The 142,764-nt window shown below is 44.0% G+C and overlaps 9 protein-coding genes across 11 annotated transcripts; 3 read left to right on the forward strand and 6 right to left on the reverse strand.

Moving 5' to 3' along the window:
• Positions 1-16,236: 16,236 nt before the first annotated feature.
• si:dkey-202l22.3 (7 transmembrane receptor domain-containing protein) lies at positions 16,237-19,501 on the forward strand. Its single transcript, XM_068745137.1, has 3 exons — positions 16,237-16,687; positions 16,799-17,196; positions 18,254-19,501. The coding sequence occupies exons 1-3, from the start codon at positions 16,237-16,239 to the stop codon at positions 18,479-18,481; spliced, it is 1,077 nt and encodes a 358-aa protein (XP_068601238.1). The 3' UTR covers positions 18,482-19,501.
• On the reverse strand, positions 18,463-25,874 carry gpr184 (G protein-coupled receptor 184). Of its 2 annotated transcripts, none has more exons than XR_011105700.1 (2): positions 25,643-25,874; positions 18,463-18,527 (listed from the first exon to the last, which is right to left on the reverse strand). XR_011105700.1 is itself a non-coding variant. In XM_068745138.1 (2 exons), the coding sequence occupies exon 2, from the start codon at positions 23,482-23,484 to the stop codon at positions 22,453-22,455; it is 1,032 nt and encodes a 343-aa protein (XP_068601239.1). In that variant the 5' UTR covers positions 23,485-23,527; positions 25,643-25,874; the 3' UTR covers positions 21,662-22,452. The 2 variants fall into 2 exon arrangements, 1 of the variants encoding a protein (XP_068601239.1); XM_068745138.1 differs by lacking the exon at positions 18,463-18,527 and adding an exon at positions 21,662-23,527.
• A 6,811-nt stretch (positions 25,875-32,685) lies between these two features.
• prkd2 (protein kinase D2) lies at positions 32,686-55,613 on the reverse strand. The gene is made up of 19 exons (XM_068745187.1): positions 55,287-55,613; positions 40,405-40,543; positions 39,935-40,066; positions 39,550-39,788; positions 38,555-38,738; positions 38,392-38,463; positions 38,168-38,185; positions 37,875-38,034; positions 37,690-37,801; positions 37,059-37,136; positions 36,646-36,961; positions 36,256-36,308; positions 36,094-36,166; positions 35,571-35,677; positions 34,667-34,828; positions 34,353-34,451; positions 33,694-33,961; positions 33,479-33,564; positions 32,686-32,974 (listed from the first exon to the last, which is right to left on the reverse strand). Exons 1-19 carry the CDS (start codon positions 55,611-55,613, stop codon positions 32,750-32,752), a joined length of 2,850 nt encoding a protein of 949 aa, XP_068601288.1. The 3' UTR covers positions 32,686-32,749.
• A 5,199-nt stretch (positions 55,614-60,812) lies between these two features.
• Positions 60,813-71,097, reverse strand: strn4 (striatin, calmodulin binding protein 4). Its single transcript, XM_068745144.1, has 18 exons — positions 71,021-71,097; positions 70,618-70,940; positions 66,498-66,601; positions 66,308-66,384; positions 66,109-66,187; positions 65,791-65,976; positions 64,799-64,976; positions 64,550-64,706; positions 64,011-64,106; positions 63,582-63,700; positions 63,333-63,508; positions 62,430-62,477; positions 62,219-62,340; positions 61,983-62,150; positions 61,760-61,900; positions 61,591-61,689; positions 61,385-61,471; positions 60,813-60,982 (listed from the first exon to the last, which is right to left on the reverse strand). The coding sequence occupies exons 2-18, from the start codon at positions 70,924-70,926 to the stop codon at positions 60,813-60,815; spliced, it is 2,316 nt and encodes a 771-aa protein (XP_068601245.1). The 5' UTR covers positions 70,927-70,940; positions 71,021-71,097.
• Positions 71,098-72,649: 1,552 nt separating this feature from the next.
• On the forward strand, positions 72,650-74,251 carry fkrp (fukutin related protein). The gene has a single exon (XM_068745751.1). It carries the CDS (start codon positions 72,650-72,652, stop codon positions 74,249-74,251), a length of 1,602 nt encoding a protein of 533 aa, XP_068601852.1.
• A 1,496-nt stretch (positions 74,252-75,747) lies between these two features.
• Positions 75,748-86,219, reverse strand: slc1a5 (solute carrier family 1 member 5). The gene is made up of 8 exons (XM_068745157.1): positions 84,908-86,219; positions 80,762-80,804; positions 80,598-80,666; positions 80,322-80,488; positions 79,961-80,194; positions 79,613-79,807; positions 78,454-78,588; positions 75,748-78,358 (listed from the first exon to the last, which is right to left on the reverse strand). Exons 1-8 carry the CDS (start codon positions 85,411-85,413, stop codon positions 78,130-78,132), a joined length of 1,578 nt encoding a protein of 525 aa, XP_068601258.1. The 5' UTR covers positions 85,414-86,219; the 3' UTR covers positions 75,748-78,129.
• Positions 86,220-95,548: 9,329 nt separating this feature from the next.
• On the reverse strand, positions 95,549-102,828 carry egln2 (egl-9 family hypoxia-inducible factor 2). Of its 2 annotated transcripts, XM_068745104.1 has the most exons (6): positions 102,784-102,828; positions 101,005-102,375; positions 97,890-98,009; positions 97,656-97,792; positions 97,464-97,531; positions 95,549-97,362 (listed from the first exon to the last, which is right to left on the reverse strand). In XM_068745104.1, exons 2-6 carry the CDS (start codon positions 102,190-102,192, stop codon positions 97,310-97,312), a joined length of 1,566 nt encoding a protein of 521 aa, XP_068601205.1. In that variant the 5' UTR covers positions 102,193-102,375; positions 102,784-102,828; the 3' UTR covers positions 95,549-97,309. The 2 variants fall into 2 exon arrangements, with proteins under 2 accessions (XP_068601205.1, XP_068601204.1); XM_068745103.1 differs by lacking the exon at positions 102,784-102,828 and having other exon boundaries at positions 101,005-102,613.
• A 5,126-nt stretch (positions 102,829-107,954) lies between these two features.
• tmem160 (transmembrane protein 160) lies at positions 107,955-110,927 on the forward strand. The gene is made up of 4 exons (XM_068745588.1): positions 107,955-108,232; positions 108,431-108,455; positions 109,848-109,940; positions 110,388-110,927. Exons 1-4 carry the CDS (start codon positions 108,014-108,016, stop codon positions 110,696-110,698), a joined length of 648 nt encoding a protein of 215 aa, XP_068601689.1. The 5' UTR covers positions 107,955-108,013; the 3' UTR covers positions 110,699-110,927.
• A 4,140-nt stretch (positions 110,928-115,067) lies between these two features.
• On the reverse strand, positions 115,068-137,381 carry npas1 (neuronal PAS domain protein 1). Its single transcript, XM_068745427.1, has 12 exons — positions 137,287-137,381; positions 135,817-136,055; positions 127,154-127,221; positions 124,705-124,794; positions 119,405-119,579; positions 119,196-119,308; positions 118,256-118,452; positions 118,069-118,175; positions 117,694-117,841; positions 116,288-116,404; positions 115,648-116,178; positions 115,068-115,611 (listed from the first exon to the last, which is right to left on the reverse strand). The coding sequence occupies exons 1-12, from the start codon at positions 137,379-137,381 to the stop codon at positions 115,068-115,070; spliced, it is 2,424 nt and encodes an 807-aa protein (XP_068601528.1).
• Between the last annotated feature and the right edge of the window lie 5,383 nt (positions 137,382-142,764).

Below are 142,764 nucleotides of genomic sequence, written 5' to 3' on the forward strand. Positions count from 1 at the left end.
ATGTGAAACAAATGCAATGTATTCCTGATAGTTTCCTGTTAATTTTCTGATATAATATAATCTCATGTGCACTAAGCAAAAGTTAGAATGATTCCAATTGACAGAAACCTTGACAGCCTGCGTGCGTGTGTGTGTATATTTATACACACACTCACCAACACGCTGGACCTTTTTCAAATCTGTATTCTGGCCTCAAGGGCAGCAGACGTCTGTGTCAAAGCTGAACCGCCTCCCTCTCCCCCACTCTTCATTCTATACCTGCGAAAGGTGAATCGGGACAAAAACGTTGACGACGATGAAACGCAAATCCTAATTTGTTCCAACATTTTGAACTTTGTTAAGTGTGATCGAAAGGTTTGCTTTGCGGAGGCATTATCCTCAAAAGAGAGAAGATACAGCTGATAAGAACAACAATAGGTCAACAATTATAATAGGTCTTTGTTTTCCTTTTTGCCCCATCCCACCATCACCCCCAATCCACGCAGCCCCCCCCCCCCCCCCCGTATCCATATAGTGTCACCCAATGCTGGCCTACTGGCTAGTTGGAGGGAAGAGGAAGAGTCCTAACATGCACAGCCCAGCAGAAATGCTTTTTTGATGTTCGACGATGGCTTGATTGCAAACAAACAGAAAATGTATGTATGAAAGATACAAATGCAATTGATCTTGAGTTAATCAATGGACAGTGACTAAGAGATTATAGATGGAGAATTGACTGACAGTGGGATTAGATTTTTCTTCAGTGGTCTTCAAATCTAAAGCGATGTGTTTTCATTTCCCTTCACCTCACTGAGATTTACTTTAGCTTTATGCATGGTACTGTATCTGTTAACGTCAAGCCCCCCCCTCCCCCCATTTCTTCTTCCAAAGCTGAAACCCATAACAAAGATTGTTCCCAAAAAATGAAAAGAGTTGCTCCAAATGTTTTGCAAATTGTCAAACGTAACATCAGGGCAATGGAAAAAAGAAAAATATATGATATATGTTTTGTTTTCAAAAGTATGTACATATATATTTCTATTCAAATATATAACAAATATATGAATAATGAAAAAAGCATAGAAATATAAAAGCTGTTTTAATTGAAAAAATATATATTAAAGATCACAAGACAATCGCTCAGAGAGGAAAGACCTCAAGATGGAAGGATGGAAAAAGAAGAGGGAATATTAAACGGGTAGCGAAAGCATGAATAGGAGAAGGAAGTGGCGTGAAAGAAAGAGAAATGGTGTAGCGGAGGTTCTGAGAGTGAAACAGTGAACCCCTTGTGATGTGTTACATCTTCCAGCTGCGTCGACTAGCAGCTGGGGGTGGGGGGGGGGGGGCACAAGCACAGTTGACTCCAACTATAGTGTGAGATTGTGTCGCTGGTTAACTGTGGTCTGTGGCTCAGCGCCCAAAGTGTGATGTTGAAAATGATAACAGTATATCAAGGACGGTCTATACAGATAGTGAGCCTGTTGTAATATGTTGTATTTTACCTTCCAAAGGTGTGTTCACAAACTCATCGCGTCACCCGACCCGTGTTCACGAAGACAGACAGACCAGACAAGTCTTTCGGTGTCTGATCTGTGTCACGGCGAGTCCCAATCTGGGATTGCTGGCCAATTAAACCCAACCGCACAGTCAAAAATAGATCTGCTCATTGAGATGTTTATATGTGATCCCTTATGTTTAATCCAGAGGAGAGGAATACATTTTCATTATTATAATGGTTCTTGTTCTTTTCGTTTTTGGCCTTGGCGTTTCAAATTGGGGAAAATATGTGGTGAAAACCAAGAGGCCCGTTTGAGCAACCAGGCTTCCGTAATCTACTTGTTTGGATGTTGAATGGAGCGATAACATAACTTGCCCCCCCCCCCCCCCGGTTCGGTTCATCAGTGAAGTCGTCTCGGCTGTAAAAATATGTATCAGCTGCCAGTTTGTTCACAGTGTATGTTTTGTACAACTTTAAGGAAATTTCCACCCTCTCATATTTCTGTAATGTAACAACAGAATAACAACAACATATAAAATATCATAGTATGTTTTGAAAATATACTTATTTGCTTTCTTGCCAAGGGTTACTTGAGATCATTGATCCGACTAATAACTTTATGTCATGTACAATAAATAATTATTATTCAGTTTAACAAATTAAACTTATCCTAAAAAGTTACCAAACTAGAGCTGATGTTTCCCCTCTCTTATTGTTGTCTAAACTTTTGTACAGTTTGAAGAAACAAGAGAAAAACATTGAATTAGTGGATGTTTGTGGTTGTGGAATCTTGCACCTGTGTGACAGATTTATTATGTCTCTGTCTCTAAATGGCAATAAAGCAAACAAATATATTTTCCAACACAAGTTCCCAAACTATTACTAGAATGTATTTAAAGTGTTTTTATTATACTATAAAGTTCCACACGTATATGAAGTACACAGTGCTGCAAGTGTTTTGCTGAGGGTTTTAGGGACTGATTCAGGCCTTAATATTAACAAATTCAAAGCACAACATTTGTCCAACCCCTTAGTTTATTATAAGAGGATAAGCCCCTTAAAATGAACTCATCTCGATTTCAACGGTGGAAAATAAGTATGCACAAACACTTTGTAATTTTTAAACTCTTCAAACTGATTCAGTTTGTCGATTTGATTCTCCCAAGCCTTTTTCCAGCTCAACCAATAAGATTCTCCTCTCACTCCACCCCCAGCCACAGCCCACCTATACAAGGGAATTTTTACTCCATGGCAGAAAACTTGTGTACATAGGAAAGTGATTTGTATAAATGAGTACTATTTTCGACATCTTCACGAGAAACCAGGGCACAATGTAAACTTTGATCTAAAGTTGTAATGAAACAGAAGAAAAACTAGAACTATACAGACATCTTATTTGTCTTCATTTATGTACCAGTTAAAACATTTCAGATTGGACCATGCATATTTAACGATATTGATTTCTTGTTTTACAGAATTGCTGCATTGTTTTGTTTATTTATTTATTTATTCATTTAATTTGAAGTTTCTTTTTTTTTTTCTTTTTTTTTCTTACTTTACCTGTTCCTTAATTTTGAGGGGAGGTTTTTTTCCATTTGTTTGTTTGTTTTTCAGGCAGCACTGCATGTTCTGAAAATGTTGGTGGTTATAAAACGAAAATGAAAATGGTGAAATGGATTTAGAAGGGGGTTGAAATTAAGAATTTTAAAGATGCAGAGGAAGTTCCTCAATCTTTTATGGGGAAACGTTGCTTCAATTTGCAATTGCTTGTGTTTAACTCTACATTTTCTTTTCTATGAAAACAAACAAAACCCCAAAAAGAGTACTCAACACCTTGTGCAATAAAGCTATCTTTTTATGAACTGTGATGGAGATTATTCATTCTTTCACAATTGTGTAGCATTTCAGATAAAAAAATTTTTTTTCACTTTTTCTGAAAATAGGCTTATTGCTTACCTGAAAATAATGCGATCTGAGATGTCAGCAAATATGTGTAATGAAGAAAATAATTTTGTAGCTGTAAATTGTCTACATTTTCAATATTGTGAGTGGGGCAATGGGTAGTAGCTGTTGTCTCACAGAAAAAAAATGTCCGGGTTCAATTCCTATCTGTGAGGAGTTTGTATGTTCTCCCCGTGTATGCTGTTCTCTCTGGGTTCCTCCGGCTTCCCGGAGAGAACCCACGCAGACACAGGGAGAACATGCAAACTCCTCACAGAAAGGCCCCAAGTTGGATTTGAACCTGAGACCTTCTTGCTGTGAGGCAACTGTGCCACCATGCTGCCCAAAAAGACAAGACTTATAGGGAGGTATTTTAATTCCATACTTGTCCTTTTTTATTGTGTTGCGCTTGAATTTGGTGCAAATAATATGATGTAGAACCTGATATAAACTTAAGAAGGCATCCTGGTGCAATGAAACAGAACACGGGCTCACAGAATTTACACTGGTAAATTATTTTATTTTATATTTATACACTCAGAACACTGGTCAGTCACTCCCACATGTTGTACAACACCTTCATATATATTTTTCACAAGAGTTTTTACAAGTATTCAAATCAGACGTATTAAATTACTGCATGTTATTGTTTATTTAATATATATATTGGCTAATCCAGGATCTGCTCTTTTATTTTAACACTTGAATGGATGTATAATTGCATATACAATATCTGTTCACATGTTGCCCCCCGCCTCCCTCTACTTGCTGTTCTTGTGTTTCTTTTGTTGCAACTTCCTGAAATGCGACTGGATGGTGGCGGCGGCCTTCTCAACTTCAACGGGGCTCAGTGGAGGAACAGGAATGGCGTTGCATGTGCCATTACCGGCATTGGAGTCTGAGCACGACAGGAAACAGGGTATAGCCAGGCTGGCAGATGCAATAGCCTTGGAGACGTAGTCTGCAGCAATGATTAAGTTCAAACACACGGTGCACAGATTAGCCTTGAGACAAGTGGGCTATTTTTTCGTTTGGATTTGATGCTTGATTTTAATAAAAAATTTCCTGGTCGCTCTTAAAATCAGGATTATTGTGGCAGAAAAATATATGCTTACATGAATTATAAAACTTACTCTTTCTATACACCCCTATGCTGTTTCTCCGGAGCCCATCAAACTGTAAGCAAAACAACACAGCTGTGTCAAATACATAAAACATATTTCACAAATCAGGTATGACAGTTATCAAAGACAAAATCGTATTCAGGAGATAAACTGTTAACTAATTGTTCTCATGCCACGACAAGAACAAACGAGACACGCCAGCAGCTTGTCACACGGGTGCTCTTCTTCTGCTACTCAAAATGTGCAGTCGCCTTCGAATGAATGTGTAATGTACCTGTGTGTGTGTGTGCGTGTGCGTGTGTGTATCTCCTTTAATACTGGGGTGATGATCTCAAACACAAATCTCCTTGATTGGGATTACAGCTCAGGCATGCGGCCTGCAGGGGACCTGCTTCCTGTCAGTTTGGCTGCGTGTCTTATTTCACTCCCACACAGCAGCTCCATGGCATTTAAGCTCCCAAATAACAGTTCTTTGTCCAGCGACTGTTCTCTCATCTGAATGTCACTTTATTTTATTGCTTTTTTAGGTCAGTGTTTCTTTAATTTTGTACATATGAAATAGTCTGGATTCTCAAGCCACATTTAAATCTAAAATAATCTAAATCTATTTTTATTTTACCTCCTTATTTACTTTACTTTTATTTAAATTAAATTAATCAAAGTACCCAAGCTGGTGAACATTTTTGGGTTTGCACTTTGAAATTCCAAACAAGTAATAACATTATAGTGTGTATATATTCAATAGTTTTATAGATTCTTAATAATTATTAAAAGAGTTACAGTCATATAATATACTTATCTGTTATTATTTTTCTTCACTAATGTAAGAGGAATTTTGTTAAGGTTCTTCATTTTTACTTTTTCCTATACATATCAGGAAAAAAAACTAATAACATTATATTTTTTTATTTTATTACACCAATTGCTGGAGCTGTTTGAGTCACCAAAACATACATCATAATCCTTTCATTTCCTTTGAGACACATAAGCAAAGAGTCAATCTTGACTGCTGAAAGTTTGACCTGGCTCGGGATCAGGATACTGAAAACAGGGATGAAAAGGCAAATGAATGAATAAATATTCAACTGGCATTTACCACTGTAAGGCTAAATCTACATTTCTAAAAGGGTTACTCTAATGCAATCCTCAGAATCTCATGTCCATGAAAAATGTTACCGTGGCAGCAACTCAATATCCAGAAGAAAGGATGTCCTCAGAGCAGAACAGAATATGTGTGTAAAACTAACCTTGTCTGCTTTGCTGCTCTTCCTGCTGTTAGACACTGAGAGAACCTGCCAGGGCAAAAGCTGGGAAACCATGTACGGGGCAGGATCCTGTTGGCGGCCGAACTGCATCCCTATCTGAACGAGAAAAGATTAAGGATTAAAGGTTAAGGATGCTAACAAGAGGCTCAAGGGTGACACAGAAGTTAATTCAAAGCCATCATATTTAAATATCTCTGACTTCTATGTGGTTTATATGCGTAACAAACATTTTCATACAGGTTGGTCAAAGATTTCGGATCGAACTCTGCTAAATATGCAATGCTTAAACTGTCTATTGGGGATCTGGTAGAAGAAAAAAATTTGATTCTATATATGGCATAATTACTCAATGAGAAAGATTCTGCATATTGACGCTTTGATTAATCTTCATAATAACTATATTCAGATATGCTCACTATCTGACGCTGACCTTCTGATTTATCAATACGTTTTTCACATTTTCATGTTGTTTACTGTAAATAAACCCGACTTATACTGAACACAACCTAATGGGTGAGAAAACTACAATATTATGGTTTCAGCAAAAAACAAAAATAATGCGAATCATCAGGGTCTATATTCAAAATGTAAATGTTTGCAAACATCAAACATACCACAGGCATGATGGAAATCAATAAAAGATACGAGCCTAACACAAGTGGTACATTTAAAAATTTAATAACCAGAAATAATCACCTTCTATTCTACTCTTTTTTTTTCCCATACATGCTTCTAATCATCTTACCGACTCTACAACTCTGACCATGACATACATGGCCGTTAGCATGGAGACCAACATCTTAACCGTAACTTAATTTCACTAGTGTCTCTGTTGAGCCTCAGTGTGTTCTTCGGTTTCCAATGACTATCCTCGACAGCGTGGCAGGAAAGATAAGTCCATGCAAGAACAGGTCAGAGCAATCAGGAAAAGCAATGAAGAGCTGCAGCAGAATGGCACTTGAACGATGTTGAATATGTCCAGTCACACAAGTTTCTCTGCCACGCACTTATCAGACATGCAAGCAGACTCTCCATTCTCACAGTCTCTGACACACGAGGGTAAGACTGTTAAACAGCTTTGCAGGACAGAAATAGAGAAGCCGTAATCCTTTTCCCCTGCATAACACTTATCCTCCAAGCTTGCCTCCGCCTCTTCAGGATTGAGACAAATCAGGTTGTGTTCAAACATTTGGGATTAAAAAGTGACATCATTCACAAAGTTATTATGAGTTTTACAAATAAAAGGAAGCTTACTGGGAAGCAGGCACCAACCGCAGGAAACCCAGGAGCTTACAGACAGCTGTACGGCAAGATTTAACTACCAACTCCAATTACCATTTATTCAACCACCATCCATTTGAAATGGTCCGTCTAAAGTTTAGCCATTTCTTTTTTTTTTTTTAGTCTCTGTTAATATCTATCTTATGAAGCTACAATTAAAAGTAAAAAGCTGCATCTGGTCACAGAAGTTTTAGCCAATCACGCCACATGCTGTATATCTAACTGTCCCTTTGTCTCTTCCATGGCTGATAATTCTTCCCTCCTGCTTGAACAAGCAGTTTCTCATCAGTTCATCATCATTATGAGACTTCATGCAGTTAGTTTGAGAAGGAGAGCGGCCGCACCGTTAAAGATAAGTGCAATCCAATTGGCCCTAGGCAGAGCGGCCCTATCCTCGACCGTCTGGTAATAACGTTTTCACATGATATCAGACATTCAAAAAACTGAACTTGTCCACTGTATAATAGCAATTTAATGTATTCTATTTTTTATGGAAATAATAATGGACATTTGTAGATATTTGGCTTTTCATTGTGTGTGCAAATGTGTTTCTTTGTTTGTGTGTGTGTGTGCATGTTTGTTTCTTTGTTTTACATGCATATGTGTAAAAATAATTATTTTGTCCTTTTTAATTTAACATAATACATTTGTATTACATTACATACATACATAATCACAAATGAAATATTTTGCATGCCAAATATATTCCATACATAAACTATATATTCTATTTAATAATGCATGAAAAAATATAACTTGTTCATTAAATTTGATTTTAAAGACATTTATTAATAATTACTAAATAAATACAAGGACCAGACATCAACAATGATTTTTCGTATGACAACAGTCAAAGTTTAGAGAAACAAGGAAGCTGCTGAGTGATTAAATATATTTGTACTCATTCTTCTGAATATATATTATTGCAATACATGTAAAATGTAATACATGTAATGTGCATTTGTGAAGTTGATTGTTAGCTTTGGAAAATTCAAACAAAAAAGTCATGCAAAATATGATTTTATGTGAGCTCGTGGTTTAATCTTATATTCATAGACATTGCATTATTTATGTATTTTAGATAATATACAGCAGATAAATAACTGGACAGAGAACAAGAGAGGCAGGAAAAATCTGAAAAAGTATTCCAGACCATATATGAATTAATATTACTTTTTACCTAATTATTATTAGTTCAAGTTCAAGTTGAGTTTATTTGTCACATTCATATGCAGGTGGAATGCTTTCAAGGTTGTGTAGCACCCATAATAATAATAATAATAAGCCTGCACAGCACGACTGTGCTGCGCTGCCCTTTGTCTGCAAGTGGCATTTACAGGTTCCCAGCCAGCGACCAGAGGAGGGAAAACTATTCAAATGAATAAGAGAGACACTCCACCTGATTTAGAATGTCTGTCAAGCTTTCTTAGAGGCTGAGCAGCAAAAAGACGAGTGTGTCTGTAAATTTAATTCTGCTTTTCCACATTCCTGAATATCCTATGTTGATAATTAAACCATTAATGACCAAATACTGACCATTAAATTAAATTAAACAGAAATATGTATATGAATTATTGTCAAAACCATGCTTTTCCTTGACTGTGGATCTATTTTATTTTGTTTTATATTTTTTAATCTGGATATAAATTCTTGTCCTTCACAGATGAAATCCGTTTGAATGACTCAGCTACATTCTAGTGGGAGTGCGATGTCTCCACCCCTCTCTGAATACTGCAAATATATTGCACACTACAGATTCATATTCCAATCTTCCTCATCCACATAACCAACACTGCAAGCATTTTCTTTTTAATTGTCATGAAATCCCTCTTTTGTGTAGTTTTGTTCAGAGATAAACAAACAGATGTGCTGGCAGAGCTGATAAAAACCTGCCAGCCAAGAGGGATGTGCTTGGATAAGAACATGGACCTTGCTTTACCCATTATCAATAATTGGGTCTTTAAATGTAAATGGGGATGTTAATGGCATTATTACATGTCTGATTAAAGAGGAAGCGACTATTTCGTTGAGGGATTTTAGTCTGAGGAACTAAAAACATGCAATGCTGATTCTGGTGCAAATTTGACATCACCACCAGTTTGATGTTCACCGAGCAAAGAGTACCCTTGACAGTGGGGGGGGGCTCCCAGATGACAAAGACATAGTGTTTCTTGTAAAAAACAACAACTTTGGCCTCCCTTTAATCTAAACAATAGCTCATTTGTCTTTTGGATAGAGAGCTGAAACCCCAGTGAGGTCTCTTCTTTCTTTTCTGGCATGCAGCAGATGGCAGTAGACGCATCTGCAGAGGATACATCTACCGGTACTATCTATACTAGGGCAGCCGATAAAACAGCCCACGGCAATATCAAATTAATTGCATGATGTATTGGCTCTCCAAATAAAACAGACTCTGCATTTTTAATATTTTCTCATCTTCATCCCTACACATATTTTGACAAGAAAATGGTTGAGTTACTCCATGACATACGTCATCGCTAAGTACAAGGCTCAATACAAGTTAAACCATTGTTCACCTGAACGATTTAATAATAAGTGAAAACTGGAGTATGTATCATAGTGAGGAGTCATTTTCAGCAGATTTGTGACATTTTAAGTCCATCAGAAGGGCTTTGGCACTGTTAGAGGGAGATTTCATGAGAACCTCTGAATAGCAGCCTGATGGTTGAAAGAGGCTTTTAGGAATTTCTGCAGCTTCTGCTCAAACAAATGGTAACAGGACAACTCTTTATACTGTCAGAGAGCGAGAGAGAGACAGGGAGAGAGAGAGATGAGGAGAGGAGAGATGAGGAGAGGAGAGGAGTTGTATTACACTAATTACAGTATTCACTCCAGCATCACTACGAGACACCACTGAGAAATAATTGGTTGCAATAATAGCTCACCAAAATGAGTGTTGAACTCAAGGTCCAGATATGAACAGCGCCAACTTTTAGGGCTGTGACCATTTACCTTACATTACCTTACATTTAATTATTCCATACATATGGTGATTTCACGCGTCCAGATTGTAGCAGTAAGACTGGACTGAAGGTTGTTATGTTCCGAGGAATGAGGTCCTGGAACTCTCTGCCTATAAACAATTCAAAAATTATTACAAGCATGATTGTTTTTAAAAAGACTCTCTGGACATATTGCAACAGAATAAAATGGATGTTGTATTTTGCCTTTTTATGTTTTGCAATCATGTTTTGATTCTTGCTGTCCAGATAATGGTAGCAAATGCTCCTCTTACCATTATCGGCTGTTACATGCCTCCTTCAGCCACAACTGAATCCATCACTAGCCTGTCTGATTTATTGTCTAATTAAAGAACTTGTGAATTGATCTTAATTGGTGACTTAAACTTGGATTGGCTGAATGACAAATCTGAATCATTTAAGAAGGTTTGTGACGCTATGAACCTTTCCCAGCTTATCGACAGCGCTAGCAGAATAAACTCTGCTAAAGCTGGCAATGATACTCTAATTGACATCATCTTAACTAATGCTGCACATAAATATGTGCCAATTGGTATGACATTCATGACCATTGCACCATTGCATGCATTAGGAGCACCAAGCTGCCCAAATCCAAGGGTTTGTTTGTAGTTGGGCGCTGTTTTAAACACTTTTCTGAGCAGGCCTTCCTCCATGATTTAGCTGGAGTACAATGGCAGCAAATTACTTTGATTCCCTGTGTTGATGATGCTGTTGCCTTTTTTCAACATCATTTCCTTCTTGCTGTGAACAAGCATTCTGGTAGCTCTTATAACATCACCATAGCAACACAACAGCAACGCAACTGCAACAAAAATGTATTAAATAATTCATTACAAATAAGAAATGCAAATTCCAACCTGTGGAATAATTTTGTATTATTTGTAACAATGATATGAATACTATGTGCATAAATGTTCATTTGACAGAAAACAATCTCAGTTTGATATTTAATGTTCATCAAACCTGCGGTACGTTAATCGTGTATAAGCAAAGTCTTCAAAAAAACATTTCATGGTGGTTGGAAGGCTGGCACGTTTTTTTCTTTACCAATCAAACAAGCAAAAGTCCCGTCTCAAAAAATGTATTTTTATTGGCAAGCATTTAAAATTTACACTAAAGACTGATTTCTTTAAGATTGTAATCAGATTCAAACAACACAGTCCAAATACACATCAGATCAAACCATGATTGCATGAAAAAATATTCAAACCGGAGGAACTTGCTTTATTACCATTTCAGTTTACGAGCTAGCAGGTACCTACATTTTCCAACGTTAATATAATCGGGTTTCTTATATGTTGTTGTTTTTCAGATTTCTTGTTGTGTTTTGATATTTACTGAGTTGTCAAAGTAATTCCCTCTACACTGCTGTGCATTTTAATTTGTTGTTGTGTTCTCCTTTTTGTGATTTCTATTTCAGGCTGCAGAAAGCAGCTCCCTGCTGTGATTGAAAACTCGTTTTTAGACCACAACATGGGTCGCCACAATTTGATTTATTGCACACAGGGAGTGTTGCAATTTTTCACCAGGGATGTGTTTGCCTTGTGTAAAAAGAAAAGCATATTAACTCAGTACAAATTCATAGATTGTGATCATAATTCACTGCAGGTTCATTGCTACGGGTGATGCCTTTCACAACATCCCAATGTTGTGACATCGGTGCATTGTTAACCTAAAAACATTCATTAAAATTGCTTAATTAAAGATCTGACGATTTCCCCCAATGTGCATCTGAATGACTTCGGAAAAGATGTATGGTCGCTGCAGCGCTGGCTGTTCTGACAAATATTTGGCTTCACAGCTTAAAAATTGCAGCTGCACTTAGACATGCAAAGAAATTTGACTAAAAGTCACGTAGTCACACACCCACTTTCACACATTCTCAAACCTACTGGGGGAAAAAAAATACAATCATCTAATTTTACTGACAGCTGTGGAAAACAGATAAATATATGTACAGCAGTCTGAGATCTTACTCATCAGTAGACGGAAAAAAGAATCATAATTAATATAATATCAGCGGATGGACTTTGATCGTAGCTGCTGCTGCCACTGTGTCACCAGGGCTTCTTTGAGAGGGTGCTACATTACAGGAGGCAAAGGAAGGATAATTTACATTAAAAAGCGCTGCCTGCTGTGAATACATGTCACCATTTGTGCAAACATGTGCTTTTAAGTGTGCTGTGTAGATTGTGTGGTAAATCAAAGCGTTCAGGATAAGTAGATGCATTTATGTTCTACTTAACTTGTCTGCGGTGTGTCTGCAACTCAGTAATTAGTTTGTTGATGCAGCTACAATATTTTTGTTCGTGCATTTGCATGATCCTCCTCAACCCGGAGCCAAAATGGCAAAAAAAAATGATTTGCTAATTTGTGGGAGAGTCTGCAAGCAAACAAGCAAGGCTTCCATGCAAATAGAACACGCTGTGTCTCCGCAGTGCTGCTCCAGGGGTCTTCGCTGTGTGTGTAGGTGTGTGTGTGTCTGTGTGTGTGTGAAATAGGTGGGAGGCAGTCTTATTTTCAAGGATTTGAGGGAGAGAGGTTGAGTTTGAATTCCTTTTTTTCTCCCTCCCCCCCATTGTCACTCTCACTCGGCGCTGAGTGAAGCACCATCATCTCTCTGCCTGACTCATTGCTGTGGTCGTGAATATAAGGTGAAGTGAAGCATTCAAAGTAGAGATTTAAGATCCACAGCTGGAAGGAAAGCGAGTTGAGGGAAAATGCAACAATGAAAGAAGAATAAAAGAAACTGATTTGCTGAGACCAAGACGGAACAAGCAGGGATACCCTCTGTGTCTCCAGTTTTAAGCATCCGTCAGGTAAGAGACTGGCTAATTCACTGCATGCATTTACATTCACACTTCACACACATTTACATTTTATATCGCGGTTTTTCCTCTTTACATTTGGTTTCATGCTTATAATTGGCCATTTGTAATTTAATATATAATATAAATTACAAATTGCCTGTTGTATTTGTGATCATTTACTATTCAAAGTTACCGATTGGCAAATATTACTTTGTACAAATGACATCTTCTAATCAGCATAATGGGGGATTGAAATAAATGTAGCGTCTGACAAAAAATGAAATTAATGTCGGCACCAATGCATCACAGTAAAAAAAAAAAAGCAGAAGATAGCCGAAGTAGTATAAATGCCAAATAGCTGCGTATATCTTGAAAAATCACAGTTCTCAAAGGAGCATCAGCTCAGCAGTGCTGCAGAGAGGCGAAGACGCAGCAGGTGCCTGCTATTATATGAAAACAAAGAATCAGCTTTTATCAATTTTAAACCCTAATGTTTGTTATTCTGTCTGTGAATGTTTCATATTAACTGTTTGCTGGAAAATCTTGAAATGACAAACTGCGATTATTGAATTATTTGAAATGCGCATAAACATAATCAGAGCAGCTTCTCCGACATATTGCGGGTACTTATATGTGCTATCCCACATTTAAACCTATTTTCCAAATGGGAAACAGGTGGGTGGGACAAGTAGCAGAATAGGAAACAGACGTGCTCCTTTTTATTATTTTTATGGTTGTCTTCAAATATTCTTCTTCTTCTTAACAAAGCACAAATCATTTAAACAGCTTTTAGGAAATGTCCTGCAAACAACACACAAAGGCATCAAAAACACAGACATGCTCCATATATGTGCAACTAAATACAGAAACATTCCGAAACAGCGAACATGGTCAAACACACTTGTGGCTCTGATTTTAGAAACATATGGATTTCTATTCATGCACAGAGCATAGCAACAGACAGTCTGCTATGTAAACATAAAGACAAACGGTGATGATGATGATGATGATGATGATTAATATATTTATTAGATGCAAAGACTAGGTGTGTGATAATTGTCTGCAGCACAGTTCTGTTGGAATCACTTCCACATCCTCTCTGTCTGTTTTTGTTGTGCTGCTGTGTCTTGATTTACAATGGGTTCCTCTATCTGGTGTCTCCAGGCTATGCATTTGTGGAGGGTATCCAAAATAATGTCTGTCATTATACACAGCTTATTTCTTCTAGCTTTCAAACTAATACAATGAAACAGCCCAAAACCCTTTGCCCGAATTTTTTCCTCAGTGCACTTTATTTTCACGTCCAAATTTGTGATTGTTCCTTGGCAGAAATTGTGGGTGTTACTTCAACCAGCCAATCCTGTTAGACTGGCTTTGACTTTTGGAGAAAGGGTCAGCATCAAATAATAGCATTCAGCCAGGCGCAGATTATCAGCCCTGAAGTTTAACAAAAAACACCAACATTTCAGACACTCACATTAAAACCAGGACCAGCCTGGACTTTTCAATTCTTTCAAAACGACCAATGCACCTCAATATGCCCCCCCCCCCCCCAAAAAGGCAACATGGGGTTTTGCTGAGTGAGCATCTACTGTATAGCCAAATGAGTCACAAATCAGTTCACACGTGGATGATTCCCTCTCCACAAGCATGTGCCTTGTGCCATTCAGAATCACTGCCCCAAATTGGTTCCGTCTCTTGGCTGCTTCAGCAGTCCGGGCCTTTAAAGTACACGCACCTTTCATCTTAGACAATTTTATGCATGTTACCGTTTCCCCTGCCAGCAAATATGCAACTGCCAGCAAGGTAGAAGTTGTTTTTAACCTCGCAATATTTTAAGTGACATTGTGTAACAGATGCATTGAGCTGCGTTTGTGTACTTTGAGCCTGAAACCACCTAAAGACAGCTGGATTTAAGTCAAGCCCAACCATAAGCAAGTCTAACAGGTGCTTAGGGGTCCCACGCCGACCAAGGGGTCCTGGGGTTGACTATGCAATTAGTGGAAAGTGAAATATTGAGGTAAGAGAGACAAAGAGGTACATATGTAGTCAAAATGATTTATGGCTTTGACCTTTGTTTGACCGTTTGTTGAACTTGAATAGAAGTAAATTCATGATTTCATGTGAGGATTAGAATGTAGGTTGGTAAATAGGGAGCTTTCCCTTCCACCTCTGCTCCTTCTTCTTGAATCTCCTCCTTGCTTTAGTATCTCTCTCTGCTGACATGTCTGGGAAAGTGACGGGTTGTGGATGTGCTTGAGTGAGTCACTGTCTAAGGGGGTCTAAGTTGTTTCAGGGAGCTGGCACCATTCAGAGAAATCAAAGAGATTTCTTTGAATTCTCTGAATGGCGCTTTCGGCTTTTTTACATTACCTACCAGTCTGTTTGTATTTGAATTATATTTTGAATTAAACATCTAATGGCATCTAAAATCCTCTGTTACCTTGGGATGTCTTGTGTATTTATTTGTAGCAGGGTTGCTAATATAATATTTTTAACCTCAGACTTTTGCTTTTTGCTACAGTATAACAAAAATCTACAAAGGTTTCAGAAAAACACGTTTACAGATACAAATCCTGCACGAGCGTTATCATCCACTGTCTGAGCAGCTTTGCTTGCTCTCCTCACTATAGAAGAAATGCCCATTCTTTTTATGAAACTCAGCTTTTCTTTTTTGCAAGTGGTGGATGAAACACCAGTATCAATATTTATGTCACAGACTTGCAACCAAGGTCAAATTCTAGCTGAAACTGTGCCAATTCAGTGAGGCATCAAATGAGAAATGTCACAAAGTTACTGAGTTAGACCAAAAATGATGCATTCTAGGGGGGTGTTTTCATGGTAAACTTGTGTTCTCATCAGGTCTTCTTTTAGGTCTAATGATACATATAGATTAACACATTTTAAATTATCACTCACTGAAATTTAAACTGCTGTTACAGCGTTCTGATGCCAACCACCTTAAAAAACCTGCATTTGAAAACATTCACCTTTGACACCAGTTTCTCTGTTAAACAGTTAATTAATCTGTGGTGTATCTGCCTAATTCTCAAGGTGAACAACAATAAGACCTTTTTTTTACTGTTCCTGAACAAGAAAAGAAAAGATGGAGTGAAACTGTGAACAGCGATGAATAAAAATGTTCACTGACACAACTTACATCTCAGGAAATGTAAGTGGCATGTAGATCAGTGAATTCCCAATGGAACAGGAAATGCTTTTTTTTAATCCATGTGCTCACAAAGGAATTTCAAATACTAGCTGATTTTATTTGTATTCCTGCAGTGTGTTGACTAATTGGTGATCATGCTTTCATCTAGGTTGGCCTCTAGAGACATGGATGTCACCATGGATGTGACCAATAACACCAGTCGGGAAACTGGACTAGACAGACTTGATGGTCGTCAAAGCCAAGGACTAAATTACAGCGACCCCCTGGATATGTTTGTCGGACTGGAGCTTCTTCTGCGTTTCAAGTGCCTCTTTGTGCCGCTCTACTCCCTCATAGTGGTTGTGGCAGGGGTTGGGAACTCCTTCCTGCTGGCTTGTATCATGGCAGACAAGAAGCTCCACAACGCCACCAACTTCTTCATTGGTAACCTAGCAGCTGGGGACCTGCTGATGTGTTTGAGTTGTGTTCCGCTGACAGTGTCCTATGCCTTCGACAGCCATGGCTGGGCTTTTGGGCGACCCCTCTGTCACCTAGTCCCCTTGGTACAATGTGCCACCGTGTTTGCATCGGTGCTTTCTCTCACTGCCATCGCCGTGGATCGCTACATTGTTGTAGGTAAGATTTTTTATTTTTTTCCTGATGGCACGTCTCTCTTAAACCCACTATTTTAATGAACAGAATTTTAAAATGATCACAATATGGTGCCATTATTTTCCCTTGTCTCAGCCCACCCAATACGGAGGAGGATCTCTGTGTGGGGTTGTGGTATGGTGGCACTGGGCATCTGGCTTTTATCTCTGGCCTTGGCTGCACCGCCATCTCTCTACACACGCTTCGTCGACCTGCGACCCAGTGGCATTGACCTGGTTGTGTGTGAGGAATTCTGGCCCAGCAGTGGCAGTCTAAGGCTGCTCTATTCCTGCTTCATTCTCATAGCCTCCTATATGATGCCGCTGCTGTCTGTCAGCATATCCTACTGCGCCATCTCAATCAGTCTGAAACGGTATTCGATACCGGGGGAGCCATCCAACGGCCAGCAGCTCTGGAGCCAAAAGAGGAAAAGGACCTTCTCCCTCCTGGTGGCCTCAGTGCTGGCCTTTGCGCTGTGTTGGCTACCCCTGCAGGCGAGTTTACCATCGATCCACATTGGTGCATACAAACCAGAAGCCTCAGAATGAACCACAGGGTTTGTTCCGTGAACCGGGACTGGGGAGCTGCCCTTGGGAGGGAGATCTCAATCTGTGTATCTGATAATTACAAAACTGATTGAGTAGTGACCTCATAAGAAAAGGTGGAGCTTTAATCATACATGACAGGATTTAGCTTCATGCATTATTAACAGCAGGTCATCATCATGTGCCAAAAAAACTTCATTACCACCACAATGAGCCATGTAAAATCATGGCAGGTTAGAATTTCATCATCGTATTAATGGGAGAAGACAACAGAACACTTTTGTTGTACCACTAATCGACTACATAGAAGGGGATTGCCTGATGTGTTTAAGGGGTGCTTTACTGGGGAAATGAGCCTCGCCCATAGCAAGCTGGGCGAGGCTCCAGCAACTGCCGTGACCCGCAAAGTGGAAAAAGCGGAAGAAAATGAATGAATGAACACGTTTCCTGATTGTTTCATGCAAAGTGCATACAGGTTCAAGAGTTCCAAATAGTATTCTATTTGTACTTTACAGATTTATTGTAATTAAATTTACCCAGGAAACCCTAACTACTATACATTTTATATGTGCACTATAAAATAAGGCCGGGGGCAGAAGTGCATTAGAACTGCATCGTTAAAAAAAACAGCTTTGGAGAAAACGGTCTTTCTTCTCACTTAATTTATTATTTCACTTAACATATTCTAATTATGTTACATTTTCAGTTCTGTGTTCAATGATTAAAAGATGATGGTTGTTCTTCAATTATCATTAGTAAAATATGCAGTAAAGCATATTGGAGAGCATCACTGCCTTGGAAATAATGAACTGGTATCCTTCAGGTCTGAGTCAGAGGCACTCAGGACAGGAATAGCAAATCATATCATCCATAGCTCCACCTTCTCCACCAAATATGGCCATTAATGGCTTGGAACTCCAGAAACATATACCCCAAACCATGGTGTTTGGCATCGTGGTGTGTTTGCAATAAGATGTAAAATAAGTATTTCCATCTCGCTGTGCAGGTGCTGAATCTGTTGCTGGACCTGGACCCGGACTTCCTCATCATAGACAAGCGCTATGTCAACATCTTACAAATCTGCTGCCATTTAGTGGCTATGAGCTCTGCGTGTTGCAACCCCTTCATCTACGCTTCACTGCACAGCAAGGTGCGCATGCACCTGAGAGGCTACCTCTGTCCTTGTCAGCCCAGCCAGAGGGACGTGATGGAGAGAGCGACGTCCAGGATTTAATGTCTGATCACACCTCACCTGCCCCCCCAGGCACCATGGTTAATATCTAAGAGTCCCAAGAGAAAACAAGTCAACTACTCAACATTCATTTCTCAGAGTATTTCATGCATTTTGCATCATTTTGCACTCGTCCAATTCGTTTTTGTTACCAGAGACAGATCAGGCTTCAGTTTTAGCTAAATGATGAAACAGACTAAGCCATCCATCGGGATCTCAATTGATTTTATTTTATTTTTTTGACTTTTTTATTTTACTGATGTGGGCAGCTTTGGCATAAACAGACCCTCAGGCTGAAGGGTTCTGTCGTGAACGTATGCCGGAGGCTGTTGCCAGGAATGACTACAATGGTTGCAGGACATTAACGAGTAAATGGTCAACTAATGAACAAGTTCCCCCGAGGATGATTTTAGTTTACTTTATTTTTCCCTGCTTCTAGATGTCTGCTCAAAACTCTTACTGTTAATATATAGCATGCTTCTTATATTACACAAAACTTCTATTATATTAGATCATTTAAGGTGATATTTACATTTCCCACTATTTTGATGGTTTAGTTTTCATCATTTGACTCACACATTTATGTAACATCTGTGCATGTAATACATGTTTGTGCACACATGCTGTACGTATGTTAATATAATCAAATGATAATATAAAAAAGGCTAAGAATTTTAGAGATCACAAAAGTAATGGGGAGAAAAGCAAAACGTCAGTCCGGCGTCCTACATTGCATTCACAAACCTCAGAGGGTTAAGCACTGAAGTCTAGAGTTTCTCAGATTTAAAAACATGTACTGGAGATCATAAAAAAAAATATGCTTTCTACTATTTAATGAAAGACATTGTGACAATGCATTAGACGCAGTCAAGTATGTGTGAAGAGCAGACAGCAAACTCACTTAGTACAAAAGAAACAAAACACTATTTCTGAAGTCAGCCAAAGTGACAGAGACAAAAAGAAAAAAAACTAAGTGTAGCTATAATGAAAGCTGATGAGCTGAAGCACCCCTCTATCCTAACAATCAGATGTGCTGTCTGCTCAGCACATTGCCCTGATTCTTCTCTTTCAGGGAGCCTTGAGTCCACAGTTAAAGCTCAAGTAATCTGATTTGAAGGAAAGTACTGTATATGTCATATATTACAGTGAATGGTTGGTCACTGTAATAAAAAGGCTTTTCGGAATCCAGAAAGGACAGCAGGAGAAGGTTATGTGGTATGTAAAATAAAAACTGATACATGAGATTACTGTCATGAGTATGTTACTAAAGTATCAGAGTAAAAAAAAAAATACTGTAAATATGAAGAAGGCCAGCTCATTCTATCTAAAACTGAACTACAAATATGATATCTACATATTCAGAAAAACAAAAATCCATGTAGTTTTTGTCACTATAAATGGATGAGGGTGACCGGTCAAATACCTGGCACTGATAATCTGCATAATCTTGTACTTAATGTTAAATGTGATGCACAGCAGAATCAAATGAACACTGCATGTATTTCAATTGGATAAGTGTAACAAAAAAAAAACCTGTTGATTTCTTGTTAGTTTCTGTCAGTCAAATAAAGTGTTGGATTTTTTTTTATTGTCTTTATGCTTTTATTCCTTCATTCATTTTCCTGACCGCATTATCTGAAATCCGGGTCACTGGATTTCTGGAGCCTCTCCCAGCAGTCTACAGGGCGAGAGGCGGGGTACACCCTGGACAAGCCGCCAGTTCATCGCAGGGCAACACAGAGACAGACAATCATTCACACACACACTCACTCACACCTCGAACAATTTAGGGTCACCAGTTCACCTAAGCTGCATATTTCTGGTGGTGGGAAGAAGCCGGGGAAACTCACAACATATGCAAATATAATAAATAAGTGAAAACGGATTAAGATCTTTGAAAACAAAACATTTATGGCCTGTTGAGATAAAGCAATTGAATTTAACTCGGGCATCATTCATGCTGCAGTTCCAGTGTTTTACATACAAATTGAATAAAGTACTGTGAATTATGATAATTGAATATACTCCCTATCGCTTAGCTAATGAAATATTAAATCTAATGAAAACCTAATCGCGGTTCGTGGTCAGGGCATGCATTTGGTTTTATTTTTGATTATTAAGATTTGCTCATTAGAGACTTACAGTAAACAAAGGCAGAGCAGCGGTTTCATTAATATTTATTTCGATAGGTAAGGTGGTCGTCTGCCCGGTGGGGATTTCAGGATACGCCATATGACACCAAACATCTTAGGAAATCTTATAGTGTACAAACCATTAGTCCAGCCTGGCATTATGGGACCAGGAGCAGGAAAAGCAATATCGATTTGTAAGTGAATCTGCTTGCCATCTGCATTAGCTCATTCTGCAGAGAATACGCCTCTAATACCTCGATTCAAATGCCATGCAACAAATCTGGCTTTTTGAAGCGGTACTTCTTCAACCCTGTTGAATTTATAATTAAAAAAATTATTATAATAAATACAGCAAGATTTTGACATCATCTGGAAAGTTGTCTTCATAGAATCTTCATTAATTATATGATATTCATTTAGAATGTTCTCTGTCAACCCTCATCACACCATCACTCCCTACGTTCTCATCTACCCACTTGCTAGATTCATCTATTTTAAAGGTTAAGTAGATTTAGAGATTATAGGATATTGTTTTCCAAACACTAAATCTTCCTTTGTCTCTTTGGGCCGTGTTACTCTGGTGATCAACACTTGTGAAGTTCTGGTGACTTTTTTTACAGATGCAGAATGATTAATGTGACATTTGCTAAACTGAAGTGCGCTTAGTAATCACAACGAAGGAACGTAGCTCCCAGCTATGTGGCTAATTCATTATCCTTTTCAGCCTTTGGACCAGAATAGACATCTATGGCACAACGCAGTCAGATATATCAGGCTTGGTTTACACAGACAACAGTTGGTCTTTGACAACATTGGAATGGAAGCATGGCTCTCACAGTATAGACTCATCATGGGCTGGATTAACATGTCACAAAAGAAAATAATCCATGCATTAATTTTATAATTGCCAGTCAGATTGACTGCTCATCATCTATAGAGTACAGAGCTGGTTGAATAAACGGCGCTCACCTCAGGGTTCATGCTGGTAAATGCAAAGAGCTCAGCTGGCAAAGCATTGACGCTCCCTCAGAAAATATCAATCGATGCGATGCATGACAAAACCATTTTATGAGCAATCCAATACAAAACAGAGCAATAACAACCTAAATGCCGTTGAATCACAGTCCCCCTCTGACTTTATTCCTTCCTGTTGCTCTGTCTGCTGTTTCATATCTTTCTTAGATTCTTCATCCTTCTCCCCCGCTCAAGCCTGTCAACTGTAGATTTCATTTCGTGCAAGTTTATATACACTGTGTGTGTATACACATATATATTAACAACAAATACAACTGTGGGAATAAAAATCCAGTGTGTGTGTGTGTGTGTGTAGAGGGCTCTTGATACACAGCATAAATCTTAGCTGAGTCTATGATCGCCTTTATGTGCTTCCATCTGCAAACATTTCTCCACCAAACAAAACCCGAGCGATTGTTCAAACCACTGGTTTATTTGAATTTACACCAAGTCATATTATTATTATCCGCTTTAGATTTAATGCATCATTTCCTGCACCGGGGTCACAATATCACATTCACAATAACCTTAGATAAATTAGATGTAGAAAAATAAAGCTCTCTTCAACCCCGGCAGAATCCAGCAATGAGCCCAGGATTGTTGCCGTTGAAGAATCAGAACCAGCTCCAGAGTTCTGACATGCATGTCATGCACCAACCTCCCCCCGCAGTGTGCAGGCTGTGATGAGAAGGGGCACTCAAGGGGTTTATCACGGAATGCAAGTAATCTTCCTACTCATTAAATCTGGAAATAAAAGCGTGTTTATGCATTTTTATGCATAATAATATACAATATATTGACGCTTACATGAAAATAGACACAAGCGTTTCACATTAAATCAAATTTCTGATTCCCCCTGTTGAATTTATTCGGAGCACAGTCTGTCTCCGTCTGTGTCCTTCTGTGCCTCCTCCAACACAATCTCGCCTCCTCCTGGACTCCATTACTGACCAGCACATACAGCACAGGGTCGACCACGCAGTTCAGACTGGACAGAGCCAGCGCGCACGAGAAATAAAAGTGCGTCTTCTGTTCAAACTGGCAGTAACTTTTGGTCTCGCTGAGGTAGAAGACCAAGGAGCGAGCGAGGAGAAGGACGTGGTAGGGAGCGAAGCACACAGAGAAAATCCCAATCACGCCATAGGACAGCAGGCGGACCTTCCTCTTGGCCTGAGGACTCAAGCCGGGACTCTGGCCCACTGTGGCCAGCACCCTCCAGTAGCTGAAAGCCAACACCAGCAGGGGCAGCAGGAAGCCGAAGCCCACCCTCAGCATGTTGAACAAGGCGATGGGCGTCTCCATGGGATACGTTTCATAGCAGCGGTCGTTGTTGTGCATGTCATCGTGTGCATCTTTGAGGTTGTCATTGACCAGCACCATGACGTGGAGCGCAGCCACCACGACGTAAACGGTGGCGCACTGCGTCCAGGCGTAGGGCGACTTGAGGCGGGCCTTGAAGCGGAGCGGGAAGGTGACCACCAGGAAGCGGTCCACGGAGATGCAGCAGAGCAGGTAGATGCTGATGTACATGTTGGAGTAGTACAAGAAGCCGGCTACGCTGCAGGAGATGACTCCGAACTGCCAGTTGTGTTCCTGCCGGTAGTAATTGATCCAAAGGGGCATGGTGAAGAGGAAGAGCATGTCGGAGATGGACAGGTTGAGCAGGAAGATGCCCAGAACATTCTGCCGCCGCATCTGCTGCCAGATGGGGCCCAGAGTCAGCACGTTAAAGATCAAGCCGAAGATGAAAGCCAGGATGTAAACAGACATCAGGAAGTCGCTGATGGCGCTGTCGCCGATTTCAACACACTCTGTGTCATTTGCGGTAGATCGGGAAGGTGTGGTTGTGGCATTCACCATTTTTTAAAACTTTTCTTTTTCACTTTGATGATTAGAAATTCACCTGGAAAAACAAACAAGATCTTGTTCGGGTTATTCCATAAAAGTCAACGTCGCTGTGCATATTTCTGTGTTCTCCATTCTATTTCATAGTTTAGTGAGCTCAGCAGACTTTTGCTAGATGAAGTTTCCCCCTCACTGAAGACGCATCTCGTGTTTCCTGATGATAACACGTCGCACCACAGATGACGAGATTGCAAAACTCACTTCATCGGCGCATCGGTCTGTGTGACAAGAAAATGTCACACAGCAATGGGAACATCCTTCATGGGAACAGATCATTGGTTTTACTGTGGACTGGATGAATCAGATGATTCCTACCTGATCACGATACTTTCAATTGATATAGCTATTCATCGACCTGTCTGGAATTTGTGGCGCTAATTGTCAAGTATCGTTTCGGTCTGAGTGACGGGGAAGGGAAGCACAGACTAAATACGCAGAGTGAGTATTTTATTATACTTGACATCCAGTAACAGTATACATTGTCACTCTAGGAAAACTTTAGGAACAAACCAGCGTGCACACACACACACACACACGCACATGCATAGTAATTGATATAAACAATCACCTCAAAAGCATAAGACATCAACAGCAGAGCCAGCCTGCAGCGTGTCTTCCAGACAAGAGGGATTTAAGTGTTTACTCTGTCTTGAGGGATGAGTAATGTGAGCTCCGTCATGCCCTAAATAAATTAATCAATCAGCGCCCTCCCTGATTTAGGATGTAAATGCACAGTCAGTCCCAGCTCATCTCAGATCGGTTGGGGTAATTCCCACCTGCCAGGCAGACACTTCCTAGATATTAGTCTGTGCTTCTTAAAAAATCAAAATGTTCTAAATCTAAAATATAGATGAGCAAAACAATTGGAACAAACATGGGGGAAAAAATCAAAAAAGACTTCCCACAGAGGTCAATGTCATCAGAAGTTGGTTTAAAGTCTCTTCTCTGTGTGGGTCACTTGAATTCCTTCCTGTAAATTCAAACACGGCTGCTATTTTCACTGTAAGTTCACACGAGCCCTCCATCGCTTGGCTTTTATGTCGATTTGATTCTGCATCGTGAAGCCCAGCTCGTGATCCGTGTCACCACAGTCATTCCTGTCATCAGCAGCCGCTCTCCCCGTGCTGTCTTCTATCGTTTAGGCCTGTTCCTGCTGCGTTTAGGGGTCTCAGCAGGAAGCATCTAATGCCATTAATGCCTGACCAGAGCTCGGCCGTCCCGGCAAACTCAATAATGGAGAAGCCATTTAGAGGCGGGCCGTCTTTGGTGAGTGATAATGTTTTGCCTGCAAGGTCGTGTGTCTTCATTGGGGTGTACGTGCAGACCAGTTTTATGTCATGGGGATTGGAGAGACTCTGCTGGAAATCTCGTAAATAGTAAACCTTTTCTGTGATTGCTCATCAGCTGCTGTTTTGTCATCAGTCTGGCTCTGACGAGTCACAAGTGGGTCTTCCCCTCATAAAAAAAGCCTGGGTGAAAAGTTTGCTTTGCTTTAGAAAGGTCTTGACATTTTCCTATGATCAAGTCAAAGCATCGCTCTTTCATCTGATCTTATAATCCCGACCCACTCCACACAGCTTGTCCACACTTCAGCCTGTCTATTCATGTAGTCAAACCAAACTATGTGTTTGTTAACATTACGTTAACCTGAACGCAGCCTGGCTGTTATTACACAGACTAGCGAGGCTTTATAAGAGCAAAACTGCAGCTGTTTCCCTAAAGAGGTGGAAGGCATGTGTCAAAACTCCTCCTCCAAGCAAACCAGTGAAACTAATTCTATTTTATGTTTCAGAGATTGCCTCCCTAATTCCAAAGCGTTGCATCACTCTCCGTCTCTTCCCAGAACATACCTGGGCATTTCCACTATTTCTCCTTTCACTATTTGAAACAATTTCCTGCTGTATCAGTGGTTCTGTCGTGGACACTGCGCAGAATCATCTTCGGTATAGCTTAATTCTATTCGCGGTACTGGCACACGCTTCCGGGGACGTTGTCTTAGTCTTCTAAACATCTCAACAGGGGACGAAAAGGAAAGCAAAGAGAACAGGAACGGAACTATTACCTTATTACCGTACCCCTATCTGGAAGTTTAATCACTAATGAATGACCTCACCTTTGTTTTTGGACAGGGCTTTTTGTAGAGGGCTTTCCAGGAGATGGAGAGTTTCTGACTCATTCCAGAGCAGGTTCGTCCAAATTCAGTCCAGGAGGGTCAAAGGACGAACTCAGGAGAGAGTCCTCATCATGCAGCCGAGCGGCTGCAGTCCCACTTGATACTCTAAATCACAGCTAAGCACAGCAACAACAGAGTGGAAGGCTCTCTCTCTCTCTCTATCCTACTCTCTCTCTTGAACCACAGCCGAAGTGTCAGCACAGTGTGCGGAGAAGGTTCGAGTGAAGTATAAAAGGGGAAGACACACGTAGGCGGGAGGTTGGGTTTCACACGCACGCATGGAGGAAGTGATCGTCACCGGTGGGGAGATACGCTGGACTGCGGTGGAGCAGATGTTACTGTGAAAATGACTCTTCATCACTGTGTGATGTGAACGAAGCATTTCAGGGAAGATGAAACTCTATGGTCAGACAGCAAGATGACATTTCACCAAATGTTAATTCCCTTATTTCAGTCGCACCTTGAATTGAGACTTTTCACAGTTTGTTGTTTTTAGGTTTCTTTTTAGATGAAAAATGTAAATTAGACTCACACTGGATGTATTTTCACTACATTTTGAACCTCTTTCACTTCTTAAAAGAACACTGAAGTTTTTCAGCATCGCCACTGCAGTTATGAAGTAAACTGATTGATGTATATAGAGTAGGTAGAGGACCAGATGCCGGTTTGAACTGTATTAGCTTATCAGATGCAGTCCTTCACTGATAACACTCCTATCAGTGCAACATCCAACGCCCTTCCAATGTTTAGGAAAGGCATCTGCGCCGAGGTCTGCAGCCTCTCTGTTAATGTGTACAGTAAATATTTATGCTACTGCACTGTGACGTTACCATACCAGTCTGCAATACTTTGTATTATAATATTGTCCAATACGAGCACGAGCTTCTCCTCTTCCTCATGCTCTGAATCTGAGTAGTAGATCGTTGAAGTGCATGTCAAAGACTTTCAGCCAGGTGACTGTCTGTTCTGACCCGAACCCAGGAATGCAACCTAAGACCCGTGGTTGCGTTCTGTCTATGGGTCGAACACTTTGGTCCATATCATTCGCAGAATCGAGAAAATGTGCAGAGGATTCAGAAAGAGGAAGATTGCAATGACGGAAATAGTGGATGTTTTTTTTTTTCCATTGAGTCCTACAGGAAAATATTTTAAAAGAAGCTTCATAGCCTCACACAACCTGTCATCTGTCAGTTTCTTTTTCTTCTTGTTAGGAATCGCGTGCTCCCAAGCGTGAGTCTGAGGGAGTGGATCGTATTTATCATCACTTTGATAGCTTTTGAACGCAGCACCAAAAAGGGCTCACATTATAAATGTGTTTGTACGAGTTCAGTTGGTTTCAGCACTAATCTGAAGCCGAGTATGGATTCAGTCACAGCGCATTTATCATCTTGAAAGCATTTCTTGTTTTCAGCAGCCAGACACATTTGATTATCAAAGAGTGACTGCTACACAAAAAAGAAAAACCTTTGCAGAATTTATGAAACCCACTTGTCTTTTAAAACATTAAATTTTTGCTTTTCACACACAGCTGCAAAATGACTCTGACTCATGTAGAACCTGCCCTTCATTTCAGCCACTGTGATGGGAAATGAGCCTGGATGCATGTTCTGGTTTTACATCTGTCTGAGATGCTCTGTGATTTACTGTCATTTGGAAAAGATTGCTCCACGTTTCTGACTTACTTACTTTGAGAATGCATTTTTCCTGAGTGAAGTAGAAAGATCTGCAGCTGGGACATAATTCAAATTTGCATTAGAGTCAAATTGCAGGTCTTTGGATCTGCAGCCCTAAAGTCAAATGAGGAAACTGTAATCAGGATTTGTGATCAAACAGAATTTCAGGCTGTATATTTCTGGAGCTAATGCAGTTTTTGTTGTGTGTGTGTTTATTCAATGCTGTATTTGATGATTATGTCGTATTGGCAACAAGTAAAAACTAATAAAAAACTTTCCTTAATTACTCAAGTGTAGAAAATATTTTTGTTTTCTAATTATTTGTTTTTAAATTAGAACATGTTTTTTCTCACGAGCTTGAATGAGAAAGCACTTTCTATCTGTTGGTCACGCCATTCCAATAAAACCTCAACTGCAATTCCACTGACTTTATTTCTCACTGTAAACCAACACCAACATTGACCTGCCCGTCGTCTCGGCTACAGCTGTGCCTCCAGTTATTTTTATCAGGACCCAACATCAGATACGGTGTGTGTCCACACATGACATTGAGTTAAAGGTTTATTATTACTCGTCGGGGAAGGTTCAACTAATGACGGCAGGCAGTACGCAGGAAATGTGAGCGGCAGCTGTTGTACCATGATTTGGACAGCTGGCACTGTGATCCAGACACAGGAGAAACGTGATAGAAAAATAACTCTGGTGATATTAAGATCAATAACACCAGTGAGGAGCTGGAGCGATCGGGAGCTGTGGAGGTGAAGTCAAGGTGACATTCTTATATTTGGCCTTTGAAGTAATAGATGGAATGTACTGATGTCCTGCCCCCTCTGGCAGATTACACCAAACATTTGATTTAATGCCCACCTTTCAGTCAAAACCATGACGGGAAAAAAATGTATCCTCTTAATTTAAAATTGGATGGACTCAATAGTTCTTACAAATGACCAAACCCCCAGTGGCTCATAACCTGGATTGTGTGGCCAGGAATCCAGTTTCCGGACATTCACATTTATAGTGCAGCACCTGATTTCTAAGTCAGGAAAACACACAAACATTCGCTCATACTCAATCGATGTCTGCCCAGCCAGGCCATCTCCCTTCTTTCCATCTGCCTCCACTAATCATACAATTTGAGCCGCTATGATCAGCTCCTCCAAAAGCAGGAGAGGGAGTTTATCTGATCACTCATCGCCACATGATATCTCAAAGTGTGACGCTGAGGTTGAACATGGATCACTTTTTAAATTACTATAGCCAAGGACACCCATGAGGTTCAAACACTGCACAACTTTAGGTGTTTGGATGACATATGTTGCATGTTACCCGAACTGTAGGACTTAAAAAGCTGTTAGAAGAAGAAAATATGCTGAATGGGGACACAGAACGAGGTTTGGGTGATCTTCATCATTTAATAGGAGGATGATCAATTGCCATGTGGCCAATTAAACTTCTGAAATCTCTCGTCTTTATTTGCTGCATCATGCAACAGCTTACAAGAAACAGCATACGAGTAATTGTTGTGACAAATCTTGACCTTCTCATCTTACATTTGAAAGGAGAGAGTTAGTGGAGGATGAGGAATGGGCTCTGTCCTTTCCATTCTTCCATCTGTCACATTTGATGCCCAGAGCATCACCGGAAGCATATCAGGCATAACATAATGTTTTTTTATTTGGCCCTTTTATCTGTTTGTCTTATTCCCATGGTTACATTCTGGACTAAGGTTTATTCTGTAAATGGATTTTCTCACAGTTCTTGTGTCTTTCATTCCGCAAAATGAACTTTTTCTCAGATATGCAATTAATGAGGGACAAATGGAGCAAAAAACTGTTCAGATACATGCACACACACACACAAACACTAAACACACACACACACACACACACATAAACATGCAAAACTCAGTATCTGTAGTTTTCATCAGACATGCCGTCCTAATTTGCTGGTCTATTTAAGCTACAACAATTTCCCAGCTCCGTTTGTTCTTATCAGTGCTACGGCTGCTCTGCATTCATATTGCTTTTTGCATTTCCAGCCCCACCATCGCCCCCACCACCACCTCTAGGCTCCAGTTGTGGAGCTTCACGACTATTGCTCGTCCCTCCCCAATGCCTAAATATGAACATATTTAGCAGGGAGCGGTGAGGTCATATCCAGAAGCTTAATTTAATGCATTCTGTTGATCTAACTCAAATTATTTCACAACCATGACCTGAGTGAGTGAACTTAAATAACCTCTTTCTGTCTTTCTTGCTGAAGTGCACTTGTGGCAGTGGATCATGCTTGCTCCTTCATGTCATAGATATACTTCGTTATAAATCATCATGAGCAAAGTATGGCGGGTCAATCCCACATAAACGTTTCTGCTGATAGAAATACCCTCTGAAGGATGAAATATAATCCACTATTGGCAGTAGACCCCAAGCAACCCCATGTTTGCTCCTCTCTGACTACTACCCAGCTGGTATTACTTTACCATGACACACACTTTACTGGGTATTCCAGAACCAGTAGGAGCAGAGCGAGCGGCAGTAATCACTTTCAACTCAGCAAGGACGACTCTTAACTGTTATATATTTCCATCTGAGTGTCATTACAGTAAGTTTAATATATTAATGTAGACAGACATGGATGTGAAATACAAGTTGACTGGTGTTCAGAGGCAATATGGTAATAATAATAATAATAATAATAATAATAATATAGTATTATCATGCACAATTGTCTTTCATGAGGACTGATACCACTTTTATGTTTCAGTTGAGGTTTGGCACAGCTTCATCTGAAGGCTCTAAGGAAGTAACAATACTAGAGTAGATTAGCGGTTTGCACTGAACTGTCTAAACAAATATTAAAGATGTTAATAGCAGACATTGACCTTAAAACCCGTTGCTACTGGATCAGACTGAACACATCATGCCTTTCAGTGGATCATTTCTACAAGGTCTCTCCCTCTCCTGATAGAATTTATCATTGTATTGGTTAAGATGAAGTTTAATAGATTTCATCACTTACATTTTATGTGATGTTTGGCACTTTAGTTCCATCTCAGAGCACCAACAGTGAAGTATTCTTTAGAGAAAAGTAATAAAAGCCTGACTACACATCGAATACCTCGAGAGGAGACCGCGGGGAAGTGCGTCATCTGCCATTGTTTGCTGCCAGTGATGGATGTTTTCTGGTCGGTATGAGAATGCACTTTTTGTCAGAGTCGCAGGCTGAAGAGCGCTCAGGACAGAATGGAAATCAATCCTCTCTCTAACCTCTATAGCCACAGTGTACTCTGGAGTGTCACTTGGTCTGTGGGGAATAATATGAATTTAAAAAAAGCTATTTTTGCGCAGACAGCAGAGTGTTCATATGTGGGCTTGAAAGCATTTACATCATTTAAATCAATGATTAATTATAACAGCGATGGATGTAAATAGGAATTATAGTTGGCATATGTAGGATTTGGGTTTCTTTGGAATGGGATAAAAGAAGTCTGTCAAACTGTGAGTAGAAAAGTAGAGGGCATGTGCTCCGTAGCACTGAACGAGTCATCGATGTATGACTGTTTTCTATGGAGTAATACGTTCCACTGGGGGAAAAAGTGCTATTTTTTCCAAATTCACATGAAAATCATTTTGTTGTTTCAAAATATTCAATCATATTTTTAAAAAATTGGGACATTTTTTATAGAAATCTAAAACAATAATCTAATTTTTCATGAAAGAATTAAGTTCTAAATAAAGAATATCATTCTGGAACTTGATTTTTTCATGAATTATTTTTTTTCTCACATGAATATTCGCATTATGCTTCCAAAATGTCATGTCTATAAAGTCAAAGTTACATTTTCAAGGTGGCAGATATTGGTGGTCAAATAAAATAATAAATAGAACCCCAAAAAATATTGTTAAAGGTTTGTATTGTCGATCTCCAATGCGCCTTCAAACATCTACACATATTTGACATAAACATCAGGTTACACATGTATAATAGAACCATCATAACAAATGTTTAATAATGCATTTCAAAAATTCTACTTCACAGAAACATGCAACATATTGCCATGACATGTAGTCAAACCACTTACACTGTCCAAAATCTAGTCACTTAATTTTCATGCAGATCCAGCTGTAGAGGGATTGAGGAATATTTATGACTTTTTTTGCATTTCAAGTGAATCCAGAAAAAAGGTTGAATCCGAGGATTTGTTTTTTGCAATTTCAATCTTTTGCAACTACCCGGCACAAGGATCAGCATCAAAAGTGGATCTGGATGAAGGGAATGGATTATTTTCCACTTTCATTGTTATTTTATTACTCGTGAGCTATTGATGGATTTTCCTGAAATGTAATGGAAGACAGAAGCATGTGCCAAAGGGGGAACTATTGTATTCCGGAGTAGATCCAGATTACAGGGGGCATCCACACTTTTTTAAAACTTGAGAGAATCCCGGCTTTTTGATGGCAGGCGTGTGTTGGACAGACATAACGCATGACAGATGTGCTGCATGATGGATGTACTTTATGACAGGAATACTGCATGCATTCTACTGTGCGTGGTTGGAAGATTTGTCATCACCAGAACACTACTTTGATACTTGGAGTTTTCACCAAAGGTCATCCATTATGTTAGCACAGTTGTGAGTGCACAGCATTCCATTTCTGTGCTTTGGTAATTACCAGCATAGAGTCAGTCCTTTGCCCCCATCAAGCACTAAAAAGAAGATTTAATCGATCTTTTCTGAAGATGCAAGTGTGGCTTGAATGCAATCCCAGTCAGTCTATATAAATACTAATAGGAAACATGACTTTTCTATTAATGGGAGGCAACATCATTCCAAATATTAACTATTTATTGAGGAAAAACTCATTGGATTTGCTGTATTGTCGTTGTACCGAGTGAAGACAGAATGTTTCTTTCTAGAATTTAGTCAGTGGAATCCTAAAATGAATATAGTGATAACTGCTGTTATTAAATTCAGCATATTGGCACCTTCGTCCAGATCTGTTCCTAAAGCCAATGCTTCCGTCTTTGGCCCAGCTTTCATGAAAGTCCATCAAGCACTTAATGTATGTTTCTTCTTCTTCTTCTTCTTCTTCCTCTTTGTCTTTCGGCTTGTCCCGTCAGGGGTCACCACAGCAAATCAACCTTCTAGTCGATTTCATGCTTAATTCTGGCAAAGTTTTACGCCGGATGCTGCAGCCCCTCTGCATTTATCCGGGCTTGGGACCGGCTCAGGGGGAGACACTACCTGTGCTACCTCTGAGGCTGCATTTTTTTTTTTAAATACATAAGAAGATGTAATTAGAAGGATGTTTTAATGACCTCGGGTTAAAGAGAGACGTGATTTTTAATTTTCTTTTTGCTGTGTCTCCCTCTTTCAAAGGATGCTGACCCTCTCAGTGAGGCCTTGGACGTCTGCATCCTCCCCACCCTCTTCATCATCCGAGGCTGGTGCGAGAGGAGGAGGCACAAGATGAGCGGGGTAGGGCATAGTATTTTCCGCCGCAAACATTCGCCAGCGGCTGTCATCACTCTCATGGGTGATGTAGCGTCCACCAAGTTTAGTCTCCAGCTCCCGCAGGTCCAGCCATGTTTGATAGTCCTGAAAATGAAGAAGTGGGAGCAAACAGAGGGATGAAGTTTCAGTTTGAGAAGCCTTCAAAATGGGTTTTAATGCGATTACAGTGAATCTTCCAATAATTACTTGAGGCTGTGTGTGTTTGCGCCAATGAGAACCCGGAATGACCCTTTACTGGTCTGTTCAATCTGTGTTAGTGCTGCTGTGATAGGCTAAATGAATGGTATTGCAGCAAAAACAACAGCAGTGGCACTACATGGATGAAACCCGAAGGCTGGCCTGTTTTTCCAAAGCTACACCTTTATACGTCTAAAATCTGTGCAGTCCGTCGTCTTACATCTGCAATAAAAGCATCAAAATATCAGTCTTATTATTTATTATGATCGCAAGATTCCTCAACATTTATTTAACATCGTCTGGAATGGTGATGGATTTTAGCTATTAGCAGTAACCGTATGTGAAAATGAGGCGTTTCCTAATAATTCCATAATAAACGGTGCATGCATACAATCGGTTCCTTCGTGCTACCTGCAGGTATACATGGCTGAGACTCTTGTCGACACTGTAGCGTTTCCTCATCTTAACTTGGAGCAGGTTGTTGATCAAGTCAATTGCTGGGAACAGAGAGAAGTATAATCAGTCGACAACAAGGACTACAACAAAAGGCTACATCTCTAAATATCCTCTGCATTGTTACGGTTTCATACGAGTAGATGGAAACGTAGGCTGGGCTCTATGTTTACCATCACTGGAGAGCTGCTTCCAGGGGTTGGGGGGGTACATGAAGGCCGCGTTGTGGATCTGATCGTTGATGTCTTCATCCTCATTAAATGGGAACGTCCCACTCAAGCTGACGTACATTATGACTCCGACTGACCACATATCCAGGGAGCGGTTGTAGCCCTGGTTCAGCAGAACCTCTGGGGCCAAGTAGGCAGGGGTGCCGACCACAGAGCGTCGAAAAGACTTCTCTCCAATGATGCGGGCAAAGCCGAAGTCGCACAGCTTCACCTGAGAGAAAGAAACGGTGAGGAATATCAAGCAGGGAGTTAGGCAGAGGAGGCGCTGCGGTTCAGTCATTAGTTAGGGTCACTTATTCAGTTATGGATTTAAAAACAAATTCAAATCAAAGGTTATTTGGGAAGAGAATGCTTATTATTTTTTAGCGATGCAGAGCACATAAAGCCATCAAAACATCTGTCAGAATCTAATCTGTTTAAGCAGCAGCTATACCCGAATGGCCAATCATCACTCATTCAGTAATTCGGAGACAGACTTTCTGCCGTCCAGACTAAAAAGGAGACACATTGAAATGACAGCAAGATGTCTGAGCCACTATTCAACATGTGCTGTAATGTGAACTGGTGCACACGAGCATGGGTTTCCGTTTGTGTGTTGATACCTGGGGGAAGGGATCGGCAGAGGCAAGCAACACGTTCTCAGGTTTCAGATCACAGTGCACAATATTCTTAAAGTGCAGATGTCTCAGCGCTGCAAGAATCTGCAAACAAAGAACCACACAAACAGGATATAAGACGCGTTTGTGAGCATCACAGTGCCCTGAGAGGCTTATCACAACAATCATGCTGCAGCAATGACGTCAGAGACAGACATTCATAAGAGAAAACAGTGGCAACACTTTGCATCAAACAGAAGGTATACTACACACACACACACACACACACACACACAAACTTTGGTGCAGTGAATGCAAACCTGTGTGATGAGAAACTTTGTGAGCCTCTCGGGCAATCGGCCTTTCTCACTGGACAGGATCATCTCCAGCATGTCGCCATGCAGCTTCTCCATCACAACAAACACCTTCTCCGGGGTCTCAAACATGCACTCCAGGTTCACTATGCCCAAGTGACGTAAACTCTGGCAGAGGGATCAGACAGGAGGAGGGAGGGGAATGCAGGGGTGAAAGAAACATTCAGTGGGAAGTGTCGGCAGAGACCGAATGAGAAACGGGAACAGGCAGAACATGTCAGCAAAAGGGGAATGTGAATCACAGCAACGAGAACAGAAACAAAACATGATTATCACATCACTGTGGACGTAACCCGCCATTTTTACCGCTCTTTTACATGAATCACAGGGCTGTCTGTCTGTCTGCCTGCCTATCTTTCTGCCTGTCTGACTGTCTATCAATCTTCCCACTTAAAACCTGCAGAATTTCGCTGAACATTTGCGGCATGAAAGGCCAAGTGAGTCATTGTGTAGCTGGTTGAAGTCAAGATCAGACCAGCGCAGGCATGTCTCCATCTGCTGGTGATCCAACACGGCTTTCTGAGGCAGTATCAGAGGAGCCTAGCAGGAAGTGTCATTGACATGCGTCTCTTCTGTCTCTTTATTATGAACACAGAACTGACTTGCATTGACAAAACCACAAATAACCACAAGCACAAAGCATGCATGCCTTTCCTTAGGTTTCTCTCAATGCTGTTCTCATCGGTGCACAGACCATGACTGTTCCCTCTAAAGAACACATTTGGAAAAACAATTCTGTATTTCTGATAGTATTAAAGCTCCCAGTCTAATTGATTCAATGCAAATAGGTGAGTATTTTTCATGCACACGCCATTAGAGCCACGTCGATATCTAATATACATTAAATCACCTGCAGTATGGCCACCTCGTTCCGCAGCTGGCTCTCCTGCTTGGTGGGAAAGCGAAGCTTGTCAATGACCTTGACGGCTACATCTCTCCCCGTCTTCCTGTGTTTTCCTGATGGACGGAGGGTGAGGAACATATGTGATGATGAACTGAAACTCTCTCTCTCACACACACACACACACACACATTGGGCCCAATTGTCCAGAGTTTGTAAGATGTGTAAAGTTGTTGGTTTAAAACTACATAACATATATAACATTGACAGACTCATGATGGACACTAAATTACGATGGAAAAACCGATGCAAAACTAAATTTTCTTCCTTTTTCATGCTTGTTCTGAGAAAAGCCCGATTCCTCCCACTGAGGGCGGGCCGGTTAAATGTTCAGTGTGTTACGCTAAAAGGATCAGTATGGTCCATGTATTTTGGGGATTGTGATGTACCGTCTGCTGTCTCGTAAGCCTTGAACTTAAGACACCATCTTTTCTGCAACTCAATCAGCCTTACAGGGCATAAAGACTCATACCTCCATATACCACTCCAAACTGTCCCGATCCCAGCACTTCATCAGCAAAGATCTGGTACACTGAGCCGATATCCTGCAGGAGAACAACATTGCAAACCGCCGTCATCCTCATTGTGTCATTATTAAAGACTAAATAGACGGAATTGACAAAAAAGATCGTACCACATTCTCTTGTATTTGACTGTTGGACACCGATATGCTGATCGAGGCTTGCCCTGAAAACGCAACACAACAAGCATTATTATGCATGCATCGTTTCATCTACAGCTAATGTAAATGTATGTTCTGTGCTGTGTGTAATCTAAATCTAAAAACAAAGGAGGACTCAGCCTGAGCTCAGCTAAACTAAAAACGGGAAGGAACCCACTGCCTTATACTGGGGTTAAAATAAAGCCAGCAAGAGTTAAACAAAGAGCGGACTCTTCCAGCATGTCGGCATCAGTTGGCAAGCTGGAGCACCTGGTTGGCTCCCTGTGTAGCCACAGCAGTCTCTCTTTTCATGTGTGCATGAACCTCAAGGTAACATATGGCAATAAATAAATCCAAACTTACTGTGAGTCGTGTTCCCAGCCGGCGGCGCGTCCTGAAAAATGACTGGCATGAGGGCCTGTCGAATGGCACTTTCCCACGCCTTGGCCACCTCACGCCCGATTCCACTGTTAGGAGCCACTTGGCTGGGAGAGGGAGGGGTTGTGGGGAGAGTCTGGGGGTTGCCGGTGGTCAGAGAGGGGAGAGTGTTGGGGTTCTCGCCCACAAAGTAGCACATGGCGCCGGTGATGACCTCAAAGCAGTGAGGATTTGTGCCTGGAGGGACGAGCGAGAAGTTTCCGGCTGGACGCACCTCCAGGATCTCAGACAGAGGGATCTCCTGCAGGCGGGAAGCGGCAGAGATGCGGTTTCATTAATTAAAAAAAAAAAGGTTGGCCATTTCAAATAAACAAGTTGAGATCAAGTCTTATTCTTACCTTATAGTATTTATTGGTGGTGTTGTTCTGGAAAAGGATGATGCATTTACAGTCCAGACGCCAGTAGTGCCTCTTCCTCTGTTGAGGGTTGGCGAATGGACGGACGAGGAGGAGGAGGAGAACATGGAGGGTCAAAACGAGAGAGGACAACGAGTGAGGGATAGAGCCAAGTTTCAAGGGGCAGTGTCAATGCATTTTAAAGTTTGAAGCCGATGCCCAGAGGAAGAAGTACCTGGCTAGATGACGAGGATGTGCTGGAGTACAGGCTGCATAATGAAAAGGTGGAAACAAAGAGAGAGAAGAGTGAAAGACAGGAAAGGAGGAAAGAAACGCCAGGAAGGAAAAGCCAAGCCACAACAAGACTAGAGAGAGAAAGAGAAACGGTTCCTAAGGAGAAACTCAAAGCAGGAACTGGGCTTGTGTGCCGAGTGCACACACACACCCACGCTTATTGAAAAAGAACCAAATGAATGCATCTCTGCTGTCTACGGGAATAGATGATGAACAGAGCGGAAGGTCCTACTAATCTAAGTGTAAGTGGGTTCAGTGGCATCGCTTGTGTGTGTTACTAGCACCCAGTGAGTCTGCAGCTCCACAGTGGGAAGAGTAATTGTATGGCTGATGATCTTACCAGAGTGTCCTTATTGCTGTAGTGGACCATCCATCCTTCTTTGATGGCTGTGCTGGATCGCCGTGTGGTCTGCCTCACCGACTGTACCACCCTCATCAGCGGGATGTAAACACTAGGGGGAGGAGCACAGGAAATGTTTCAGGTTCTGTTATTTTCTAGAGCAATCGACTTTCCTCATCCGGTACCTCTGATCACCGCTAGTCCCCCCCTTGTTGTTTTCGGGAGAGAAGGACCCAGGGATGCTGCAGGCTTCATCCGAGTCATCGATGGAGGACTTGTCCGAGGAATCGTACTCGGAGCTGTAGTCCATGGGAACCTCAGTGTCTGCGGTAGGACTCAACATATCTGAAGCAAAGTGCAGAAATGGATGGAATTGGTTTGTCTCAAATGCTGTGCAAAAACAAAACTGTCGCTTTTGCTACAGGCGCTACCAAGACTGCTGTCGGAAGAGCACGGTTTCACATGCATCAACACTTACCACAGTTAACTCTGTTGTCTGAGAAGACAAAAACATTATTGTCCGTGAGTGTCACTCTGAGATATTGTGTCATATCTTATGTGGTTAAGGAGGTGACCTTATTCTGACAATGGAAGGAAACTTGCAGTTGAGAAAACTGACTCTTGCTTTCAGACTTGCTGCCTGCATGGGTTAACAGACTCTTAAACGCATCTCAAAAGTGACGTCTTTGCACCCGCCCTCACCTCCAAGGGTCTCTCCGAGGCAGTCGTTGGGAACCTTGTAAGCGCAGCGCTTGTGGCAGTTGAACTTGCAGTCTGAGAGGAACAAAGCACAAGTCATAATCAGACAGACAGAGCCAACGCTGGACCATTGACAGAGGAGTTCCTCCCCAATGTCTGCGCTCACCTTTGCACTGGAGACCCTGCCGGAACAGTCCCCGAAGCAGCCGCTTGCAATACTGGCACACCGTCGGCCGGGTGTATGAATGGACGGCGAACGTGTGGGGCACTTTCACCTTGCTCATCAGGATCTTGTCCAAGTGAACAGGCCGACCCGTGTAGAAGCGCCGGGCCTCACTCGGTGTCCGTGGCTGGCAGGACGGAGAGGAAACAGGGTCAAAGTTTCATTTAAAGCAACTGCTTAAATAAAATAAAAAACAAGCAGACTTTTATCTACAATTGGCAAGAAGGGGCAGCAGAAACTAAGTAAGGAGTGGGCAAACGTTTTGACTCACGGGCCACAATGGCTTCTAAAATTTCCCAGAGGGGCTGGGCCATGAGCAGATGTATGGAGTGTTTGTGTGAGCTCATATAAATGACATGTAAAAGTAATTACATGAAATAATTTGGCCTTTTACAGGTAGCATTACAGGGAAAATGGAAAATAAATGAGGTTTAATTATGATAAAATGTAATTTAAGGATATCATTTGGACAAATTCGGCGGGACGGATTAAAAGCCCAAAGGGCCGTATTTGGCCCCCGGGCCTTAGTTTGCCCATGCCTGAACTGAGCCGATATACAGTATTTGGAGTTTTTTCACGACTAACAGAAAGATAAACATGAACTGAAAGGGAAAGTTAAATTGTGGCTGATACTCACTACAAACCTCCACAAAGCTTTAGTTTCAGGTGTTAAGTATTATTTACTAATGTAATTAAAATAAAGTGATTACAGCTGCCTGACATTTGGTTCTCTGGAAAACTGATGTTGATTTATTTATTTTTCTTAAATTGTATTGTTTTTTAAATCTTAATCTTAAAGTGTCGGCCTATTATTCCAAATATTTACTCATTTTGAAATGGATTTGCAAAAGATTAATAAATGCCGCAGCCAGTTGCAAAAGATTCCTGCGCATGAAGCGTTTTTAGAGAGAAAGCTCAATGCATGAATCCATCACTACCATCTGTGTGTGTGAGCGGATGAGGCTGGCGTCCTCTGCACAGGTGGAGGACGTCCCTACACTGAACACGGACTCAGTGGTGGACAGACGCAGGGACTGGCTGCTGCTCTGCGAGGTGGTGGACAGACGCAGGGACTGGCTGCTGCTCTGCGAGGTGGTGGACAGACGCCGCTTGCGAGCTCCGCTGCAGTTGTTAGGGATGCTGAATGCACAACGCTTGTGGTAGTTGAGTCCGCATCCTGGAGGGGGCGGCATGGATCAAAGAAGCAGACGTAGACAACAGGAGAGACAGGAGTTGGGGTTTATTACAATCCATTTGTTTGGAGCACATTAAATGAAATGAAGTCTTTCCTTGGTCACGTTCGGCCTTGCCTATTTCCCTCACCGTCACACTTGAGCCCTTGTCTCACCAATCCGAACAGCATTTCTCCGCAGTGATCACAGAAGGCCGGGGCTCGGTACGAGTGCACGTTGAGCGTGTGGGGCCGAATCTGAAAATCTTCAAAGGTGGCTGCAGCTTAAAGGGATGAAAGAGATGGAGAGTGTGGTTGCAGTGGCTGTTTAGGTGCAATCTCATCACTGTAAGAGGGACAAATAAGGTGCAACTGAATGGACAAGATGGAAGCAGGATGGAAAATTAGACAAGTGTTCCACTTGACAAGTGAGATCTATGGTTGGAATAAAGAGAGGACAGATTAGGCCAGCATAAGATATAGGACACTAAAATAAGGAGATAAGGGACAGGATTCGGGAGGAAATGAGGTCATAATTTAGATATGAGCATGAGCTATTTGTACAGTAATGGCACGTTAGCCATATTTGGAGAAGAGAAGAGAAGAGCAGAGCAGATCTTACCTGACAGTACCACCTCCACCAGATCTCCCTCCTGAATGTCGCCAGGATCTTTAACCAGTTGCAGAATGTTGCTGGTCGATGAGTCGTGCTTGAACAACAGAATCTTGTCATAGATGCCATAAAAGCCACATTCTGGGAACTGTATCGAAGATAGAAAAAAAAAGCAGAAAAAAAATGAGATCAGGAGGGAAAACGTTAGAAAAGCTGAATTATTTTAAAACGTTGTGTTACATCTCACATGATTCAATAAGTTGCCTGCAAGGTGATAGAATCAACAGGTCATTGAACTTCCGTTAAAAATGAACTGATTAGCTATTTCTTAAAATTTAAGCCATTCAATCGAAAATAATAAAAAGGTGTTGTTGTTTTGTATCAACTCAAAGAGTTTACATGTTGACATGCACTTGTTCACAAGAAGAGATTGCAGTCCCTGCGTTCCTCTGGGTTTACAACCACACAACAACAAATAAGCAGCATTTGACATAATTGTTCAAGAATGTTTGAAATATTCTAATGACACAACAAATTGCTCTAAACAGACCTCAAAAGATCTGAAAGTCAATCCCTGAAATATTTGTATTGATATATATTCAATTGTACACTGTATAGCACTTTGCCTTTAAAAAAAAAACAGGTTTGACAGAGATGCTAATTTATGAAGTGATGAATAACAATTCTTGAATCATGCAATGCTTGTTTTAAATTCATCTTTTCTCTTCATCCGTCTACAAAAATATATTTTGCAGTAAACCTGATTCTAATTCTAATCAGGCCAGCAGAGATGAGCATGTCGGCCACAGTGCAAAACTAGCCAGTCGCAGCTCCGTGTTTATCATGAACAACGAAGTCTCTTTGTAAACATCCCTCTATGAATGTGGTTCATAAAAGGCGTAACACCACACTATGCAACTACTCACATGACAAACCTGTGGACTAAATCAAGCACAACGATCAATTTGACAGCAAGACAAGGGAGAAACTTTATCTTGTCTTCCGATACACGCAAACACAAACACAAAAGCTGTTTCCATCAAGCTCTTCCTAATATATGACAGACGAGTGTGTCAGTCAGAAGTCAGCAGAGCAAAGCAGGCTGTCAGAGGGAAACCTGGCTCTCCTCAATAGTTAATGCTGTCTGGTTCATCACAGTGGTCACACGCACACACACACACACACACACACACACACACAGAGTGTCTCTTGTTGTTGTTTTTCCCCTGTTTGGATTCAAGAGCCACCATCTGGTCGGATCTGACGACTTACAGGAAGGGGAACCCCCGGTCTCCTCCTTAGACCGACACAATGACACACATAGACCTCTGCACTTAACATCAGACACGCCCTCCATACAAACAGAAATACACAACCTCTATTCCACCTATTTCCCTTCTATGCTGCTAAACACCCCCTCAGTTTCCCAACAGGGACTCAACGTCGCCAAATCTGAATCCATGCCTGAGCCGCTGCCAAGCTACAGAGCGAGTCGACCACGCCTCAGCAGTGCTACTAAGCACGCCGTCAAACAACCAGACAGCAACAACAACACACAAGCCATTCTTTCAAAATATTCACATGATTAATTTGACCACAAAAATTCCAACATAAATAGAAAGAGGTTTACAATGTGAAAAGATCTTAACAGAGAAGACTGATGCAAAACTTGTTGAGGAAAGTGGTGTAAAGAAAAAAAGAAGATAAAAATCAAGTCGTGAGTGAGTAGTGTGAGCTATAGATTTGTTTAATATGTAAATTTAATTTACAAAATTTAAAAAAAGAAAAGATAGAAGCAAGATTTTTCCTTTTTAAAAACAAAATCAATGTGTGTGTAATTTATTTCAAACTTAAGGTCACATTTTATTATTATCACTGCACTCCACCTTCTGTAAAGCTTCATGTTTTACAGACGTGTTGGGGAGCACGTCCTTCGTCCTTCCAGTGTCAGGAAGTCCATGAAACGGAGGTTTCTAAAACTCCAGCGGAAGACCAGGAGTTCATTCCACCACAGTCGGGACACGCACATGGGGTTACAAAATTAGGAAACTAGAACACCAGTCCTTTACAGCTTGAGCAAGGTTTGGTCCGAGGAATTTCATTCCACTCAGGCAGGTCACCTGGAACAGATTGGATGTGATTGCTACCGACGCATTGAAGCATTGCTGTTAGACTGCTGGTTTGAGGAAGCACCAAAGATCAGGGAACGATGCTGATAGCAGCCACATAGACAAACTGGGATGGAGGTGGCTGCGTGCACAGAAGCAAGCGACGGCATTCTGTTAAGGTCAGCGGTGTGGCATGCGGTTAAAGAACGGGCACAGCACTGTTGGTTTACGCCAACTCCATTCTGCCTCCAGAGAAAAACAGGAAAAAGTCATTCACTTATAGACGCCACCAGTGGAATTCCTGATTCTCCCGTTACGCTGTTAGGTCTTCATGGTGTTGTAGCAGAAGGCGCTTGCGTGGTCTGATTTAAAAGGATAGATTTTGTTTGCCTTATTATTATTTTACTTGATGTCCTCCAAGCTAAGATGGCCTGTATCTGTCCCTGCTGAGTTCTGCAGGGACTCTGTTTAAGCATTGCAAACGCATAATAGGGGATCGACGTTCTGCCTCTGACTCGGCAGCAGACCAAATAGCAATGTTGATTTGGCGGCACATGTGCAAAATGAGAGTGTTCCCACAGAGCTGTCAGGGAGCTGAGAACTCATTCGAAACGGTTGTAGAACGAGGGAGACATGACATCTCTTGGATGTTCCCAACTTCTGTGCAAACCATAATTAGGGAAGATGAATGACCGCGATACGAGACACATATAAGACACCACACTAGACATCACTTTGACTTGCCAAAATCTTTCACGCCATCTAAATAAAGCATATTGTCTGAGGCATTAATGAACGATCTCTCTGCTAAATGCTGCCCCGACTGCGGTTATTTTGTTATGAGACATTTAATCAACAGCCTTTCATGCTTAGAAATGAATAGCTGTCGTTGCATTGAGAGAAGGAACGGCGCCAGCTTTGGAGCGACTACTAGCAGAGAGTCCAATAAAAACGGCGTTTTGTTTTCTAAAGTGTTTCAATACTATGAGCAAGTACATTGGAAATATAATCTACATTGTGCTGGGGTGGAAAATTTATGGATAAATTCAAAACTGGGTGTATTTTATTTAAGAACCACTTATTGTGTTTCGGTTTTGAGTTGTTTTTTTTGTTGCTGAGCAGAAGGTTTAACCCCAACGATTACTGGCTTGGGGAAACTCAGACTATACAGATACTAACTAGAGGAGGCACCGATCTCACCCACCCAGCCACAGTCTTCAAAACCCACAAGCTCTGTGGGAGGACTCCAGTAAATCATGTAACGGCTGCATGGATGGGTACCTGGGATTTCAACGCATTAGGCCAACAGCTCCCACATGTAATTACAAACACCCACGAAGCCCAGATCAGAGGAAACTCCCAGCTCAGCCCAAAATCCACAGACAAGCCTCAGTCCAAGTCATTTATCAGGCGCGCCCCCCCCCCCCCCTCTCTGACATTTACCCCAACAGCATTGGCGTAGTTTGCTTCTTTCCCCTGACACACGGCGAGCCATATATCATCACGTGTCTTCTGTCCAAAACTTACACAACTTGCACCAACCGCGACTGCAGTTGCCACGTCTGTGGGGACCTCAAGTCTTTACAGCGCTACTAAAAAGAAAAGTATCCACCAACTCCCCAAAACCGCCGTCACCGCAGAGAAGGTGGCGATTTCTCTTCTCTCTCATTTCGAGCTTTCAGCAACGTACAGGATGGAAAGAGCAGAAAAAAGATGGAAACGTGGGGGGAATGATTTGTCTTATAATTACACAATCATCGCTATATTGTTGCGTACACACTACATGCATACAGAGAGAGTAGACAGTAGAACAATATTGTTGCACGAGACCGTGTGTGTGTTTGACTAGCTGGCTGTATTATCACACACTCTGTTGGACAGTGTGGGAAGGCTTGCCTGGAGACAGGGACGTGTCTCAGGCTGGTTTTGTCGGGTTACCAGGGATCAAGTTGCCTGCACTATTCCTGCAGCTCTTTGGGCAAATGAGGCCATTATGAGTGAAATGAATAATACACGAGGCTTTCTTTGCCCCTCCATGTGCTCCTTAGTTTTTTTGTCAAGGCTATCCAGTCTCTTTTATTACTCTACCTTCTTATTCTTTTAGATATCAATTTCACCTTTTATGAGTCCTCCTAGAAGGAAAACCAAAGAGGCGACATGGTGGTCTAAATGTTCAAAGGAAGCAAAAACAAGCTTTTTTTTTGTCATCTTTTCTGAACTTTAACTCCACTAACATTTTCCTAAATGTAACCCTTCTCTCTCAGAAGCGGGATTGCTGGGCAGTGGCGCTTGTCCTTGCCAGTGACAGGATGTGCATCTCGTGAGTGGAACGGAGTTTCAAGGTCAATAAATAAAAGTTAACAAGCAAACAAAACCCGTATCACCATCACGCTGCAGTGATGGATGCCGCCCTCTGTTGCCGTGGGCTGAATCGTTGCTGTTGCTACCCTGAGTAACAGGAATGAGTTCAAACACATTGGTTCAGATGGCACATGGTTAGTGTAAACACTCACAAAGAGGGGCGTAAACGTTCAAAAACTAAACAGAAACAAGTGACATCTCCGTTGTGTACACTAAACACAGAAATAGCAATCTCATCACATTTGTCTGAAGCCTTAAAAACACTCCCGTTGGCTGTTATTTGCCCTCTTGAATAGTGATATTCAATATCAGGGGGGAAATACAACATTTTCCATAACATAAATACCTTTATAGATGTATTTTAAAAACTAAACTCATTATCTTGCATACAGGTACCAAAATATATATATATATATATTTACGTGCCCAGAGTTTGCAGTAACAGTAAAATATTCTTTGCTTTGCGCTAACGCCACTGCTGGGGAGCTGAGGTGTCGCTGGATTCCTGTTTGCACAGTGAAAGAGACTGCAGTTCTGCAGAATCGCTCGAGCGCCGACGAGGAAAACACCAAGATCAGCAACAGGGGATCTGCATGGAAACGTGCCGCCGACGATGCGCAGCGCCGTAAACAAGGTGGCCGCCGCCGCCCTTACATGGTCGTCCACATCGACGTGCTTCTGTAACAGAAGCTGCTTATCACAACAGGAACCTGATCCAGCCATTTTATAGTCAAGAGGAAACATGCTGCATCCCTTCAAACAACAGACATTGTTTAAACATCCACGTCTTACTGCGTAACAAATCACACGGCCTCCTGCACACGCGGGTGCACGTGCATGCGCTTATTTTCAGTGCACGGCACTAGTTTAGTGTTTACGCATTTCCATTTGCGTCGGCCATATTTGCACAAACCCTAACTGTTGCACCGCAACTGCCTCTATCCTCGTTAGCATGCAAGGCAAAAGCACCCAAAAATAGCAACCCCACCTTTCTGAAAGCGATGAAGTGTTTAATGAACGGTTGCTGTGACAACGGGCCATGTAAAGACGTCAATGAACTGCCCCTCATTAGCTCCCGACAACAACTTGGCGTAACGCAGGAATTTTTCCTTTTGTGTCAAGAACATTGATGACGGAACAAACACATTACTGGCCCCCCCGGCATTCTATTCTAAGCTCCAGTGAGGTCACACGGTGACGAAGGGATGGAGCAGGTGACAAAAATGACAGCCCTTCCATCCCTCCACGCTAGCTCTGCCCTGCCGGCACTGCAAATCAAAATGCATATAAAAATAGAAAACAAAGAGGCGATGATCGGTTCTATTTACAACATTCATATCTCATGTCAAATCATAAGTGCGCCAGCTCTTTGCTAGCACAACAAGGAATGAAGCGACTCCATGACGTCAGCAGACACAAAGAAGGAAAGGAAAGTGTGTACACAAGGACGGATGGTTGAAAAGCTGCATGACGCAAGTCCATTTTTGCTATTGTCTGATGACGTCACAAAGCAGAACTAACTCACCCGCTGGATAGTTTTCTTATCGTTACTTTCTGAGTCGGCCTTTTCATACAACTAAAGCAAGTTTAAACACACGCCTGCACTGGATGGACATGTGGTGGCAAGACGCAAAGCAAGTGGGAGCTTGATCAGCAGGAAATAAATTAAACAGTAGAAACAATGAGAACATATTGACGTGTCAGCATCTTTGCAGCAGCACTTACAGAGCGCTGCAATGAAATCCCTTCCCTGTCACGCCTTTCATTTGTTTACCCTGAACAGAAGAAGGCTGGAACAAGCAAGCAAAGGAAGCAAGACAGGCTACAGACGGATGTGGATGTGGACGGACTCTTCTGTAGGTCCAAGTTTATTTCACTATTTTCCCCAGGCAAGACAAAAGTGTGCTGACACAACAAAGAAGAACGTGAAGTGAAAAAGTGAAGAAGGAAAATTCCCCGTCCTCAACTCTCGATGAGCCTAATGACTTCACAGATGTGGCAGTGAGGCCATTGTGAGTTGCTTCATGCCCCCCCCCCCCATTATTTCTTGAGGCTAATGCAACTAAAAGCTTCTCTCTTATTGGATTAGATGTGTCTCCTGCAACAGGATAGTGGGGGAAGGACATTGCTTAGGGGTTGGAGTTTTGTTTTTTATTGGTTGGGGAGTAAATGGTGCAAAAAGGAAAGTACTCACGCTAGTATTTTTCCCTGTGTGTTTGCAAATTATTATCTCAGTCTCTGGTGGTGCTTCAATTATCTTTGGTATGTAGAAACTTGTAGGTCAGGAATTTAAACCTGATTGCATCTGCGGATACCACATACACACATAAACAGTCATGCACACACCCAGACATCCAGCGCACGGCCCACAAACCGACAGCCCGGGCTGAGCACAACCGAACTGCAGCAGTGAAAAGGTATTCAAGTGTGCACATTTCTACAAATCACTCAAACATTTTCACACCAATCATATAACCCCAGAAAATACACACATTTAATTGTCAGAGGGGCCCATGTGCACTAATGGATTCTGGTAACGTAACATTTCATTGTGTGTGTGTGTGTGTGTGTGTGTGCGCAACATATACTGTATATGAAAAATACAAATATCTTTCTTTCTTCTACACACAAGAGAAAGTAGCAGAATCACTCATGGAACAGTTGCGATTCGCAAACACTGCGACTCTGAAGCGGCGCATCGAGTTTGACCACTTTAGAAAAGTGAATGACGCAACTTACGCCTCCTGACGCTGAACAAACCTGTCATCACCTCATCACATTTAAATATTACAGCCCTTCCCAACATCAGAGTCAGAGTCATGTTGGTCTGAAAAATAAAACAATTAATTAATTATGAAGTTAATGTAAAGGCTCATCCAAATAACTAGAGGCTGATTTACTACAGGAGATCTAACTATCACTGAGAAGGATGTTTTGATGTCTCTTTTGCTTCTGGTGGTTGTCCCCCCCCTATATTTCACATTTGTACAGCTCTAAATAAAATTGCAGAAAAACTCTAGAATGTGTTGATGGTTGTTGGTCACACATGCAATTTGATGCAGATCCAAATAAGAATCCGGATCGACTAGATAACTGTTATCTGTTACAAATCCAATAAAATCTTTATTAATGCAGATCCTTTGACATTATGAATCCATGGTGCCACTAGTATAAAAACACAATGAGCACATGGAAAGTTTTAATATTTCCTACATTAAACAAAGAACATTGCAGTCAAACATGGATAAAACTGTTTAGATGTTTTAAAAAAAATAAGAAAAAGTAAATAGTGACATAAGGAAAATCTTAACCGACAGAATTAAAAGATGTTAGGAGAAAAAAGGATGACATTTGAACAGAAACAATGCATGTGTGTTTGTGTGTGTGTGTGTGTGTGTGTGTGTGTGGCAGCCAGTAAGTGGAAGAGGCTTAGTCTTGAGCAGAAACACGACAAAGCGTCTCATTCTGCTCCGAGCATCAAGGAGGAAGACGAGGTAACACGAGCTCTGCGACCGGGCATGAGAGCGGGGTCCTGGGATAAAGGAAACGCACTCGGCTATTCTAAACCAGCCTTTGTTCGGAGGCCTCACCCGCCCTCCTCCTCTGTCTCTTTCCTTGGCTTGGTTCAGAGCAGGTAAGCCGATAGGAACCCGGGATTCAATCTGCTCTGTACAAAGAACAACTCAGTGATTCATGACGAGAGTGCGAGACAGGCCTCACAGGGGAGGCGAGTTTGTTTTGGAGGCCCTCAAGCATCAGTGAGCAAATACAGAATCAAAACAACAGCGAAAGCAGAATTCCAGAAGTTGAATTGATCCAAATACAAAATCCACTTATAAAGCAAAACCGTTATAACTTCGGGAAGTCACATAACATACAAACAATCTAGCACGTAACAAAAGGGGGGGATGGACTGAAACAACAACCAGTGATAATCTAGACTAGATGATAAATAGGAGTTCCTCGCAAAACAAATATAAATTGCTCAATCGATTGACAGGGATGACCAGTCATTACGTGACCTCTATCATTGATATTTGCAGTGACACTCGTGTTTTAATAGAATTTGCGCTCTTTAATTTATCTTCCTGGTGAATTCCACGTAACTCTTCTCTCTACAGAAGATGCCGACTGCCCATTGTCCATGTTCCAAGACAGACAAACACCTCATGCCTGCATGCTGGGGTCTACAATAGGTGCAGAACTTCCCTCTGAACCCCCCCCCCCGTCTGCTCACATCTTTCCCTCTCCGCATTCACCTCCTCTGATAATTAGATGCGAACTAAACCAAAAAAAAGAGGGTGAATGCCGTTCATGTCTTTACAATGGACTCCAGTCATTAGAAAAACTTGTGGTTAAACTTGCCTGGTCTCTCTCTCTTCACTACACCCAATTGCGTTTGCTGAAAACGAAACGTTAATGTGTAGCGCCTTGCTATTCTAAGGAGGTTCTTACCTTTCCTTCCAATCGAGCAGTTTTCCTATATACCGTGTTTGATCCATGATGATGATGATGAATATATTTATTAGATAGAATGTTAGAGTACAAGTACAGTTAAACAGTAGCATGTATTTCAGTACAAATATAGTCAAACATCCTGTCTAAGAGGAGCATTTCAAAAAAGCCCTTGCGGCCATGACCCGAAAGCATAAGTTAGCTGCTGTTGGTCAATTTTTGCATTGATCAGAAAGAGTGGGGCCAAATCATCAAGCAAAAACTTTCATGTTTAAACAAAACAAATTTCATTTTCAGTCATGTGACTCCAGCCCCCCCCCCAAAAAAAACTAGTTCTGAATATGAGGTTTCACACCGTCTGTGAAACATCACAACAGATGATGCTACTTTATTCCACACCCTGTTTGCTTGTGCCATCGCTCAAGTGGAGCAAACAGAGGCCCCATTCTTTTGCCACGCTCTCCTTCCACTCACAGAACCGTGTTGTGTCGCGTCTCTGATGTACAAAGTCTCCACATGGTTCTAAATGCCGCCCAGCCCTGCTCTTTGGCTCCCAATTGGATTACAGCACCAAGCTGTGTTCACCGATGCTTATCTCTGGATTAGAATCATGAGGCTCCCTTCGCTCGGAGCTGCAACGCAGCCAGTCTTAACCCAGCATCATTCTAAACTCACCAGACCGGTGAGACCATTTCTGATGTGTCACTACTATTTGACCAATCAAACGTATATAACAAATTTGGGAGGGACATATTTATTGTATCCCTTGAAAAATAAGGGTATATGGTGCTTTATTATTTATTGCAGTAATTACTGGTCAAATCAAAAACACACCTCTAACCAGTGGCTGCTGATCATTGGTGTTTATGGGCATTCATTGCTTTATAATTTGATCTGTTTTCACCTTCACCCAGACGTCTTGGACTTTGTACCATTACGTTTCCATTCTGTCATCATGCCTGCAATTAAATGAAGGTCGTTTTATTAAATAAGCATATTGAACGGAGACCATTGATTTGTGTACAATAATTCTTCAGTTGATTTTGTTTTCTCTTCCAACTAGATCTGACAAAGATTTCTTTTTTTTTTTTAATCTCTTTTTAAAAATGTGTTCATGGTCCAGGTTTTAAATAATTAACTACAAACTATAAACTACCATTAGAAATAGTTACCAGAACTACAAACACAAATTTGGTAGTAACCCAAAATGGTTTATTTAAATATTAAATGTGTAGAATCCAGAATGAGGCCCTCCATCGAGCAAGCGCTTCTTAGCTTGTCCTTTCTGGGCTACTGTAGGAACATGGAGGACGATCAGTCGGATTCACAGCCAGAGCTACAGATTTGTTTTGTGCATTCTCATAAACTTCCACGTTAGAATAACATAATCTCAGCTGTCATTACATATTAGAAGAATCCTTCCTCTGATGCAACACCCTGTGATCCGGGCGGTTGCGTGTGTGTGTGTGTGACTTCAATAATCAAATGTCTTTCTTTCACCACAGCGAACCATCAACAGCCTGGAGGGTGCAGTCATGGTCATTCATGCAAAGCTGCTCCGTTATAATAATGCAAATGTGGAGAGAAAAAATAAATACAATAGAAATACACACAACACAATTCACTACCACCTTCAAAATAGTGTTCTGCAGCTGATGAAGCAAAATGTAACTTTGTGAGAATAAGAGCTAATGCTCGCGCTTTGTTATCGTCACACACTCTAAGGGTAGATTCCCTCCTTTCAATCGCTCACCTGCCGGCGTTTTGCTAATTCACCTCACCTCAAAAGGTTTGGGCTGATAAGCATCGCAGTTGTCAAATTATTGTACCTCATGCATGAGCAGCATCCAATCCAAGCCCCCATCATGACATGAGCTCAGTGGATGGAGAGCAGCTTTTGATTGTCCTCCAGAACAAATGAATTCACCGACGACAGTGCTGAATAAGGAACTGTCAGTTTCATACAAACCTGTTCTTCCATGGACTTTATCTGTTAGCTTACCATGTGTGTGTGTGTGTGTGTGTTCAGCATTTCATCATTCATTTAGAATCATTTACTACTATTATATTTCATGTACTATCATCATCTCAATAAATATCCCATGACTGCACAACGGACATCAGTGCTGTGCATCCAGAACCCGTCACGGGCCTCAATGAAGTCCTGCATTAAGCTGTCCTTGTTGAGAAGTCTTATTATTTTTAGCGAGACAAATATCAGAATATGAATGAAGGTTTTATTTTCAGTAAATCTAGTTTCAGTGTTGTTGTTTTTTGCACTTTTCAGTTTAGAATTGAATGTTATTTTGGCCAGCGGGGAGAACTTCTGCTGTGGAGATATTCAGTCATTCGTTCGTCTTATCCAGTGTAACCGTGGTGAGGAGTCGGGTGTAGGCCAGCTAGCTGGCTTTACTCTGACCTATTTGTGCAATTTGTAAAAATTAGGTGTGCACAAATCAAATTACTGGCACAAGGACATTGCTCATGGGATACCTCAGAGTTCAGTATTGAGACTAACATCGTACATTTTGCTCACAAATTACATAAAGTACATCCATTATCAAAAATAATGATAATTTCTCACCTGCAAAGAAAGCAGTTATTTTTTGTTCTAGGGAAAATGTATTGCATGTGTATAAGGTCATGACAACAGAAATTAATTTTCATCAGACAACGCAAGGTTTCAAATATTTATCGTTACCCCAGCAACGGGAAAAATTTCCTTCCAGGGACCAATAAAAATCTATCTATATAGGAGTGGGAAATTGTTGCATTTTAAATAGACCGTCAATTAGAGAGTTTGAAGATGGCGTTTAATAGTCTTTACCATTATTCCCTCCTTTGCAATACTGGCACAATATTGGTTTCACGCAGTGCAGCTTGTTCGGCACCAAGTGATCAATATTTTGTATTACTGTATATTAGCAATATTAGCTCAAGTCTAGCACCCATCTATGGACAGCACCTTTTGTCACAAAAAAACTGTCCCTCACATTGCAATTAGTTTAGAGCATTAATATGACTTTCAAAGAGTCTAAAAATCACTGGCAGTCAAATGAGGGTGTGTCCAAAATAAATGAACAAAGAAGGGCGTGTTTCCTTCACATATTGTGTCGCAACTCATTACAGATTAGTCTGCAAGACATGACATGAATTTACACACAGACACACACACCTCTGGAGGAGCAGAACTGAATTCAAAACCAGACGTGGTCATAGATGCAGAGCCTGGAGTACTGTGCGTTTTGAAATAAAAGCCATTGCTAGAGGGAATTCAGACGTCACACTCGGAAAGGAACCCGCCCCCTGAATGACTGACAACATGGAGCACTACCTTCATCAGGGGAACGGAAAAAACGGGCAGAAACAAAGCATCATCATCTAAAAATAAAGGAAGTTAGACAGAGTTCCTCCAAATGGTCCGTAGACATGAAGCCAGGGATCGGCTTTCTTGACATTCATATGTATCTGATTTCAACATTGGGGAAATACGTAAAACAAAGCGCGGAGGCAGACAAAAGCCTTGACGCTTGGTTGTACTTCAATGCCATACTGGTCGGTGAAATTACAGTGACAAGGCCATCATTGAATATTCTGGCTGAGGGGTGGGTGTGCCCCAAACCGGCGGTGCCCCCGTCTCATCCAACAAGGAATGGGCGTCAATTTGCTCACATCGTCAGATGCGAAGAGTTCAAGATGCCAAGCAAAAGATAAGGGAAAGTGAATGAACAGCAAGGCGAATGGTCAGAGGAAAAGGAGGCGGGTGTAAGGGGAGGTGATGGAAGGGATGGGAGAGGACAATAAGGAGAGGAAGTACAGATTCTAAGGACAAGTAAAGTTGGGTTTTTTATCCCAGGAAAAGGGAAACTTTCTTCATGCATCAGAGATCATTGCCATTAATTATATTTTAAAAAAGCATAACAATACAGAGGAAATACTGGCAAAATAAAAGTAGTCAGTGAGGCACAGCTCTGTTTTCCAGGTCATCAGGAGGTGTGTGTGTGTGTGGGGGGGGGGGGGGGGTTGGTTTGTAGCATCTGCTGCTTTGTGACTGAGGGTGCGTTTTGAGTCTTGGCCTGACACCGAGGGGAATGCTTCATGAGGGCGCTGTAGCTGTCGGATTGCCCTCAACTCTGGGTTGTCCAAGGAGAGTGTGATGTTCCCCGGAAAAATGAATGGAAAAACGTGCCAGTGGAACACAAGGAGGGAGCCAGGGAATAAACAGAGCTGGTGACTCACCCTTTCTGGGATGAGACACGACCGTGGGTGGGGGGGTGGGGTACCGAACTGCCTCTGCTGCCCATCCAAGCACACCAATGCAGGCATTCATGCATGTACACACACACCTACACACACACACACACACACACACACACGGTCCAGGTCATGTGTCGCGTTCAGTTGGCCAAACCAGGACAAGCTGTCTATTGTCTAAATCTCCCACCTAAAGCTCCCAACAGGGCAGGAGTTCTGCATTTAGGAGATTTGGGGGATTGCAGAGGGTGTCGTGCGTGTGTGTGTGCTTGTGTGTGCGTGTGTGCGCGTGTGTGCGAGTCAGAGAGCCTTTAACAAGGTCGAAAAAGAACAGGCTCCGAGTCTCTTTTTGTTTAAGAGAGTGTAGTTTCTTTCCTCTTTACTTGAAAATCCGAGTATACACATTTAACCAGAATTCATCCTCACAGATTTGAGACGTGTGGAAGTTCTGGATCGTGTCTAGGATTTAAAACAAAGTTCTGTGAGTTTGGGCGGGCGTCACATCAAATAATCCTTATTTCTTTTGTTTTGGATGCTGTGGAGCAGGAAGAACACAAACTGGTGTGTATATTTAGATCCAATGAACATTCCTCTCTCTGTCGAAAATCTAGTAAAGGCATCAGTCTGGATACTTGTGACAAAGTCAAGTTGGTTAATTCTATTTCCTGCATGTCAAACTGACTTCTTGGTGTGTTTCCTGACACCGGCAGGTCGCTGCTGGTGGGGAATTATCCAAAACCCAATGCACACACACACACACACACACACACACACACCATGGGCAGCAGTTACAGTTGAAACAGCTGCCTGAAGCCATCACACCAATGCGAGATGATGATAATCGCATCCTCTAACCGAACGTGTGTGTAAAATGGGCACTGCTCAGCATACCTGAGTGACATCATGAAGAGTGTATTCCCCATGAGGCTCATTGTTCCGGTTTTAAAGAGGCTGTTAGAACTTCTCTGACCCTCCCAAGCCTGGTATGTTTGTTTTATCATCTTCCTTTTCAATTTCAGGAAGACAATATATTTACTTTAAGTTATTATTATTCAATTCATCTTTTAATTGGCCTAAAAAACAAAATATCGACTGTCACATTTTAAATGCAAGCGCTATCGTCTAGTGCTGTCAAAAAATAATTAGGAAGTTTAAAAAACAAAAGTGTGTCCTGTAAGTAGAGGGAAACACTGAGATGGTTTATGATCTCAGTTTCAAGGCAAAGAAGCAGAGCCACAAAAAGATGATGAAGACTTTTGATCGGGCACATCATAGCATCTCTGCATCAAAGGTGCCAGATACAGAAGCCTCTAGAAAACAAGTGCAGGCGCTTTGTTTTGTTTTCGAGCTTTACTGTAATTAGTGAGAATTAATTCCTACGTTTAAACCAGTGATTCGTGAATCTTCCCAGTCTCAGACACTGAAGATCCCTCTGTTGCACTTATCACTCATCTGTTCACGTCGCTCGCACATTTTAACCCTTTCATTCAGAGTGCAAATGAAGTGTTGAGGAAAAGATTAGGATACTAAAAACAAAAAGAAACTGCTCATCTGGAACAAACAACTTGAAATAAGGAATAAGTGTTGTGTGCATGAGCAGCTTCTCACCTGCAGCAAGAAGCCATCCAGTACACACACTTACAATGCACCCCCCCCCACCAATCCCCCCCTCACACACACACACACACACACACACACACACACACTTCCTACCTTGGTGTCGACAATGGAGCAGGCAATTTGTTTCACATAGGCCAAGTCAGCAAACTGGGGCAGAAACACAGATTCTCTGGTCAGGCCGATCTGGATGTAGAAGGACACCCCTACTGGGGGGGGAGGCAGCAAGGGCATCACAGCCCCACCAGGACCCTGCCCCGGTGCCATCTCCATCACCTGAAATCCACCCTGAGTGGGCAAAGAGTGCATGGATAAGGAAGTCCCTTGATGCACCACAGTCGGGCTGGTCGGTGAGGAGCCCCCAGGATGGAAAAAGAGCTGGGACATGGCCCCCGAGGGCATGCAAGGGGTAGCATTGGCCATTCATACAGTTCTCAGAAAACCCCCCAGTCATTAAACTATCTCAGCGAAGGAGGAGAGGAGGGGTACACAAACCGGGTCCCTCTGTGTTCTCAGTTCACCCCCCCTCCGTGTGGATCAGGGGAGAAATCCAGATCCAGGAAGTGGGGGGTTTATCCTCTTTTATGCCCCTCGGCTCCTGTTATTGCCCAGGCATGACAAGAAAAAGCAATGTATGTGAGAGACTCCTGCAAGAAGAAACACACACACACACACACCGAGGTGGGTGAAACTACCCTCCTCCTCCTCCACCTTCTCCCCTCTCTCACCTCCCTCGTCCACAGAAGTTTCCCTGCCGAGGAGAAAGTCCAAGCCTGATTGTGAAACTCTCAAGTCGTGGGAGAGAGGAAAAACAAAAACAACAACAGCAAACTTCTCCAAGTGGAGGTACAAAATGGCCTCCTTCAACAGGAAGCAGTGAGCATGAAGGGGAGCGAGGGACTGAACTGTTGCCTTGTTTCGGTTCCTGCCCCAGCTCAGTCTTTTTAGTGAGAAAGCGCAGAGCCGCAGTGAGAGAGAGCAGTGAGGGTTCCTCCTCCTCCTCCTCCTCATCCTCCTCCCCTCTCCTCTGTGCTTCCGCCAAAACCAAGAAGGAAATGAAGTGACTGACATCACCTGAAGCCAATAAGCTCCCTCCTGCCCAGCCTCTCCCTCCTCCCTTTCCTCTTCCTGACTTGGTTTGAGGTTGTGTCTCATTTGCTCCCTCCCTGGGCTGAGGCCTGTAAAAGATACCCTACGGGGGCAGCTCTTTGCTCAGATGCCCCTTTCCCTGTAACCAGTTTTCTTTCAGACAGACTGCAGATTAGGATCACATTTACTGGTATTAAATGTCGGCGGCAGGCTTCAGTTGGAAAAAGGGAAACCCCTCGTGGCCAGATGGGCAGTTTCTTTGCAGACACCAATAAAGATTTGCTCGAACGAGCAAGTTTCACACGATGCACTACTATTATTATCTTACAAAGGAAGCACATGGATAAAAAGAGTGACCTCCTAACATTGGATAGCAACGATTAGACGCTCATCGTCTTCACCTTACCTTCGTCCCAGGGCAATTACATCAACCAGCTTCTAGAGCTTCAAACTATATCCACTTCATTAAAGCAAATACCGTCATCATCTTCACGACCTTATTGCACACGCTGTTGTGAATACTGCCCACCAGCAGAGGGAGATATGTGTAAAGGATTATATTCAAAATTCAATTCTGAAATCGGGGTGAGGCCATTGGACTGTTCTGAGGCCAGCTTACCCGCAGAAATGTTTACATTTCACAGACAGACATGAAGCCCAGGGAATTTGTGCATCGATATGCCGAGTAGGTTTTGTGACAACTCTTGATTTGGATTCACTTAAATGATTTCAGGACTTGTGTCGAGTCGCTCTTTAAGGCAACACACTTCAATTTTTATGGTTCAATGAAAGTGAACTGAAAGTTATGACATAAATTGTTACTTTCATGAAACAGACCACCCCAACAAGTCTCCGAATAAACAGGCGCCTTTTCTATTTCCTATAAAACTAAAAGCTGAGATGTGTACTACGTCAAATATGTAGGTACTTGCACTTTTTGTTACGTGTAGTGATTACAACACTAAACAAGAAAAGCACTCAGAGCGCAGACCTCCGCCGAGCAGCTCATTCCCCTCCTAATTGGACCGTCCACATGGTGATCTGGATCATCATCAAAATGTTCTAAATTGTTCTTGCTATATTTATACACCAACCATGAAAATAAAAGTGAATCAGAGTTGATTTTTGCTTGTAACTGATTCTTGAATCTATAAATGGGGTTTTCAATGTTAAAATGTATTCTTTTTTTTACCGACTCCATTCTGGATCCGATCCGGATTAAATTCAGTGGTGAGATAGAGGCCCCCGCCCTGCATGACTGTCGGTCAATAATCAACCGAGATATTAAGGAAACATTTTTGAAGCTATCGACTGCAATGTTAAAGTGATCCAGAATCCAGGATCTCTTCTGGATCATCGCCAAAGTTCCTGGTAACATTCCCAACATTCCCTGAAAAATTAATTCTGAACTTTTTGAGGCATCTTACTAACACAGACAAACGGACAAACGCACACAGGTGAAATAAAACTGCCGCCTCGCCTCGCCGGAGGCAATTACTTTACCAACAGCGTTTTATCCGGGTATTTCTATGCTGGTTTTTAATAAATAAATAAATATTTCATTTTATATGTCCAGTTTTGTTCTTTATATTTTTTTAGCCCTTTACCTAAATGCAAGAATGACCAAACACAGCCGTCAACTCGCTGTACAAAAATCTTCATTTCTTTTCTTCTTTCATGACATACGACCCGTAAACAGAAAGAGAAAGTTATACGATACAAGCTTGAATGCAGTCCAAAAATATATAGTAAAACAAAATCAATAGAAAGCAGGTCTCGTCCCACGTAGTCAGAGGAAGTTTGAATACAGCTTAATAGGATGTACAAAATATCACACAGTGATAAATTGCTAATAAAAATAAAATAGAAACACAAAGAAATAAATCCTTTACCTTGGCCTCTGACAGGTAAGTTTTTTTTTTCCAAGTTTTTTTTTTTTTTTTACAAGCTATACATTTCCATTATCAATCACAAGCAATTTCTATGCCTAGCAAAGAGGAATGATTCACTTATGACAATACTGTATTCGTATATCCTAATAATCAAACTCAATGAGATGCAAGAAAGAAAACAAGAGGATGGACATTTACAACGGCTGTTCTTCAGTGAGGGGGGGGGGGGGGGGTCAAACTGATTTGTCTTTATTCTCAGATGGGCGGGTTCAAAAGAAAGTATCAGCGTACAGTCGTCAGTGATTCTCACAAATCATGAACACGAGCAGGTTCCGATCTTGAAGAAATCATTCCATTCCTCTCCAAAACCATCCGCTGGTGGACGTAGTGCAAAGGGACATGATGGACAGCAGCAGCGCTACAGTGACGTAGTTGTCCTTTCTTTGTATTCCCGTTTCAAAAGCAAATGGAGCGCTGTCCATCAGTGACGAGGAGGTGGCGTTTACCTCTATAGGCGACCTCTGACCTACCCTAAGGTGTCTCCAGTGAATATGAATGCAGGACACATTCAAGGAGACATGAGGTGTTTGCCAAAAGGACCTCTGTCCACCACCCAGCCCAATGTCATGATACAAACATCAGAATCAATAATATCTAACATGTCAAATATGACTAAAGTGGCTGAATTTAAAATGTATTTTCCCTCCAGACCATTTCAGAACGAGGAGCCCCCCCCACACACACACACACACACACACACACTCACACGGCTCGTCAAATATGAAACAGGAAACTCGCCACACAATAATCATGTGTCAAAGTTGTTGGTTTGTTTTTAAATGAAGACTCAATAAATAAGAAACTGGAAGCCGAGCGCCGCTACCTCACTACAGGACGAAACGTCAAAGACGATCCGAGCCGAAACGATCTCAGCCTGGACGGTCGCCGCTGTGACAGAAGGACCGTCAGCGACAGTCACAAATCCGCAAGATCGCCATGACCCGCGCCCTCGGATGAAACGTCACCACAGCTAAAAGGAACAACTCAAGCGCAGTCGCTTCATTTTATCTCCATCGCTCTTTAGCCTGATGAGACAGACGCTTCCTCTCTCTCTCTCTCTCTCTCTCTCTCTCTCACACAAAAACTGATCCCTGATTCGGACTCAAAACTGACAGTCTTTCATAGCGCCATGATTTGACTGGTGCATATTCAAACACACACACACACACACACTTCTGTACAGTAAAAAGCACCAAATGACACATTTGCATTGTTTGTCAAGCGCACGCACACACACACACACACTGGCCTGACAGGCCGTCTTCAGCGGCGCTCTGCAGACCCCCGCCCCGATGCGGCCGCTGGACGCTCTGTGAGCGCGTCGGCCTCCGGAGCCGAGCTCAGGTCTTGCATCTGTGCAAATGGATCGTGGCGGACATGAAGTGAAATGTGTCGGTGCATCGTGTACAGCAGAGTGACGGTTGCCCTCACACTCACAGGCAGAATCACGGGGACGCTTCAACGCCCAGACAGACGACGAGACTCGGCCCATTACGTTGATATTAAAGCTATTCGTTCCACTGCTGAGTGAGTCTAAAGCCGCCTCACATCACACACACACACAAAGTTTAACATTCTCCAACCCCAAAGTTTCACACACACTACCTGAAGTCTTTGGAATATAATACATCGATTCCCACGGAGGTCGATCAGGTCTTCTCTGACGAGATGATCTAAGAAAGGTCACTGTCTTTAGTCCTGTATGGTTAATAAGAATGTTAAGCCCCAAGCAGCCGGTAAACTATTAAAACAAAAACAAAAGCTATGTGGTGAGGCATTTGTGTGCCGTGCAATGCAAATATTTCCTTGGTGAAACTGTGAAATGTGAGCCAGTGTGTTGAGAAGACGAACACACACTCGTATCGCGGTTTGAAAGAGTCTGCAGGCGCAAAATAAAGCTGAACAGGATACTGTAGTGTATAAAAGTGCTACTCCAGAGAGGATTGTCTGACAACGGAGCAGCCAAGATTGGAGTTACAAAAAGCAGTGCGATTAGTATTACAAGAAGAAGTCAGTGAGTTTCAGACGACGACGACGAGGGGGACCGAGCGGAGGCGCCGCCCCTGTGGAAGTGGGGAGCAGGACAATCTGTGTGTGGCGAAATCTGTCCACTGCAGTCGTCCGTCTCTTTTGGCCCAGACATTAGTGTCGGACTGTAAAAGGCAGAAGAGAAGGTAAACAGTCAACAACAAGTTATCATACTTTAACCACAAAGTAAAGACAGTCACAAAAGAGAAGAAGCAGAGGCCCGGATATCCTGATCTCAAGTTCCAAGTCAGTCAGACTTTATCTATTTATAAATCACTCGATTCTACAACATCCAAACTGCAACTCGACAGTTTTTCCTTTTCATCATCCCACTGATGCCTATAAATGTCAGTAATATTCTTTGCCCACTCATTGGATAACTCCCCACTGATTCAGAGAACACGATGACGCTTTCCCCCTGCTAGCACTAACAGAACTAACGATCAGATAATAACACGAACAGTTCTGCAGCTCGCTTGACCTTGACGGACTCTCACTGGGCCTGCAGCCAACAGTCAATTACCTCCGTCTCACAGAACAGCGATCAGCGCCGTCAGACAAATATCTTAGCGAGTGCATCTGCTCCGGCGCTGCCGATGAAGGGTTGCGACGGGTGGAACGCCACGTCGTGGATGGCCTCGTCGTGCTTCTTCCTGTGAGCTGTGATCTCCTGCACGCATGTCCTGTTGTCCAGCATCCACAGGCGCACTGAGCAGTCATGGCCTGCAGGTGGGCGGAAAAACAAAGACGGCAACGTCGTGAGAGGCCTTCAAAACGTCAACGACCGGTAGGTTTGAGCAAGGGTGGAAAATATCCACGCCGGTTTGGTGTGAATTTTAAAAAAAACCACCCTAGATCGGTGCACTTCACTCCAACAAGCCCGTGACCGGGAGCGTGGCGGCGCCGCGATCCATCAGAAGAACTGTGACAAGTCATGTTTCCGTTCCTCACAACAAGCAACCGAGAGAACGCTTCTTCATCATTTATAGATTCAAGCCTTTTTAAGAAATGATGGGGAAATGCTGGAGGGGCTTTAATTTGAAATAGGCGATGCAGAGTTCGTCTACCGTGCACAGTTTCTGTGTGTGTGTGTGTGTGGATGTAGCAGAGCTGAGTGGGACTCACTGCCAGAGATGAGGTAAGTGCCTTTAGGGTCTGTGGTGAGGCAGGTGACTGCATCCAGGTGAGCCACCATAGAATGAACAACTTTACCTGCGTAGGCATAACAAAAAAAAAAAGCAGGCTTAAACAAATGCATTTCAATTTCTGAGAAAAATGAAGTCTACAGAGGAGAGGAAGTCACGACAAATTCGATCCCCTCCTGCACGTGCCTGTCGTGTTGTCTAGGAAGCGGATGGTGCGGTTCTCGTGTGCAGTGATGGACACGGGCTCAGATGGGTGACTGACCACGCGGTTGATCAGCTCGCTGCCTGCAAACGACATATTAATCAAACATCGTTTGAGCTGGTCACTGAACTATATGACTCTGATGGAGCATACCGTCCTTGGTCTGCGTCTCCAGCGCCGTGGTGCTCTGCTCTGCGTTGAGGTCGTAAAGCAGCGTCTCACCGCCGTCAAAGGAAGCCACCACCTGGCTGGGGTCAGAGGCCACGAAGGCCACCGAGGTCGGCGTGCCGTGCTCTGGGACAACACGCGATACGGTGAGGCGGCGCGGATATAACGCCAAAGGTCAAAGCAAAATCCTCTACGCAAGTTACTCTACCTCGCTCCTTGTTGAAGACAGACAGACAGGGAGAGGAGCTCTGCGGGTCCCAGATGCGAATGGTGCCGTCGGCCGAGCACGAAGCGACGCGATGGTGGACTGCCGAGTAGGCCAAACCCCACACGCCGTCCTCGTGACCTGCTAGCACGCTGCTCTCGATGCCAGGATCTGAAAGCACAAACCTATCAACCCAAAGCGTTCATCTTTATTTCCTTCATAAAGATTCCACCACTGACCGTAGTTATCGTAAGGATCCACATTGAGGTCTGGCATCTTCCAACATCTGACGGTTCCGTCTAGACCGCCACTGTAGCACGAGTCGCCATCTTCGCCCATGGTCAGAGACAGAACAGCTCCACTGGACGGAAAAAATACAGAAGTGGGAGATCAGTTAATATATCTTTGAAGGTATCAATAAATGATGTCGGTAGCTCTGAGTGAACTCACCTGTGTGCTCTGAACGTGTAGATGGGCTCGACATCCAAGGCTGCGTTCCTAAAGGGGGGGGGGGGGGGCACAGTCTTTTAAAGTAAGAGCCCTGCTTCTATTTATTATACCAGTGTTTCCCAAGGCACATATTTGACATTAGGAGAAAAAAAAGCAAAACATTTCCTCTCCTTCTGACAATTCCTTGCAAAACGGAAGATTTTCTCTGATGGCGTCTCCGTCCGCAGAGCACACATTTGCAAGGAGTTGTGCATGTCCACTGATAGCGGTAGATTTCTCGAATTGCAATGCAAAAAATATCTTTTCCATGCCTGCAGCTAGCTCTCAAAGTTTTCTCACTCATCTTGGTGGTTTTCTTCTGTTGAGAGATGGTGTTAATTTTGTTGGACAGCCTTTCCCAGCGCCATTCTTAGCGGATCCGGTTGACTCCCCGGTAAAAGTGATCCCAAATGTAACTTTCATTGCATCGTCTTGAGCTCACCTTCTTCGCTTTCTTCTGACCGATACTCGTCTGGGTCAGAATGTTCTTCGGGACCAGAGGGTCCTGATTGAGTTCCTTTTCTTTTCAGATATTTATCTAACGCTCATCACTGCCACTGCCTCTCTCAACGCATCAACGACAGCAACAGCAGGTAGATAGACATTCGCCACCTGACGCCATCTAGTGGAGGAGCATTTAATTGTCCTGTCTGTCACTACAAACTCTTCACAAAGGTAGATGAACAAAGACACACTATTTGCACTAAATACTTTTTTTTTTTTTTGGACAATTGGATATTCTTCCATGGCACACCCGATGTCTAAAGGCACACTAATGTGTTCTAACCATTAATTTGTATGGATTTATTTTATGTTATCTGCCTTTTGCTCATCGATTTTCCTTGCGGATGCAGCAGTTCTTACTTTTTAGAGTGCATGGACTTGTTGAGGTTCCACAGTTTTAGTGTCCCATCCTCTGAGCCTGTGAGCAGCACAGCTTGGCTGGGGTGAAAGGTCAAAGCTCGAATGGCATCAAAGTGGCTGCGTAGTGTAAAGCGGGGGTTCCACGTCTTCTTGAACTCCTCTCGGCTATCCTGAATCTGACAGGAAAAATGTTCAAGTCAGGAACCAATGCTCTTGTGTAAGGCGTGCATCGTGTGGGAGCATATTTACATCCATGGAGAGATCGTTGTCATTAGCAACGGTGAGATCAGCCAACTCGCCCAGGTTCATGTCCCCTCCTCCGACAGCGTCCATAATGAAGACGTCAGATGAGAAACCCAGCGCACCACCTGCAAGTCGTAGGTAGAAAAAGAGCAAGAGCTGCTGCTGTGTCCTGACAACGTCCTAGAAATACAGCCTCTAACTTTAAAAATGTAAAATAGCAAAGACACTTTCAGCTGCCTCCCCCCCACTGCGTACCAGAGGAACTATTTATAGACGCAGGAATAACTTTAAATACTCCTACCCAGGCCATAAAATGAAAATCTGAGACATGACAAGATCTAAATTTAAGATTCAAGTCATGCATTGGGAGAAGAGTATAAGGGAGAGGAGAGTACATGTTTGCCCTACGGGACGCGCTCGGTGGGGAAGCCTTACCTTCCCCGGAGCGAGCCTGTCCCGATACAGAGGGAGGCGGAGTGGGTTTAGGAGGGAAGTCCGACATCATGCCTTGTAACTTGTTCCTGTGGTTCTCTGAACCCGGCAAGAGGAGAGAGACACAAGCATCCAGTCATGCAGTGAAGCAGAGGAATGACAGATGGGTGAAAATGGAGGCAGAGAGCAAAGACTTCAGTCTCTCTCTTTTCACAAATACTCACAATAAAGTAAAATATAAGTTTGAGAAGACAAGACAGGCGGTGTAAAAACGGCTCAAAGGATGAAATCTGGGGCAATCCAGAGAAACCCGGCAACACAACCTTCTAAAAATGACCCTATATCCCCAAAAGTACATCTACCCTCAGAGAAGACAAAGGACAGCTGGTCAAACAGGACAGAGGCAGGTGGTTGGAAAAAAGAGGTTGATTTTATTGCCAAGAAGAGATGCCAAAACATGAGAATCGTTACCGCCAGGCTCGGTGGTGGGAACGATTCAGACAGTGAAGGTGCTCATGGGTGTTGCTATGAAAACGTCGTACCTAACTCCCGGCCATCCCCTGAGATCCGGGCCTCTCCTGCCCCCTCCCCATCCTCCCCGGAGCCCAAGAAGTCAAATTCACTGAGGGCGTCTTCTGAGTCATCTTCGTCCTCCTCGTCCTCCGGGTCTAGGTCTGTGGTCATGGGCTCCGGACCCATCTGAAAACATGAGATGCAGATCAAAGAGACTTGTGTCACACGCGTGTGATCACTCATTACGCATCATCTCATCCTTCAACCACTGGTCACACCTTTACACGAGACTTCTTGTTCTTGCGGGGTCCATCGATACAGTCGGTGGCTATGCCCCGGAAGTCATCTTCCTCATCGCTGTCGTCTTCGTCGTCATCCTCGCAGCCATGCAGGAAGGGAATCTTATCGAGTACCGATCCACCCAGACGTTCCTGAGAGCTTTCCTTGCCGGCGTTCCTACAAACACCGAAGTATTAAAAACAACTCCTTGCAGCTCGATGCATTTCCTCTACCACAATCCTCTCTGGAGTACTTTTATATTACCTCAACTACACTGTATTATACTATATTATTTAAAACGCGTCCATGACAATCAGACAGCAGTGCAGGTCATCGATCGACCTACGACCTATGCAACTTATGACTGTTCCACTTTACCGAAAAGCAAGCGAATCACTGGTCATTGGAATCGAGTGAGGGACAGTTTGCCCCCCCCCGCGGTCTTACCCACGATGCCTACCATGAGGAAACTGTCTCCATCTACATTCACATGGGTGAAATACACAAAGCTGACTCCCCTCACAAGTTAGGTAAACTCGTCCACTGAACACTGGGGCGAGTATACCAAGTAAAACTACATCACTAGTACGCGACTGAACATTTTATGTGCAGTAGATAAAATTTAGACTCCATTTAAAACAATACAATAAATGATATAGCCAATAACGTAAGATAAAGAACAAAGTACAATTGCAGGTAAACTACTATTTTATTATGCGGTCTGTGAAGTATTATTATGTAGTTAAATTTGTATTCAACATGGAAATTGTGAAATGCGCCAATAGGTGCAATACTTTGTTTAAACTGGCTATTAATTAGGGTTTTTGTCAATGTTGGAGTTTGCAGCATGATCAGAACCGACCCACAAAATACCCTACATGCTTTGCGTCAGAGGTCTGCATCTCTTCTCCTGGTCCACGACACCAAAATATCAGCGAAGAGACAGATAAGAGCATCAAGAGAGGAAGACTGTACTCACTACTGTACTCACCTCTTGATTTGTTCCTCTATCTGTCTGACCAACAACGACTCTCCGCCCGCCCGGGGCTCTGGCTCGGGACAGGCCTCCCCGGCAGGCGGCCCATTGGCCTCTGGGCTGCTCCGACCGAGCAGCGACCGCACACGTTTGGACCGCATGTCCAGGATGGTATCTGAATAACCCACTTCCTCAAGATATCTGCAGTCACAGGGCAACACATGAAAAATATATACCAAGAAGCATAGAGGAAGAAAAAATCCTTCCAATCCCGAATACATGAAAACCCAATGACAACACTCTGGCTGAACACGATGAGATGACAGGACTTACTTGCGTAGTAGCTGACGCCCCTCCTTCCAGGACATCTGATTGGCTGGTTCAGAGTCCGACTCGGCCGGCCCATTGGGAACTACCGACAAAAGATTGGATAACAGTAAAGCAACTGCAACAGCATAAATAAAAAATAAAAAATAAACATTTCATTACTTGCAGCAAGGATATATTTCTAAATAACACTGATTTAACATACGCTGATCTGCCTCGAGCTCCGGCTTCTTTTCTCCAGCACTCTGGTCATTTCCTGTCTTCAACTTCTGGTGCTTAGCCCTGAAACCCCAGCAAAGGCCGTATGAGGATTTACAGCAAGCGCATGAAAGTCTTTCACTATCAAATCTCGATGCTGAACGCAACACTCGGGGACACAGGGACATTTGTCTCACCGTTCCTGTTTGAGGGCATACTCCAGCATTTTGATCCGTCTCACCAGGTCCTGTTTCATATTATCCTGCCCTTTCCTCTCGCCCTGCAGAAATGCCACCTGAGACTGAAAACACACACAGGCAGCACAAAAGTACCTTTAAGAAAAAAAAAGACACTCCTCAAATATCTCTCGGATTATGTAGACACCAGGACTCTGCCATAACTATTTTGACTTCTGAGGAGCCAGAATAAATAGAGGGTTGTGGAACAAGGCTCTTATTTTTAACATCTCCTAACCGGAGCCTCAGAGTGCAGCAGCAGAGGAAAACACTCAGCCGGGCCAAAGTCAAGCACTCTCCTAAATAGCGTCCTTCCTTTGCGCGCTTCCTCCCTCATTTTCCATCAGTTTCCTTCCGCGTTTTAAAGATAAAAAAACTTTACCTTTAGAAAGGAATGTGGTGACTGAGTCGGACAATTAAAAATGGATTTGTGAGAAGGCCAGCGAAGTGAGTGGAGCAGGGTTGACGGAGAACTGCATTTAGAGAAGGGCGTCGCTTTGGAAAACCATTTTAAGGCAGGACTTGACAAAAGTGGAAGAAAAAAATGGGAAACCTTTGGTAGAAACTGTGTTCAAAGTTGGAAAAAAACAACACAACAACAACACTTTGCTTGATTTGTTTGTTTGTTTATGCAAAATCTCCTGACTAGGTTTCCACGAAACTTGATGTTAAGATGTTGCATGGCTCAGAGTAGACCCAATTAAATGTTGGTATTAATCTCAATGAAAGGAATGCTTCTAGTTCTCCATTATGTAGCGAAATAGGATGTTTTTCTACACTGTAATTTATCGCGCAATATTGCAAAGTCCTTGATGAAACAAGTCCCCTTATAAGTCCAGAAGCCTTAAATAAAGCTTACAGAGTTATGAGTTTGTCTTTTAATAAGACTTGAATTAAAGGCCTGTTGGACCTTGGCGGAGGTACACGTTCTACTCGGTGTCATTCTAGTCATGTTTGTTGTTGCTAAATCAGAAAGATGCCTCAAAGTTCTTTGATGATTCTGCATAGCGGTGTCTGTTAGGATTAGAAGACCAAGAAGAGTTGATCAAATGTTCGATGCGTAACTCTGACGGCACCCTGTCGTTCAATCAAGCCTCGCCTCATATCAAACTCGTAGCCATCTCGAAGAGCCCTCTTAAAACCTCAACGTCAGGTGTGCTTGCATTTCGTAGGAAACGCAGGTTTTAGCTCAATTCAAGATGTTGAGGGTTTGTAATGAGAGAAAATTCCACCTCCCGTGTTAATAACGAAAACCGAAGCGGAGGCGTAGCGTGTCTGCAGGAGAACATGACAAATACTACTTGCACAAGGCTCTGCTCTTTTTATCATTGGGTTTGCATGCAGGTGACCGTTAGCACAATAGCTTAGCATTGTCTTTCCTGTCTCCCTCTCTTCTTGTCTGTGCAAAGTAGCACTGGAGCATTAATGCCGATTGTTTTACAGTCCATTTCTCCTCCAGCACATACTTGTGCACACACACACACACACACACACACACACACGCATAGAAATAGAACAGACAGACACTCGGGCTAACTTGGTCACGCAGAAAAGGATGTGCATGTGTGTGTGCGTGTGCGCAACGTAGGACGGCAACGGCACGTATGGGCATGGCGGGACGTCCCAACTGGCTCAGAGCGAGCGCAGGGTCCTCTCTACTGCCCCGACACTGGATACGCGACACCACAGGTGGACATTCACGCTGAAAATGCCACTCAGAGACGTGCTACAGTCTCCCCGACGCACCACGCTACCAACCCAGACAGCAGTAAGGTGATAGCGCTGTTGGCGGAGCCCTCAAACACCGCTGATGGGTTTTTGCCGCAGCATTCGAGCTAGTCCTGAATGTCATAAAAGCACAACATGTCATGTGTAGGCAGCATGTGATCAGCACATGGCCACGGGTGGCATGCTAACGGGCATGTTGGAAGCGCTAGGGGCATGCTGGCCATAAACCCAGACTGCTGTGGCTTGTGAGTGTCAGAATGTAAGCTAGGTCATTTCTGAAGCCTGCACGGTGATCCGGCGATCCTTTTCTTCTGGTACCAACTGTCCCAGCGAAGCCACATTACATCCAGCAAATGAGAATAACGAGCTCCGACATGTCGGACGTGATGGGCCGAACCCGACTTCCATTCCCAGTCTTCCCCTCACGTGTGAATAAAAGCAGCGAGCACAGCCAGTTTGTTACTGTTCATTCATATTTTATCAGCCGTCTATTTATAACCACATAGATTTGAGTCAGGAAGGAGGCTTTTCATTGCCTTAAGATGAGAAACAATAGTAAGTTTTTGTTTCCTGCGGGTTTCTCAAGCTTGGGAATTGCATAACAGAGTCAAACGTGATGACAGGAGGAAGATCATACAAACATGCTGGAGAGCATAACCTCCGTCTTTTGGCAGTATTATGACTGAAACAACAGGGGAAGCTTGACTCAAGGCTTGTCACACATTTTAATTAATTTAAGACTCAAGATCACTTCTAAGATAGAAAAACACTCAGAGAGCGCAGACCTCCGCCAAGCAGCTCATTCCCCTCCTAATGGGATTTACACCGTCCACACGGTGATCTGGATCATCAACAAAAGGTTCCAAATTGTTCTTGGTATCTTTATACACCAACCATGAAATGTAAAAGTGAATCAGAGTTGATGTGTATTTTTAACAGATTTTTGAATCCATAAATGGGTTTCAATGATAAAAATGCATATTTTTTCATGACCTCATTCTGGATCAGATCCAGAAGACATTTTCCACGAGAGTTCATATCGGACCCTTTTATGACTGTGATTTTTGGTGAGTGAATTGAATGAGTATTTTACAAGATATGACTTTTTGAAAAAGCCTCTATTTTAAGTTAGTGGGAAAATCCAGAATTTTGTATCCAGATGGGTTTCTGGATCACTCTCAAATCTCAAAATTTAATGGGATGTAAATTAGACCCATATTCAGATTTTGTAAAGGGGTGTAATGGATTGGACTTTGCTGATGATATGGATTCTGGATCTTCTTTTTCTCTCTTCACATTGTGAGGTCATTAAATATTTTTTCATACTAATAAATATAATAATGAGACAAGTACAATAAAAATATCTAGGCAGAGACAGCTCATGATGTTCCACCACATACGGATTACAGGATCCAGATCAGCGACCCCATTCACTCTGTTGATACCTGATACACGACTGATAACAAGCATCATTGCAAAAACCAGGAGTCGACTTCCTGGATCATGGAATGAAGCCGTATAACAAAACATGGCAAACTGTGTAAAGTGATGACATCATGGTGACATCATCATAATGTGACAATTTATCATCTCCTTGCGACGATGAAAAAAAGCACTTTTTGGTCAAGAGGCCCAAACACTGATGGAAATTGCAGAAAGTGCTTCTTCTGTAACAAAATAATTTTCTTATGGAAATTCTAGCTGGCGTGTTCTACTCTGGATTAACACATTTGCAAGATGCAAAAGATGACGCATCGAAAGTTGGAGCGAGTATGACTGATCCTGCTGCTTTTACAAATATATGAGCCCCTGCTCATCACCAACGTCTGTGAGAGAGATCACAATTCAGAAAGTTCCCTTTAATAACTCAGATGCACAAAACACAAAGTTAAGCACAGACTGCTCTGTGCTAACACTCAGCAGCAAAATGCCATATATATATATATACATACTATTTACTATAACTCCTACATGCAGTGATTGCAGCCATGTGTCACCATATTTTAGGGACAACAGTAAATGCACAATATCTAAAACTTATTCAAACCTCATGATGTATATATTAGGAAGTAAAATGGAACAGATTGAACTGGTCATTTTATGGTCATTTTATAACCAGGTAAGATCCGTGTTTGAGTCACGTGTGGCCTTTTCTTTGATCACTCCATTTTCCCTTTAGTGTCTTAGTAATAATAAATGTTAACATTAGCTCGTTAGCATTTTTAACAGCCTAAACTTAATTGTATTGCATTGTGTTCTTTTATACAAAGCTACACTACGAGCTTGTGTAATAATATCCGTTCCGGCCCTCGTTCGTCGGAAACGTCGCGATGAAACGATGAAGTACATTTACCCGGAGTTCGTCTCTCTCAGCCTCCCAGCGGTATTTCTCGGCCTGGAATCGTCCCCATTCGTACTGGATGAAGTGGAGGATCCCAGGAAGCGTCATTCCCGAGTCCCCGTCCTGCAGCTCTCGAGTGTGGGACGATCCGGGCACGGCCCCGGTTGCTACTGCCGCCGCCACCGCTGCCATCACACCGGTCGCCGCAGCAGCTGGTGTCGCCGGGCCCATTGCTGCTTTGGGCCCGTTTGGGTTGCGCCCCACTCCGCTGCTACCTCCAGAGTTCGGGTTTGGTCCTCCGCCGGATCTGTCCGCCTCCATTTTAACCGCGCAACCTTCCGCCAGGACAAGGAGGTGGAAACGGTCAGAATGTGCGAAAAATAATGATAATTTAAAAAGAAGAAGAGCCTCGTACCCGTCTTCCAACGGAGCACCAGCCCACTATAAACGACCCTCTTTTCTTCTCTTTCTTACGCGCACAGGGCAAATTACTACTCAGGTGGTAAAATACCACACATCCGCTTCGAACCTTCAGTATAAAATACGAGCAAGTATTAGCTTGGAAAATATAATACTTGGACAGTAGAGTCCGATCGGTTTATCAATTAGTCATTTTAAACAGATTTTTATATTTAGATACGTTTGTAACATCAACATCGAAAGAAGGCTGTTAGAAATCTACGACCCAAAGCGTGTGCCAAGATTTTGTTAGCGACTCTTATTTTGTATGCTGCGGATTCGTTTCCTCTTCTTGTGTTTGGTGGGTGACAAATAAAGGGTCACGTTTGGTACAATACACAATGAACGTGCCGCTGAGATGGCTCATTTCCTGCCACTTTGTGGCCCAGGCTCCTTGCGTGTCCTGTCGAAGATAGTTAAAATTATCCACAACTGTGTTTCCGGTTGTTGTTGTGGGGTTTTTTTTAATTGGAAGATGATTAATTTATATTCATATTCAAATAGAACTTAGACTTATACATTTTAAATATTGTTGTTATTTATGAAGTGAGGAAACGATTAAAGCGAGAATTCTACCTTTTCAGAAAAAAAATCATGCTTCCTATGTTAACGTTCCATTACCAAATCTCCCCAGAGCTGGAGTCGGTGTTAATAGCTGCTCCAACTGGTTGTGTTTCTTCAATCTCACGGTTTTAAAGCATTAAAAAAAATCTATGTATAAAATTAGACTGAATTATATATCAAATCACCGCCCAAATGTATATATTTTTATTATTATTATTATGGTGCTGAACATACAATCAGGCCAAACAATCAAAAACATATTTAGAGAGCTATGTGCGGATTTTGCGTCCGTATTCTTTCAAATTCATTTGGTTGGTCGTTTTGAAGATTTTTGAAGATTAAACTTTTATTCTGAAGAAATGGCAGCCGGAAGTTGTCAGTTATCGCTGCAGAAATGAGCGGAATGGCTTCACGGCGAAGCGGCGCAGTGTCTAAAATATTTAAGGCTGCGTTAAGCGTTATAGGAAATAAACATATTAAGGCGACTTGAGCGCTTTATCAGGAGATCTTCCTTAAATGTATGAAACGCGGTTCAAATATTAAAAATGTCTGCGTCTGCTTGCGCCGCTACCGGAGCTGGCTCAGACGGACCACCGTGAATCCCGAATCTAGTACAACAAGGTTAAATTAAAGCGCTTCTCGCTGCTCGCACCTTCAGCAACATGGCCAGCGGGAGAATAAAATAGATGCAATTACGGTGAGTGTCCTGAATATTGCTGGGCTATTGTGTTTTTATGTTAATTGTCGTTGCAGCTAACGTGAGCTACTTATAAATTCACTATGACTGGATTATTTATGGTTTATTGGTACTGCTTGCTATTCCAGATCAAAAAATCTCAGCTGTCACGTGTTTCATTTTTACAGCATCCTGGGGGAGACAAAAAAATAAAAAATAAAATGTGAATGTTTTTCCTGTCTTTTCGTAGGTTGTCTTCTTTATTGCTCTTTATTCTAATGGGAACCTAGAACCCACTGCTCTAGCCAGAACTCTCCATTCTCCTGAGGGTGAACAGAAGTTGCCATGCGGATCAGTCTCTGCCAGGGCCTACTAACTGGCGCCATCCTCCTCAACCTCCTCATCCTCTACTATGTTTCCCAAGCTCAACAGAAAATGATGGACAAGAGGAAGGAGCTCGGCAGGGGCTCGAGGAGGGCGTCCCTTCCAGCCTCTGGTCTGGCGGGAGGCCTGGGCTTGCTGGCTGGGGCCGGTGGTGGCCCTGGGGCCGTTGGAGGAGGAGAAGGGCACGGCCGTGGCCCCCGCGTGACTGTTGTGCTTCGGGATTTTGAAAACTTTGAGAATTATGTTGCAGATGTGGCTACTTCCTTCCACCGCCAGAGGCCCGAGCTTCCGTTCCTGGCTGTGGCTGACGCGTCGCCGTACCCTCCCCTGGTGCTTCCAGAAGGCGCACGGCTTCTGGTGCTCTCCCCATCCCCCGACCACCCGCCGCAAGCTCACAGGCCGGAGTTCCACGTCCAGACGGAGTTCGTGCTGCTGGTGCCCGACGGGGTGGAGTTGGAGCAGCATCGGTCAATAGAGAGGTTGATCAGGGAGTTGGAGGGCGAGGGTGGGGGGCCTGTGAGGTTGGTGGCGGCGCCCGTGTTGGCTCGATCTGCTGTGAATTGTCTCCACCTGCGGGTTAACCTCCGAGAGTGGACGGCCACCTACTCGCCGGCTGCGTCCGGCAGCAGCGGCAGCGTTTGCACCGCCTTGCAAGGAGACGCAGTTGTCCTCATTCGAACCGAGGACCTGTTCAACCTGTCCGTCCCTCTGGGGCGGCCGCTCTTCTCCTCGCTCTTTGTCCAGACGGCCCTGAGAGGATGGAAGGTGAAGCTGCTGGAGTGTCCGTGCTTCTCCGCCAACCGCCGGCCGCTGTTCAGCTCCGCCCACAACCAGTGGAAGGCCGACACCCGACTGAAGGAGGCCACGGGGAGGCTCATGAGGAGCTTCGGTCTGAAGCGCCTCCTCCTGCCCGAAGGGAAGGAGCAGTGGCACGGCTGCGGTAAAGACACGCCGCGCTGCTTCGGCACGGTGCAGGACGACACCCCGGACTACCTTTATCTGGATCGTTGGACACCTCCCTGTTGTTTGCGAGCTCTCAGAGAGACGGCCAAGTATGTTATAAATATCCTGGAGAGTTCAGGCGTGCGCTACTGGCTGGAGGGGGGGACTCTCCTGGGGGCGGTCCGCCATCAAGACATCATACCCTGGGATTACGACGTGGACCTGGGCATCTACCTGGAGGACGTGCCTAACTGCGATCACTTGAAGAACTTGGACTCGGGCTCTCTCGTGGACGCTAACGGCTACGTCTGGGAGCGTGCGGTGGAAGGAGACTTCTACAGAGTCCAGTACAGCGAGGTCAACCACCTGCACGTTGACCTGTGGCCTTTCTACCCGCGCAACGGCGTCATGACCAAAGACACGTGGACGGAGCACAAACAAGACGTGGAGTTCCCGGAGCACTTCCTGCAGCCGCTGGTGCCCATGTCTCTGGCCGGCATCGCTGCCTACGGCCCCAACAATCACAGAGCCTTCTTAGAGCTCAAGTTCGGAGAGGGGGTTATCGAGAACCCCCAATACCCCAACCCGGCCAAGAAGAGGCTCGACCGAAGCAAATTATGAGCGATGACGGAGACTTTTCTATCGGATTGTATTTTGTTTACCGGATGGGACAAATTATCTTGTTTTGTTTTTTTGCTGTCAAAATGGCACCTGTTAATTTGAGAAAAAACTGAAAGCCATTTAAAAAGGACAAATCTCAGAGTGAAACACTATTTATAAAACAGCATTCTGTATCTGTTGTAATATGCAGTCAAATATTAATAATATTGATAATCTATAAAAGCTAAAATACTGGATCCGTGCATATGCATTTAAAAGTTAGAGTCTTTGTCAGATTAAATGTCTGAATTTCTGGACTGTCTTGCCTTGATTTGCACTGATTCTTTTCCATTTGTATGCATTCTGGATGTTTCCATTTATTGACGATGTTTGCTATCTGACCACGTCGGTGCTGAAACGAGAACACAGTGAAGCCGACAAACTGTAAATGAATGACGCCACGGATTTCAGTCGACGTTGCGGCTGAGCCCCCCCCAGAAGTGGAATTGAAATTGAGAATATATATTTTCTAGAGTGATAGCTCATCATAGAAACACACCAGGTTCTCTGGGCAGGTATCGCCTTTGCTGTCGTTGTGCAGGATGCATCAATGTCACTTCAGTTCGGCAACGGGTCAAATAAAAGTGTTGTGTCAGTGTGTTCATGTGACCAGTTTGTTTTTAGGCCAGGTGGCAAACCCGAACTCAGTTAATGTGCAGTCCTGATTGCATTGGTTTAACATTAGATGGGGCAATAGAGCTGTGTTAGTCCCAAACTGCCCCCTCTGCTGTCGGTTTGCACGCCGCCTTCAGCCAGATGTCAGGAACCGGTTTTACAGGCGACAACGAGAATGAGACATCACAGGAACGCTGCTTGCTTTGATGAACTTGCCAATAATGATCATGAGTTTTTAGAAAAGCGCTATATAAATAAAATGTATTATTATTATCAAGCAAAGAATTAGATCTTCAAATCATTGAATGGTCTTGCCCCCTCCTACCTCTCTGAGCTTCTTTACCCCCTACATCCCTGCTGGACGCCCGAGTACGAAGCTGAAGTTCAGAGGGGACAGAGCGTTCCGTCGCTGCGACTTAACCCCTGCACATCGGGAAATCCCCGTCACCGTCCGCCTTCAGAGAGACTGAAAACGCACTTTCATTCATTGATATTCTGAGGCGGCCTGGCACTGGCCGTAGGTGCGTTATTGGTTTCTTCTATACTTACATTTAGTATTTTTTATGCTTTAATCTTGCACATGCGCAGCACATTGTGCCAGCTAAGGTTGTTTTAGAATGCTTTATAAATAAAGTTGAGAATTAAGCAATGAGGATTGCTTATGCATTTCTGGGTAAGCAGACACGAGGTCGTGTGATTATTTTTGGCTTCAACCCCCCCCCCCAGCCTGGTTCGTGCCATCTTGTGGCACCTGGGGTTGACTGCAATCACCAAAAAAACACTAGTGTTTCCTTACTCAGTGACAAATGTTAAAAGAGGAAGCAGTAAAAAAAATAATCAGGTGAACATTTTAAGACTTTTAATGTTTAAAATCTGACAGAATATTGAGATTGAAAGCAGGAAATCTGAAGCACAGCACCAATAATGTTTAAAGACAACTATCATATCCAAGCAACAAACTACGGTCCAACCAGACCGAACAGACATCCATACCGCAAATTACAGAGAGGAATGTTATCTTCACACCCATGCAAAAAAAAAAAAAATGCAGTCGGCAGAAATTGGAGTTTTCATGTGTGACTGTAGAGGTAATAAGTCAATGATTTCATAGATAACCGTCACTGCAGATTCTGGAATCGAGTACAAAACACAAGATGCAGTGTTGAATCCATAGAAAAACGTAACTGTTCATTTGACAGTGCCCTGTATCCCAGTCATTTGGTAGCGCTTGAAATGTCTAAAAGACAACATCATATACCGTTACATGTAGATATACAGCATCGCAAAGCTATTTGTGGAAACCGGATCGTTAGTGAGCCCAGGACGACTTGTCTTTTCGCCAGTGCACCAAACATGAAGTCACGCAGGTTTCACAATGTTTGGTGACAAACAACAACAGGAAAGAAAACAAACGCCAAATGGAAGCACCAGCTACATCTGCTACCGAAAACCAAGACTGAAGAACACCATCATTAAACAATAAAATCACCAGTTATTACAAGTCACTGGCAAATATGCCAAGTTGCCGTCATATCAAAAGTCTCAATTTGTATTATTTTGATTTGGGAAATAAAAAAAAAATGTAAAAACAATGAGCCTAAGCATTAACAATAAAAAGGTTTTTGATTGGATAAAGCTGACCATCTCACTTAGGTTTCCAATCGGGGACGAGAACCCGTCACCCACACACGTGAGGACACCACATAATCAAGTTGTTAGTGCCTTTCTGATAAGCTGTGCTTACGGTAACTTAAAATGTAAAATAAAGTTTCATAAAATTTTAAAAAAGCACATCTCCCTGGAAATCTAACGGCTTTCAATGCCTTCTTCCGGCTTGCTGGTTCTGTGATTTCCTTTTTGGTCTCAACAGTACAATCTTGGAGCCACAGTTAAGAACGAAGTCGCGTTCGGTGCGACTGTACGGGGTCCGTCGGAGCGGACCTAAAAGCTCAAAGGCAGTGCGTGTGTGTGTGTGTTGGTGTTCAAGCATTGCAAGTCCGTGAGATCATTTAAATCATATCTTTGGGACATTTCATTCGGTGTGCTACAGATTACACCGAAACTCTTGACGTCGGCACCGTTTGGTTTTTCTCAATGGTTCTGTGCATGAAGCAAAACAGACAAAAAGGTTCTAAAAAAACATTTTCAACCCTCAAATACTATAAATATAATATGATTGTGCATTTTGCCATACACAAATCCTCAGTCACTTTCCATGCACATTAAATGAACACACAAATAGTGCTCAATATACTTTCCACGTGACAAATATTTAACACACAAGGCCGATTCGATCAATCCATTTTCTTGGAGACAGTCTCTAGGCGGAGTAGCGGCTGTAGAGAACTACAGGCGCGTCTCCGCCTTGCGGGTCAGGGGCCTGCTGGAGCCCATCCCAGATAACCACAGAAGAAAGGCGGAGTACACCCTGGATGAGACGCCAGCTCATCGCGGGGATAAGAACCATTATATAAATAAAATAAACGAAATCTGCACCAAAGTGGCCAATCACGTATAACAAAATGCACAAGTGAAGTACCTTTATATTACGAAACTTTCTAAAACATTCACGGCCATATGAGATTTGTTTTTCTGCACAAGAAGTTTGACAAAGATTTTTTTTTAAAAAAGAAAAAAAAAAAACGCTGATACAACAAAAACATTTTCAAAGCATTTGGATTCAGGATGGAGAATATATGCAACATCTTAATCTTGCTAACGGACACGGGGTGTACCAACCTGTACCATGGTCCTTACCTGTGGCGTGCTAATTGCATGAGAAATCTGAGTGTCTAAGCCAGTGAATCCATCCAACCTCCATTCCTCAGCAATGAAAGATCTGGTTCCTTAGCAACACCGAACCTGACTGATAACATCTGGCAGAGGGTTCCTCTGGCCTCTTGACACCGAGATGAACACCTGGTTTACACAACCCGACTACATAATGAAATTCTGGCTTCGAAATTGATGGACAAAAAAACAAAATGCTCGAAGAACTAATTAGCCGAAACAACACAGTAGCTAGACAAATGTGCAATACCTCAGAAAGGAAAGCTGCAATGTGCATGATGTGGATGCTTTAAACCCCCCCCGATCGCTGGGTATGTGGTGAGCATGTTCATCTGCTCTCCACACGCCCGTCCCTCCGGGGAAAAGAGGGACTGGCAGCTGTTTGCAGGGGTTTCAAATAAACAAGAGGATCATTGATGATGTCGGTAGTTGGGCTACAAGACAGACTCAGACGGAGCCGCCTTATCGACCTCTGCATCGCCGTGACCTTTTCTCTCCATGAGCGGCGAGTGTTCCGGAACGGGAGCCCACGGCTCTCCATCCGGCCTGACTTCTGTCAGCTCCGCTACCTCTCCTCGTTTGGCCGATCGATCTTGACAGAACTGCAGGAGGCCGGCTCCGAAAGCGTCGCCCTCTACATTCAGCACCGTGCAGGTACGGTCACTGAAGGTGGACAAAATGGACGCAGTTAGTCTTGTAAGACTAGTTGGAGCATATCGGTAACCGTTAACTGGCAGCGACGAAGGTCTTGTACTCACACGAGCCAGTCGACAGCCAGAATGAGGGAGATGTCATTGGTGGGCAGTCCAACGGCCTCCAATATGATAGCGAGGGTCAACACACCTCCGGCAGGAATGCCTGCTGCTCCAACGCTGGACGCTGTAGCGGTCACGCTAACACATCAAGAGGGAAAGCGGTCGCTGTTTAATTCCAGCCGTGCAGAAGCAAAGCAGCAACATAAACTTTATAGTCATCTTAATCTACCCTAACCCCGACAGACAAAATGGAGGCGTAGCCGCGTCTCCTTCCTCATTTCCTCAACGGCAAAATGAAGGAAAAAGATTTAAACTGAAGTTGAAACACTCCACGATAATGTTTTTAGGTGGATCTTAAGATCACCGACTCGGCCATCCTATTCCTTCTCGCAGATCTGGAACAGTCTGGTATGGGATCCAATAGAAATACACTACAACGGGACACCTCTCGTTTCTCTTTAATTGCCTGACGGATGAATTATTTGCAGTGTCATGACTATTAACAGATTTATAAACTAGGGAGAAAAAATAAAAAGATGATCCAGGCATGATGAAACAAAGATAACGTACGTCATAGTTACCAAATACATTCTTGGTTGATTTAAAGTCTCCCTGCTCGCGAACCAATCAATCGACGGAGGGGGAACAAACGCATCTCTAGATTAGCTAAAACCAAAGCCCGCTGCTTTGGCTCTAATGCAAGCTCGTCTCTTACACTGCGCCCGAGCACGAGGACGACTTTGTGACTCTCCTGCTACATGAAGATTATTCTTCTGCTGAAACACGAGTGTCCAAACCAACCAATCAGAATAATTTACCCCGGAGGGAAACTCCATCAGCAACAGTGCTCCACGCAATAAAATCAGAAATACGAAATCGACATTATGCAAATAGTGCATTATTAGAAATATAAGAAGTATAATATAAAACCTGATAAGCAACAGAAGGTTGCGATGATGCCTTGTATATTTCTCCCAGATATTTATAGTCGTCCACCGAGTGCATGCCCCCCCTGGACGGAAACGGGGGCCACTGGGGACTTTGCCCTCCTGAGGCCTGCGACCAGTTCCTTTGTTCAAAGCCCAAGGAGAAACTTTGAACTCTAAAGGTCGCGAGATGACTTTGTCTTTATTCATGGACTCGCGGTGACTTTGGAACTTACAGGATCGTAATGACTTGGATGAAGTTGAGGGGATAGTTGTTCAGCTGAGCGATAAAAACAGCAGCCACGCACTGGAACAGCGCCGCTCCGTCCATGTTGACGGTCGCCCCGATGGGCAGGATGAAGCGGCTGATGTGCTTGGATACGCCGTTATTTTCCTCCACGCACTTCATCATCAGGGGAAGGGTGGCGGAGCTGGGGGGGCGAAGAACAGGGAAATGTGTATGAAGGCAAACGGCATGTGTGCTTTTAGATCCTTGGTGCATTGATAAGCAGGGAGAACAAACAAGCGTGCGTGTGTGTGTGTGTGTGCGTGCGTGTCTTTATGGTAGCCGGATAATGAATTACCTGGAGGCAGTTCCAAAGGCAGTTGCCAGGGCGGTGAATATTCCCCAGAGGAACGTGTACGGGTTCTTCCTCGTAAACAGCAAGTATATGGCAGGCAGCACTATCAAGCCGTGGATGGCATGTCCAACGACGCAGCACGCGATATACTTCCCCAGACTGGCGAACAGCGAGCCGACATTGTCCATCTCAACGATCTTGCTAGCAACGAGGAACATGATCCCGAGAGGAGCATACCTGCAGCGAGACGAGAGGCACAGGGAAGGGGAAGAGAGGTGAAGGGACGGGACGCGGAACAGGCTTCTCGTGCCGGTCTGTCATCCCTCCCAGCACAGAAAGACGCAGGTCATTTTGTTTTTTTTACCACATGATCCAGGAGACCAGCACCATGGTGGCCTCGTTGAAGGAGTTGAAGAACTTAATGAGGATCTCTCCTTCCTCCCCGAGCTTCCTCAAAGCCACGCCGAACACGATGGCAAAGACAACCAGACCGAGAATATTCATCCCGTCCTGATCTGTTCCGAAGGGCACCTGGCATGCAAGTCAAAAAAAAAAAAAAAAAAGGGTCAGGACGCATGCATCATCGACCGACCGACACGTACAGGACAGTGTTCTTACACCACGTGTTATGTTACCTCACCTTTTCCACTGTGACGTTGAGGTTTCCATCGGTGGCATTCTTGGTAACCAGTTTGTAGCTGGTTGCATACTGGATAGGGGGGGGCGGGGGGGTAACAAGCTTAGTAGACTAAGCAAACGTATAAATATTTCCTTTAAATGCGTTTGAAATCATACAGCGCTCACCGATTCAAAGGCAGCAGACACCAGGTTGGAGGGGAAAATGTTCCTGTGGGGAGAGAGAGAGAGAAGAGAACAATTCAACCAGATGACGTCTCTCCCTTTGAAAGGACGTGGATATAATTAGAAGCGCATAAATGGCATGTTTGAGAGTTTAAGCGATGAACTTAAAACAATCTCCCGGGGCCTTGTTGTCATTCCTCCTGCGCACGCGGTGTGATAAAGCGATATGGAATGGGAGAACTCGACTGGCCTCTTTTTAGATCAAAGTATTTCTGATGATTTTTTTTTTGTGCTCACCAGATTAAAGCAATTATAAATGAACTCGGGGTTTCAGAACTACTATTTATACAGCTATGTAAAGGTTTATGCTTCCATTTTACGGCCTCCTCTCTTTAATGATCTCCCATAGACGGATCGCATGGTCGATCATGTGGAAAAAAAACACGAGAATTTCATTATTTATATCCTCCCTTGTCTCCGCCCCTTATCTGTTATATAATCTTCCCCAGCGTCTACATTCATTCCCTCCGGAACACATTCAACTCTTGCATTCCTGAAACCCCGTTATTCACCTCCCCGTAATAAACTTAAGACTAATAAGGCATTCACTTATTATTTCTTTTCATCCATTAATTCCATTTCAGTGGAACTACAGCGCGTCAGGTTTTAAAGTCATGCGACTGCCTGACTGACCTGAGAGCACGGGATACGCAACTGGATCACGAGTCGAATGCTAGTTTGTGCTGCCAAGTAGCATTGCAAAATATTAAATTGTTGAATACAGCAACATGATAAAACAAGAGTCCACAGAGCCCTGAACGGCAGAATGGAGCATTTTACTTCAGCAGTACAGACCAGACTTATCTCTGACAGATGTGTTTTTGTACAAGTATGAGGGGAAACGAGACACGATCACAACAGTGTGAGATGTTTAGTAATTTAACCTACCATAAAAGTATTCATATTTAGTATTTCCTGTTGCACTGGTCCAAAGTGAAAAAAAGTACCTTATTTACTCGTTGAATGTTCAAGCTTCGCCACAGAAGTGCTCTGTTTAAGACTTAAATGTTGAACTAAGATGATAAAATTAAAAATAAGGGACATCCTGGATCCATTTCTTATTCATACATTATAGACGCATCGGATCGGGATGCGGTACGGGTTCAAAATCAAATGATTCGGACTCTGGGGCAAAAAAACTAATAACATCGCTGCCCAATTAGTTTTTTTATAGCCTACGCCATTCCAATCTATTTAAAACGCATGTGTGGACGGAGTGAGTTTAAACTGCAGCCGTATCGTTTATTGCCAACGTTAAATATGTGGAACTTAATCTCATCTCATTCACGGCTGCCATCTGTGTGGTTCATATGAGCAAGCTAACGTCACACCATTCTCTCATCTCTTTAGGGTCCTTGTTGTCGAGTACCACCAAAAGCATTCCAGGGGAAAACAGCAGACTTCATGCATGAAGCATTTTAAACGACAGCGCGGGCGTCAGAACTGCTGAAAGACAGAAATAGGCATCAATTCAGAAGTGACTTTAAAAATAGATAAAGCGCAGATGACTGGACTTCATAAGATCCTCTCCCATATTACAGGCGGGTCATCTTATGACCAGTACTCTGGAAACGAATAGCCTCATCCTTCCCAGAACCGGCCTCCCTTGGTGACACGCGTTGGACTCAACATAGCCGAGGTGCAGTCATCTACCGTTTCAGGAGAGGAAGCCAAATGCGACAACTGGCAGCTTCCCGTTCCATTGCGTAACGGAATGACTTGCTTCTGTCACTTTAAAATAGGTGCACTACTTGTTGAAAAAAAAAAACTAGGTTACCGGTAGTAGTTATGTAAAATGAACAGTTTTATCAGCGCCAACTGCTGCGACAATATTTAATTTGAAGGTCGTGGCTGGCTAGTTTATCAGCAAACCAAAAAAAAAGTAAAGAAAATGTATTTTAAGTTAAAACTAAAAATCAAATTATTCAAATAACTGGTAGCATCAGAGGTATTATTCAAGGATACAGAGAACACTCCACCCTGAAATACTCAAAGGATGTATAAAATTAAAAAAGGGAGGATGAATAAAGTCAAAGTTTAATCAATCCCACAGGAAGTCGTGACCTCAACATGGAGAATGGCGATTTTTGCCAAACGCGGGAAACTATGACTGTTATGAGCAGGGGGCAAGGGGGGGGGGGGGGGGTGCACGTTGCAATTATGACAAATCGGCTTCTTGGAAGGACCGCCTAAATTGTTCTGATGATTTTAGAAAGCCGAGAAGTCCTGGCCGATGGGGTTAATCATCCACGATTGAATGAGAGCGCACACAAAGGGTACGTAATAAGGACCGTCAACCAGGATACAGAGGAGTGGCTCCAGTCAAAGGCAAACACGTTACACGTACCGTTAAGCAGGAACGGCCTTTTGAAGCAAGCGTGCGCCTGAACAATGATCAGACCGCTTCTACGATGCGATGAACAGCCAATCAGCCAAAAGCACCAGGCTGTCAAAGCCAACCCCCCCGTTCAATTAGTTGAACGGGGAAATCTAGTTTAATGATAAACTTGCTCCACAAGTTAAACTCGTACAAAGCGCTCAATAGCTCAGCTATTGGACCCGCTGTCGGTGCGTTCCAGCATATCTGTCAATCATGGCAGAAATGTTGGACTTTCAAAAGAATGATCCAGTTCAAAAAACAGACTGTTTAATAACACGTGTCCCAGATGTTCTGTTTGAATAGGGAATTTCCTCCTAGATATACATTTTATACAGAATGGCTCATATTCAGGATTATGAATGCAATGGCCAGTTCTAACCCAGAGAAGAGAGTCAATCCAGAACCAAAACTAACATTCGGAATCAAAACCAGAAAAATCCAACTAAAACCCAACGCTACAAATGACCGCTCCCTTTGAAACAAACGCCCCCCCCTTAAATGAAATCTACAAGAACACAGCTGGAGGCAACAGCATCTGGATCTGGAAGCAAGGCAATCCAACAGACAAGTCAGCTGATAATAATAATTCAAGATGCGCTCTGTTTAACCGTGAATGTCACACACTCACACACACACACACGCACATTGTAGTGACCGACAATGTGTTTAAGGTTTAATACACTTTAATAATGGTGCACTGATCTAATGAATAGGATGTCGGCTCAGACAAGCAAGATCATCAGGTCACTAAAGTTCGGCGGTAAAAGCACATCTGTAAACGAGGAAAACCGCTGCGTCATAAAACATGTTGTGTAAGACGGTAATAAAAAGGCTTTGACGTCACCCTAGTTTAATCTCCCGGTCAATTCTTCGTCCACGGGCGCCCTCCCTTTATTTCTCCGTAGACAATGTGATTCATGAAACACCCAAAAACACAATGTGACGTCAAAGAAGAGCCGCCTGGACCAGAAACGGGCTTCACTTCTAAACCGTTTTCATCATCAAGCAAGAGAAAACTAGAAACGAATCGGAACCATGTTAATGAATACATATAACCGTTTTACATTTTCAAACAGAAAACCGATTTGAGGTCAATAGCAAGAGCAAACCGTTGCAATAGAAAAATCTGAATTCAATATTCAAAAATGTATCTTTATTGATTCCCCATGTGACACGTTTAACATAATAAACCTGAGCCACGTCTGATCTACAAATCGCTTTCCAAATAATTATTTTTGGTACTTTCAAGATCATTTTTTACATTTATAAATGGCGAAAATACAGCAATAGTTTTTATCTTCCTCCTTTGATATCGTAGAATGTTATTTTGTGACGTCTGAATGTTTTTTGGCGCGTTAATTTAATAGCGCATCCGGTTCAGTTTAAAGAAAAAACATGTTTATAGACAGAGGAATGGAAAGCGTCTTAGCAAATAAATAATAATTAAAAATAGCATTACGCGCATGCGACCAATTTTGGCGCGCACATGCAACAACACTGGAGCCGCAAGTCCAAAATGTGAAATTAAAAAAATTGTGTCGCAAATGACTAAAACCGGGCGGATAACGGACACCGGTCGCCTCACCGGACAGTGTGACGTCAGAGAGAGCGCTGACGAGCTGATGCAACGACGTATCACCATTACAGGGCGCGAACTACGCGACGCACGCGCGTGCACTAAACAGCAGCTTCATCGGCAGGTAACTCACCTGATCAAGTCCAAGAAGGAGTCCACCACGTCTTTGGGTTCCGGGACGCCGCCGTCATCCAGCGATTGGATCTTGGTTATGGGCACCGAACCCGGGTTGACGATGAAAGCCATCACGACCCCGATGGAGGAGGCGATCAGCGTGGTGACCAAGAAGAAGAGCATGGCCCAGCCGCCGAGCTTCCCCAGCGCTTTGGGGTCGATGCTGGCGGCCCCGGACACCAGGCTGCACACCACCAGCGGGATGATGATCATCTTCAGCAGCCGGATGAGCAGCTCGCCCGGGAAGCCGATGTAGATGATCTGGGTCCTGGAGAGCGTCGCGTTGCGCACGGCGAGGCCGATCAACACGCCGATGATGACCCCGGCCACGGTGAGGATCACCAGCAGGTTGGCCCGGACGATCCGTTTCACCCGCCGGGACAGCGGCTCGGGGCTCGGCAGCCCGTTGGTGAACACGTCGCCGTTGGACGTCCGCACTTCTTCCAAGTCCATTTTCTCAGCCATTTTCACGCGTAAAGTTAATGTAGTTGCACCAAGACAGCAAATTATTCCTTTAAAAGCTGCTGAATGTGGCGGGACGGACCTTCAAAGACGACTAAAGCGAGAGACGCGGGGGACTCCTTCCCGCAGCAACATGGAGCCCGTCGCGCGTCCAGCGCTTCTTTTTCTACCGAGACAAGCTAAGCCACGCCCCGTGCTGTGACGTCTGGCGTGGGGGGGCGCGGCTAAAATGATGCAATAGGGAATTTCATTTCAATATCATTTCCATTACGTTTAAACCTATATTATAGTTCGTGTCACTTATATATAAATGTATTTCGAGTGTCCAACTGTCTCAATATAACTGTAAAATAAGAGCACAAGATTGTTGATGTTGCCTAGCAGCACGGGCAATATTCCCTCATTGACTTCCACATTCCACATAATTCTCAGGCGCCGATATGCTAAGCTGGTTAGCATGAGCTGGGGCGCAGAGGAACTGTCATTGGACTTTGATGTGACCCCCCTCCTCTGTCTGTTTGTTTGAGCTCCACTCAAGAACCAATCCAGCATTGTTAATGTAGTTAAAACATCCCAGGGTGATGCGTGTGGAGCCACAAGAGCAGCAATAACATTGGCGTAGCATCTGGCGGGCGCATTGATGTTCAAGACTGAGGAGCAGGACTTCTTTAGGGAAATGAAAACATGAATTCATGTAATAATTGCTGTTTCTTCTGGAGTTTTTCAGGGAGCGGGGCGTCTAAAACAATTGAGAAGAATGAAAGTGGGAGTTGGTAACAAGCCAAAGAGAGTATTAAATATACTTTATTTGTGAGGATTGCATCAGACTCTCATTGTCTCAGATACTAGGGCCTTGCAGGGGGTCCAAGAAAGCCAGGTGTTGGTTTACATTCAGACGCAGTCCAAACCCATGTCAAACAGGATCCCACTGGTAGAACTTTGTGGGAAATGCACCTTGACCAACAGAAAACTCCCACAGGACCAGAACTGCGGCTGGCGGGAGGCTATCCCCTAAGTGCTGTCTTTGTTATGTCAAGCGTGTTCTTTGTTCCCTCCGACTGTGAGAACGATTGTAGGAATCACAGTGAAATACAGAACAAGATCGCCGGTCAAACCCACAGGCCCACGAGAGCACAGTTTTTAGAGAGTGGGCCCCATTTATAAAAACACATATCTCAAACACACACACACACACACACACGTTCATACAAAACAACACACAACTAGATTTCAGCTTGCAGGGTTGATTTTTGGTTTTAAATATTCCCTTCTTACATGGTGCACAAAACTTGAAGACTACCACCAACCAGTCGTTTATCAGTCGTGCAAGAGGAAAACATATTTCAGTAACGGCGGTTTTACAAAAAGCTGCAGCCTCCGGTGAACATACCCCGATGTTCAAGCCAGTCTCGTGGGAATCTGTCGGACAGTTTACGTGTAACTGGTGATTAAACCCGTCCACAAATCCTTATCTCGCAATGGTCAAAGAGATAAAAACATTGCATTTGGCAACTTCATTTTCTGCAGATCAACTTCAAACTGAAATGGGCTCTCTCTTGCTTCATGGCCAACTGTTCTGCACAGTTTCCTCAAAATTCATCTGCGAAATTAATAATAAAAAAAAACCTTAACCAGCGGTAACAACAATATCCATAAAAACATCTTCCTCTGTTACTTGAATTCTTTCTGCACTTAATCGTACGCCTGCAGGTGTTCATTATCAATCTGCTATTGCATGCTTTATTTCTAATTGGTTACTACTTGATGAGGTACCTGAACAAAGGCACACAGGTAAACAAGTGTCTTGTGAGCTCTGAAACTGGGCCATGGGGGGGGGGGGGTCATGCTGGACAACTACATTCATCGCTCTCAAGTATCGTGAGAGCGCAACTGAATGACAAAGGAAACACAAAGGTGGAGCCAGAATGGAAACCGCACACCGTGTTTTAACTCACCATTCCTGTAGCTGCTTACCTTTTATTTATTTTGTCAGCTGTTAAGATGAGGTAGTCTTCTAGCGGCAGCACGAAGAGGCTTTCATCGAATCAACACATTCTCACCTGAAGGCGGCTGGGCCACCTTTGTGCTTTGTTAGCCTGTTTACTCCCCCACAGTGTCCGTGAATTGGGTGCATACAAGAAAGATGCTGTGTCATGATGACATGATCAAACGTCCGACTAAAAGGACGCAGGTGAGAGGAAATGAAGTCGCGAGGAAGGACAAAATCCTTCTCCACATCCCCGTTTTCGAAAGTATTGAACTATATTTTCATCTCTTACAACAATGTGACCTGCCGTTAAAGCCTCGTGGAACCGTCAGAGGGATTCAGATGTTCTTCCGTCCTCAGGGTGACGTGTAAAAAACGCTCTCATCATGCCATCAAATGTTAATTTGTCCACCACACTCATTTATAATCAAACACCTTGAAAAATGGCATCCTTGATTTCCTGAACTGTAAATTCAAAGTAGCAAACAATGCTAGACCTAAATAGCTGACAAATAGTTGATTGGTATGAGTACTACACACTGCAAACTATTTATAGGATAGTCATGTGGGATTAAAATATACAGTTCTGTTCTGTACACACAGCATGTATTCAATGTCCTGAAAGCGGCGCCCCAGGACTCATCTTGAGGTTCCTTCATTCCCTCATTTTCACATATTTATTTAAAGGGCGCTCAACATGGGAACGTTTTTCCATAGTCTCGCTGAATGAATTCAAAAGCCCATCATGCCATTGTGATTTGTAACTTTGGGCTTTATACATAAAACCAACCACGTGTTGGCAGCTGTTTGGGGGCTACTCATGCTCCTCCCCTTCTCTTGTTTAAACCCAACACAATTGGCTTGTGGTAAGGCTCAGCTCAAGGAGCGAGCGATCTTTGAAATGTTGAACGGGGGGGGGGAGTTTTTGACAAGAGGTAAATTACTTATAATTACTGTGATAAGGGCCTAAATACAATCATTTTATTGCACCCTGTCCCATGCAGGGAACATGAACGAGTCGCATTGCAGCCTTAGTTCCACCACTTATGGAAACAACTTGCAAATATATTATCATCGGACCGTGAAAGCAAAAAACAAAAAAACTCAAATGTGTCTGTCTTCCATCTGTACATATATAAACATACGTACTAGGGCTTTAGATGGTAATCCCTTCTGAAGTGGGAAATGCGGCGACTTGTAGGCTAAAAACACTCTCAACACAATCTACAGGGAACATTTAGTCCTGGGCGGGACCAACCAGACCTCAGAGCTCTGATTTGCTGAGGGCAGCACGCCCTTCTTACCACACCCCCGTTCTCTTCCCACTGCTCTCCTCGGTTTAGATGCCTGCAGTCTGTCACTGAGAGAAATACTGATGTAGTAAGGCGTGGAGGAGATCAGAGCTTTTCTCTTCTCAGCAGCCCACACCGCTCTCTTTCTTTTGTTGTGTACCTCCGACTCTGTTCCTGTTGAGTAGTTTCCTTTGTGTAGCTCAGGGCTGACTGAGTCTAAACAGCAAACAGCATGAGAGAAAAGACAATTGCTTCTGCGAATTTTAAACCAACAAAACAGCTTAAATATATACCTGTAATCTAATAAAGGCACCAACGCCAGCGTTTGTATTTGAGATGAAGCATGTCGCTTGTCATGAAAGTGTTTTTTTTTCTAAATGGATTGTACCAAAGTGTGTTCTCTGCAGATCCAATGTTAGTTAACCCATAAATGTGAGGGATGTCTGATCAAGTGGTATCACAATAGTTTGTGCATTAAAAACCAAAACAACTAAAACTCCCTCTAATATTAAGGGTTATTCCAAATGGGTGTATCTAGAAATGGTCACTGCTGTACATTTAGTTAAGCTGCTAGTAATTAAAGATAATATATGTGACTTTTTTATTTAATAAAATAAAAATAAAAAAGACGGCACTGGATAATCTAAAATGATTCCAACCACTTTCAGTTCCAGAGGAATCTGTAATATTATTGAAGGTATAGCTTCCAGGAAAGAGTCAGGAGGTGAGGACAGAATTCAGGGGACACAACGACTCACATGAGCCGTTGCTGCTTCTCTGTGGCCTAAAATAACAGTTATTGTTGTCGCTGAATCAGTCTTAACTGAATGAACGTACATTTAATCCTTTAAAAGTCACCATAGCGTTATGTTGTCATGGAGAAAACTGAGCAGGGCCTTGGAGGGCGTTGAACACTGTGATAAAAGGACGTCATAGGTTTAATAGTTTGTACACACAGCTGTGCATGTGACTGCAGGTATTTGTTCAGTGTGTGTGTGTGTGTGCTATATTATTTATATATGCATACTCCACATATGGCAAATTCTTATGGCAAGTAGCTGGTTGCATCTGCTCCTGTTCAGAATGGAGGTCATCGAGCTGCATAAACACGTTTGCAGGCGATTTGATAGGTGGAGGTGTGGCCAGTATGTTTACGGTGTCTTGCATGCGGGCGTCTGGGTAACTGTCCTTCTCATGACCTTGAGAAACGTATTGTACAACAAACACTCCTGAAATGATTACGGACATGCAAAAGCGTGCCTGCAGCTCAGGAGGGCATGCCGGTTAATGGGAGAAGACAAAGAAAGGCATTTTCTAAATTAGAGGCATGACGTGAATTTTGGAGCCGCGTACGAGGACAGATCCGTAGGACTTACAAGGAAGTGTCTCACGAGTAAAAGTCATTTTATTTCTTTGTCTCGGGGATGAAACTCTATTGCATTGTGTTCTTTCTGCATCGGCCCTTCCCATCGCAGACGAAAACCTGTTTGTTCAGTTGGTCGTCCCTAATCCATTCAGCTGTGGAAGATGCGTTTTCAGTGTTTAACTTGTACGTGCGCCTCTTCTCCTCTATCATAGCTCAATTTAGCGTTGACTTATTCTTCTTCTGGCATTGTGAACTGCTGACGGGACGCTTCGCACCAACAGGTAACTTGTTTGAAGCGAGTCTGGCAGGTTTTTGGTTAAACACCAACTGAGGTCACGAGGCTGACATTCGATCGACAATCATCTGTCCTTCGGCAGTCTTAGATTTTCTCTCCATCTCATAAAAAACGACTTTTCTTTGTAACAAGCAGATCGAGTTATTTGCTGAGGATCAGTTGAACCATGATATTCCCGACTTTTTCCTCAGGACATACCGCAGTCTCATTTATTCCTGTAGTAGCTAGTATAAAGTTATGGGTTAAAGTAAGACATTGTTGATCTTTGTCTTTATTCTCTCAATATATTCAGTCAAATCAGGTTGATTATCTCTATGCTGCTCCTCTCCCTTTACTCTCATCTCCTCCAAAACCTGGAGCCCTAATAAAATGGAACAGTCTCTAATTCCTGAATGATCCCCTTCATAATCCCTCAGTGGATCCACAGATAACTTGTCATATTAGATAGGGGGGTGGAAGGGTTTAAATTTAAACCACGATGGGAGCTGATGGAGTTGCTTCCTAAAATTTCATTAGTCGGAGCTATTCAAGGATTCTGTTTTAAATAAAAACTCAGCAGGAGGCGTTCGTGCTGTGGACCTGCACAAACGCACGCTATCATGTTCCTAGTGTCTAAAGTTAAAGCCGGATTCCCCTCGTGGCTGGTTTCATTTGGATTTCATTATCACGGAGAGTTCCTTTGCTATGCAGAATTAAAAATAAAGATCTTCTACTCCCCCAAGTCTCCAGTTTCAACCCCGTCTTGCCTTCATTGCCATCCCTCTTAGTATGTGAACCAACATGGCAACCAAATCCCCTCTCTGTTGCTGATGATTCCAGTTTGCTCTGCCTTATTTCTAGAATGCAATGGGGGGGGGGGGGGGGGGGGTGCTACAGAATGGCAGTCAGACCAGGCACTTCTAGGCACAGCGGCAGCTCCGTGTTGTCACTCAACAAATGTTTTCCTACCAGACCTGAATCTTTTTCCTCTGCTCTTGTTTCTGACTGATCAATCACGGGTTTGGCTTAAGGAGGACATAGGCGATGCATGTGAACAATGTGATAAGGAATTTCTGTTAGCTGTAATATGTTAGCAATGTCTGGTTGCTATAATATTCCTATAGGCATCCAGAAATCTACAATGTCAACATGTTCTCAAAGGAAGAAAACCTTGCACACAGCAGGAGTGCAAAAAATATACGGTGACCCTGAAGTTCAAATCACAGTGCAACTCACAAAACACAACAGCAAATTGCAAATAAATGTAATGAAAGAGTTACCATTGCAACACATCAGAAATCAGAACTTCTGTAAGTGAGATTTATTTCGTTTGAAGCATCCTACGTTGCTGGCTTGCCTGGCTAAATTCTTGCCTGGATTCCTGTAGTTTGCATTCATGTGACCCAAAGTGTCTCCAGACTCTTTTTTTTTATAGCCAGACCTGAGAGAATCCTACTGAAGGGGCTTTCACAAGCACCAGCAGAGATGAGACTTTGGTTTGTAGGAGCCAAGGCAGAGGTCACGCAGAGAGGTCGGACTATCTAAGCCTGCGCTGTGTTGGAGATGATCCTGGCGAATTCCACGCCGTGAGAACAATCACACCGCATGGCTCCCCTGGGACACGGAGACACGTGCATTCATGTACAAAATCTGTTATGTCAACCATCCTTAATGTCTGCCGTGTCTCATTACACAACACACACGGCAACACATGCCCCCCCCCCCCTCCTCCTTCTTGGTATCTTTATACACCAACCATGAAAAGTAAAAGTGAATCAGGGTTGACGTGTAGTTTTAACTGATTTTTTAATCCATAAATAGGATTTTCAATGTTAAAATGTTATAGTTTTTCCTGACCTCATTCTGGATCAGATCCAGAAGACATATTGCACGATAGTTCATATCGGACCCATCTATGACTGTGATTTTTGGTGAGTGAATTGAATGCATGTTTTATAAGATATGATTGTTTTGGGGGGGAAGCATCCATTATAAGTAAATGGCAAAATTTGGAGTTTTATTTCCAGACGTGTACCCGGATCGCTCTCTAACTTTAACGCGATCTATGCAGCAGTTTGTTTGTAATCCTGCTAACAAATCATAACTTCCTTGGTGGAAGTAATAATTACAACAGCGACAAGAACAACAAGGACAGTAATTGAGGTAACACACACCACTGTGTCATTGTTTTCATTAGTATAGCGCCTATACTAATGAAAACGTAGTGCTACTCTAGTTATGTATTGTTTTACAGCTACCTTATATATTTTGTGACATGAATATCTTTGTCCCGGATTACTGGCTGCACTGACTGGTGGAGCCTACTTTCTTCCTCCCTCTTCCTACTCTGAGGATACCTTCTGGGAGAACTGGGCAGAGATGGAAAAGCCTAAAGCTTCTCTTCAGTTTCCTTCACCGCTTCGACGTGCAATTATTTTTATTTATTTATATATTTTTTGCATGGGATTTTGACAGCTCTCTACTTTCTTACACTCAGGTGGGGTAGGTTGCAGATGAGGTTGCACCAAACAGTGCACCAATATTAAATTCACCATCATCCCCTCGGTGATGTCACGCGATGTCCACAAGAGGGACAATGGGAGGTCAAAGTTTCATCTGGCATCTTCATCTGTCAGATGGGAAATCTACTTCCACATGTCTGAACATGTACAGTAAACATAACACTTAATTTCCCGCCTGGAGTTGAACCCATGACCTTTTTGCCATAAGGCAACAGAGTTAATCAAATATTTGTACAGCGTGTCCTTAGGGAAGCTTTCAAACTCTTACAATTAATGTTTCTGGGCACGACTCATTTCTTTTCTGGATGCCAAAGTATTTTAAAATGTCTTTTGTTTCCACTTGATTGACTATGATGTCCACTAGTCATCTGACTGCTAACCAGATTAACTGATCAAGGTGGACCGAGACTTTGCAGTAAAAGTGTACACTCATTAATCAGTGAGATTAAAGTGACATTGAAATCAGGTGTCAAATTTCCTGCAGCAAATTGGAGCAAAATAGAGCGACACAAACGCAGCGAGTGACACAAAGCTGTGTTCAAAACTCTAAAAGAGGGGATCAAGAGGCTGAACAAGAAAAGCGGCAAACAACCGTTTCAATGCATAATTATAATTCATTTGTGGGTCATGCTAAAAGGTTGTATGAGGACTACAAACAAAATGGTGGCACAAATGTAAAGATTTAACAACACAGTTGCAAAGGTTTCTGCTCTGGCAAAATTCTGATGTGTGTAAAAGAAGCACAAAAAAGAAAAAAATCATTTAAAAAAAATACAATTTTTGCGCTCAGAGACTTGGACAGAGTGAGAGTAAAAGTTTACACACTGGCACGGAATAGCACTGCTCAGGTAACCTGGTTACCAGTCAGCAAACTAGTGAACATTATGGTCAATCAAGTAGAAACAAAAGACGTTCAAACTACAATATCTAGAAGAGAAATGAGTCCTTCCTGCAAACATAAACTATAAGAGTTTTATAGCTTCACTGTCTTGGTTTGTGTCACACTGTACAAATATTTGATACAACTGTGGTGAAAAAGGTCCTGGGTTCAACTGCAGGCAGGAAATTAAGTGAGTGTCTGTCCGTCTGTTTGTCTGCATAGTTTAATTACAGTTTCGTGCACACTTTGCACCAAAAGATAATTGCTTGGAAATTGCTGTTCAATGCTGGAGGACTGATGAAAAAACCTCTGTGTTTGAGAGCGCCAAAGTACACACACACACACACACACACACACACACACACAAACACACACACAACAGCAGTCGTTAGGTGTCGCGTGTCATTGTGATATTTCAGACGGGCTTCAACTATCAACCATTTTTTATTCAATATAGGTGTAATTTAAAAAATTTAAAAACAAACATTAAAAAAACGAACATAAAAATGTAGAATTTGTGTTTATAGGTTTTAGCAAAAATAAGAAATTAATAAATGTAAATGTTTAAACATTAAACATAAAAATTTAATCACTTATTCTTTTGCTAAATTGCATAGTCCAAAGTTTCATCCTACCTAAAAGGTGATTTCATACCCCCGGGGGGTGAATGTAACTTGTGAGTATTGTCATCACACAATGGCTCAGGTGTGGTTGTGTGTGTGAAACCACAGCCTGTGCCATTTATGTGAACTGAACTGGTTTTCACACCACCCTGGGGGCCTCTGGCGGTTACCCGCTACAGGACAGGACGCTGCAGGAGGAAGTAGCCCGAAGCTGCTGTGAGAGAAGGAAGCCACAAGATGGAGTGAGATGATCGCCACAGATAGTGGGAAAAAGAAGCAAATCATCCTCAGTCTGGATTCAGGTCAACATTCATCCAATGCAGCAGACAGGCTACTGCAGGAAAGCCACAGCACTCGGCTGTTCATCGCTCAGGCAGCTGTGTACATGACAATAAACCTCTTGAACTGGTACAGAGGAATGTGATGAATACATTTCATGTTGAATGAATGAAATGGAAGATTGCATATCATTGTGTTGTCCTTATTTCCTTGGATTTGGTTCATTCTAGCACCATAATATAAGGTATTATTATTTTGAAGTCAGTGTTATTGCCACCATGCTGAGAGTTCTCCGTCTTTCGATTAAGGAGGCCACATGCCTCGTGTGTGTTCTGCTTTAGGCAGCGTTGCTCCGGTGTCTCTTCCTTTCTTTCATGCGGCCTGTCCGTTTGAAGGCCCGGCGTCTCAATTTACACACGATACACGCAGCTCAACAGGAGTACAAGTGAGAAATAGAAAGTCTTTGCAAGATGACAGTGGTCCAATGATGCAAATTGTTCATGTGTGTAAGTACAGTTTCCGTGTTTGTGCGATGAGAGCGTGTGTTGTGTTGATACCATCGCCATGACGGTGATTAATGAGGGTGATCAAGTTCCATACAAATAGAAATAGCAGATCTTTTCCTGTAATTAGGGACTATCATACAGTATTATTGTTGTTAAAACGTCATGTGCTACTGTAGATAAACACAGTATTTATATAATACACACTTATTTCCACTGAATCATGTGAGCAAATAAACTAGAATACAAATACACAATTGTCTTCCATCTGTGTGGTATCTTTGGAAAATGCATAATCACATGCGCGCTCTGGAAACATTTTTCATCCTTAGTTTTTTTTAATGATATTCTTATTTGAGACTAACATGGACTAGATGCGAGTGCTGCACATCCATCCATCGTCACTGAGTACAAAATCAAAATCACATTTTATGACATTACTTTTTATAACCCTGTTTAATAGGTTTTCATTTTTTTGCTTGTGTCCTGCAGACTTATTAACTATAGTTATGGTCACTTTTTTTCCTGCAGCTCCACATTTACTTCTACAACAAACACTAAATCAGTGTTTCATTGATGCCCTTCCGTCACGGTCCGATGAGGAAATGATTGAAAGTCAAACAGTTCTTCAATTGGTTTATTTCTAGCTAATAATTTGAACAGTTACCTAAACGTCACACTCTGAGAAGCAAATTGGATTCTGAGAGCCACAATAAAGCCAACACTTACATTTTGAGCTGCTATGCAGCATATGATTGAGATGGACTATATTCAGTATTAATCGCATCTGCATATTTGAATTCAACTGGGATTCAGTGAATCAATTACAAATTCGATGTACAAAAACTTTTAAATCCTCAGAAATGGAAAGGATCGTTTTTTGTTTCTATTGCATATGAATTACCGTATCATCCACAGCATAAAGGCATTAATCAAAGTTGTTTTATTCAGAAATTCACACATGGTATATCCAAACAATAAAGTGCTTTTTAAAACAACCTTCTCTTCAACCACAAACGCACCGAGACAAAGCCTCCAGAGTTAAAACTGTCAAACTTTTATAAGCATCCATTTACACATTAACGCTCGTCACACGTGAGCAGAAAGTGGTTTGACCCTGCAGTTCACAAACAGAGAGAGCTGAACTTTGTGCTGTAAATGTTGTTTTGTATAGGTTTTAGACGGGCTTGTCTGACAGTGGTGATGCATATCCCTTCCAGCTTTTTAAGAACAGGGTTGGAGAGGAAACAAACAGAAAACACACTCTTCACTGATTCCAAACGCTGCGTGGCTCGTCTCGGGCGCGAGCCGATTATTTCAGTCAAACAAGGCTGCACAACAGTTTTGTAGAAAACATCTGTGGACTTGATGCAACATTTTAAAAAAAAATTTTTTTTTTATACGTTGCAAGTACAAAACACACAAATAAACCCTCACGCTTCAGTGATTTTTGTCATCCGTCATTCTATTGACATTAGTAATAAAGATTTTTTTTTTTTGCCTTGCAGTTTATACGAGAATAAACTCCTGGAATAGGTCCTGAACTCCATTCATTTTTCCATATAAAGTTAAACTCCCGTGTGCAGTTGTTCTCGCGCAATTTTGAAGAACACCGCGGGTAAGGACGGCGATGAGAGATCCAGGGCTGCATCGCGGCCGCCAACAAACTGATGCGCCGTGCACACCGAGCACGTGCACGTACTGGCTCGAGTCATGAGACGAGGGGGGAGTTACAATTATCAGAGAGGGACGCCGTTGGTTTGTAGTCATCACACAGCTTATTTCCCTCATTGCATTTGGATTGATTGAACGTGACATAAAAGCAGAGCGAAACAATCGTTGATGACTGAACAGGCAAAATTGCAACAAAATAAAATTATTAAGGAGTCACTGTTCTCAGTTTGTCACCTTCATATGCGATTCAAAAAGACGTCGGCGCCTCTTTTTTTTTTTTTTTTCATCGTTCCATTCCATTGTGAACGTCTTTGATCGGCAGCCCAATCACAGGGCAGGAAACCGTTACATCACAACTCGTGATGCAAATCTGACGTTCGACACTGTGAAAGTACCACAGAGATGACCGACGGCGTGATGGCGTCTCCCTTTGTGATCGTGAAGCTCGCTAACGGCCGACGTAAAAACTCTTTCAGAGTTCTCTCCAGTCAGACGACATTTATGTCCCGCTGTTTTGAGTGACAGGCACTTGAACACCTTTCTGTCCCGTTGCTGTGGACACAACCAATGGAGAAAGCGTTTTCCCACATCGTACTTTAGCGTTACAATCACAGACGATGCAGCGCATCAGAGAAACCAACAAAGACGCTCACCCAATCGGTACTTTTCTTTAGCTTCCGCTCGCTCTTTGGCATCGAAGTACCAGACTGTGATGGCATAGCTATAAGACAGAGGACAAATAAGTTGAAGACAAGTATTTTCTCGGCATAATAAAAATGAGCCTTTTCCTAATGACTGCTTAAAAGAAGTCAATGATGGAAGGAGCATCATTGGGCGTCACGCACCGAGTGGCGTAGGCCGGCTTGACTTCATGTGGGTTCCTCCGATCCGACCAGAAGATGAGCAGCCGGTCAAACAGCGGCTCAATGCTGGCGACCACGTTCTTGCCCTCGGGGTAAATCTGGAGCATCCCCCCGTGTTTCTACAAAAGGTCCACATCAGGTTTCACAACGCGAGCAACCATCAGAAACGAGGCGCGTTTTCTACGTCGGGACGCGAGCTCCCGATGAAGGAGGTACCTTGACGTCCCAGTCCTCGTTGAGGTAATAGATGCACGTGATGCAGCGTCCGTCACCGTTCGGGTTATCGACATGGCGGACGTACCCCGCCCCGTTTCCTGGGTAACAGGCAACCATGCCCTGTGAACAGAGGGAAAAGCATCCCGGGTTTCACATCACGTCATGAACAACGTTGTAGTCTTGACAACACGCGCTGCGCGTTGAGACGACGGCGGCTGAAGGTTGATGCGAGCGTCTTCATTCGGAGAAATACATTTTAGAGCGTGTCGCCGCTACCTCATCGTGTGGATCCGGACTTTTCACTTTGATCCAGATCAAGACTACAGATGTGCACATCCCCCCCAACAAAAATAAACCATCCCAGTCAAAAGATATAGAGTGTGTGTGTGTGTGTGTGTGTGTGTGTGTGTGTTTGTGAAAACACTATTCTTGGATGGTTTGGATTTTTGGACCAGTTTCAGAAAGTTACAGCAGGACACAACTTAACTTTAAAAAAAAAAGAGAGAGAGGATGAAAGACAAAATAATGCAGGATTCTTTCTGTATTTTTTCTAACCCTAACCCTCCGTCCCCGGTCGGGGAGTGGTGGAGAACACACCCTGGCCCCGCTCCGGCCCCGCCCCGGCCCCGCCCGGCACTGACAGCGCTTGTTGCCCTAGTTATGCATTCGTTTTTTAATGCTTTGACTAAATAATACATTTATTCTTGAAATGTCAATTTTTCGCTCCCAGTCTTGAATATTTAGAATCAACTACATCAAATTCAGTAAAAACACATTACAAAAATAAGGGTTACACATTATTTTCATACGCAGTAACGGAAGTGTGTTTTCCCAGCAAAAATAGAAGAAGCGTCACTTCAACAAGCAGCAGCCTTTAGGGCGTGGCACCAGGCGCACATCTGGTAATGACCTAATGACATAAGCGGATAGATACTCTGGATGTCAAGGTGATGGCCATTGGGGAAAACAGGCTGCTCTCGATGAGACCCACGATAAACAACGCCGCATGCATATTATGGGAAGAGGAGGATAGAGGGGCCAAAACAAAGAGAAGCGGAATGGGAAAGGAGTGAGAAGGGCAAGCAGAATGTAAATGACCGAGGCTGCAGTTTAATGGGACCCAGTCTTCAAAGAATAACACGATGCACAAAACAATACGGTGTTAGAAGTCTGAAGAGGGGTCTGGGTCTAACTTAGATGCCATTACATTTTGAGAGCGATCCGGAAACCCGTCTGAATACAAAAATGAAAACATCAGAATTGTCCCCATTTACTCCATTTCAATGGAGGCTTTTTTGAAACATTCTATTTTGTCAAATATGCATTCAATTCGCTCACCAAAGATCAATCATAAAGGGGTCCGATAGGAACTCTCACGCAAAACGTCTTCTGGATCGGATCCAGAATGAGGTCAGGAAAAAATATAAAAGTTGAACATTGAAACTCCATTTATGTTAAAAGAATCCGTTAAAAATACACATCAGCTCTGATTCACTTTTACTTTTCATGGTTGGTGTGTAAAGATACCAAGAACAATCTAGAACCTTTTGGTGATGATCCAGATCACCGTGTGGACGGTGTAAATCCAATTAGGAGGGGAACGAGCTGCTTGGAGGTTTTTTTTCCTAGTTTACCATAGATCGCTTCACCTCTGACCGGAGCACCGGATTATCATTCATCCATCATTCCTCTAAATTAGCTAGCTGTGCTACGTGTTAGACCACTTCCAGCTCCAGCCTGGGGGGGGCATCTGAGGACACGCTGCTGCAGCAGGCATCTTCATGAAGTGGAAGCTTCTGCTGCATCACCTCCCCCCACTCCTTCCGCACTCACTGCCAGTCTATGCCCCCCCCGCCCCCCTTCGTGCTTCTTGTTCCCTGTGCTTGCTTGTTTCTGCCCCCCCCACTCTTATTATCTGAATCAACCTTTCCTGCAGGCGGTCCAACACAGTGTTGGCTCCCGCACTGGCTCGGGCTTCACCATCTTGCTCATAGAGAATGCGGAGTTTAATTCTGTACGGGCTTGTTACCTAGGTAACGGCAGGGAAATACGTCGTCAAAGAAGCGACAAGGGTTTGTATATAGATGAAGGGAAAAGGGAGGCGACGTAAAAGGACAAGAGGCGGTCAGAATAAAACATGCAGGGTGTGATACTCGGATTTGAGGGTTGGGATAGGAATAAAATCAGGTTCAGGGAGAAGCGTCACCTGACGAAGACGAGGAAGACAGAAGAGACGCGGAGAGCCTCTGAAAAAAACACTTTCAACCCCGTCAGTGATTACATTGTTAAAGTAGTCAGCGGATTAATTGATCGTGGAAATAACCAAGTTGCAGCCCCGATCACGTCCCAATAACCTTCCGGAAGGTAGACAGACGCATGCAAACCCCCCCCCCCCCCCCCCTCTCTCTGTGCCCAAAGCAGCTGCTGTTCAAACACGACCCCGAGCTCATACCGGCGAGGAGCACAGCGGGTGACGTGTGACCTGCAGGGACGGCGTGAGGAAGAGGAGGAGGGTTCTACTAAACGCGCACGATTTAGTGGCGTTCATTCAACACCATCAACGGCTTTGCTACCACAGATCAGTCCAACGGTCTCGTTTCAATCTGGAGTGTGAGCGCAACACCTTCCACCTCATTACCCCATGGGGGGGGGGGGGCATTAATGTTTCGTCTACTGCGGGATCAGATATTCACGACCTCTCCGTGTGTCATTTTGGAACTAAAAACAGCCCGACCCGTGTAAACAGCGAGAGCAGGTTGGGTAACGGTTAATGGGGGGGGGGCACAATCATAGGTAAAGAGACGAGTGGAAAGACGATTACGTAACTTAGTCGAGGCGTTTTCCACTCAATGGCGCCACGTTTCCATGCTAGGTGGGAAAACATGAGCAAATACTGGAAAGTACAAACCAGACTTCAGTCAGGAACGGGGTCATTGACCTCCGCTGGGGGGGGTGGGGGGGGTCACGCCAGCTTCACGGCCGTGCTCGAGAAAACAACTGCTCAACTCTTTATGAGCAGTTCAGAGCTTCAGTTTTCAGAAACTATGAACAGAACAGAACCGGAAAGGCCCGATGGAAGAAACATGACCCCCCCCCCCCCCCCCCCCCCGCTCACCTTCGTCCGTCCGTTGATGACGCAGTCCCCCAGCTGTCCCTTGGCAGCGCTGTACATGACGGCCTCGTCGATGTGAGCCATCAGCGTCCCGATGCTCCCGCAGCCGGGCTCTCGTCCCTCCACCCAGGCGATCTGGTCGCCCCGGATGTTCTGAGAGGGGATGCTCTTCTGGCTCACCAACTGCCCCCCCTGAAACTTCCCACGCCTGTTGAGGTCCTCCACCTCCTCCAGGACCATTCTCCCCAGCCGGGGGCCCAGGAAGCCGTCCTTAACGCAGATGCCGTAGGACTTCATGCAGGGGATGATGCACTGCTGGGCGACCCGCTCGGCTGACCACCCGGACTCGGCGGGAGGCGGGGGGGTCGGGACGCCATCCGCCTCGACGGGGGCGGCTGGCGGGCCTGGAAGGGGCTGGAAAGCTCCGTTGGCTTGCAGGGGAAGAGGGGCGAAGGGGAACTGGGACGCGACACAGTGCACAGGGTTGCCGTGGGAACCGGGACCGACGGCGAGCGGGGCGGCGGCGGCGGCTCTCGCCGCTCTGGAGGCCCGTCCAGATCTGTGAACAGAACCTCCATCAGACAACCGTCTCCGTTTAAAGTCAGCGAACGCCGGGTCCACAGAACCCCCTGAACCCGGCGAGCCCAAGGAGAGACCGCTGACGGGTCCCGAGCCCAAATCCCGGTTCCCCCCGCTCCTCCGTTTCTGCTGCTCCTGCCTGGCCTGCGGGTCTCCGTTGAGCCGCCTCACAGCCGAGGGGCACTTCTCGTGAGGCGCCCGGTCCCCGGTTTCCACGAGACAGGCCCTGCTGGTGAAGGGGTTCACGGGGCCGCCCCCGTCCGACCCCCTCGTTTGCGCCGGGTAACCGTTCGGCGTGTGCGCAAAAGCCCCCGCCTGGCCGCCCTCGACCGTGGCGGACGGAGACAGCCCCCGGCCGCTGTAGAGAGGCACGCCGGTTTCGAAGCGCTTCGTCGGGGTAGCGATCGCGGACGAGTCGGTCTGAGAAGCGAGACCGGCGAGCAGCTCCGCGGCGGTCGGGCTGCCGACGGGCGCCGCGCAGACGCCGTTCAGCCCCATGTCCGCTCGGAGGGTCTCCGCCGGTCCACGGACGAGCTGCCGGTCGCTGGTCCGTCTCCCCTGCGTGGGCGAGACGGCGGAGATCAAAGGGTCCGTGCGTCCCGAGCGCTCCATCTCATCTCGTCGTCGGCTGGGTGCGCACGGAGCTCACGTCCTCCCCTCATGTTCGAGCTGACCGGACGCTTTCTCTGGAGGAGAGGATTTGTTTTTGGGTCACAGCCGCTGCGAGGTTCATGACCCAGTCCTCTCGTTTACGCCTTTCCTGCATTAGTTTGCGGTCCGTCTTCTAAACATTCTCTGTGGAGAGTAAAACGATACGCGTTAGATCTATTAATAGCAGCGACGCGAACTTTACACTGAAGCGACGACCGGCTAATGTTTGGATTGATCCAGATGAGAACGTTTCAAGTGGGTCGCGAAAACTGACCACAGGTCAGAAAAAAGAAATGCGGATAAATGAAAGCTAACAAAAACTGAAGATTTAAAAAAAATATGTTGCGCGCAAATAGAATATTTCATTTTCTAAAGACACACACATTTCGACCTCGCCAGCTCTGGCAAAAATTTGGAGACTCATAAACCACGGACGAATTGATCAATCCAGTGAAAGCACAACTTAAAAAACGCGACATATTTCGTGTAATATAAAAAAGACAACAAACATTATTCGTCTTCATAAAAACAGCAGTTCGCTCGCTTACTTACCTACGGAAGCCTACAAGCAATGCAGATCCTACAGCAGTGTACGTGACCGGCTGAGAGTACGCATGTTACTTCCGGGATCGTCTTCGCCGCGTGCGTCCGCTCATTGGTTGTAACCCATAATCGCCAAGGAGGGACTGATCCCAGAGCGGCTTCCACGGCGAGGACGGAAGGAACCGCCTCTTCAGTCACTAAGAACGTGTCCTGCGATAACTCGGGAGGGGCTACTACACACACCTAACCCCCCCGCCCGCCCCCTCGTAGTAACGCAGCGCCGCTGCATTGAGAAGACGCGCTGTAGAAGTATTAGAAAGTATACTATTTTAACATTATGGCACTTTGCGACGAATGCATCGCTTTACGACAATGGCCCCCTACCATCGGGGCGAGCCTAAAGTGGCGTATTTTGTTTTGGATATTTCAACAACAACAAAATTAAAACAGTTCGGTGAAGCCAGATGAGACCATATATCTTTTGTTTATATATATCTATAGCATTAATGGAAAAATGTTCCCGTTAGGATTCTACTATTGAGTTATTTACAAAGCATAATTCTACTGTTGGAATATTAAGTTGAATCTTCAGTAGTTGCTCCGCAATGTCGAAGTGCAAGGCAGAAGACTTCTGCCTCCTTTTACTGCAGCAGGGCCTAATTTGCAGGTTCAAATTACAAACACGAAATATAAATGAGCATGATTTTATTCTTATGAAGTCATTAGAGTTGTCATGCATCGACCAAGAAAGTGTAATCCTCCACCACAGCCACCAGCAGTTAAAACCTGCAGCACTAGTTGTGGTGACGCGTTTCCTGTAACACTTTGATGCACTCTGTCTCAATCCATACATTCAGCAGTTGGCTTCCTGCCAGCTGCGGTTCCTGGGATGCGAGCCAATGACAGGATGTTGACATTCTGTTTAACGTCGCTGGGATATAGTTGCTTTCTGTTTTATTTTGAAGGATTCGCTCTAAAGTGAAGCCCCCCCCCCCCCCCTTTTCCTGTGATTGTGTTTTCCCTGTCATTGATTATTGATTTATATGTGTCCATTCCCTTATTGGTGTTTTATTCCTGCCTAACTCTTTCTTCCTTTTAGATGATGAAGATAACGACGATTATTATTATTATTATTAGTGGTAGTAGCAGTAATCTGTTTTATGTTTATTTTCCCCCCTTTGGTAACTATGTTCACATTGTCACTTCCTATTTTTTTTTAACTCATCTATTTGGCTGTTTCATCCATTTGTGAGTACCCTCCTGTTAACTTTTTTGTTTTCCTTCTTTCCGTTGTCCCTTGCAATTCGCCACCACCTTGGTTTATTTCACATTTCTGTTCCCTTTGTCTATATTTTGGTCCTTTGTAGCGGAACTGATCTTGACAGCATGCTGTTCATGTGCTTTTATTAGTCATTCGACGGCAGCGGTCAAGGACGCGCCTTATTGTTGTTGCTTACACAGAGATGACACATTTAATCATGTTTACTCGCTAAATCAACATGTGACCGATAAGATTAGTGAGACTCGGATAAAGTTTTTCCTCCAGATGGCCAAAGGTTGGCCTTAATCAAGCGGCAAGAAATAAACAAAGGTAGAGAGCTGAAAGGGACAATGTGCTCCTATCACATGATATACGCTGGGATAAAGTTTAAAGGAATGATGAGTCATTGTACTTGGAAATGTGTTCCAAGGTACTGGAACTGAAAGATAGTGTTTGAACAGCCCACACATTTTTAAAGGCACAATGCTTGAGATTTATAGGTATTTACTTGGAAGCAGAATAGAACCAACTGAATACCCCCCCCCCCCCCCGCCCCCCATCAACCAAATTGTAGATTCAACATATGTGAGATACTCAAAAGGTTCTCTCCCGAGTGCGTCCCATCTGGGTCACTAGAGAGGGTGGGTCGGCTCTTTATGTAGATATGAAAGGCTCGCTCTACGTTAATGATTACACAATTATTCTTCAGGTGGTTATACATAAAGAGAAGCAAGAATATCGCATCATTACACACAGACACACACACACACACACACACACACACACACAAGCACATTTGTGCAATCCACTGCTAAACTATAGACTCCAACATTAAATCATCAATATAAAAAGACGCTGCCTCACAGTAAATCAAGGATCATAATGTATCAGGAGATGAAAAAGAATGCTGGACCAAAATAAAGAAGGAAAAAAACCAAGTTTGCAGACACACACACACACAGACTCACACCCCTACAACATTAAGTAACATTAACAGCTTCCCATCCTGTATCCTTTGGTATTGGTACATTCTGATACTTGTCCCCAGCACTCTTTACCATGCACAATTTGTTTCAGGAAATATGATATAGTATAGCTCCATTACTTAGGAAAATAGTATCAGAGGAAGTATTTCGTTCTACCCAGTAAACACAGTCTACACACACTGTTTCAATAATCCTGAGTATGAAATGAAAGTATCAGAAATAAGAGAAGCAGAATGTTGGTCTGTGATTATTTGCATGTTCTGGCTGTCTGAGAGGTTCCCTCTGAGTTTCTCCCTGCATATAAAATCATATACAGTAGTACAATTCAGCTGGTGACGATAAGCTGTCTAACAATGGGAGAGGCTTTACTCACGCCACTGGATCCAGGATGGAAAACTGTCAGGGTTATGCGTCATTTCATGACATTGGCCCTGTGATGAAGCGATGCCCTGTCCAGCCTATCCCGACTCCACCCCCCCATGATCCTCCAAGGATATGCAGTCATATCCAGTGAATGGATGGGAAAGGAAAAAAGCAGTAAATACACTTGAGAACCTGGAACCATGAGCATTCTTGTTTTCAAACAGACAAATGATTATCAAAATAATTTCCTCTTAATTATGAACTAATTAAGTCAATAACTGATCAATTGATTCCTGGTTTCAGGTCATTTAAATTAATCAAGTTTGTATTTATTTCTGTGTAAAGTAAATACTCTCTATTTGCATTTCACCGCTGTTGTCTTTCCTTCGGACTCTTTAAGCAGGAGCGTCTGTTCTGTAATTAACATCCGTAAACCATTTGACAAATGACACTTCGATCTACACTTTGTTCCAGGAACCGAAGAACAGTTTGCCAAGGTCAATGTCCTGAATGCAGCTGCACGGAATCCCCCTGACTTTGCAGCACAGATTAGTGTTGCTCTGCACGTATACACATATCCTCCTCCCCTTCTCTATCTGTCCCTCCTTTCTCCTCTCTGTTAATGCCTCAGGAATCAAGCCGTTCTAATTACCTGTACCTTTTATTTGGCTGAAATGGCTGATTTTTTTTTTTTTTTAAAGCCAGTAATGGTTTTGTAATACCTCAACCTTCCATTTTGGCATTTGTCAACCTACTCTACATTTAGACTGAGCAGGTAGAACAAACATTTATAAGTAGCTCCGACCACTTTAACACAAAATAAAAAAGAAAAACTTCTCAGTATGCCAAATACATTTATAATACCCTATAAAAGATATGGAAATACGTTTTAATTTGCAGTTCGAGTTTGGGGTTCTCCCCTCAGGTTCTCCAAAGTGGAACAGGTGAATGGTTGTCTCTGTGATGAAGTGGTGTACAAAAACCAGAGGTGAAAAGCTCCAACACTCCTGTGACCCCACGCAGGATACAGACTTACAGAAATTCAATGAACTTGTGAAGAAATTACTGAACTTGTTAATGAAGCTATTATTCTAATGCAATATTTTACCTTTAACTTAAAATGAAAGGTCTTGATGATGATGTATAGTTGTGTATATATATATATTTTTTGTTACGTTTCATATGATAAAATAATTTACAACATCATCTAAAACTTTCAGACATTTATTCCTCCTAAAAGATGACTTGAATAAATTAAAGATCGATCGTTGCTCGTTGCACCCCCTGGTGGTCATTTCTAGAAACTGTTGAAAGCCACTTCCGGTCAGTGCAACGTAATTCCTTCTCAGGTGCAATAAACCTCCTGATATATTACATACTAGAAAGATTAACAGTAATGTTGTGTACTCTCATTATTTCAAATTGCCCCCCAAAAATTTAAGAATGAAGAAAATTTTGTTTGGTCAGGCCACATCCTCCATACTGTGCTGAAAGGTTTTGTGGATTATTATTGTTTAAACTGATAATTGGTAGAATCTAAAGTGAGATTTATCATGGATTAAAATAAAATAAAGTCCCTACAGTCCTGCTTTGAGTATAATTTTCCAAAAAGAAACAAATAATAGAAAATACAAATTAAAGTAAAATTCGATCGTTAGCATTGTATTTAATCTTTTTTCAAATATAATCTATTGTTAAAGATAATTTTTCTGGACCACACTGTTTAATCTCTCACAGTCAGATGACCGCTTTATAAATAAATGTACAGTAGTACTTAAATATCATGTAAAATGCGTTTTAGTGTATTAGTATGGAAGTGGGGAGAATATGATGTAACAGATTCTGACATGATTCTCCTGCCACTCATTTTGTTATATTCTTTATTCCGGTATAAATCTTCTGATCCAGATGAGACGGCGCAGCGAGTCCAAGAGGCAAAAATAGTCTGATCCTGTTAAACACTATCCACATTCAGATAAAATGACATCATTGAGCTGAGTGAAGTTAACAGATGTTCAGCGCAGAGGTTGACAGGATCACACTGAGCCTGACCCACATCTGGAGAACCTCTGGGTACAGATGGAACAGATATTAAATATGTAGCATATAAATATGTTATTTAAATCAGTACTTGTATATTTGAGTGTCTACATACAGTACATTGTATTTTATATACTAGTTATTGCACTGATATACTGTCCATCAGAACATGATGCAGGATGGTTTATAAACGTTCAAAATGATGAACCTTTTTGTTTTTTTCATCACCATTTAATCATCCTGGATTTGATGCTAGGCTTATATTTACGTGTTCACCATTGTGTCAGCGTTTCCTCAACAACGCTTAGTAAGGGTTTCAAAAATAGAAATAACTTTGATTCAGCACACTCTGTAATGGTCGCGAGCTCCAACCATTCACGAACCATTTTAATGATTGGGATTTTTTTATTTTTTTTATTTTTTTAAAGTAATCCCTTTCATCTCTTTTTTTTTGGTCGCTTGGTGGCGCTGTCCTAAATTCGGCCTCCCGGAGTGTCTTCCGGGTTGTCGTTGGCGGGTGAGAGGTGACGTCACGCGGATGTCATGTTTTGGTACTTTATGCTGTAGCTAGCTTGGGGCTAGCGATGTGATGGCTTCCCTGCGTTGGTTCGTAAGGAGGCAGCTGTCGCCGGCTGCGTTCCACTTCGCTCGTAAAGTGAAGCTCCTCCAGCCGCCATTCTCCGGAGCCCCGCGGAGGAAGCTGTGCCGTTCTCCGTCTCTGCGGCTCTCAGAGGCGGATCCGTGGGGGAAGACGCGGGGACCGGAGCAGCCTTACAGGCTCACAGACCTCGATAAGGCGGACGCGTCGGTAGGTCGGAGCCGGGAGGAAGACGTAGCATCTTTAGACCCGAGAGGCCGATGGGCTTTAAAACGACTAAACTGTAAACTGCCTTTTGTTTTAGTGTTTTAGTTTATTTCAGATCCTATAAAAAAAACCTACAATTCTGACACAGTTGGGGGTTCGAGCTTCTCACAGTCTCTCTCTTTTTTGTTCTTATCCCTGCAGATGCTGAGAAAGTCCCACGAGACAGGTAAATCCTAAAGAATGTGTCTGAGCATCAATCTCACAAAGTGTGTATCCATCCAGCAGTTTGCCTCTGAGGGACTCCACACATTTAAACGGGTGCAGCTTGTTCAAACGCCTGCACGGCACCTTCTGGGCGCCGCCTGCGATGAGCATTTCCCCGAATGTTTCTACGGTTCGGTAGAGAAGTGATTAAGTTGAAAGCTAAACGTTGTTTACCGCTGATCAAATGTGATGATTGGCCGGTCAGACAGTCTTTCAGTGATCCATGACAGCCTGCATGATGGTACATCCACCATTAAAGCCCGTCAACCCTTTGTGAGTCTTACAACATTCACCAGCATTCATTTTAGGACGGCACCGTGGAGTAGTGGTTAGTGCTGTCAGGTACCGGGTTCGAATCCTATCTGTTACATGTTCTTCCTGTGCCCGTGTGGGTTGCCTCCGGTTTCCCCCCGCCTCCAAAAACATGCATCTTAGGTGAATTGATTACTCCAAAGTTATTTCTGTGTGTGTGTCTTTGTGTGTGTGTGTGGACCCGTGATGAGCTGGCGACACGTCCGAGGTGTACCCCGCCTCTCACCCATAGCAAGCGATTTGTGAATCCATCAAATAGGATGGATTTTATTTTAGATTAAGGTTCTCGTTTAGTCAGATTTGAATATAAATTGGTAGTTATTTAAATGTCTCAGTTCCACTTACAGTACTGCACGAGTTGTTAATTTGTAATAATTAACTGATTTAATTACCAGCAAGCTTCTGTTTTAAAACATTCGTACCTTTTACACACCACAAGAGGGCGCTCTTCACTTCACCTTTCAGGCCAGAATGCAGTGTCTGTTCCGGAGAGAATTAGAGGTCGAGGGAGTGTTGGAGCATCAAACTGTAAAAAAAAAAGACAAGACTTGAAGTTGAGAGTTAAAATGAAGCTCAGGTACAGCAGAAAATGCCCCTGAAATGGTTTAAATAAAACCTAAGCCCATAACATGACAAGCATTTAATGTCTTTTTTCTTTTTTTAATGAATACGAGATGATTGTGAACATGTTTAACTTTCATGTCAGGCTGTTACTTACTATTCTCATCATCATAGTGAAGTGTGTGTGCCTTTATGAAGTCAGAGCGGTGCACCAGCTTTACGTCTTTGTCCTTGGACGTCAAACTTGGATGTTTCCTCTGCCAATGGAACTGTTGAAGAGGAAACAAGACGATCCCACCTCAAGGATCATCTATGGGGGAAATATAACGTATTCAGAAAAAACACAGTCCTGCATGCATATAAAAAAAACAAACATTCATCCCATGTTTGTCAATGTCTGCATTTTATTATGCAGTATTTTGATGCCTGGAAGAAAGATTTGTGCTCTGACTGAGATGTTTCGTTTGTCGTTATTTTGCAGGATTCCTCTCGTGGTTCAGGAACGGGCTGCTGGCGACCGGCGTCGGAGTCATCGCATATGTCCAGAGTGAAATAGGACGGGAAGCAGGATATGGTAAAGGCCTCAACACTCGGCTCTAGTGCTAATTGTAGGTTTCAATGAGATATATATATATATATTTTTTTTTACAGAGTAAGTTTTGAAACCTATTTTTTTTTTAAACAAGGATTTCTACTTTTTAAAACCATCAGTAAATGAGGTTAGATCTTGAAATGTAAAAACTCGTGTTTTGAGTCATATATTTACATATATATATTTATCCTGCAAGCTTTGCCTCAAATTATTAAATATCAATGTGACGAATATTCATGTATGAAAATACGCGAGAATTGAGGCACAGCACGAAAGTAAGACAGTAATACCCCCTGAAAGATAAATAATGTACACAAGTAGAGATGTGTATTAACATTATTTTAATGTCACTTAAATAAATTTATAGATTTGATCATTGTGAGCTATAAATAAATACAATCTCAACCGTCTCAATCTGTTTCCCTTCAGCCTTTTTTATGCTGGGCGGGGTCTGCGTGTCGTTCGGCTGCGCTACATACATTGGGAGCCTCTTCGCCCTGCGGAGGATGATGATGATGTCGGCGCCCATGCTGCTGCTCCAAGGCGCCGCCGTTGGCTCTGTCGCCCTCTTCTGGTTCTGTGCTGTATCCATCTACATCGGCCGGCTGAAGGTCGAAATCATCCACGAGGATGAGGAGGGAGACGATGGAGACGAGTGCCAGGAGTGCCGCGGGAGGCGCGAGCACCGCGGTCGCCGTGACAGCAGACAGGATAACGAAGGGAAGGGACCTTACGAGTAGACGCGCCGGACGGGGAGTCGACGAGGGCGCGTGTCGAACTGTCGGTCGTCTCGCTGGCCAGCCGTCGTCGGATGTTGTTCACTTTGTCTGTTTCTGCGTCGCTTTCACCGACACTTTGAAATAAAACAAACTGCTGAAATCAAAGTAACTAACGTGTTCAGGATTCAGGTTTGTTTATTTATTCAATGTCACATCAACTGTTTGGAATAGACTGTTTAAACAAGTCCAACTTCTGTGCGTCTTTATTTCCTATTTTCTATGGACACGTCAGATTTTGTTTCTTTACGCTGAAGTTGGAAACAAAGTTTTTTCACTGCTTTTTCTGAGTGTACTTTACTCTGCATTCTTACACGCGTTCAGCCCCTAAACCCGAAACCTTTTTCACATCGATCACACCGGATGCCCGTACAGTGTGTGTGAGGCTGTTTCCTTCAGACAGAGGACACAATCCAAGTACAGTATTAGTTGGATGGTGGCCTGTCGAGGACAATTAAAAGCGCGCGTGCAATAAGTGCACGTTCCCCTAATGATCAGAAACTCAAGACGAGATGTAGAAACCTTGTAACTGCCGGGAAGAAATTGAAACTCCTCTGTTTCAGCCAATTTGCTGCTCAGATCGAGGTTTCTACCTTTGACCACATAATTTATGCCGACGAGGCGCCGCTTTAATGCGCTGCGCTGTCGGAGCCGGTTTTATCCCGCCTTAGAGTCCGAGTCAAAAGATGCAGGAACCGCCTGAACGCATGCTGTACATGCATAATTCTTATAATGAGCCGCTCCTCTGCGAGCATGTCTGAATATCTGCAGTGATGTGAGAAGCATGTGTGTGTGTGTGTGTGTGTGTGTGTGTGCGTGGGGGGGGGGGGGGGGGGGGGGTCTGTGATAACTATCACTGACGTGGCGAGGGCGAAGGTCCATGATATCTCCCAGCCATCGACACAGCGTTGCTGTTAAGACTCACCTCAGTCACCCCCTCTCCCTCCCCTCTCCCCTGCTCCTTCCTCCCCTCTCTTCTTCCCTTCTCTTCCTCCCATCTCTCCTCTGCGCTCCTCTCCTCCTCTGACTCCCTGGGCCTTTCAGTGCAGTTGTGTTTCTCATGCAGGGTGTGTCCAGATGGCTGCAGTGTGGCCAGCAGCCCCTCTTCGTCTCCCTCCCTCAGATCCTCCTCTACCCTTTTGCCCTGGAGTCTTTTTTCTCTCTGAACTCCTCCTCACGTTCACTTCTCCCCCCCCCCTGTCTCCTCTATCTTTTCTCCTTTGCGGCTGCATCTGACTGCACAGGTCTGCTTGGCATGCAGGAGGCTCCTGAGGCCTGGCGCGTCTAAAGGGCAGGGCGCCCAGAGGCGGGGAGACGCGCCCTCCCTGACAAACACCATCCAGCCCAAACCCCCCCCCCCCGAGCAACGAGGAGAAACCGCAACACCGGTTGCAGCTCCAAGGCCGAGGGCTGGCTTCACATATCTCCAACCTTGAGCCCCACATCCACACGTCCATTCCTAAAAGTCGGAGTCTGAACATGTGCTTGTTCTGACAGCAGATTGCTCATCTGCTCTCAGGTGTTAAATACCACCAGCATGGATCAAAGAATCTGCCCTGAGAACCGCCGATCGGCCGCCTGCTGCGTGGAACGAGGAGGCCGTTGGGAGATAATGGCAAAGATGAAGGTAGCGGAGGAAGCAGAGGAAGGATGGCGTGTTTGCGGTGCAGCAGGCTCGCGTCACGGCGGCCGCCATCCCTCACTCAGTTATTCCGACCCATATTTTCACTCTTTCAAATGCATTTACATGCGCTCAGGTATCTCCCAAGGGAGCGCGACTCCAATTCAGAGGGTAGCATAAGCCATCAAAGCCCGTGACAGAGAGGGCAAGTGGGCGACTCAATGACAGGCCGGGTGGAAGACAGTCAGGAGAGCTGCCGTGACTGGTGGATACACACACACACACACACACACACACACACATGCACATGCACAGTGACACAATTGCTGCACAATGATTTCATCTTCTCAGGGTGCACCTTTGTGTCTCAATATGAAGATCGCATTCGGCACCCAAAAAAAAAAAGGATGGAAGAAACCAGAGGTTTCAGCACACACACACACACAATTATACCGTATATAGGACTTTGCACGTACAATGGCATTTCTCCCCAACAACTGCTCTTGTTTAGTATGCGCTTCCTTTGCTCTTGAGGAGGAATGATCCTCACTCTAATGAACCGGGGCCTGCCACTTGAATGTAAAACAGGATTTAACCCGTCTTCAATGTCAGAGCCCCTCCCTGGGGCTGCTTCAGACAACACACACAGATTCACAGAAATGCACACACCCGCAGACGCACGGTAGCAAAGCACTAACACACACACACACACACGCACACACACACACACGTGAGACATAAAACAACGCACGGCCTTCTCTCATAAAAGCCGGACCTTCTTTGTGAGCGTTGTTTTTATTCCATGTAAAGCACAAATGTGTTGAACGGGATCAATAAAGAAGCCACACGGCGCTGCGTTGTGCTCCTCTACTGGGATAGTTTATTGTTATCATCTGTATCACGCTGCTTCTTTTTACATTTGTTCATTTTATTTGATGGATGGATGGATGGAGTATTCACAAAGATGGGAGGATAACGTTAGCTTCACAGTGATGGGCTAAGGTGTTAGCAATTTAATTCAAACTGAGGAAAAAAAGAAGAAAAAAAAATAAAAGCATACACACTTGTATAAGCAAGCACACCCACCCACACACACACACATATACACACACACACACACACACACACACACACACACACAGTCCTACACATTATACCATTAAACACCCGAGAATGTCTGCTCACACATATTTGTATGTGATGGCTACAGTCCCGGTGTGTAGTGCACATTTCTGAGTATTCGCATCATTACTGTTAAACATTTGACTGTCTTCACATTTGTTAAACAAGGAGTTTGACGTCGATATTTTTGTCACGGTGATTTCCACTTTCCAAATCGACTGCGATTCAGATAGGAGCGAAGCAACATTCAAATAAAAACTTTTTCTTTATCCACATAAAAAGTATTTTTTTTTCCAGTTGTGAGAGGAGTTCCAATCAATCAGTTCCAATCAATCAGTTTTAAGTGTTTTATATTTCCACTTCAAATTCTAAAATAAATCATTGAAGTGAGCCGAACTGAAACCATCAGAATGTTTCTATATTTATTGACCTTGAGTGGTCTTCTTTTAATGACCTCATGCGGTCCGCCTTCCCCATTGACTACCCCCCCCCCCCCCCACACACACACACGCTGCGGCCGCACCAGGATATCAGCGACCTCTTGCATTGCATCTCTCTTTTAACCACACAGCGAGCGTTAAGTGATGAAGTGCTTTCAGTTCACGGCAGAACAAATTTGAGTAAGTGCTCAAAATAAAACCCACACAGGCATAAACGCGAACAAACACTTTCTGTCCAGCACCAGTTCCTCTCCTAAAACATTTTCACAAATATCTGCTTTTTTTTCCGAGAGAGAATAACACTAAATGGTGTTTGGATGATAGAGATAGTTTTTGTAGTTGTTGTTTGTTTGTTTTTGTCTACCACCCTTCCTATCATCTGTTTGATCTGGTGGAATGAGAACGTAGCAATAAAAACCTTGAGGTTTTAAAAATAAAAATAAAAATATGGCTTTCATAAACAAACATAACCAAAGAAATATCACTGCATTATTCCCTTTATACATGATGGAATGTCTGGGACATTGTATTCATAGTTTTGTCCTTACAGTGTGCTTTAGGTATGGCTGACTGACCAATACTTTTTTAAAAATCTTTTTTAATTATTACTATTTTGAATGTCAATACAAAAACACCAGCAGGTTGTCTATTTTAAAAGAAACCCTATAATCATGTCTCACCTGTCCCTCATTACAAGAGATGATTTTATAATACTGCAGTCTTTTCCAAAGTGTCCTTCGTCCCGACAGACAGGCGTTCGTCTAGCTTTACGGTTAGTCGGGTTAATCGGCGCGGCGGTGGAGAGGACGTGAGGGTCTTTATGGTTTTGTCTCTATATACAGTATGGCTTCTCTGAGTGGAAGAGACACAGACATCAACACCAGTCCTTCTAGAGAAAGACACGGAGTAGAGTTCATTATTGTTGACGAGACACCGCGCCTTCAGGGACAAGCGGTCAAAAGTGTCCACGTCCCGTTTTTCGGTGTCAGCTGTCCGTAACAGGCAGACGCAACGCGTCACATATTTTAATCTCCAGTCATTCAGCTCATCATCCAATCAGCAACGTCCTCAGAGGCTTTAATGTCCTGCCACTTCTGTCTCTCTTGCCCTTTTCAGTGTCTCTCTTTCTGGTCTGTCACCCCCCGAGTCCCTAGTCCTCCTCCGAGCCTGCCGCCCCCCTCAGTCCGTTCATACAGAAGGGCAGGCCGGACGAGAAGGGGCTGTCAGACGGAGAGAACCCACTGAAGGGTGGCAGGCCGGCCAGCCGCTGGAGGTGGGGGAAGAAGGCTGGCGGGGGCCCCTTGTGGTGGTCTGAGCGTAGCTGCAGGCCATCACCGTGTCCTGCGGCGTGGTGGTGGGAGGGGGGCAGCTCAGGCGGAGCGTAGCGGATGGTGCTGGGAGCGTAGAGGCTCTGGGGGCCCTGAGGGCTGAGGGCGAGGGGGTGGAAGAGGACCCGCCCCGCCGCGCCGCCGGCGGCCAGCCTCTGGAGCAGCTCAAAGTCGGGGCCGCTACCTGCACCGGCGACGCCCCGACCGACCAGCCCCGACACGGCCCTCTCATCGCGGGGCAGCGGGGAGGACACAGCCATGACGGGGGACAAGGCCGGGGACGGGGGGGTGAACAAACCTTTTGGGGGGGCCTCACTGCTGGAAGAAGAGTCCGGGATCGGGGTGGTGGGGCTGTCGCCGTTCAGGCTGCTGGAGGGGGTGTGTGCATGTGACGGCTGGGACTGGGCGTGTGAGGCCGAGGGTTGCGTGTGCGCCCCCCAGCGCCCCCCAGCGGTCAGGGCTTCATGCTCAGTCTTGATGCTGGGGCTGCTCGGCAGGGCGGACGGGCTCACTGTGCTCTTCAGCTGCTGGATCACAGCCCGGCCGTTGTGCACCTTGCCCCCGCCCTCCCCTCTGGTCGGCGTGTCTCCTCCCCGACTCCGTTTACTTCCTCCACCTCCGTCTTCGTGTTTCAATCTGTCACCGTCTCTCCCCTGGTCCCACCCGGCCGCCTCCTCCTCCTCCTCCTCCTCCTCCTCCTCCTCCTCCCCTTCACTGTCACTCGCCAAATCAGAGGAGGCTGACACGCTCTCCTCTGCATGGCGGAGGTGCTCCAGCCTGCGACGGGTTTCGGGGGGCGCCCCCTCGGGTTCAGACCTCAGCAGGCGCTTCCTCCTGTCCTCCGAATGGACGGCAGCGGCGGGAAATTTGTCTCTACCTTTAGCGTCGGGGTCACTCTTCCCCACAGAGCTCTTTACTGGCTGGGAGCCTGAGGCAGGTAAAGGATATTTATGATCAGAGGAGGGACAGGCAGGTGTGTGTGTGTGTGTGTTAATGGGCATCATGGGATGGCGGTAATGTGTGTGTGTCTGTGTGTGGCGTCCTACCTCGTGCTTGTGGGGAGCTGTGGGTGGGGGATGAGCTGACTCGGAGTCTCTCCGCTCTGACGTTTTCCGGAAGCTGCAGCAGATCCAGGGGAGTGTCGGGCAGCTCCGTCCGGCTGGATGGACGGACGAAGAGACGGATGAAGAGATGGATAGAAGTGAAAATCAAGAGAAAGAGACGGAGAGGAGGTGGACATAAACACAAATGATTACCCCCCCCACTTAAAACCACTCAGAGCTTAATAAAAAAACACCCCCGCTAGTGGCCATGCTGCTTTGAGTGAATACTTAGACACATAAACAACATATAATCAGCGTAATAACAACCTCCAACAGTCAAACTGCATCTAACGTCCTTCTAACACACACACAACCCTCTGAACAACACGGACCCCGCCCTCGTAGACACACACAGAACCAGCTATTCCCCACTCAGCAGCCCACCTATGCAGAGTCAAGCCCAGACAGGGAGGGGGGGCTGCCGGAGAATTTAATGAGCTCTTGTAATTGCAGCACTAATTAACTAAAACACCATTCAGCCCCAAAATTCTGACATCCATTCGTTATAATTATATTGCTACACTCCAATTAGCATTGAACGTCAGCCTACTCCTCTAGTGTTTTTGTCTGACTGCTCGCTGTGCACACACTTTTGTTATGTGCTGTGCATGTAGGCGTGCACGAGAGAAATGTGGGGAAAGCTTATTTTGTTGTAGGCACTGCAGTTGTTGTTGATCCTGTGGCGAATAAGAAGCCCTTAAAAGTGTTTCTGCACTAAAATATGTTAATGAACGGAAACAGGAATACATTTCCCTGTAAGATCATGTCGGCCAATCAGGAGCGACGACATTAAACGGTGAACAGCAACGCTGGACTCTGTGAGTAATGTTCGGAAGATAATTTAAAACTTTGCACTAAATGAATAAATGAATATTTGACAACAACAACAACAAAAATCCCGCAAGTCATTAAAAAGTCAAACAGCCGGACTGTCCATCACCACGGTTACGCATCGCGAATTCCTTCGAAGCCCTGAATAATGTCTGATGATTTAATTACATCAACAAAACGACAAGAATCTGTCGTTTCAACCGGAGAAATTCGGCAATTAATTAAAGAGAATTCCGTAACTTCGTTTAGGTGAGAAAAAAAATGAATCCAAATCTATGAAATGCAGACAACAACATTCTCCTCATTTTAAATCTGCAACATTTAAATGAAAGGTAGAATAACTTTTAATATTAATTCCCCATGTGCTTCGCTTTAATTTTTGACATGCTGGAGGGGCAGAAACATTCCCAGTAACCCCTCTGAATCCCATCATCGACCCCTTCAAAGGCTCCGTGCACAGTGTGGCGCCTGCATATATATCATATCAGCATTCCTCCGCTGTGGCTGCACTGACCTCAGGACGTAGTTGACCCAGATGACGTTCCGTTCGTGGGGGGCTTTGTGGTTGATGGAGATGGTGGCGCTGGACTGGATCCACAGGTACCCCCCCCTCCTCTGGAGCCAACGGTAGTAGTCGGTCACCACCTGACCTTTTCTCAGCACTGGGAGGAGACGGGCCAGAGACCGAAAGAAAAAGAGGTCAAACAAGGATTCAGACGGTTCGTTTCAGGTTCTGTTCATGGGCTTAGTCATTCGGAATGACGGCAGCAGAGGGCGCCGATCACAACGGGACAGCAGAGCTTCCTTCCACGATCCTACACATTCAGATTTCATGTAGGGCTAGAGAGGTGGAGATGAATTTGCCGTGCGGCTCACGGCTGTGACTCACGGTCCTCGTGGCTCTGCCGGAGGTTTTCCAGGTCCTCTACGTAGATAAAGTGGTAGCATGTATGTCCAACGACCTCTGCTGGGGTCAGATCCATATACTCTGAGATCCTGAGAAGAAATGCACCAGAAACACATCACATGCGTGCACAAGACTTATGTATTCCATGTGCAATGCAGCTAAACCTCACCTGTTCTCACAATATATGACCTGTAGGTCCATGTTCACCCTGAAAACAAACATCTGGCTCTCCATGCGGACCTCATTAAGCGTCGTCGGTGGAAGCGTGTGAGCCAGCACAACCAAGCCCATCGGGCGCCGGGCGGAGCGCGTGGACCCCGGGACGAGAGCCGGGCGGCAGCGGATTCGTCCCGTTACGTGGATGACCTAACAAACAGAAGAACGCAGCTTGTGTTACCTGCTGCGTGCAAAGTTGATTTCTGCAGGACAGAATGTGCATGAGGTGGAACGGAAGGGACCGATGCATTAAATGAGGCGGATACAAAAGCAGGAATTGTAAGATACTCATCCAAATACATCCAGGATGGTACTTAACAGAGTTTGTGGCAATCCCTTTGCTTTATGCATATTTAAAAAGTCAAAAGTCCTTACTTGCAAAAAAAGGTGGTGGGAGAAAAAATAAAAAACGGACTCAGATCCTGATCCTGAAAGATTTCTTCATACTGCATGTCCGACACTTTTTTAGTTTATGCGAAATGGAAGAATGTTTTTTTTTTTATCTTGCCCAAACCCTCCCACCAAATCTTGTTAAAAATGTAAAGTCAACAAATACAAACAGCCTGACTAAAAGACGCTAGTGAACACATCAACACCATGGCAGAGGTAATTCACATAAACGCAAATACAAAGTCAGACTCCGAGCCGCGCATAGATGGATGGTGTCACAGCTCTGAGCGCAGTAAAGTGTTATGTGCAGCGGTCCAGAGTGAAATAAGGTCACAGCAATAAAACACGGAGAACGACCAACCTGACGGAGCTATGAAACCCTGGAAGCAGGAAGCTAAATGACGGGCTCTGCTCGCTACTTTATCCTTCAAGGAACAAGCGGGGAAACGGGGAAATAAATGATAATACAAGGTTTGTTCTGGAATTATGATCAATTGTTCGACCTTGTATCCAGAAGACTTGACGTGCAGGCCTCTTTTGGTGAGCGTGGACTTCATGCGGACGAAGAAGCCACGGTCGGGGGGGTCGTCCGCAGGAGAATGAGGACTGGAGGGAGCTGAGGAGAGAGAGAGAGACGTTCATTTTGTTACTTTGTTTTAGTGAGGATGCACATTTAGGATTTCTCTCTCTATATGTAGAGCGTGATCAATACCCGGTTCAGGGGTACCAGCCAGGGAGGGGGTGGACGCAGAGTTGGATGCGCTCTCGGGGCCCGTGAGGCAGCCGGCCTCGGCCCTCAGGTGGGGCCTTATTCCCAGCCGCTCCGCCATCTCCACGTGGTCCGCCGGGTGGATGTAGTCAAACACGCTGCTGCCGGTCAGCTCCACCTGAGGAGAGACGCGCATGCTGATCAAAGGGCCAAGAGCAAATACCTGCACGTGTGGGAGGACACACCTACACCTACGCACACGCGCGCGTGGTGCCTAACACACACAGACAGGGAAAATCAATATACATTATGACAGGAAAATGAAAGCACTGCTCTGGGTTACAACTCAACAAGGAGTGTTGAAACACACACACACACACACACACACACACACACACACACGCATTTAAGTCCAGCCTCAGAGGACTACAGCATTACACACATACAACCAGGGGAGATAAAAAATCAATTGTATTTGCTGATTAAAAACAGGTGAACTCCAAGTACCTCCAAAGGTCACATTAGTATTCTTATTCCCCGTGTCGCTCCCTACGTCTTCATTCACTTACAGACTCCCCCGGCAAGAATAAAGAGCAATGCAGCCGCTTACGCTGCTCTACAATCCTATCATCATAATGCATCGCTGTCGCATCTCTAATCGTTTAAAGGTAACGGCGGCGCTGCACTTGCATCGCATCCGTAAAAGCAGCACAATTGGAGGAGATATGATTCCATCTAAAACGTGTGTGTGTGTGAGAGAGAGCGAGAGAGGCAGCATGCTTACACACATTCATGCAGCTTCTATTACATCTGTGAATGCCTATGCGTGTCTGTGCATGTGTGTGCCAACACCATCCCATCTGATAAAGCGGCGGCGGCGGCAGCGGCAGCCTCACACCCTTGTCTGTAGGACACAGCCATTTATTACCGGATTAGAGCCATTTACTGCAGGCTTTATAGGAGCTTGAGCAGGCCCTCAAGGACATCACAGCCAGGGGAGAGGGGAGATGTGGGAACAGAGACGGTGGGAGCGGAGGAACCACTAGTGGTTGGACGATGAGCGAACAGAGGGGGAGGGATGCTAAGAAAAGGGACAGATGTTCTTAGTCCCAGACAGAATTTAATCTCTTGGCGGTGGGGGGGGGGGCTTTTTTTCAGAATTGTGCTGTAATAAACATAGTGGGCGTCATCAAAACGATTACCTTACATATAGGCATATCAGATTCTCAAGGTATCTAGATGAGACTACCTATTTTGATATGCAACCCAATTTATAAATAGGATGTTTATCACCTCTATTTCATAGCGATAGAAGCAATAAAGATTAAAAAAGAAGGGACAAGGCCTTTCTCAAATTAACTGCATAAGCTTCTGTTGTAATTCATCAAACTTAACCATTATTCCTCTGGACAGCCTGAAAGACACATTTCAAAGGCCTCTGAATGCAGAGTGTGTGTGAATATTCACACATCAATTTAAAGATAAAATCCTCCTAAAGTTCAGCTCCCCACGCTCATCATTCTTTCTGTTATCTCTGAATATATATTAAGTATAAGAATTATTTTTTTTCTGGAAAAATGACCCCCCCCAAAAAAAGGAAATCAGCATATGACATAACCACCATTCTATTGTTGAGCATAGAGTCCTGCAGTGAAGATGACCAGCTTCACCTTCAAAATATATTTTACTTGTTTTCATCAATTACAGTTGGACAAACACAAGAATGTCTCGACCTGATGTAAAAAAAATATATATACTCTATCGGCTCTCTTGAGGAAAAAGTGTGAAAATTATACTTTTATATATACATCTTTTAAGTGAAATTATAAAATTATAGTACTATTTTAGAAAAGTGGGATTACACTGAGATCTTAGAAACACCCTGAAACAGTGTTTCCTTCTGATGTCCCTTCTCTTCTTCGTGCATACAGAATGTCAGCAGCGTAATAACGAGGCATTCAATCCTTCTAATCTAAACATTCAGAAATAGTTTAACAATTAAGAGTTTGCAATTATGGTTAAAAGTCAACAGTAACAGTGGTAATCAAAGCATTTCTTCAGGCCAACAGATAAACAGATTTGTTTTTAAAGTCACAGACATTTTATAAAAACTTTTCATGCCATCATTTGCTCTGTGGTTAAAAGCGTCTTCTTCTGCAAAGGTAATCTCGTCGTATTTAAATGGCGGCTAAATTTACTTCTGCTCACTGAAAACTGGACGGACCGTTTGAGAGAGACACAATCACCCGGAACGGCGGTATGGGAAAAACAAGGTGGAGAAACAAACGCCTGCTTATGGGCTTCACCGGGGATTGAAAAAAAGATCAGACACAAATGAGAAGATGAGAAGGAGACGGAACGACTGAGAGGATGAGTCAGGCTCAGACATAAAAACAGGTAGAGAACGCGGCGCGGAGGGAGACGTGAGGAGAGACCCAGATCATCCAAGTCGGCGTGTCTGCGCCGCCGTCCCCCCGTGTGTGTGACTGGACTGTCTGTCTTTGAGCTCCCCGTGTCATTGTTTGTGTGAATAGGTGTCTGTCCGTAAGTCTGTGTGAACCTGTGTGTGTGTGTGTGTGTAAGCATGTATGTGCACGCATGGATGTATGGCAGTGTGGAGAGGAGGAGGAGGAGGGGGGGGGGGGGGGGGGCAGCAAGCAGGGGAAGGAGAGACATGATATAAATAATAGCAGGGGGCTTTAATATGTATGAGGCATCCGGGCAGTGGTCCACAACACACTCCTCAGCCCTCGCTGACTGATGGGAGAGGAGAGAGAGAGGTGGGGAGGGGGAGGGGCAGCGAGGGGGGGGGGGGCTGCATACTAACCATCCCCAGATCAATTCTCTCCTCCCTTAATCTAGCATCCTTCCTCCCTTCTCTTTACCTCATTTATCCTTTTTCTTTCACCTCCAAGCCCTTCCACTTGCTTTTCCATCCCTTCCTCAATCCTTCACCTCCTCTGGTCTTTTGTCTCCTCTTCCATCCATCCATCCTCCCCTTGCTCCCCCCCCATCTGTTATGTGGCGTGCCCAGGTTTATCCCCGTGCTTCCGGCCCGGAGACCCGGTGCGAGGAGAAACGCCACCAGGGGAGTGGGCGGCGGGCTGTGCCCTTAGCCAAGGTTGCTGACCTGGGCTAAGCCGTCTAAAGCAACCCCCCCCTGTCAGGGGAGAAGCTCAGGGTGTAAGCCAGGTCAAAGGGGTCAGACAGGGGGGGGGGGGCAGGAGACGGCAGGGCCGGGACGGTCCACGGGGGGCAACGTGTCCTCTAAAAACAAACCTCCAGTTACACTTTTCACTCAGAACATCGTTTGTTTGTCCTTCCCTCGTCCCCGGCGTCCGTCTCACCAACAATCTCGCTCTCTCTCTCTCTCGCCCTTCTTCCTGTTTTTTGTGTGTTGGTCTTCCTCGCCATACGTTTCCATAAAAACACTCCACACTCCCTGCCGTAAACCCTCCTAACTCACTCCATCTGCTCCCCCCCCCCCCTCCCCCCCCCCCTCTCTCATCATAAACACCCTCCATCCCCGCTCACGCTCGTCTTCTCTGGGCGGTTAAACGCGGCGTTGTATGTTCAAGGTTTTGAACGCAATCTCGGATCATAAATAATTTCATTAGAATGCTGATGGCTCCGGCCCTGTTTGAGGAGATGTGATGGGTTAGGCCATCTGCTCAGCTGATAAGAGCAGCTCTGTTTTATTAGCATCGCCACCAAAGCCTCGGCTGTCTTGTTTACCGAGGCAATCCCAAGGCGAATTTCCTTCTCGTGCACATTTAAACTCTATTTACACACTCTCTCTCTCTCTCTCTCTCTCTTGTCCTTTCCTTTTCTCTTGAAATGCTTCCACGTTTTTCTGCATCTCTTATTCTCATTGTTTTGGCTGCTTTTCTTACATGCGAGTTTTACAACGGCACAGAAACTACATCGGACAAACTTGTGACCGATCTCCGCCGGCCGCCTGTGTCCTTTGCCTCGGACCAGATCGTTGATAATAAATACGAAATTAAATGACATTTTGACTTCTCAACTCATTCCTGCGATGTAAAGGTGTGTACTCTGAGGCGAGTCGGTACGCCAGGACATCACCTTCAGGTGTGGTTATTTTGGGGCAAATTGCGCACAAGACTGGCCACACCCAAAACATGAAATGATTACCATATTTGGAAAAGGAAACGAACGGGGGGAGGGTCATAATATTATTGACAGATATTTCAACAAAGAGTTTGACGAAAGACCAAAAAAAAAAAAATCCCCAGTGCAACCTGTTGCCAGGATTTCCTCCTGCCCTTGCTGGTCGCGGCCCGTGTCATGTCGTACGCCCCATGTCGCGTCGTACGTCCCGTGTCGCGTCGTGCGTCCCGTGTCGCGTCGTACGTCCCGTGTCGCGTCGTGCGTCCCGTGTCGCATCGTACGCCCCGTGTCGCATCGTACGCCCCGTGTCGCGTCGTACGTCCCGTGTCGCGTCGTGCGTCCCGTGTCGCGTCGTACGTCCCGTGTCGCGTCGTGCGTCCCGTGTCGCGTCGTGCGTCCCGTGTCATGTCGTACGTTACAGCCATCACTGTAAACTGACTGCTACAGTGACGGATGCCTGTTTGAATTGTTTGCCGTACTTTCAGACGGAACGAGGACCGGCCAACCAGCGGCTCTCACATCACGTTTCCATTAAGGCTCTCCATAACGACACATTTTCCACATTGAGAAAAACACCCGGTTACTTGTGTTATTGTAGCTCTCGATTCCCTCTTTCTCCTTTTTCTCATGCTGTACCCATTTCTCATCTCTTTCCCTCTTATCACACCTCTCCTCCGTTCCTCCCCCCCTCTTTCGCTGGCTGTCTCTATCTATCTTCCCATCCCCCTTGGTGTTCCCCCCCTCCCTACAATCAATGTGGCTTTTAAGATGCCTATCGATTTGTTCCCCTAGACAGGCCCAGCGCGCTGGGGCGACACTTTGATTGCTGGGCCAGTAATTACTGTTATTATTTATGCATCTGGGCAAAATGGCAGGACTTAACGTTCACAGTACAAGAGGCCACAGGCAATCAACCGGGGTGAGCACCTGGAGAGGGAGAGAGCTCGGCCGAGAGACACTGGGAGAACGCAGCACTGCTCCTGTGAGAGTTGTACTCCATAGATGAGCGCAAGGAGTGCAGTCAAAGATATTCACACACACACACACACACACACTCTTGGGAGGGAATTCAAAGGAGTAAGCGCAAGATAGGCACGTGTGTGCAAATGCATTTGTATACAAAGGATTATTTATGTGCGTGTGTGTGTGCGTGCACAGTGAGGTTGTCTTACCTGTGAGAGTCCCAGGTAGATAGAAACCGTCTCTGAAATGTAGAGGAACCGTCCCTCGTGACTGACCACGAACACAAAGCCATCCAGGGCCTGTGCATGCACGCGCACGCACACCCACACGCACACAGGAAAGCAGAAACGAGACAGACAAATTAGAGCAGTTAGTGTGTATCGAACAAATTACAACGAGCTAGAGAACAAACAACCCGTCAGCGCTCACCCTCTTGTCTCAGTTCACATACACACAGATATTTAGAATGCATATACACAGTGAGCCACTAAAAAATGAACTTTAAAAAAAAGACAATGAAAGACAAAAACATGTTTTTGGGTCTGCATGAACATGGGATTTAAAAAATATTTCTTCAATTGTTTTCAATCGGTTATTTCTGTGTCCCCATTTTAGACTTAGTTTCATATTAGATCAATATGTAGGTGTGTGTGGTGGATTTCAAATGAATGAACGAACCAAACTGTCAGATGAGTTACACCGAGCCCAAATCCTGTCCAACAGACTTCCCCCTCTGCGTGAGACAACCCTGAGCCTGTATTTGTTTAAAACATGTTTTTAAAAATGCATACATTTCATGAAATTGAAGAATAACTTTGGAGCTGAGAGTCTTTGGTACTTTGGAACCAGGATTGTTTTCTGGATCTAAATTTGGCGCGTTGGAATGTGAAAGTCCACTAATGGGAAGCAATAGCGAAAGACTTTTGCATAAAGTGCTGCTTCCAAGTAATCTTTGCGGACTGTTAGGTCTCCAGATCTTAACCCCATGAAGGGTAAATAGGGGCAAGTAAAGTCCAAACTGGTTGGCTGAAAATCTGAGGGCTCCGACCAGTTGTGTGAAGCAGTGAGAGACGAAAGGAACACATTAATGCAACGCTGTTAAAGGCTTGAGCAATGTCAAAGCTATCCAGTAAATAAATTACATTATACACAGACACTGTGTACAATACTATCTAACAGCGCTGCATTAAAAAAAAATAAAAAATCAACAATTCTAAAAACTCTGTCTCATTTTCTTTTTTAGTCCAGGAGCGCAAGAAAACAAATAGTCCAAACGAATACGAGACACTGAGGTAGGAGAGATGTATCAATCAACTGTGATGAACTCAAATCCACAACTTCATCCAAGATCTCCCGCCAAACCCCCCCCCCACACACACACAGTCATTACAGCCTCCAGTGAGTCTAATGAGAAGTGAAAGGTATACAGATAGACCATTACAGAAGGCTGCTTCAGAGAATAATACTAATCGTCATAACAAGCATCCAGGAGAGAGCCCCGCCCCCCCTGCCCCCCCCCCCTACACACACACACAATCGAACCAGGGCGACTTCACTCTAGAAGAATGATTGCTATTTTGGTGGCCACTACTTAAAGTGGCAGAGGTAATTTATGCAACTGACACATCCAGTATGCAAATGTGTGACCGGGGTGCGGGGCATCGTGTGTCGCGGTGAGGGGAAACCAGCCGCCTGAATGTCGGAGAACTAAAGTGCAATTATCAGGCTATTACGGCAGGAGGACAGCTGGGAGGGACGAATCATACAGTTCTCCTGGAGCGTTAATTTGATTTCTATCAGTGCGGTTCCCTAAGCCTCCTTGCCTCTTTAAAATGCCGGCAGGACGCACACATGTGCAACTTTTCCTTGTTCTAAGACAACCTTCTCATCCTCTATCGCCCTCTGTTCATCCAGATCTAGCCGCTCCTCAGATCAGAAAGAAAAGGCACGTTTATTTGGAGACCTCCTTCCCACTTTACATGAGATAAAGATGCTAAGATCCATTAAGTTTTTTCCTCATCCCTCCCTTTGTTCTCCAAATCACCTCCTCTCCCTCAGCCTCCTCCTGAGGTCTTCAGTTGCCTTCTTTGCTCTTCCTCTGAGCCTTTGTCTCTACATCGCACATTTTGTCATCCCTGCAGCCCTCCTGGCCTAGAACGCCCCTCAGGCGCCATTCATCTGTCACAGCAAACACGGGCACTCTTTGGCAGCCAATGCTGTCCATGCCGCCGAGGTTTATGTGCAGGTCTCCATGTGTGCAAACATAAAAGCGCGTGCTACGGGTTTGCAAGTCTGAAAGACCAAGAGGAGGAATAGTTGAGCCGGCACAAACTGTGACTGCACCAACAAGTCAGTTATGAAGTAAACGTGCTCATCTGTCAAGGAGAGAACTTGCCAGATTGCAAACTTTTCAGATAAACAGAGGGATTAAAAAGGACTCCTTTCAAGCAAAATAAACCCACTGGGCCCCGTGAAAGATGGATTGTCACAACGCTCACGTTTCGGAGACATGATTTTCGCAGGATAGCTGCAAAATATTTCTCTCACAAATAAAACCATGTCAAATAGACGATGTAAATATGTGCATGACATGATATCCTTTGAACCCTTGCAGAATAAGAGGGAGGGAGGGAGGGGAATGGGTGCCGTGGAGGTTACCTGTAGAATGTGCGCCCCGAGGTGCTGCTCAAACATGTCTGTGGCCAGAGAATGAGACGATCGTCTTACTGCAAGGAGAAAGAAGACAAAAAAAAAAACCTCACAAACTGACTGATGACATTTGCAAGAGCTTCAAAGGAGATAAGAGTGTTGAGATCCCTGCTACCTCCTAATGCAATGCTAATATTATTTCATCATACTATGCATTGATTTTAGTATCCATCTAGATTATGCTGTACTGCAGAGGCACAAAAATAAATGAAATGATGTAATGGGGCATTAAAAAGCCACAACTGCAACATCTCATCCTAATCTTCATCACTTTTCTGTCATTGTCTGTCATCTGCAAGATACACTTAAAACATGCTTGTTTGAATTGTTTGTATACTTTCATGCATTTTTTGGATGCAAAGATTATTTTGCCTACATATGAAGTGGAAAAGTCAAAAGATTATTTAACTTGTCAAAAAAATAATACATTCACAAATAAGAATATTAAGATAGAAAAAGTAGTAAATAACTTTTAAGACAAGAAAATACATTTCCTGTTTTTAAATATTTTCCATCAGTAATAATTGGCAGCGTGTTTTGACATTTACACTGATAGTACGCACCGGCAGATCTAAGATTTTTCTAAATCAGGGGCCATAGAGGACTAAAACAAACGTAGAACTTGACACAGACATGTGACATTGTACTTCTGGGGCCAATCAGATTACAGATGGCACCGCCTCTAGATTCACCCAGGATTGTAGGCACATCTTAAATTAGGATTTGGCAGGTGGGTTAACCTGGAATTCTGCTATAGTGGCAACAACCAGACTAGAAAATATATCATTCATTTAAGTCATTTACCCCAAACCACAACGCTTCAATTAGTAATAAATTAAATCAAATTGTGTAAAACATAAAACTAGTTACAATAATATATTTGGCATTACTGCAGACTGGATAGCGCGGGCAGACTCTGTCTAGCAGAGGATTTAACTGACTTGATTTACTGGTTGTGAAACTGCCAATCAGACATATGCTTTGTTTTAGTTTTTAATCACAGGTGCAGGAACGTTGCCGGGACCAGTGCAGGCCTTGGTGACCCCTGCTTGTATGATGATATTCATAAACCTGGGATTACCAGGGTTTGGTAATCATGGTGCAGCTTTGTGATGTCTTTGAGTCCAATCATGTTTGACAAACAGACAAATCGTCTGAAACAGGCGTCTGGCTGTTGTCTAAAAAAACCCTCAGCATAAGGAGGGAGCTGCTGTATGACGCACAACACTCAATTGCCGACAGACACACAAATACACACACACACTCACAGTGTCTGCAGGCCACTCTTAATGCATCCCAAACACAAGCTATCAGAGCTGCTTCAGTGCCAAATGGTGCTGTTTACCAAGGCAATTACAATACAAATAGAGTTGGAGGTGGTTAGGTAGGGGAGGGGCTGAAGATAGGTACAGGGGGGGGGGGGGGAGCTGAGAAGGTACGGCCTGGAAAATGAGAAAACACTAAGGGATGCAAGAGTGATCACTTTCACGCAGGCAAACAGCGGCACGCAGAGCTGCAGAGACGTGCAAGATGAATTTAGCAATCAGCCGTATTTACTGTTTTAAGTCAAAAATAATGTGTGACAGTGTGTGTGCGTGTGCATGTGTGCACCTGTGTGTGTGAGATTGCAAAAGTAGGATCCATACCTGGGAACTAATCTCGCTCCAACATGAACGGTTTGGGAACAATGTTCCTTATCCGACAGAGACAAACTATATGTGTGCGCATATGAGTGAGTATAGACGTGTGTGTGACTTTAAGGATTGTTAAATAATGTGTGTGCAGCGCATTCGTGTTGAATGTATGCATGTGTGTGTGTGTGCGTGTGCATGTGTGTGTCACTGCAAGGCTGTGGGAAATCAATAAATGTTATGACAGGAAAATGAAAGCACTGCTCTGGGTTACAACTGAACACAGAGGGAGGATTGGAACATACACACACACACACACACACACACACACACACACACATAAATATATATTAATATATATATTGCATAGCCGCCTGCATGCCCTGCTTGAGTTGTGCGTTCACTGAATTGAGGAGGGAGGCATTCCATTAAGGGTAAAGACACACACCGATCAATTATCATGCACAGACTACACAGTTGCAACATGCCCTCCGATTAAACAACACAAACACCCGTACACACACACACACACGCAAATGCACGCAAGACACATGCACATACACAGAGTTGCCGGACAAAGCCACAGCGGCATTGTGAGACCGGGGTCCCCCCCGTGAGACAGAGTGTGAATATAAATAAGGCAAGTCCATTCAGGGCTATTAAAGGGAGTCTGGTGCTGGGACCCTTCAGCCTGCTGCCTGGAGGGGGGGATGGGAAGGCCCCTCTGCCTGCCTGTCAGGGTCCCTTGTGGGGTTGCGATGGAGCTGCAGAACTGGGGAGTCTGGAAGAAGCAACGCCCCCCCCTCCCCCCCCTTTATAACCACATGAGAATGAATCAAAAGGTGTGTGTCTGCGTCTCTCCTTTCCTGTGTGCGAGTGTGTGTTTCATGCCACAGACCCCTGGAGGAGTGAGGCTGATGGTGGGTGATCAGCAGTGCTGAGTAGTGTCAGCGGGGCGGAGGAAAACGCTGGATGTGACACGAGGCCAGGAGGGCTGACGGATGAGTCTACACACTCGCACACACACAAATACACAGAGGACCATTTATTAAAGACTGACAGGGTACAATAGGGCAGCCAGGAAACCAAAACACTGGACCTGGTGTGGGTGTGTGGATGCAAGCGCCAACGTGTGAAGTAAGAGCAGTGTTGGCATCTCACCCTGAGAACAAAGATCCTTCTGTAGTGGCGCTCTGAACCCCTTATTCTGTGTGTGTGTGTGTGTGTGTGAGAAAGAGACAGTGAATGAGTGAACTATCATGATTCTGTTTGTACACTATACCTTAGATGTTATCTCTTCAGTCATTTCTTGTCTAATCTCAATCATTCACAGTCAGATTTAGTTTTGTTTTCTCACTTCAAGGGTTAATTCATTCGTTTCGGTTCTTGATTGATCGTGTCAATAAAGTTAACCGCAGAGAGCAGGGAATGTAGTTTCAATCACAACTGTTGGACACAAAGCTACAAAATGCATCCTGTTCATCTGTGAGTGTTGAATTTTTGTCACAAATTTATAGAAAATTGCAAAATCATTCATGCTGAATTATTTTGGACTTTGTTTAACTCAAACTCTATATTTCTTTTTTCATCTGATTTTCCAAAATACGGCTACAATTCTTTGAATAACATAAACGCTCGATGGACAGAGGCTCTGTGCCACCTCACGTATGTGGCACAAACAAAAAAGCAACAGACATGAAAGGCTCTGGTTTTCCGACCGTGGCAGCATTTCACTGAAGAAAGGCAGAAAGAATTTCCCTTTTTCACTGCATATCTGAGAAAAAGTTTCATTTTCAAAGTGAAATAAAAATGATACAAATTGGCAAAATATCAAAACACAGAGATATGCATATAAAGTTCTGTAAAAATAATATCCCCTCATCTGAAATCCAACTGATCAAAAGCCCATAGATTAGAATATTAGGTTAATTTATAGTAATCAATTGGTTTGAAAGCATTTTGCGTGTTGAACCTCACATCTGTACCTTTAGCCTCTTTTGGCTTTTTTTTCAAGCAGAAGAAAGACTTAATTTGTCCATAAATGGTAAATTCTCCATGAATTCAAGAGAAATGGTGACAAGTAAGCAATAATAATAATACTAATTATAATAATGTCTGTTCGATAAGAATATTCCAGTATTTCCTACAGATGACAAATAGCCTGATTGACACACTGGCTAAGAAGGAAGCAACATTTTGGGTGCGATGATGTTTGATTTTCCTTCCAGATAATGGTTTGTATAATCAGCATGACGTATTGCTGCTCCTACCCTGTCAATTAGTCTTTTACAAGTACAATTTTGAAGGTTAAAAACTACAAAACAAGCCTAAAGTTGCTCCTGCGTAAATGCATGCGATGTGTCTACAAAGCAGAGATCTTTGATCGCTCCTTTCTGTCCCGTTCCCATTTCAGTAGCTGCCCAGCAGTGTGCTATGCAAGCTTTAATTTCATTGTGGAAACAGGAGACGGAAGGGGACTGGGTGTGATCGGACACGTTAATTACAGTCTGATTCGCGGGTCAATTCTCAGGGTCTCCCGAGCGCTCAGCAAGAAGAAAAGATAAAAAGTCCATTTGAATTATTTTTATTAGACCTCTCTAATACATAATTTAGTCCCAGTTAAGCCCATGAGTGATGACACAGGAATACACACATGCATCCCCCTACCATACACATACCCACATATACTAACCCCCCCCCCAGTATCCACCATGGTCATCCTCTTTCTGCCTCCGTCTGTCTTTCTTATCTTTGTCTCCAGGTCTTGCCATAGTTTCACTCTTTCAAAACAAAAGCTTGATCGCCTGCCGAGTTGCTTGCCACCGTTCAAATGTGACAGAGGCAGGAGGGAGAGCAACCCTGTTTGCCCGGCCTCTCTGGCACAATTATCTGCTCAGTCTAACGCCCAGCCCCCCTTCCATGTCTCCTCCATCACTCCCTCACTCTTGTCGCGGTCGAACATAATTTGAGCGCAATTAACTTCCCTTAAAAGCCCCGGCTGTTTAAAACACTGTGAATTAGAGGGGAGGCAGATGCATGGAGAGTGTGAAGAGATGGGGGAGACAGCATAGAGTGGAGGGAAACAGAGGCAATGAAAGATGTGGGAGACATGGGGGTGGGTGGGGGGGCAGAATGAAAGTCAATGTCACCAATGCTGGGGAGGAGAGCGGCGAGTTTGACCTCACTAACAGAGACACTAAAACGCTGTCGCTGGCACTGACTTGTCACCGTTCCGCACCTTGTGGAAGACGGATCTCCAGGTTCTGCAAGGCACCCGATAAAAGGTTTAGTGAGATTATTACTCAGACTTAGTTTGTTAACGTTCACTACATCTTACATTCCACTACTAGAGGTCGTGTGGGAGGCCCTGTGAGGTTTACCTTAAACAAACAAAAGGCCTGTGAAAACTGAAGACCAAAGATGTGTTTCTGAGACAAATGAAGTCATGTTTTTTGATATGACATGCAAGTCAATTAATTGTTGTGGAAAAACTTTTATTTGCATTCAGTAGTTGTGACAAGTCAATTAGCTGCTTCAGCATTAGCATTAGCGTTAATAGTTAGCTGGATATCTTTGCTACTAATTAACTGGACATATATTTGACTGTCAAAAGCCAAGTCCTTCTGGTCCTCCTCAAGACATTTCAAAAACATCTGCAGACTCGTGGTGACTTTGACAAAGGGTGTAAATCTTTAACTGGCCAATCAGCACAATGCTGATTGGTTTATGGTTAAATTTATGGTTAAATTTGCTGAAAGGATATTATTACGTTTTTATTTATAGGTTTGAGTGTGAACGATTGTCTGTCTTTGCGCGGCCCTGCGATGAACTGGCGACTTGTCCAGGGTGTACCCTGCCGATGGCCCCTAGAAATGATTTCAGCTCTGACGAGTAAAGCTGTATGTCCACAAACTAAATATAATTTATTTCTTTTTCAGAAGTGGCTGAACAAAATGCCGTTTAGCTCCATTCCATGTAACTGAATCAACAGGGGGTGAACAGACTGTCTGTAGAAGGGCTGTTGTTTTGTAATTCGTGTTTGTGCAACACACAGTTTTCCTGTCCAATGAGGGATTATTACATTCAGTTACGGCCAAATAAAACACTTTAGCTGAATTGCTAGCTGGTTTACATCCTGTCTCATCCTCTTCCTTGCATTTCTTGTCCCATCAGGCTGCTGCTTAGTAATTTCGGTCAGTTTTTATCTTTTAATGTGACATTTTAGAAGGCAGGGAAATAAAAAAACAAAGCTGACCCCCACAGCAAAAATGTACTCAGTATACAGAGAGGGTTTGAAATATAAATGATTTGAAGTAAAACCGGTTATACTTCAATGCCCTGTTCAAACACACACACTGAATGGAAATGAACATCATGGGTCATTTTACTTTTCCTCCCTTCAGCCTTTCCGTTTGCGCCGTCCCTCCATAATCTGTCTCTCCTCCTCCTTCTGTCCCGCCTCTCCTGCTCTCTCAATCTCTCTCTTTCTTTATGTGAAGGTCATGCAATTGATTTCCCTCTGTCCATTCATTTTTCAAGACTGGCTTTGAAACGTGGGAAGCAGACAAAAGCCACACCGGCCCCTCCCCATTCTCTCCATCTCTCTCCTCTTCTCCATCCTCCACCTTCTCCTTCCCTCTTTGCCGGCCCTCGCCCTGTACAAAATCCTCAAACAAGGGGGGGGGGGGGGGGGGGGGGGAGTGGAGGAATGCAGCGCGCCTCTCCTTCCTCTCCTCTTTCACAACTTGTTCCCTCTACTATTTCCAGTCCTCTCCTCTGGGTTGATACCAAATTCTTCACTAAAGAAATTAATGTCAAGCATCACACTTAACAACCAGTTAGCAGGATATACAGGGTACAGATACTATTAAGGATGCTGAGACCTCTCTTCTTCCTCTGGGAGCAGGATTTTGTTTTTAGTGCAGTCCAAAAAGGAGTCAAGCTGCCATTTTCCTACTAGATTTAAATTCCTGAGTAATAAAATGTTAACGCTAATGAAAAACAAAAACAAGGCCTTTTATTGTCTGCTCAAAATGTTTTCAGTGTCCGGTGGTGTTTTGAATTATGACTGAGATAATTATATATATATATATGCTTGCTTTAAGAGGAGTCACACAAAGATGAGCACGAGCTCTTTTAAGTAGCATTTATATGTTTGTGTGTGTGAAAGAGAAGGTTGATGCACAAAGAGGAAGGGAACTATTGGCTGATTTGTAATTACAGAAATTAACTATATAATGAGGACCAGTGTAATTATAAAGCCTGTCTAATTGCTGCTATTACTGAGGGGAAATGCTGCAGCTACAGTACAATTAGAGGTGTGTGTGTGTGTATGTGTATGTGTGTGTGTGAAAACATACTGTATTGTATATTATATATTTGTTTGTGGCTCAGTGTCCTTTCTTTTTCCACAGTATGCAACAAATGATGTAATGAAAAGGTGCGAGAATCTATATGGAAACAAGCCCGCAAGGGCTTTTTTGAAATGCTCCTCTTAGACAGGATGTTTGACGTTATTTGTACTGTAATACATGCTACTGTTTGACTGTACTTGTACTGTAATACATGCTACTATGTGACTGTACTTGTACTGTAAATACATGCTACTGTGTGACTGTACTTGTACTCTAACATTCTATCTAATAAATATATTCATCATCATCATAGGGCTGATAATAATTCATGCTTTAGACTTCTTAAGTTTTATACCTAAAGGTCAGATCAGTCATCATGGGTGTCACTTTATTGTTCCAAAATTCTAAAGTTTGTTCCAAACAAACTAAAGTGTGTAGTACAGTGTTCAATATTTCTTTCAGAAATAAAATAACCAAAGAATATTGATCATTGATGAAATATTGATAGTATTAGCATGTGGCAAGCATAACAGTGAGAAACTCTTCATCAAAAAGTTGGTGTGCTTTTTAAGAAATGTTTCAGGCTGCTGCTGAACTGTCATCCAACAATTCAAAGCAGAGCAAGCACAAGAAAATAAGAACAATATATGGTTCTTATTGGGGGGGGGGGGGGTATAGCTTTTAAAAAGCTATTTTTTTTTGTGTGTGTGAAATTTTGTGACTTTGCAGGGGTTTTTATTTACCTGTTATAGTTTAGATTCTAAAGCATCTCAGTATTTTCAATGTCAGTACGATGCAGTAATTTCAGTCTGAAAAGCATTCACTTCTTCTTGTTTGGTACAAAAGTGCTGAGCAGTATCACCACTGAATGCACATTGGTAAGACTCAACCCGCTGTGATCTATTGATCTAATCAACCTTGGCGTGCTGCACAATCTGAATGAGTGATGTCCATGCACTTGTCTGCTTCCACGCAGCCTCGGCCTCGACTTAATGCCACGAAAACACTGACTGGCTCTGCCTCAGTCCTTGATAAAAAAAATACCTGATATTTGGAAAAGTGAGTGCTTAAGTAGCGGTACTGTCCTCTGCTCCAAGTACTTGTAAAAGTACTGTATTGTGCCTACTGCAATAAGAAACACCTGCAAATGACTAAACTCCCGCCTCTGCCTCATGAAGATGGAAACATACGTTATTATGACAATGTGACGAAGTGTGAACATTCTCTGAACCGGGCTTGGATCTGATATCTCTCACAATTTATTGAATATTTTTATATTTTTACAAGCAGGTCTCACAGTCTCAGTGAGGCTAAGGCTGAAAATGGGATGCTAATTTGGACATCATCTTAAACGGGCCTACCCACCGTGCTTTGGCAGGGTTTGAAGAGAGACTCTGCTCTGAAAATGATCCCCGATACTTATGCATTTGCTTCATACATGTCCAGAGACAAGAAGAATGAGGACAGATGGAGGTAACCTAAAGAAATAACCTCTGGAATACAATATTAGAATGATTTTGGGCTCAGGAGTAAACTCTGCTGGGCTCTAAAAGCGAACTGAAGTGAATCAATGCAGTCTGCTTGGCTATGGTTACCGTCCTATTCAACCATGTCCCTTTGTGCTCACCTTTATTGCAGTTGCTGCCTCCCTCCATCAGAGGGCTCCAGGGTGGGTCACCCTGGCTGGCAAAGGTGCGCATGTGTAGGTAGCTGATGGTCAGCCGGATGACCGAGGCCTTGTCCAGCTGGCTGGTGATGGCCCCGGGCAGAGGCAGCATCTTGGCCAGCTCAAAGAACTCAAAATTCTCCTTCCCCCGTCGAGAACGAGCTGCATTGCGAGACTTCTCTTTACGCAGATTCTGCAGACTGAGGGGCGAACAAGCAGAGGGTGTTAGACATGGAGGGAGGAAGCAGCAGAGGAGCAATTAAAAGGCCGGGGGTTATTAAAGAGGGCCAGCCTTGATCTGCATGATGGGAGAAACCGGTAACGGGTGATAAACAATGACCATTTACTGGCCACCTGTTGATCGAATCTTGTTCTGGTAGCCAGAGCGTCAATCCAACAAACTCATTTTATAAACACACATGCTGGGAAAGGCTCAGGGAAAGTGAAACAATCTCCACTCTGCTCCATTGCAGATCGGCCGGGTAATTACAGACAAACTCCCTCCGTCTTTCTGCAGCTGCACAGTCCTAATAACGCCATTTGCTGCAAAATCCATAAGTGAACACAAATACACAATCTCCCTCCCTCAAACCCCTCGCTGCCACCCTCTCTGCCTCCTTCCCTCATCTGGTCCCGGGCTAGTGAGCTAGAGCGTGATTGAAGGATCAATAGTGGAGGGAGGGACATAGTGACAGAGGGAGGGAGGGGGGGGGGCTCAGGTAGCCTGTCTCTCTGATTGGGTATTGACTCTCCTCAATGGGGCCTGAGTGGTGGAATTATGTTGTCACAGCCACTTCACAATTTGTGTTGGCGGTGCGCTGGAACACTGTGTGTGTGTGTGTGTGTGTGATGGGCTGCCTCTATAATATCTCGTTTAGATGCATGTGTGATTGAAAGAAAGAAGAGAACAAAGAAAAACATTCTACATAATGTGTGGACATGTGCTTGTGTCTTAATCAGCTGACACAGCTGTTGTAATTCTCCCTTCTATTCCCTAATAAGTGGAATACACCATGTGATTCTTTCTGTGTGTGCGTGTGTGTGTGTGTGTGTGTGAGTAACATCTCATTATTATACTGACTCGACCCCAGCCACCGAGAACAATCAATACATGCACATTGATTCTGCTTAGTTTTTATATCCGCCTGTAAATGACTGCGCATTAATAATTCTGGCTAAATTTGCTTAATCTCCGACTAAGAGGCGGCGGGGGGGGGGGGGGGGGGGGGGTTCACAGCTGTGGCAGTTGGGGCATCACAGCAACAACGCAGGTGAGATGCAGCACTGTATTGATAGGAAATTCTTCAGGCTGACCGTGTGTGCAAAGCAGCTAATGGATATCACCTTGCAGAGATTAATTCATGGACATGAACAGAGGCTTTTACAGTATCTGTGTGTGTGTGTGTGCGTGTCTGGGGGGGGGGTCCTCACCAAGGCAGGGTGGGAGGCTTGGCTAGTAGTCCTTGTAGGAAATCCCACTCCACGCTCACACACTTCCCCTCGCTGACAAACGGCATGGCTGTCATCCTCCTCCCAATCCTGCGCCGACGCTGCTGTTAACGAAGGCTCTGATTGGCTGAGAATGTGACAGACTCAGATCTGGACAGCCACAAGGGACAACAGGAAGAGGGAAAAGAAGAAATAAGAGAAAGTAATGACAAAGCAATAAGAGACATTAAAATGGTCAGCACATTTCATTGGGATGCTAAATTAAATTTTGCATTTTCAGAAGCCGTATCAAACCGTCAGTTCAGTTCAGTTTTGTTTTGGCAAACTATTTTTAGCTTGAAGGGAAATACAATTTTTGAGACATTTGAAGCTTCAATTGAAGAAAAAAAGGCAGACAATAACCCTTTCTACACTCATGTCATTCAAATGTTTCTGCTACTGGAGCACAATGCCTGAAAAACCGAGCACATTCGGTCAACATGCCGATTTCCCCACATTTACTCCTGCCGGCCTCCCACACTCCCCTCCGGGAGTGAAAGATGCCAATATCCTTCTTGTCCTCAAAGAGCGGCCCGGTCCTCCCCAATTCCCCTCTCCTCCCAACTTCCGTTCGGTGTTGACATTTAAAGGACTAGTGTGGCCTCGAGCATGATGGTGTCGTGCCCTTGGGCCTGAGATGCCCCGTCTCTCTTTTACTTTCTCTCACTCTGTAACATTTATTTTTCTCCCTTTGGCCGGGTCAGCACATTCAACTCAATAGAAAATGGATCGTCTCCACTTTAAGCGTGGCTACGCGGCTGACCTTAACTAAGAGGGGTCAGCAGAAGCTGGGCAGGTCTGGCAGATATCATTTCACAAATCCAGGCTAAAGCAGCCAACATTATATAACTGTATATGCATGAAAACTTCTTGGAGCGATTTCAGAGGGAGCGGCGTTGTTGAGGGATTTAGCACAGAAGAAAAAGTAGCTGCTGAAAGGGGAGGTCAGGTCACCCACTTACCTTAAGTATTAGGCAAAGATTTATGCTTTCTACCACTAACACGGGCTCAGCTCAGTCAGAAAAAGATTGGCTTCAATGGATTCTGAAGAAATGGATACATATACACGAATATTCACCTTCCATTATCTCCTACAAGCAAGTAATGCTTGACCAGGACTGTTGCTGTCGCTTAAAAGTGGACTCAATGCTCTGCAGGTCTCGAGTCATGCAAGCAGGTTTGTCTGCTCTGCTCACAGTGACAACGCTAATGTGCTGATATTCCGCAATATTTATGATCACCATCTTATTTTAGGCGTGGCAGCCTGCTATAATTTTGTTTGAGGCAGCTGGAGCTGATGGGAGCTGATGGGATTCTCACCTGGCACAAAGATATCTGATCGTAAATACTCGCTATCTATTGGGCAAAGATTTAGATTCTAGCACAGGTGTAAAAGTCAGGATTTTACAAAAGTAACTTCATTGATGTCTATATCATACTTTGTGCAAATAGATTAGGTCCCTCCGCATGGAGTAAAGTGTTGGGACGGCCTGCGCTACCATCCGTAGAGAAATTACGCCCTTGGGAAACGTCAGTCACGAAGAATGTCTTTGCACATTTAGGCTTCAGTTTATCATCCTGTTAGTCACACTTGCCCAGTCATTGCAGTTTCTTTATTTCATCAGACTCCTCGGATTCATCGGTCCCAGCAGAGCCATCAGCCACCAACACCACAGAATGAGATCGCGGTTGCAGCTCAAGCAAAAACCAGAGACTCGACGTTGCCCGTTTGCTTTTCTCGTTCTCTCAATGCAGCCCTGCATGACTAAAAGCACAACAGGCATGAGCGAAGCCTCTCCGTCAAATCATTTCTAAGAACGTGCATCCAGGACACGACACTCTGGAGCTCCTCTCACAAGTTTGGCTTTTAAAGTCCTGAAAATGAAAACGAAAAGGCAAAACACAACAAAACTTTATCGACATTAGCCACAGCTGTTGTGTATAAATGGCCCCTTAACCACAATGATTTTCTGGCAGACTACTCAGCACGTCTCACCTACTGCAATTTGCACTTGTTTTAGCACCGAGCACGGGCGAGAACGCGGCTGTTCTACGAGGGCCTGCATAGAACCTGCACTCCTCTAGGAGACAACGAGGGCTGGACAACTTCGATATGTGTTACAGTATCGTTTTTCTTCATACAAATACATCAGCGCGTCGGTGCAACCCACTGAAGTGTCTGTACTGAACTGTTGGCTAACTGGATGCTTTAACGTCTGTGTATGGAAGGCAACAATTTCAAGTTGTGTTATATGGAACTCTGAGAATTTAAAATTGAACAGCTAATTTAATGAATCTTGTTAACTCGTATTTAGTGAAAGCAATGTTATGTCTTTGGCACGGGCTGATAATGCTCTTCATAGAGCGTCCGGTGCAGACAGGGTCAAACAGAGGGCGGTGCACCTCTGTCCAACAGCGTCACCTTTGTCACCTTCGCTATCGCAGCCAAATAAATGCAGCACACAGCGGAACGGAGGGATCAAACAAGGAGACAGGAAGTAATTTACTCACATTTACACTGCCTAACAAACACACGCGCAACCCATTCTCCATCCCATGCCTGTATCTTTATCTCTTAATTGAGCCTATCGACGCTCATCTAATCCAGACCTCCATCTTTCTGTCTCCGACTATCTCTCCATCTCTTTCTGCATCTCTCTCTGTCTGGGCCGACACGGGCGCGTAATGGACAGGAGCCTCCACAGTAATTATTCAATCAGTCCCATAACCTTGTCACAGGTTGGGCCGCCCATTAATGCACTCATCCAAATGGACCCCCCCCCCCCCCCCCTCCGCCACTTTGACTGCTAATGCTCCGGCTAGCTAGCAGCGCCACAGGCTGAATGTCAGAAGTGTCATCTAGACAGGGAGCGTGTGTCACATCCTGCGTTCTGTAATGGAACAGTAGGAAATAGATGGGAAAGAGAATTGTGACATCTGGGAGCACCGAGAGTGAAAAAATACTCCACGCCCACCGCTGAAGAGACCAACGCGTCTCGAGTGTGACCGCAGGTGTTCACTGTGCGTCGCTGCAGTGCTAGACATTCATTAAGTGTGGTGCATGTGCATGTGCATGTGCATGTGTATACCTGAGTGCTCGAGACCTCTACACTATAGAGCCATACTCTCTTGGCACGCCGTGGCGAGCGAATTCAGCCGCCGTTCCTCTCTGGCTGCTCGCTTTGGCTTTCGCTCTCTGTTTATTTTCAGCAGAGACGTTTAATTAGGGCCTCCAGCTGTCAGAGGTTTGTTAGCATGCCCCTCCCCTTCCCGAAGGGAGTCGGTGGGGGGGGGGGGGCATCAGGCAAATGAACACATTTAAGTCAAACGGCACGCAGACAGACAATAGCTGCACAGCCATGCCCACCAGCTCCCCCTAGGTAGAGACATGGTTGTTTTATACCTCATCCCTGCTCCAACCCCCGGGGGCCCAATGCAGAGGTTGGCCAAGGCTGTGAATGTGGAGGCAGAGTAGCTCTCATAGCCCGCTGGAGACAAACTACAAGCTGTGATCATGCATAGGTGAGCGTTATATATAGGAAGTCGAGTGTATAGGAGGATGTTCCACGGCAAAATAACAGGATTTGAGGGAAAACTGTTTTGCTCATAAAGAGCAGTGGACATTCCAGGGGACATCCCGTACGTGATGTGATTGATCCCAATGTTCCTCAGGTGTTTTCAACATGCAAGAAGAAACCTTTAGGTCACTTTTCCTGTAAAGCGTATTGCCTCTAACTTTATTATTAACTATCCATAGCAGACAACAAATGAGCATCAAATATCCTCATAGTGTCTGCAATTTGCATGACCAGCCATTTGTAAATCACAAGCATCACCATCATCTTGTGCTTCCTGACAACGATCCAATAAAAGTTGGGGGGAAAGCTGGCATTAGTTTTTAACCAATCTCAAAACTTTGCGCACTGGTCATTTTTTAATGATTGCTCAAATACATTTTTAAAGGTTTTTAGACAGCTCTTCTCATTTTTGCAACCCCCAACCAGTCTTTAATTACCTCCAACCCAAGGTAGAAGCGGAGTCTACACACACACACGACAGTGAGGCATGATGCTTCTGTAAATATTTTTCATTAGAGCACACTCCATACCACCAAAGATGTAGAAAACATGGTGGGATATAACATGAGCAGAATATTTGATGTAGCTAGTTTTCTATCTTGCCTTTCATGTTGTTGTAAATGAGTGTCTGGAGTATCCAGGGAGATGAAGTTTGGTATTCCGGTTGGACGGCCCAAACCTACTTATCATGCATTACGGCCCTGGTAGGACCTCAGGATTTGGAAGTCAAAAGACTTTTTAAAGTACAATTTTTCAGCCGCTGATCAATCGACAGCTGCTGGTCACGAAGCCCCTCCTCCCTACATCTCGCTATCAGTATTCCATATTCTGACTCATTCGGTATTCCGCTTCCATAACGAAGCCCCAATTGCGGTTGACCTTGACGAGTCATTCCCAAGTCAAGGTTCTCGCCAACTCTCGAGGGCCTTAGCACCCCCCCCCCGCTTCAGCTTTCCCGTCATACTCAACCCCCCACGTCTACTAACCCTGCGTTTGCTCCTCCCTGGGTCATTAATTATCTAATGGAATCAATATGGCGCTAGATTGGACCAGAGTGACCCCGCCCGACTCTGGATATCTACGCAGTGAAGAGGAGGATGAGGAGGGTTCGAAGGGTGTCAAGGAATGATGATAAAAGCCTGTGTGCGTGAACCAGCACCCCACAGTCACGGCGTGGACGTCCCTAAACCGGGAAAATACATAATAAAGAGATATCGGCAATAAATAAATGATTAGAGGGGGGTGGGGGGTGGGGGGGGGGGGGGGGAGCATAAGTGGAGGCTGGAGAAGGTAAATCCGACAGAGGGGGAGAGAGAAATGATGGATAAATGAAGACATGCATGGAAAAAGGAGAAAGAGATTGGCTAATGTTCACCCTTGGTAATCAATATTTCTCTCCCTCCTCTTTTATTAGAGGCTTTGGTGAGGAGGCTTTCATGTTCACTCCTTACAGGCGTGGAGCTACGCAGAGAGGCTGGACTTCGCCTGCACTGTGTGAAATATGAAGTTAGCAGTGCATGAAATCATCAATGTTTACAGTTTAGACCGGATCAGATCCTGCGATCGTCTCCGATAAATTGGATGTGATTCTCCCCCCCCCGCTCAATACTAAAAGTAATGAAACATCAGTAATCAGCAATTCAGAGCAGAATAACCAGGACAATTGTAGAAACTTCATGTTACAATCCAGTGTTTTCAGCGACGTGGCAACTTGAGAATCACTTCTGCGAAAATAAAATGCAATTTATAAGATTTAAAAAAAAGGCTCCTCTGATAAAATGGAGAGACACAGGAGGCAGAAAAAAAAAAAAAAAGATTGCCCAGAGCGATTCAAATGGAGAAA

The sequence above is a fragment of the Brachionichthys hirsutus genome, chromosome 11 (genome assembly GCF_040956055.1).
Source record: "Brachionichthys hirsutus isolate HB-005 chromosome 11, CSIRO-AGI_Bhir_v1, whole genome shotgun sequence".
Taxonomy (NCBI): Eukaryota; Metazoa; Chordata; class Actinopteri; order Lophiiformes; family Brachionichthyidae; genus Brachionichthys; species Brachionichthys hirsutus.

Excerpts from the sequence above, each read along its gene's own strand:
- si:dkey-202l22.3 (XM_068745137.1), top strand. The coding sequence starts at position 16,237 with ATGGATGTCACCATGGATGTGACCAATAACACCAGTCGGGAAACTGGA. Across the intron at positions 16,688-16,798 it reads GGATCGCTACATTGTTGTAG|CCCACCCAATACGGAGGAGG; the intron begins GTAAGATTTTTT and ends CCCTTGTCTCAG. Across the intron at positions 17,197-18,253 it reads TGTGTTGGCTACCCCTGCAG|GTGCTGAATCTGTTGCTGGA; the intron begins GCGAGTTTACCA and ends CTCGCTGTGCAG.
- gpr184 (XM_068745138.1), bottom strand. The coding sequence starts at position 23,484 with ATGGTGAATGCCACAACCACACCTTCCCGATCTACCGCAAATGACACA.
- prkd2 (XM_068745187.1), bottom strand. The coding sequence starts at position 55,613 with ATGGCCAATGCTACCCCTTGCATGCCCTCGGGGGCCATGTCCCAGCTC. Across the intron at positions 38,739-39,549 it reads TCCGCTCACACACACAGATG|CCACGGACACCGAGTGAGGC; the intron begins GTAGTGATGGAT and ends CCGTCCTGCCAG. Across the intron at positions 38,464-38,554 it reads GCAGGGTCTCCAGTGCAAAG|ACTGCAAGTTCAACTGCCAC; the intron begins GTGAGCGCAGAC and ends TGTTCCTCTCAG.
- strn4 (XM_068745144.1), bottom strand. The coding sequence starts at position 70,926 with ATGGAGGCGGACAGATCCGGCGGAGGACCAAACCCGAACTCTGGAGGT. Across the intron at positions 62,341-62,429 it reads TACACGTTCAGAGCACACAG|TGGAGCTGTTCTGTCTCTGA; the intron begins GTGAGTTCACTC and ends TTTTCCGTCCAG. Across the intron at positions 62,151-62,218 it reads GGATCCTTACGATAACTACG|ATCCTGGCATCGAGAGCAGC; the intron begins GTCAGTGGTGGA and ends TTGTGCTTTCAG.
- fkrp (XM_068745751.1), top strand. The coding sequence starts at position 72,650 with ATGCGGATCAGTCTCTGCCAGGGCCTACTAACTGGCGCCATCCTCCTC.
- slc1a5 (XM_068745157.1), bottom strand. The coding sequence starts at position 85,413 with ATGGCTGAGAAAATGGACTTGGAAGAAGTGCGGACGTCCAACGGCGAC. Across the intron at positions 80,195-80,321 it reads CTGGTCTCCTGGATCATGTG|GTATGCTCCTCTCGGGATCA; the intron begins GTAAAAAAAACA and ends GTCTCGCTGCAG. Across the intron at positions 78,359-78,453 it reads CTGGCTGTCGACTGGCTCGT|TGACCGTACCTGCACGGTGC; the intron begins GTGAGTACAAGA and ends GTCCACCTTCAG.
- egln2 (XM_068745104.1), bottom strand. The coding sequence starts at position 102,192 with ATGGAGCGCTCGGGACGCACGGACCCTTTGATCTCCGCCGTCTCGCCC. Across the intron at positions 97,532-97,655 it reads AAGCCGGCCTACGCCACTCG|CTATGCCATCACAGTCTGGT; the intron begins GTGCGTGACGCC and ends TCTGTCTTATAG. Across the intron at positions 97,363-97,463 it reads TAAAGAAAAGTACCGATTGG|CAACGGGACAGAAAGGTGTT; the intron begins GTGAGCGTCTTT and ends TTGTGTCCACAG.
- tmem160 (XM_068745588.1), top strand. The coding sequence starts at position 108,014 with ATGGCTTCCCTGCGTTGGTTCGTAAGGAGGCAGCTGTCGCCGGCTGCG. Across the intron at positions 108,233-108,430 it reads TCGATAAGGCGGACGCGTCG|ATGCTGAGAAAGTCCCACGA; the intron begins GTAGGTCGGAGC and ends TTATCCCTGCAG. Across the intron at positions 108,456-109,847 it reads GAGAAAGTCCCACGAGACAG|GATTCCTCTCGTGGTTCAGG; the intron begins GTAAATCCTAAA and ends GTTATTTTGCAG.
- npas1 (XM_068745427.1), bottom strand. The coding sequence starts at position 137,381 with ATGACAGCCATGCCGTTTGTCAGCGAGGGGAAGTGTGTGAGCGTGGAG. Across the intron at positions 118,453-119,195 it reads TCAAGTCTTCTGGATACAAG|GTCATCCACGTAACGGGACG; the intron begins GTCGAACAATTG and ends TCTGTTTGTTAG. Across the intron at positions 116,405-117,693 it reads TGGGTCAACTACGTCCTGAG|CCGGACGGAGCTGCCCGACA; the intron begins GTCAGTGCAGCC and ends CCGTCCATCCAG.